Source organism: Bradysia coprophila, unplaced genomic scaffold (assembly GCF_014529535.1).
Source record: "Bradysia coprophila strain Holo2 unplaced genomic scaffold, BU_Bcop_v1 contig_324, whole genome shotgun sequence".
Lineage (NCBI taxonomy): Eukaryota > Metazoa > Arthropoda > Insecta > Diptera > Sciaridae > Bradysia > Bradysia coprophila.
Window position 1 is genome coordinate 5,073,616 of NW_023503584.1, and position 137,228 is coordinate 5,210,843.

Genomic DNA, 137,228 nt, shown 5'->3' on the forward strand with positions numbered 1-137,228 from the left:
CGTGACAACGTAGAACTATTTTACCATTTTGATGTTGAAGACATCTTCAAACCACACGGAAAAAATATAAATACAAAAGAAGTTTCTCACCATTTAACCAATATGAATGAAATATACTCATCCGCAACAATGTACATTACATAGTGTTACCTTTTTTTTTCATTCCTCTTATATCTACCATTTTCATGTCTACCACGATGGCACAATGGTAATTTACCTGAAAAATGTGTTTTCATTCAGTGATACAACAATTTCGATGATAAAATCATGACCGTATACGTCGTAATTATTATAATTAGCTGATGGGATCAAAGGTTTTCATTGTTTTAATCGTTTTTTATCTGAATTGGTTCTGTAGGTTGTTTTTTCTGTACGGAACAAACGGAGATACTATACGTATGAAACATGCAGTACACATAGGGAATAAAAGGTTTCATTTGTTTTCATCCCTCTGTGTTTTGACTGTTTGAAGATAATTGCGTTTCCGTTCGACTTTTTTTTTTCGGGTGGATTAATTTGATGGATTAGACAAGAAAAGCGGTGGATAAGTCACGCTATCCAAGGACAAGGAAATCCAAAAGTGGATCTGTATATCATGACGTGTTGTAGGTAGGTTGCTTGTTAAAATTCCAACATACAATCTCATCGCCGAAACTAAGCAAGAACTTTTTTTTAACGAATTTCGTAATTTGTTCTAGTCATTGAAACGCAGCTTTTATTTCACTTTCTTATAATTTTCATTGTCATCATCGTGAGAGTGTGTTTTCAGTTCTGCCTTGGCGACATATTTTCCGAATACTTTCACATCACCAATTTCTACAAGAAGCCACACTAACCGAATATATTTCTAAAAATGTGCGCAATTAATTCTGTTTTGTAGTTTGTGATGTCTTTGGGCAAGACATTTATTTCATTTGAAGTTCAAAGATCAACGCAATTGATAAAAATTTGTAAAAAAAAAGTTTCATTTACTTAATGGGGCGTTCTTCGTCAATTCGGTATAAGAAGTGTTGTTTGTTCTGGGAATAGCATCGAACGCTTAAATGAAATTTATTCAGAAATGCACAGATATAGGGTCACACTGTTTATAAATTCAACGTCTTGTACGGTCGTAGGATTTGCTATTTTATTTTTCATAATAATAAAACGGACAACGAAACATATGCGACGCTTTATCTCGATACATCATACGTTCGTACAATACATATGTGTGTGCTGTTAAATAAACATTAATTGCCGTCGGGGTTTTCTTGTATACACTTTTTTTACAAAAATGAAATTGTGTAAGCCCAGAAGTACATATATTTTCTTGTTAGTTTTAATTTATGCTACGTATGTAATTATAAAAATGATAAAAAACAATCCATTTTTATGCAAGTGTTATGAATTTTGAATTTATAATTTTATTTAATATTTGCATTTAACAGTAAGTATTTCCATAAAATTCGATTTTGTGTCGGATATAAAGTATCTGCTCAGTCAGTGGAGATGTTGTGGGGGGCATAATTTGAGCAAAAAGACACAGCAAATAATGGTTTTAGACACTCAGTTTACAAGCCTGCGGACTGGACATACTGGCTGATAAGGCAAATCCCGATGCGCCCTCCGCTATTTTCCAACTTTCCAACATTAAAATCCACATCCAACGGCTTGTGTAACTGGAAGAAACTAAACTTGTGGCATCATTAGTTGTCTCCACACACTTTTGGGTATCCCACTGATGACTAAATCAGATTTTCGAATGTAAGTGGGATACTCAAAAGTGTGCGGAAACGAAAAAGTAATGATGCCACAAGTTTAGTTTCTTCCAGCTACACAAGCCGTTGGATGTGGATTTTAAAGTTGGAAAAATTGACTCACCCATATTATATGACTTTACTCTTCGACTTTTGAATGAAAGCTTAGTGACATATTTTTGGGCAAGACTTCTTCAAATCTTTTGATGTTACAAAAAAAAACAATGATGGCAATATCATGACTGCTTTACACGAAACATACTTTTTCAAAAACAGGATATCACCTGTTACAACAACGGCAAAATAAACGATGAGCTGAGGTTTCTGTTCTTTTATATATTGAAATGTACAGTTTTCAGTTTAACTTATGAAGTACAAGATTTAGTAGTCTACAACAAAGCGATAATTTAAACAAAGGAAGTAACAGAAGTAACGTTATATTGAGATACTCTTGCTGTTTATGAACGTTCAAAGAATATTATCGTTTCTCCTGTTTCCTGTTTCTCTTCTATTTGGAACACAGGTTTTGATGAATGTCTTAAAATTGTTAAGAGACATTTAATCAGAGAAAACAAATACCAACCACCTAAATCATCAACTATTTTCTGTTCGGGTACCTTATGTCATTTCAATCATTCTAATGTTGATAATTGGAATTGTTTTTGCTTGTTTCTTTAATTAAATTAAGTGATAAGTGTTCTACTAAAAAAAATGATAGACGAAAATTTTATCAGCGAACAAGCGAGCAATTTATTATTATTAGTATATTTTCGAGAAAAAGAAACCTATCAGAACTACATTCTCTTTACGTCGTGTCGAAAGTGAAAATTTTTCGTTTGTTAATATGAATATCATTTACGCAATAGTGTTTGTTGCATGCACTCTTTTCGGTGTTATTTTTGGAAGAGCGGCCCCAAATTACCAGAGAAACGTATACGGCCATCATGTGAGCAACTTAACATATGGCTATAACAAAGGACCCAGCAATGTGACCTACTTCCACGCCAACCATACCAGACCGTACTACAACAACACGCGATTTGGCTCCGGACAGTATCATGGATAAATTTCAGGAATATACGTTATTGTGTGACACAACTGTTGTCCTGGTGACAATTATTACACAAAAGAAATGTCGCCCAGTTTAAAATTTTTGTCATAAAGACGGATGTGGTTTTTTGATATGTAAAGTTTTATTCAATAAATTTTATTCGGACACAGTAATTGAAGTCTTGAAAGAAACGGCTGTCAATCATTCATCCGGTAACACATTTACTTCGATGAAACGAAATATTTTGAAAGTCTCAGTTTTAAGCCTCAAGCTATATTGGTTATAAGTTTGAAGAAAGTACAGACCATGTCAGTTTAATTTCAACAGAAAATATGTGAAAATGTAAGGAATAGCAAATAATCAATGGTCAAGGGTCCCTGTACTGCAAACACTCTTATATTTACACTCAGCTGCGATATGTTATCATTTTTGCGTATTTGAAAACCACAAGACGAAAGTGGCAAATGCCAAGAATGTGAATGCTGTCCACTGAATAGGATCAATAAACTTCGCTTCGATTGTTTATTTTTGTCCAGAGACGAATTACTTTACGACATCGCATCGACTCCTCGGCTTATGGCGTCATTCTTTTCTCAAAATCTTTCACTTCATTACTCAATAAAAGTATAATCAAAAATATATTTCAGATTTGAAATTTCAATGAGCTTGTGTGTCCAGTCATCCAATTAAAAATTTGGCAATAGAACATTACTACCTTGTATTCTATCCTTCGTATTGCACTCTGATTTTAAGTGTTAACGGCTGCAAGTTTAACATTTTTTCCCTGACGGGGATATTAACGCGACTCTAACTCAATATTCATCTTCATAGGGACCAAGTGGTCCATGAACCAGGGCTCTAGAAAGCTTTAAAACTTTTTAAGTTCGATCTAAAGAGGCTCTGAGATAACATGGACCGATGGCCATGGGTGCTCGTACCACTCTGCCCTAAACACCAAATAATCTCCGTCCAAATAAAACTTCGTATTTTTTATGACAATTAATCTGAGTATTTCAAAATATTGAAATAGAATCTTTTACTTCATTTGTTTTGCTATTTAAGACTGCCCTAGCTCAAAAACATTTATTATTTTTGTCGTCATTGTACAGTCTGGTGTTTCACTGTGAATTTTGCTGATAATTCTACCAAATGATACAAATACTTCGGAACAAGGACCTATTTTCGTTAGTCACGAAAATCACAAAAATTCAGTAGAGTCCGTTCCTTCAAATGTCGTGTTTTGTCTTTGGTCAGACAGTCAGACTGGACTTAATTTTTAATGTCATTAGATTTTTGCTTTCCTTATTGCTGTTTGTTGGTATGTTTGTGGTAACACCCCCGGTGTTTTAATTGGTACTTTCAAAACAAGCAATTGATATATCTAAACTATGACAATCATTGCAAAATACCTGGAATATTGTTAACTACATTGCTGTCACACACGTAACTGTAGAGTTAATATGATAATTTCACTCAAAATATTGATGCGTTTAACATCTTATTTTAATTTGTCCAATAAATCTCACAGAAACCATTCAATCCAGGTAATTACTTACATTTATTGACCACTTAAACAATCCGCTAACGCGTGCACGATCCAGTTTACTTATAATTTTCATTTTTTTTTTCAATTTAGCGAAAAAAATAATCCGACAAAATCAATAATCCATTAAACAATTATCAAATTGCGTAAAAGACTGTAATTTTTCTTGAAAATCATAATAATTTCAACTTTAATCGAGGCTATTCTCAAACACCAATCTACATACAACCTCATTATATACTTAGCACGTATTTAAGAAAAAATCTATTAATTTCAGACTATTTTTCAATTCGATAATGTGCCAGATCCCATCCACATCGCAAGCTGTATGCACTCAATTAACTCGGGCTCTCTCGTCAAAAAGCATATAGATTTTTCATTAAATTCTTTATCATTTAGCAATAAATCAATTGAGTTTTGCGATCGTATACCTCCACCCATCATACTTGATTGATTAATATCACAAATCTTACCTGCGCTCCGACATAAATAAATTTCGCTCAAAGTTTGCGAAATATCAAACCAGATCTGTGATACGACGGAATAAATAACTCATCCACATGAACATTTTATTGGGCTATGAGGTAATCCTTACGAACGGATCGAATGGATGTAATTTTTCCTATAAGATGCGCTTCAAATCAGTTTTGATAGAGGCTGTAAATCAGAAGTTGACAGTACATTAAATTGACTTTCAATATCGAAAAGAATGATGATGTATTAAACTGATGTAGGCAGATATATGATCTCGTTTCAGACTGTGTTCGAGCGAAGTCAACGACGAAGAAGAAAAAAAAATGTTTTATTTATCGCTTCGTATCAGGATTAAACTATAAATTTCATCTTGGGTTCTATAAAAACGGATGAGAGTTAAAGGTGAAGTGATTTGATATACTCAAGTCGTTTTCGTATATCTTGTCGATAATAATATGTTTTCAAGATCCTTTCGAAGTTACAATGTAGATGAATAAAATGTAATTAATTCTAGCAATTAAATAACACGCGAAAAATTGCTTTATTAAAAATAAAAAAACGAAAAGAAATTCATTAAAATTTGTGATTTATTTCAAATCCACTCTTTACAGACCTTATATAAACGCCACATCAGTTGTTATTGACAAAGAAGTCAACAATGAATGAGGATCTCTATCAGAATTCCACTTATAATAGCAAACTAAACTAAACTTACAATAAAACTAAAGAAGTACGCGATTTGCTAAAAAGTACTTGATATAAGATGGAGGTAAAGAGCTCATCCCTTATTTTTGTCATGGTTATCGACAACTATTCTAATGTACACTTCCAAGAAGCAATTCTTCTTTTCCAATCTTGACGTTTCTAACATATTAACTTTTTCGAAACGGTAAACACATCGGGGTGTTATCATTAATTCTTTGCAGCAATACTTAGCAACAATTAGGCTGTTCTGGAGGTTTTGCATCGATTTCTTTTCTTCAAAATTACATAATATTTTGACTCTACGGAACTAACAAAATTTATTCCGACTTTCAGAAATAGTCTAAAAATGTGAAACTTTGAAAAACATAAATTCATGTCGGAATTTGTGTTAACTTATTATTCGATGTGGCTCAAATATAAAATTTTATGTTATGCAAGCAACTCTTTGAAAAAATCTGAAACCCTTCTCGTTTCTTGTAATTCAAATTTTCTGGTGTTATGTAAATTTTTTTTCGTATGTGCTGCACAGTTTCAAACAGAAACACTGTGAAAATGCCGAGGAAAATGTTTTAAAATTTATGGTCTTTTATGGTCATTTTCTCAAACATATAAAACAAACGATCGTAAATATGAATTAACATTGCAGAAAAACATGTATAACTCGTTTCAACATGCCAAATCAAGAACAATATCCATATGAAATTATTGAAATGACTAACAAACACGCCATTCCTTGCTTTACTAGTACGGTGAAGGTTTGGTTTCCGGTTTTCTTCAATTTATTATTCGTCCACACTTTGCATACATTTCTTTTGCTTTTTCATTGATTGGACGATCTGCAATTTAGCTAAAAGTTCCTGTTTCAGTTTAATGGGTTTGGAGTTGTTTGGACGTGTTTCTCTGTTGGCACGTGAATCGTGAGACTTATAGTTTTGTCCCTTGTATTCAAGTAAAGCTACATTGTTCTGATGACACCAGTAACCATCTAACATTTTCGTAGGTAAGGTAAGCATGCCTACCTTTAGCGATGAGCTGGACAAAAGCGGACAAAAGCTGGTCTTACCCAAATAACGACAGTATATGAATATCCGAACAACATTTTTCGTAACAATATGACAACGATTTCTAACCGTGGCTGTTTTCATAAAATAAATTAGTTGTAAATTAGGAGTCCCAACTACTAGTGCTGAAAAGAAGAAGAATCCACCAGAGAAATGTTAAGTTGGGAGAGAATGTGAGAGAATTTCACACGAATTCTATCCCATAGGTGCCAACTAACTATTTCTCTGGAATCCACACTATAGATTGAAATGAAAGCACTGCTTCACAGCACCATAGCACTGTTCCTAGCATTAAAGTAGAAAATATTTGACTGTTGGGATCAAAAGTCGGTATTTTCCATCTGTCAAAAGTGACGTTTTAAATGTCAAGTACGTTTTGAAAAAATGGTCAAAATTGTTGGTGTGCTTGAATTGAATCATAAGTACAATAGAATTAATAAAAAATCGGTGATTGAGTAACCTTTTCGTAAATTTAGACTTCGTAAATTTTGGAGACTATTAAATTTCTTTCGCAATGTTTTCTTGGTGTCAAAAGCCATCAACTCATCCGAGCATTAAAATTTGAAGGTTGTTTTTAGATGTCAAAAGAAGTGTTAATGCTAGGCATGCTAGGTCGCGGTGTTATGGGAGGCGACATAATGAAGTTAGAAATGGGATAGTTATAAGCGAATATAAACGCAGGAGGACCATGACACAACATTCCTAGTGTTTTCTCGTAGTAGATGGGCAAAGTTTGTTTTCTTCTTAAAAAATATCAAAAAAAGGCAATACTTCAGAATAATAATAACTGCACGGCACCTCAACAAATGTATCTTTTTCATACTATAAAATACTAATACTGACGAACAGAAGCTTCCAGTAAAATATCGTTGAATGATTCTATAGCTACCGTGTCATGGCATTGAGACCGGCAATGGAACTAGACAAATGTCAACCACAAAATTATCTACTTACCATGGCTAATTGAAAAGTGAGCGTGGAAGTGCAGGAAACATATTCTTGAGTATGTGGTTAGTTATTTTATGCAACGAGAATGGGTTCGAATGCACGAAAGAGAAAAAATGTTTATTATTTGCGTGACCGAAAATTTATAAATTTATACAAATACACCCGTCTTCGTTGGAAATTATTAAAAGCCGGGAGCTATTTAAAATTTCGTACGATAATATATTTTCGAAGATATAAAGTCAAGGATAAGGAAGGAAATGGGCTGGCACAGCGGTAAAGAAACGGATCTAATGAATCAGTATTTCGGATAGTTTGTTTGCCAAATTGTATTTCTTTTTAATTTAATTTAAACGAAAATTTATTCACATTACGGCACGGACGGTATTATTTCCAGCCGTTTTATATACATATTGTATATATGTGTCGACTTCTGATGGTTATAAATTTTTCAATTACGTACACTCCCAACGTGACGATATATATGTGAATTTAATAAGATTTATTGCTTTATTAAATATAATTAAACAAAATTAAAGAAAATAATGTGCGATCACACTTATAATTTAATGTAATTAATTTAGAAGTGAAAAATGAAGAAAGATAAATTATAATTGTATAATAGTCATGAGTGTAATTAGCAGATTGATTATTTTCATAATGCTCACTCATTCATGTAAATGTATCGCGTAATTTACACAGCAATTTGTGTTTAATGAATCTGTTAACAATGTGATTTGCTACTGAATGTGAATGTTATCGGCAGAAGTAATAATTGGTCATAAAACACTTATGCACCCGATGAATATATTGTCCATTTAATTGAATACTTCTGTCAATTTCTTTAGACGATGTGTATTGTGACTCTCGATCTGCGGTCACAATTACACGCCTAGAGCCTAAGAACGTACTTTGCACTGGATGTCATAAATAACCATTCTTCGTTTCTACCACAGTGGCTTAAAATTTGTAAATATTTAATTTGATTTTATCGATAGTTCCAACTTAAATATTCGATAATGTGTTGCTCTACAGCAAAATATATATCAAACAAATCGAATAATTTGTTTAGTAAATGTAATGAAGTAGTAGACTCGACAGTTATTCTGCAAGTGAAAAATTAAAAATGTGAATTGTCTATTTCCACGGCAGAGTTTATTTTACTCTGCCGTGCTATTTCTGGTGCTTGAACTATCAATTGATTCAATAGTAATTGAAGCGTTTAAGGTAATTGTGCATAAACAAGCATGGTTCATCATATGGGCAGTCCGGTAAATCCTGATGCGTCATTCACTTAAAACTTTTAAATTGCTGCACCGTCAACAAAAAATTTGCGCATATAGAGCAGGGCGTCTGTTAAGTCAAAAAATCATGACTTCTGTCATACGAAATATATGCAATCCCTTTTTTGATTGCATAAGCCTCCAAATATTTCTTCTTCTGAGCTGTGCTCACATGATCTTATGTAGTAAAATGTATGCTTAAACAAATGAAGTAAATGATTCGGATTAGCGATATTTATTTTATTTTATCAACCTTGTACGTAAACTAACTGTTACACACGCGAATATCAATATATTTAGCCCTTCTTTCTTAAAGGGCGTACCCCTTTAGCACCACTTCTGATAGCTCATCATAATCTGCGACGATTGCGGTGTTTTTTGTAAATTGGTTTACAAAATTCATGCCTTGAGTTTGCTGTAGACAGTTAGATTCTTACGAATGATGATCTCTTAGAACATGAGCTATGATTCTAGTTTTTATAACAAATTGAAGGTAGTTTTAAATTGGGGCTCCCAATAAAACTACGGCGGTGATATGCTTTCTCTGAATGGGTTTTAAGGCCTATAAAGGTTATCAAATTGCGACAATTTAAGGGGCAAAATAAGAGTGAGCGTTTCAAATAGTTCTTCTGATTCCAAATTCATTACTTTATTCACAATCCTTTTCACGTTTGTATCTTCCAAACAACCGCATCCAGTAACTTACAAGCAAATATTTTTATTTTATTTTTGCAATGTTCGCCATCACAACATCAAGAACGAGAAAAGGGAACATTATAAAATCCAGACAGACAAAATACACATTTTTCATTCCGTGTCTAAACGTTTATTATTTTCGTGAAAAATGCAGCCTTCATGCTATTGCAAGCAAAACGCTCGAACCATTAATCAAATTGTCAAAGCTCAATAAATCTCGTGAGATAAAGTCGATTTCAATGCAGAGAAAAATTGTGTAAAATGTGTGTGCATGTAAATCATAGTTAGAGTGGAAAAAAAAATTGAGTTTCCAATGGAATGGATAGCTTTTTGACTATTCAATAACATACTGAAAAGCTGGTGCATGTTTCAATGAAACAGAAATGCCAATCTCTGTTAGCATGCATGTTGCAGAAGATAATTACTTCTACATCTGTATGCAAAGCAAAATGATTCTTTGTGCGAAGAATATTTTATTTTTGTTTTATTTCGTTTAAAGTCGAGTTTGAAAGAAATTTTATCAACAAAAAACTCGATGCGCATAATGAAATGAACGATTTTTTGAATCTTTAATTAAAATAAGAAAAATATGATTCCGATGGACAAACGCCATTTTGTTATAATATTCCAAATTTGAAACATACAAAAAAAGAAACTGGTTGTCCAACCTTAAAGCAAATTCGTTTTAGTACATAAACCATATAGACTCAACCAATTCCATATTCACCATTAATCAGGCACATCAAAAGCATATAAAAACAAATCGCGAATGCAATAACACTGAGCTGGTGTATGCTGTGTGTATATGCTGTAATATTGCATATCTATACATGGGTCTGTGGATATATACATCGATGCATGGATTATTTCCAAGAGAACCTACACATATATTTCGCAAATCACGATCCATAACTTTTCAAGTTTTGTACAGCAAAAACAAAACAAAAACAAAAAAAAATTCTAAATCATTCGTTCGGCTTGCAAAAGCCTGTAATTTTGTATTCTGTACATTCGCTGTTTTTACATATACATTTTTTTTAGATGTCAGTCTGCGTGTAGGCCATGCTCATTTTTATACTTTAGATATGATAGATGTTTATTCGTTTTTATTTTTAATATACGATTTTCTTGGAATGGAAAATCTGTTATTTCATTTCGATAAAATATGTTATAACGTGCACGCCTGATGTAAAAGATGTAATAAATGTACTTCACGTTGCCAATGTGTACACAATCTGCTCTAGAAACTCATATGCTTCGATATCTCGGCTAAAGAAGATTTAGTTTTATGAATACATTTTTGTTTCTCCAATTTTTTACGTTCTTGTTCAATGAACCGTTCCCAAATCGCTTTCGGACCACCTTCAATGAAAATTAAATCTCGAAAGTTAAGTATTATCAGAGAAACCAAGCCTGTATGAAGATTAAAAGATATTTAGCGACTTTTGATATTATAAGAACATTAACTCATTCAATATTTGTTAAACACCGCCTTCGATTTTATTCGTTATTTTTGTTAACAATCCTTCAAACAGACTTAGTGTATCAAACTCAGGAATTCTTATTTAGACTAGATTCCACACAATTCGGTATTTTATGGGATAGTTATGGAGTACATTTACTCCGGGTTCGTTACACAGCAGTAGAAGAATTGGAATTTAAAGTATCCCAAAAATATCAGAACCAAAAAATCTAGTGCCTCGTTTGTTAAGCAATACTCATTTGTTTACAGGAGAGAAGTAAAAAAAATTCAACAAGACCGAAGTTTGCGGAAAGAGTAAAAAAGTTATTTGATTTTGTTATCATTTGATAGAATTTGACAGTTCAGCTGAGAAAACGTTTAATTCGCTCTTTTTCGTGGTATGAAATAGTTATTTATGCATTTATTATTGACTCGTACATAACAACAAGAAAAACACACTAAGCACGACAATGGCGTACGTTCTGAATTTAAAATATAAAATCCATGGAGAAATGGTAACCATGTATCTGAGTGTCGATAGCCAGAAATTTCTTCGATTTTGCGTCGATTGTGGTCAAAAACGGGCAGCTTGTACCATGGTCCTTTGGAAAGGTTCGGTTTTTCACCGAAATTTCCGTGAGACGACTACACCTTTAGTTGATTGTAAATCGGACAGAATTCGTTGAACGGAATTGTACAATATTAACAAATGGATGTGATGCCACAGGACAAGTTCGTGTTTTTGTAGATTGTTACGCTCACAGGGAGATCTTTCGATAGGTCCAGTGCCTGGGTGATGATTTCGAAATTGGACTTCCAATTCTGTGGGCACTTGACCATCATCGTCCACAGTTATGAAAAACGTAATGTCAGTGTTCAATTGGTGTGTCGGCATGTGGTTATGTCATGTTATGTTATTTATGCAACCGAGTGATAATAGTTATTTATGTCAGATGTCGTGTTGTATACAACGTTTTATGCAATGAAGAAAATCGAATTATTACCGAGTTGCATACAAGGTTTTTCTCAAAACTGCAACGAAAGTTTCTTATTTCGTCACTGAGTTGAGAACATAAATATTTTCTCACCTGAATTGTCATCGCCTTAACACATGGGACAACATAGTAAAATTATATTTAGTATTAACAGAAAATAATTCTACTGACACAGACAAGACACCCCCCCATTGACTGAGATGTAACATTTATAAACTAAAGAAGAAAAAAAACGTTGCCATCAATGAAAATTGACTTGCTTGGAATTTTGCTAATAATGTCACGAAATATTCTTATAATTCTAGGAATTTTAATGTGAATCACAACCAACGAATATATTGATAGCCAAACGCAGACTCAACACGAACAAAAAAAAATCGTGTGTTCTGTATGCAACACTTCAATTTTATTTTTTTTATATATATATAACCGAATATGGGCGCAACTTAAACTGGAAGTGACTCCCACATACAATATTCATTCTTTTATGGAATGTGTAAGTTACACAAATGGCGAATATAAAATGGAATACCATATTCAGGTATTATGCATACCTTTATGATTGTAACCAATTTATTTTATTGTCGTGTAAATGGTTATTGGCGGCATATAATGGAAATTCAAAACAACCCAAAGTATAAAGAAAATTTATATGCGAAACGTTCTTGTAAAAACATTTATTTTAGAACTTCATGATCTGATAAAACGGATAGCAATAGTTTATAATGAGAACGAACAAGGAATAGTACGTTTCAGAATCGAATTTATATCTGTTATCGACAGCAGGGATAAAATAAATTATGACTTCATAATAAGGTAATGGGAGTGTTTTGCGCACTAGATGTGAGATTGCCGATACGAGCGAAGCGAGTTCGGCAACACATCGTGTGCGCAAAACCCCCATTTCCTACCGTGTTAGGAACAAGGTTTTATCTACTGTAATGTCATAATCACAATTAAAAACTAATTTCAAAAATCGAACTGAAACATCAACACGCCATGACACCGTCAAATATTCATATTTCCCACAAACAAGAATCTGCCAATTTTCAGTGAATAAATGTAAAATTATCGAAGTTCGGCGCTAATAAATGAGAAACTATCGAAGTTAGCCGTGCGCAAATGAAACATTATCGAAATTTTCAGTTCATAAATTGACGTTCTGAGAATGACGTGTTTAAATCTAGCTCATTTTGATTCTAAAAGTGTCACCAAATTGTGAATGTTATGACATTACTCTAGATAAATACGATTAAAGTTTTATAGCAACACGTATTTTTAAACTAATAAAGTATCATTTACTAAACGGTACCTTAAACTAAAGAAGTGACAGTTTTAACGCGATACCTGTTCCAATTATAATAAATTGTCCTCGAAATTCACGCCGTAAGTGTGCCTAAAATTTTAATTTTAAGTGAACGATTCGATGAAAAAGTGAACCGAAAAATACATTTCAACGCTTCACACGGTGGGGTTGAACAAAACTTAAATAGAGTCACGATACCAGCTCTTATTTTTTTCATGTTCTTATTGAGGGACTCGAGTACTATAAGAACCACATTCAATTCGCGGATCCATCCAGCCTTTTCGGAGAACCGGCACTCATGGCCATGCGGGACCGACGAGTCAATTTGAATACAGATTGTTATCGCAACGGATAGAGGGACTAATTCTAAGCTAATTTGTGTTAAAACGGATTCCCTCGACAACCTGACCACGTAGCCACAGCCAGCTAAAGTCGAAATTTCGACATTTTTAAATCGTGATATATCCAAGATGGAGACAGTCTGTAACTCTTTGAATGACGATTGTGGTAGAGGATTCGATGCTCTATTAAACGCCGAGAATGGATTTTACAAAATTTACCTGAATTGTCCAATATTCAGTCTTCTTATTATATAGTAACAGCTATATACGCTAGCACTCATATTATTGTATGTAACAACTAATTTGGAATGTCTTGTCTGGTCAATATAAAGTCGCTCACCATGATTTGCTGATGCGAAAACCTGATCATGATTTGCTTATATAAATTTACATGTAAAACAAATTATACCGCAAATCGCGGTTCTCTTGGACTTCTGGATGTCAGAGGATTTCAAGAAAACGAAGTACAAAGTTAAAAATTGTCACAATACCACACATCATTAGATTAGATTAGATTAGATTAGATTATTATTTGATTAAGTTCAAACTTTCGTTTGTGACATTTCTTTACACGGCCGATCGCCGATCATCTATAGTCGACAGTAATGGCAGAAAAAAATGATAATCACTGGTCAACGCAGTCTTATACAGCGCAGTAGATAGGTTGCTTTTACAAATGAAGTAAACGATTTTGCATCCAGCACTAGGCGATACTTTGAACAAACGATGGAGCAGATTCAATGCTACGCTTGACGTTATACCCTATTCCATGCCACATTTTTGGTATAAATAAATCTTTTACCGCCGCTACGCTCATCAATATAGCTGATTGATTAAATAATTATCAAATGGCTGCGATGGCTCAATAGCTTTTTCATTGTCAAAACGCACAATACAAATATCATTGTTGCCACTCTTAAGTTAATTGAAGTAAATTCAAAAACATTCGCAAATGAAATTTCAATACGAAAGATTTTATTGTTCAAAACACAATACACTATGCCATTCTCCATTACTTTTTCTTACACCATCGGAATGAAATTTTAATTGTAATCAAAAACAAAACATTTCTCCGAAGCGTATACACGAAGCGATGAAATAAATAATAAGTTTTATTAAATTAACATATAACAATGGCAGCACACACATTCCGCTGATTTAAAGAAAGGTATGGCAAGAATAAAAAAAAATGGGAAACTGATAGTACACACGCGCTGTACTCACTTTTCCACAATGTGCGGTGTATCTTTTGATCTGAATCATCGCTCAAAAATTCACCAGTTACAAACTGTTTATAGTTGTTGTGCTGAAATAAATTATTTCGTAAATGAGAAATTGCAATAAATTCTTTAATTAAATACCATTTCAAATGCAATTGTTAATGCACTTTTAAAAAAATAAATAAATGTTTTACTAGTCTTACTTTATCATGAACGCACGATACTAACGTGTGTTAAGTTGGCTTTTAATTTAATGTTTTCATTTATTTTACATTTTTTGTTCATAAATCATTGAAACTATTTTTTATTTCAATTTATAATTTTATTTTCTTACATATGTTCCGTTTATGATAATTTGCAATTAATTTTGCGATACTTTATAAATTATAATTGGGTCCTTTAAATCGGACCAGCATCAGATCTTGCAACTGTAACATTGAGTGCAATGCTTAGTGATTTGAATAATGAACGTTGTGCGTGGGTCGAGTCCCTGGACTGATCAATGAAGCCCTTTCAGATTTGGAAATCATTCACCTGAGCATCTTGCAAGCATTAAGTACTTAGATACGGAGATATGTTAATCCAGGAATAATTCGAACTCGCTTCTTTCGAAAAACAGTATTGTTTATGTGTAAAGAAATGTATTTACCCAAGAATCGATGAAAAATTAAAAAAAAAATCGATTCATCTGTAGTCTCTGGGAGGTTGTCTGAGGAAAAATTGCGAATCCGCACTCACTATGGGACAAGTGGGTTGGGCTGTAGAGGCGCCACATTTTTTTCATAGTACTTCATTCTCTGCAACTTATTTTCATGTGAACCCACTTCATATTTGTCATTCACGCCGTAAGTGTGCCTAAAATTTGAATTTTAAGTGAACAATTCGATGAAAAAGTGAACCGAAAAGTACATTTCAACGCTTCATTGTATGAAAATGACGCTACGTTAGAAAGACCTCCGCACTTTCCATTTTGAATTTCGACCGCACTTACGGCGTGAATTACAGGACAAAAGTCACCATATGAAGTTGGTTCACATGAAAATAAGCGCAGTAACAGCAGTAATTTTATGACAGAATGTCTCGCAGAATGTACTAATGGAAAAACTCTATTACATTTCTTCTTAGTTTCTAAATGTCATTCTCCTATATATGAATAGTAAAAAAAAGTGAATACATTGTTGAATTTCGAAGACTACCCCTATCTCGACAATACAGTGCAGCTGGAAGATGAAAAATCCGTCTACCCATGTTACTGGTATCCTCAAATTTACTCGACTGTCCTCAACAACTCTACTCGAAAAATGCAATACATGCAAATCTTGACACAAAAGATTATTCTACTGAAAAATTTATATAACGATGAGCTCTGGTTATTTGGTTACTCTACCAAAATGTTATCATACTTTAAACAAAAGAAGTAATAGATTTAATGACTATATCGGCTCAGTATAAACTTGGCATTCTCTTATTAAGGAAAATGTGTGCTAAGACCAACAAAGTAGAAGATTTCTCATCACACAATTAACGACTTAAACTGATGAAGTAACAGATTTGATTAGAAAAACATTCGAATCACTTAACAGAAATAGAAGAATGGAGTTTAGAAACTAAGGGTAAAAAATATTACAATTTAGTACTTTTCTTCATCAAAAGTCTGCTGTCACTGAATTATTTTTTCATGAACAAACTTCACTGCAGTGACATTTCATGGGAATGAATCAATGTGAAGTTGTTGCACAAAAAAATAGTATACAGTGAGAATGAAGTGCTATATAAAAATTGGGCCCCTCTACAGGCCAACTGACTACGCGAATAGAAATGAAAGTGTTAAAATATTCGGAATTCAATTCCAAACTTGATGTTAATGGCTGCATCGTGGTTTATGGTTCAAATTGACTCTATATCATTTGATTAAATCTTCGACTAAAATTTTTTGGTTATTCCAATGTTGTCGATCGATGAAATTGAAGAAAGTTTATTAACTTCACCGTAGAAATTGGAATTTAATTTTCCCATCAACTCAACAATTGTGTCGAGTCATCTTTAAATTATTTCTAAACTACATTTAATCAGCACACCTGTTAAAATTCATACAGACCGTGATTTTCACATATCAATCGAATTATTATACGAAAATCTATAAATTATTCTCATACGCCACAAAAATATTGTTAATTGAAAATACTATCCCAGACGCGAAAAAAAACCATGCCATAAGTGCCTCTGCGTTAATTAAAGTAATTTAAATTTAAAGATATGTTGTGATGTTTTGGTTAAGGAAGGCTCTATGGTTAACACAGCTTGAAGAATATATGGTTGAATTTATATGTGCGACTTCATGTTCGGGGATTTTTTTTTCTTCTTCAATTTTATTCAACATCTCACAGAAGTGGAAAAAAATTCAATTAAAGAATTTTCTCACACCAATTATTTAAATGGGCGATTTATTTTCAATGTCTTAAGTGCGGAATTATATAGTGTGGATCATTTATTTATTGAACATTAATTTAGATTTACCGTAAATGAATTTGGTACTTTTTCGATGAACGGTACTTAAACTGTATCTTGCATGAGAATATTATGAAATTCTTTCAATAATGTTTCTAGATGGCATTCGTAAATCGTATTAAAAATCCTGTTTTATTGGTCGTTGTTACCTATCTAAAAATCACTAAACTAACATTCCTAACAAGAAATTAACAAGGTACCAAATAAGAAACATAAATAGGAAAGTCATTAATGACAGTGCAAGTGCAGTGGTCATAATACAGTCAAAAGTCATACAAATAAGTTGATTTAATCAATGCATAACGAGCGACGCTAAAAACACAAGGTCCACTGCTCAGTGTGAATTGTCAAGTACATTACAAACTCAAGTTATATTATTATGTTGCCCCAACATTTGCCTTAAAATTGTGTAGTGAAAAAATCAATATTCATTATTGAAGATTCCTTTTTAGAGCAACCAAATCACACTTCGAAGCTTTACATCGACCCTCGCACCTTTTTATACTCTCGACATCGCGAAAATGAATTGCTGATGATAAGGTTTCCATTTTTTGTGCAAAAACACAAACTTAGTTCATATATAAACCGTTCTGTTAGAATGCCTTTATCGATGTTGTTTTTTTTTAATGAGCTAGCAACTCAGAGATGGCTCCACCATGAATGAAAACGTTTTCGCTTTTGTTCGAGAATGGTGAATGTTATTAGAAAAAATCTACGAACAAAACAACAATCAAATAATTAGTTGATTGGCTAATTTACTTTTCATTTGCATTTTGTTTTATTCATCGAATTTCATTCAACACTTGCACCAACACATCATTGAACCGCTTTTAACATTTACTTTAACATACATGTTGAATGGGATACTTGACCACAGTGCTTTTGTATTATATAGATGTATAATGGTGTATGGTGATTCGTAATTTGTTAAAAGTGTTATTATATTTCAATTAGGATGGGTAATATAATCCAACAATGTTTGATCAAGTAATTAGTCAAAAGTTAATTTAACGCTTTGTAATATGTAATTGATGTTATGATTTATTTACACGGCGCATTATGATTTAATATAATTTCATGTATTAAACGGATACTTAATTGGGTAGTCTTTGGACAGGTACACATTGTCAATTATGGTCGTGCGATCAAAATAACATAGAATTTTCAACAATATAAATATTGTGATGATTTATTTCCATTGGCAAGCCAGTTTCGGATGAAAAAATAAATTTGTAATAAAAAAAAACGTACGATCATTGGAGCTTTTACACATTCTATAATATTTTCGTACGAAATGCATTCAGATATTTCTGATGAGTGCTGTTAGCGTCAGACTTAGTTGATTCCGACCGTATGCTCTACATATTTGAGAGGAGTCAAACATATTCAAACCGTAAACCTGTAATTAAAACAGAAACAGAAAAATTAAGTAAAATAAAACGAGCTGCTTCATTACTAGACTTAATGATAAACGAACCTCGAGCATTAAATGTATTGAGGAATGTATTTATCTGCTATCGATAAAGTCTTCAGAAATAAACGACCAGCTCTGACTAATATGGTCTTATGTAGCAAAAAACATGTTAGAAAAATGAAGTAGAAGATTTGAAATCAATATTTTAAAAATACTTACATCAAATGAAGTAATAGATCCGACAGTAAAACTGCTGATAATGGCTAAGACCTCGCCAAATAGATGAAAGATTTTGAGAGAGTAAACGTATGAAATTCTCTCACAAAATCGTGCATCTCATTTGCACCAAAATTTGTAGGGCGTTGTAGGGCAGATGAAAGTATTTTTCAGTTCAACGGAATATGGAAATGAAGGGAATATTTGAAAGAAGGTAAACATTACCAGAAGATGAAAACTTACTAGTTCTTCATTAATTCGCTGTTTTATATGAAGGGACACAAATCAGAGTTTGACTGATTATTTCAGTCGTCTTTGTTGATAACAAAAGGTCGTTGCTAAAAGATTGAGATGTAGTAGCTGTAGCGCGACATCAATAAATGACGGGAGTTATATAGATACAACTTTACTTGCGACTAAATTCATAATACATTGATTTGTAATCATTTTTCAACCATGAAGTCATAATGGCTCATTTTTGTGCACTAGGACTAAAAGTCTTTTTTAGCGCGTGGGAAGTTTCCAGAACGAGCCCAAGGGGCTGTCGGCTTCGAGGTTGAAAATAGTGCATTTCGTATTAGAGGTGGGCGCCGGTCTATATTTTTCGGCGGCGGCTGTATATTTTTTTTAACTATTAGCGGCGGCTGTAATCGGCTGAGCCGAATTTCCAAAATTCGGCGGCGGCGTACGTCAAAATATTTATCGGCGGCGGCGGCGAACTCGGTGCAAAAAACGGCGCTTAAGGGAAAAGAATTTCTAGAAAAAATTCGTTCTAAAATTTTACATTTGTTTTCTTTAAGAGTGTTTTCTTTATAAAATAGTGTAAATTATAGCTTTACTTTAGCTTCACTCTCGTTGAGCCTGTATTCTATTCTAGAAGGTGGCGAGCCAAGTCATAGATTTCAACCTAGTGATAAGCTCCAACCACAAGGAGAGTACTCGTTTCCAAGCCTTATTGGGTACTCCGTAAAGGAGAATATTGTTAAAGGGGAGGACTCTTAGTGAAGAAATTTGAGACAGACTACTGTTTTGCCAAACGAGCAGTCTGCAATCATATTTGTTACACGTCTGTCCATGGCAAAAAGACTGTTTCATCATATGTCGGTTGTGCCATTGAGACAGTATGTAGTTGTAGTCATGCGTGTCGAGTAAATAGTTCGCAAGACTAGAACAAATGAAGGACAATCGTCCGAAATGGCAAACTAACGAAGGCTTTGTTTTATCTTACATCACTATGCGCTAAGAGTAATTATACCTAGAGAGGAAATCTCAAACAAAATTACGTAAAATATGTGGTCCCAACATAGAATGCAAAATTTTTATTGGTATGTGTTTGCCCACTTAATTAAGTGGGCAAATTGTACTATCAAAAGTGTCAAAGCATACATGTGTTGGTGTAAAGTTATACGAAATGTGTATCTTTTACAAACTAATGTCGGGACCACATTTCGTCGTACGAATTTCCTCTCTAGATAATTACTCTTAGACTATGCGAATCAATGAGTGTGTTGTAGATTGATAGAGAAAAACACAAAATTGGTCTGAATTCATAAACTCGGCGCAGGATACGGAAAGAAACATGAAAAGTAAATGATTCAGAAACGTTGAAAACTCATAAATACATTTTATGAAATATTTCATAATCATTAGTTTGTGTTTTGATTATAAAATGAAATCGTAATAATGACAAATTGCGCCGAAAATTGATTCAAAAAAACTAGCCGGTGGCGGCGGCGGCGTAGTATTTTTAAGATACCGGCGGCGGCGCGATCGGCTAGTCGATTTTATTGTTTTGGCGGCGGCGACGTCTTTTTTAGGCGCCGGCGCCCACCTCTATTTCGTATCTAAGATTAATAGTCTTTTTTTAGCGTGTGATAAGTTTCCAGACAAGCCGAAGGCGAGGTCTGGAATCGAATACGCTAAAAAAGACTTTTAGCCCGTGGTACGGATGTCTCGGTCAAAAATATATCACTAAGTTGAATGAATCTGTCAAATTAAGTGCATTGCTTATCCGGAAAAACCTGACAAAGTACGATGTGGCTGACATAAATTCGCGAGAAGTAGGGCATTTGTGTCTTTGCTTCTAAGGAGCTTTTTCGATAGCTTGAAGCTTCTATTGTATTCCACTGAAATAGTCCACATTTTAAATGGAATCCAAAAGAAGCTCAGAGCTCTCGAAAGCTCTCCAAAGCACACAAACAATGCGATACGGTGTTTTTGCTTAAATTTGTTGTCAGCATGGAATTTTAACGATTTATGTGAATTGTAAAATGTCATCTATCTGCACTGGTCTAAAATGAAATTTGAACGAATTTAACCTGTTACAGACGGAAAGCATATGACTAGTATTATTATCGGGTCTATTACTTCCATCGATCAAAGTATTTTTCATACCTAGGACCAAAAAAGTGAGACTTCGTCGCACCACTTTTTCTCTGTCCAGGCCCGGACTGGCCATATGGTGAATTCGGGGAATTCCCGATGGGCCTTTTGGATTTTTGTATGACAATTTTTAATTTGTGGGCCTTTTTAAATTGAGTTGCATGAAGCCTCCGATGGGCTTTTTCGAGCCAGTCCGGTACTGTCTCTGTCCAATGTGAAAAATACTATTCGTACCACGGACTAAAAGTCTTTTGTAGCGTATTCGATTCCAGACCTCGCCTTCGGCTCTGTTTGGAAACTTCTCACACGCTAAAAAAGACTTTTAGTCCTAGGTAAGAAATGGACTATTTAATCTGTTGATTTCAAATCTTGTACTTCAATTTTTTATCATGAATTTTACTATATAAGGAAACGTATTACCCAGAGGTTGTCATTATTCTATTCTAAACTTATTGTGATTTTCCCTTTGGTATCATTATTTTCATTTGTATGGACTGACTTGTCATTGGGCCTCGGCCTGTTAGTTGGTCGGTAAACGATAAAAAATTAAAAAAAAATTAAAAACTAAACTTATGTTTCATATAAATGCAAGACGCGTGTATACGAATTGCACGTTTTTTGCCACGGAACCAAAAGATTTTTTTATTAATTCTGTTTGTCTCTTGTCGCTTCCTGTAATATCAATAATATCAAAGGTTATCTCAAGAAAAAATTAAGCATTGCAGGCTGCACTGTTTTACAGCACTGATTACTATACTTGAATTTGCTTGAAATATATTTTTTTTAAATGCGTCAATGCACCTTTTTTATTGTAGAAAAATTATAAACTTCGTTACCCCATTATCGTATTTAACTAAAAAGCGAGTTTTTTCTTTCTTTCACGAAAATGTAAATTATTTTTATTCCACAGTGAATAATTAAGCGTTGAGCTGCTTACAATAATTGCCAAGATAAAAAAGGTAAAGAATTTTACCTAATTGAAAAAAACGAATAATTATTTTGTACACTTTAAACAGAAATTCAGTTAACTTTATTAAAATTCTTTAGTGATATTTATCATTATAAACATATTTATGCAAAATTTTCGAAACAAGTTTGATATGAAACTGAATAATTGTTTAATTGTTGAAAATATTGTTAGCTGATTCTAATTGAATCACTCCGCCAATGGAAATACTGTACACGTTGTCATTCGTAAGAAAATCAATTATATATATACGGAATAGAGTGTTGAGTGCAGGAATCGACTTGATTATGAACAACTCTAATAATAAGCCAAGATCAAGAACGGCATCTTAATAACATCTAAGTCGACAAATTGATCGGAAATTTCATTCCGATTAAAAAATCTTTTCATTTTATTGTGCACATGGCACCGCATTATCAGTTACTATATACAATATACATCGTTGATGCCCTTCATTGCGTTCAGCTGAGCTTTGAAGTACGTATTTGCATTTTTATTGTGTATCGTTTATGAGAGCTTTTTGATTAAATTTGGTACCATAGCACTGCTTCTAGCATAACCATAGAAAATATTGGGTGGTAGCTTTGTATTTCTTTTCTACAGACAGGTGTCGTGCGAGTTAAAACACACAAAACAATCAAGGGTACACGCATCCTTACATATCAAAATTTGAAGACGTCTGAAAAAAGTGTGTTGTTGCTAGAAGAATTGCTATGCAGTTGTCTGTAAAATGAAACGAAAGGCTAAAATGTATTGAGTATTATTGATACAAAACAGAAGCCTGTAAAATCGGTTAAGATACTTGATTTGTACATGCCATAAACACTTTCAGTCACTGTATTTGCTTAATTACTTAACTGCTTCAAGTAATTTCAAAAATAAAATAAATAAATAAAAACACAAAATTTAGAGTGTCGGCCGTCGAAAGCAATAATTTCCATGTTTGCAACTTCGACGAACACCTATTCAAAACAATTTTATTTGGTATTTTTTACTTATTTTCAAAAACACTCCACACTTTTACTAATATTACCACTTCGCAGCAATTGTTATTTACACAACAATAGATAAAAAGTTGAAAAGTAGAGTTTTCGTGTGAATTTCGTTGATCCGAGGCGCAGCCGAGGTCAATAAACACACGAAAACGAGACTTTTCAACTTTTATAACCGAGTTTTGTAATCTCTAGGTGTGTAATAAGTCACTGTCGACCCTAGGGAAAACAAAAGCATAGGAAATTAATTGAATTATCAACAAAATCAACAAATATTAGGCAAAATACTACTTTCGTTTACAAACGTTTCAATGCAACAACAGATTTTGTTGTTGATTTGGTCATATCGATATTTTTTATGCTTATTATGCATCTTTAAATCTTGCAGCGAATGGAATAGTCAATAAAACAGCATACTCGGTTTGGAAACTGTGGTTTTGATACGGGTAGTTGCATACTTCGTCTTCGGCTCGGATTGCAAACTACACCCTTGTCAAAACAACAGCACCCAAACCTTGTTGCTTAAAACACACTTGTGAGTTCGGGTCGTATCAAAAAATTGATCCCACAGTAATATTCCAATGTAATATTCTATTGCTGTTCACTTCAGTTTATATCCTCGAAAGGGACTGATAATGAAAAATCCTTTGTCAGTCAAAAGAAAATCCTTTGAAAACTAGAAAATCTTCAGAAAACAAAAATCCTTGGAGATTCAAAAAAATCCATAAAAATCAATTGAAAGGAAATCCAGCAAAACTGGTCCTCAGAAAATTATTGAAAATCTTCAGAGGATTTTCTTTCTGAAAATCCTTTGTCAACGAATTTTATAAAAAATCATATCATATCATCTCTGTATCCTCAGTAGAGACTTTTTTTATATCTAATGCTTTATTTTCGAAATGTTTTCACAAATATCATTGTCTCTCACGGACATACCAATGTAACTTGCCGAACAACTTTTCCTCATCAGGATAATTTTGTTTTAGGTGTTTTCTTTTCAAGCTCAGAGTATGTTTTTGCAATATTTATAAATGTTTAAAGTAGGTCCTAGAAGACTTAATGAACGGCTTCAGACCTGGGAACGTTTATAATTTAAAATGGATCTACATAAATGAAAAAAAATCCCAAATTTATTTATTTAAATTATGAACACGATTGTTAATGTGTTCAACTACATGGTTTTATAATGTGTTTCGTTGAACAACAACAATCTATAAATCTCAGGTAGTAATTCTTTGCTATAATCAAACTAAAAAAAACGTTAGATAATTAGCGACTAAAAACGTCTCTGGTAGACAATTTATCTACGAAATTTTTCCGAATATATTTATTGACGATTTCGTTAAATTAAAAACCAATTTGTTCATTGAATCCGAATACTACCACCTCTTCATATCGGTGTGTAGCTCAATAAATTGTCATTTAAATCAGCATATGTCTACAACATTAATGAAAACGTTTAATATTTAAATCACCTTTCAAAACATCAGTGGCGAAGCCGATCTGGATATAATATAGGAATACGAAAAAGCAACCAATTTGTGACATCTTTACAACCGCATTGTTTTGTCATTCCCATAAAGAAGTGAAACCAATTAAAATATTACTCGGACTGTTTTCTGTTTGAATTGAATTGATTCAAATGATGAAGATAATAAATTATTAGATTTTATGGTTCAACTTTAAATAATTTCTCGGTTATATTTCTCTCTGTTTCACGATTATTCTTTTTTTTTTGTTGAAAATAATATTTTTTGACATTTTTATTTAAATTTTCTTGAATACCTAACTAGCAGCGGATGGGAGTGGTGAAGAAATTTGGTTTTTTGATGAGATCAGCGTAAAACAAGCAATTTATGAAAGTTTCAAAGGCATTCAACATGAATGCCATCGTTTTGAAATATTCCATTGTGTGTGGATGCAAAATTTATTTGTTTCTTTGCTGGGGTACGTCAGTATACCTGAAAGTTATTAAGTGTGACTTTGACCTAGCAGATTCGATTGTGAACTTGCTGTTGCAGAAATATAAAAGCTGCTAATATCAATCCCATTCTCTCTATTCAATCCACGTTCGACAGGCGTTACATATTAGAACGAAATTGGACGGATATGGATGAACGAACATGACCAATTTATTGAGTGACTTCAATTTTTTATTTTCCTTAGTCATCGCTGATATTCCAGAGCTACAGTTTACGACCACTACAAACTATGTGTTGAGAATTGTATCTCACAATCACTCGTGGAAATCCTAATCTAGACGGCCATTAGAATGAATCACATCAGAGTACACACGAACGGAGAAAAAAAAGTGAAAAGTCAGTTACAATTGTACGATTGATCAATAAAGACATGTTTCCGAGGACAGCATCCCCAAGTCTCAGTATTTTATTGGTAGAGAACGTAGAATTCTCAACACTATGAAAGTTAAAAGGCTTTTAACTTTTTTTCAAAGAGCTGTCCGGGTATACCAAAGATGTAAAAAACATTCAATGCAGAGAGAAGAAATCGCCATTTAAAAACGCGAAGCTTATTATGGGCCAGAAGAGGTCCTCGACCTCCTAATACGATAAGTTCAAGAACCGCTGCAGCCATTCCTTTACGTCATTCCCTCGTACTTTCTCAATATCGAAGGTTATGATGAAAAAACTAATAAAATGTACACACCAGTCCAGAGTGTATTCTCCGCGACGAAACATTTTCATCACACCAACCCATACAATCAACCAAAAACCATTCATTTGCCAACAGGTATTTATAAACGGAAAATCTTACTTGTCGTAGCATCATTATACAACACAGTCTATGAACCCAAAGTTCATTTTGCACATTTGAAGCGAATGTCAACCAGGCAATATATACCCAGTTTTTAGCAATGGTTTGCATTCAGTGCAAATGCATCGCACCGGTTACATTCTTCGAATTGTAATTCAGGTGTTTGATCTCAACCGACTCATATACGCTGATGGATAGGATTCGTACGAAATATGCTAAGTATTTTTGTAAAATAATGACTCTGTTAACTAAAAACCGCAACGTTTTTTCGTTTGGATTTTATATGCACATAAATCGATTACATGTTGACTTTTGAGCACACAATGTTGAATGCTATGGATATTTTGTACAAGAAAATCTTCTTTTTTTTACGTTGCCATTTTTGTGATTTGAATCATTTTTCACAGAAACAGAGAGACAAAAATGCTATTCACATTTTGCTCATCCATCATCGTTCAGCGCACAACTCTTCGCAGCGAATTATGTGGCATTGAACAATACCAACCCTGTTGTCTCATTAAATTATCGCGCTGATTAACATTTTTCTAGTTACAGAAAAACACTTTCAAATGTCTAAATGGAGTCGGTACTGGAATTCCGTTGTTTTTTGCTAAATAATTTAATATAAAATAGAATTTTGCTTGTCAGTATCTTGTGTATACAATGCTTGAAATGGTATTAATGAATAGTCGCATCGGAACACATAAAAGTATTGAGTTTATAGGAATAATTATGGTAAATGTCCGTTTTAATAAATGAAAGTTTATAGCACGAGACTGAGGCGACTTTTTGAATCGAATTCACTAAAAAATCTCTTATCATAAGTTAAAACCACCGAATTATCATACGTGTGTTGCAAATGATGAACTTAGATGCCTTAGATTTCCATTATTTCTTTCACATTTTTATTCTTATTTTGGGCAACAGCTGAGACATTAAAACGAAATTGCTTTAGTCTTTATTGTTGGTTGAAGATCCCATGTAGATCAAAAATTTCGTCCTTAACCAGGACGTTTGGGATTACTGAAAAATTAGCCCCAGCTGAAATGCCTACAGGTAAATCGTTAAATGAACATTAGAAAAATCATTGAAAACAAACAGATACATCGATTCTCTTCCATCCCACGGCTCACGTGAAGTGAATCTTGAGACATAATTGCTGTTTCGACCTCAGGTGTTGACATCGGTCACTGGTCAGTGTGGTCTGACCATCCTCAGTTGCTATGTCAACACCTTTCACAAGACAGCAGTAAATTTTCTGATTGAACTAGTAATTTGAAAATTTATAATAAAAGTTTTGTCATCTTTCGATGGAATTTCGAAACTTATTGAGAAGCTACTATGAAAATACACCCACAAAACGTAGCACAACAAAGAAAAAAAACTCATTTCATTCAAAACTCATTCGGAGCAAAATATCGAGTAGAAAAATCAAAATACAAAAACAAAGATAGAACAAAAGACTTAAAGTAAAACAAACGCAAACTCGCTCACCCTACCAGCTCACACACGTATCAATCCACACGCTTTCACACAAAAAATCACTCAATCCACTAAAATTCACACAAAATCAGAAAACTAAAAACCACAAAACTATACAAATCAAAAACGTTGACACTGACAATAACAAAAATGTACGGTCACTAATCTAAAACAAAAAAAAAACGCACGGTCACTAACAAAAAGAAGAAATGAAACGAAAAACCAAAAGGAAAACGAAAAAGAAAAACGAAAATTGCCTTCTGTCAGAGTATCGATTCAGTTAGTGTAGTGACCCAAATCTGGACAGCGTTTAATCAGAAGAGTGTATTACCCATCTATCACATGGAATAGGGTATGTGGTGTTGCCCATCCTTCACTTAGAACAAAGCGTGTGGCAGTGTTACCCGTTCTTTTTTAAGAAACAAGGTATGTTTTGTTACTCATCCTGTTTTATTTAAACTATGACAATTAGAACGTGAGGCTAAGAATATATAGTACTGTCAGAAGTCTTACGCTAGCTGCTCAAACTCGATTTTTTCGTTTCCCATTTAATGTCAGGCCTGCCATACTGTGCTTTCACTTAAAATTTCTTTTTTATAATTTTACAATTTTACGATGGTATAACAAAACCATTGAAAAACTTGAGCTATTTTGTTTCAGGTAGATATTTGCAGATTTCAGTTTTGGTTTATCATTACATACCACTAGAGTTGCGTGCAGTAGTGATAACGCATCACGCTATTTTCGACCGGAATATAATATAATCAATTAATTTGTTTTTCGTGCAATTGGACGTTCGTGCGAGTATTTTTCCCAAAGTGAGATGAGGCTACTTGCCCATACTGGCGATCGTTGAGTATTAGCGCAGGCGTGCGCATTTAGACCGCACCGAAAAATTTAGAATTAAATTAGAGGTAGGCCCATATGGGTGCTGCAATTCTTGGACTAAATCGTATGGGACTTAATGGGATTAGCCCCCCTCTTGAATACTTAATACCATTCAGTTCCGCATACACTGATTTATTCTGTTTTTGGATATTCAGTCCAAGAAGTGCGACATCTATCGACATAGGCAGCTGATTTCAATAAGAAAGTCAAACAACATTTGATTGAACAAAATGGAAACAAGAAATACATAAGCTCTTTATTGGCATAGGACATTTGTAAAAAACGTTAAAAGTGCAGTTGCAACTGAGTTATTCACAACATTTCTTTGTGTTGTGATACCTCACCTCACAGTGATTTCACATGGTTCTTTTAATTTTACAAATATCATTCGATCAACAAAATCCGTAATCATAGATATCATTTGTTAACCTTGTACAAACATTAGTGATCTGCTTTCAACAACTACAACAAGAATAAGTTCAGTATTTGTTTTACTTTATAGCGTTTGATAAACATATTGAAGTAATAGATCGTGTATACAACATTAGGATATACTTTCCACACATGAAGTAACAGAATTAATTATTTTGTTGTGATACAGATAATTGAAAGTAATTTGATTTCAAGGCTTCAATAAAATGAGTAAATGTATCTACGACATCGCGGTATTGAATATGACTATGACTTCTGAACATTATCAATTATGCATCACACTTGGATGTTATCCCAAATCAGTAATTCCAATGTATCCCAAAATTAAACTTAGAGAAATCAATACGTACAAATATTGACGTCATCCAAATTACCCCATTTCATCACACATCAGCAATTGGGGCAGTTAGTAGTAGTTAAAGTTGATTCAAAATAACTCGACCTGACACAATGCTCTTCATCAAAGTTTGTCATAAAAATATAATGCTGAGATGATTCGCAATGCAAATTAACATCACCACGACATCAGTCGTCAACAAGTTTTCTAAAATACCTTTTTCATGAAACCTTCTAAAAATTTGCTACATTTGTACTTACTTTGTTAATGGTAATTGAAATCGCATGTTTTCCCGTCCGAATCAAGGATAACGAAGAACAGCATCAAACACGTGATTGTCAATGGGATTATCTGATTATGAATTAATGTGTATACAATATTACAATATATATAAAGACTCCATGCGTCCATGTGAAAAATAAGTGATTTCTTTTCAGTTAACTAGCGGCACGTGCATTGTGAAATTTAAATAAACATTTTTTTTACGTCTCACAAAGGTCGCATAATTGATAATGGACGTTAATTGAGGTGGAATTGATATTTGTATAATGCTTGTATAATATGAAAAAGAGGTGCATCTAGAGTACGAATAGAACGTAACACTAAAAAATACGATTGAATGGTTTCAAATCTGGATGTGCTGCATCTATCATGGGAACGGTACCTCCGACACAAAACTTAAGTGAAATATTGATAATGTATTTGAGTATTAATAAAAGGATGTGTTTTGTTGTATGTATAAGTTCTTGTTCATCTACATCATTGATGAACAAGAACTTATTCTACGAATTACAAGAAATCAAAATGCAACACAAATTGTAGGAAATCCTGCTCATGAATCTGAATTTGTCTCCTTTATGGAACGGAATGTAGTGCTAGATCGCAGTTAAATTTTTCTCAAAAATTTAGCCCACCAATGTATAGAACCTGTTACACCATTAAAGTCCGACATGTTGTGCCAATTCGATTGTTTTACGTTTATCAATTTTTTTTTTTTTTTCGTTTTCTTGTGTGACTGAGCATGAAATTATTTTCTGAAAAATGGAAAATCACTTTTCCGAACTCAAAAAATGGTTTCTTCTGTGGAAGACTTATTAAGCACTAATATATCGTGGAACAGCTTTTTTTAAAGTGCAACAAAAGGACGTCGATATAGTGATTTTCCCAAAAAATGAGTCGGAAGATTCCAAAACTTTGAGGTGACCTCACACCGTCAATTTTATTAAACAAGGTCTTTTTGAAAAGCTAACGTTTTAATTTCAGCTTTTAGCCTAAAGTATAGTTTCCACTTAAAAAGAGCACTCCGTTTAGCCTCCGTCTACATGACAGTTGTAAAATAGAACAAAAGAACTGTCACGCAAACGGAGTGGAAATTGAATTTGTTTCAATTTTTTACTCCGTTTACGTGACAGTTCCTTTGTTCTATTTTACAACTGTCATGTAAACGGAGGCTAAACGGAGTGCTCTTTTTAAGTGGAAACTATACTTAATAGCCTAGCGCTGTGGGTGAGTTCGACTGTTGCATTTAGTCCGTTGCGAATTTGTAACGTTAAAAAGCACTTCGCTTATGTCAGATTCACGTGTGTTTGGAAAAATTACGCAAACTTCTTTGAAATGGTGAATCTGTTCATGGTGCGTCTGAAATATTTAATTTTGAAGAATAGCCTGCTGACAACATTTTAGGAGTGAAACCCAGCCGTTTAACACCTAAACTTGTCTAATCCATCATAGGGAAATACTGTTTGGAAACTAATGCTCAAATGTAGAAGATTTTTTGTAGAATTCTATTACTTAAATGTAGTAGATTTTTGTGAAAGTATTTTAATCAAATGTAGTAGATTTTTGTAGAATTCTATTATATTTCCTCAAGAAGTTACTATAATATCAGCGATCTATTTTTTTTTGAGAAACCTTCACTGTTACGACATTTTGTGAATATTTACCGTATTTACCGTTTAGGACCGTATGAAGTGCAGGTGCTGAAACATACATACTGACGAAAGTTTCCTATCGGCACTATAGGTGTAAGCTAGCAACATTATTAGTAAAGATCACGATACGTCAAAAATTCGCCTCTCTAAGGTTTTTATGCATTGTACGGTAGAAATGAGATGACAGCTCAGCTGCTAATAAAGTAAGCCAATACAATAAACACCGTAATCTTGTACTTATAGCAGTAAAACAACAAAACTTGAAGGACTACAAAACCGATTTTTTATTTGTAAATTTCAATCATTCCAAACGACAACATATTTCTTACAAATTTATTTATCGAATCCATTAACTTCCTTTGATCTAAGTAAAGAAAGATCTTTACTTCTTTTACTTCTTTAATTTCCATTATTGAATTGCTATAACGATAACGTCAACCTGCTAATTTTCATAGTCTCTTTCGTTAACAGATGAAAGAACCGTCATGTGAAAAGGGCAATAATTACCACAATAATAACGTTCAATGTTTATCTTGTGCTTTCAAATAGCCTAAATCTATACGTTCACCAATGGGCATGCAGTGACGGCTCCGGTTTTTGAAGACTTTATACCAGAAATTCCACAGTACCAATCGTTTGAAGCTTTTGTCGTATTTTCGACGACGTTTTTAACGAAATTTTAAAGAGAAGATTTTTTGTATATGAGTGAGTTGCAGAATGATTATTCTTCCAGTAAAATATAAAGCAAGAACAAAAATGTTGCATCAATTATGCATTGCATAAAAAACGTTGGTATACACTTTGATATTTAACATTCAATAACATCGAACTCTATAATTTCGAGGTGCGCGTTGAATTTAAATTTAAAAATAAAAATAAAATAATTGAAGAGAAAAATAATAATTTAAAATATGAAATCTTCTTGCCATGCTGAATTTATTAAAAATGAATCGTTAAACGTGAAGAGAACCAATGATAATGATATACCCTCATGGTTATATGGTGTGCATTGTGTATATAATATCCAAAATGGTTATTCAGCTGTTGTGTTTCTTTCGTCGATACAATAATTATCGATTATATAATGTACCAAAATTACCCAATCCGCACGTATCAAAAAATATTCTGCCTGATCAGATATGAAGCGAACAGTATCCTCGTACATAAAAGTGTATAAAAAATATACTTTTGTGTAAAGCCAAAGGAGTGGCAACATGATTTATTATAGTTTCATTTTTGTTTTACAAAGCAAAGATCTTATCTTTACTTGCTTTCAGAGAGAAACGTCGACAGAGGGTTTTGTATATAACAGGAAAAAAATTCATGTAAATAATGTAAAGCGATGAAAAAATAATCTAATGGCTGCAAAGCCAAATGCATCCATGTCGACGTCGACGTGTATTATGTATACGAACACATAGAAAATAAAACCGATAAGATTTAGGTGTAACAAGACCCAGCACAGTAAAACAATTTTTTTTTTTAGTAACAAAAAGTGGAAAAATTATTAAAAATGTGAATGTAAAACCATCTTGTCGTTAAAGTATTTCTCATCCATTACGACCAATAAAAATTCATAATTACACGCTCTCCTTGTACTTTTTTGCTAGCCGCTTTATCATACGAAGAAATTTATTTCAGGTTTTTTTTTTCTTCATTTTTCAATGCATAATGTGTATGCAGGCGCACAATCGTAAATTTGCATAGAAAAATAATTGAGTGCACGAAAGATTTTTTTTTTCCTGTGATGGAAAACATATAATTTTCGCACATTTCTATGGAAATATTAAAAAACATTTCGAGTTTGAATTGTAATTTTCCATGACTTGTGTACATGTTACTTTAGATTTAGCTTTGTTTTTACTTCATAGCAATATTTATCATAAACTATGGATAAACCTTAAGTACTATGTACAATGCACACCTCTGTCATCGCATGTATACGCTGAGTTGATGAATAACTTTGCGAAATAAGTAAATTTTATTATTTTAAACATTTCTTTTAGCGGCTATTCCAATTAAAACATTTTTTTGTGCTGTTTTCCCATGTTTTAGGTCGCCAACTGTGGAGGAATCCATAGATTTCGTGCTATGATACAAGTGGTCTATTACCTCGCACATGAAAAGTAATTCAATTCGATTTGCATATGATTCAGGTTAGACGAATTTGAGACGCTCTTCTTTTATAGTACGTAATTCCTTGGAAATTTCGTATTCTTCTTAGCGTAACGTAGAAACATTTATCGGAACGCTAAACAAGTGATGAGCTTTAGCAAGTATCTTCTTATATGGCAAAGTTAATGTTAAAACAGGTGAAGTAATAGATTTTGAATCAAAGACAAGACACACGAAATAACAGATTTAATCGATTTGGGTACATTTTTAGTCACTACTGAAAGATGCGAGAGTGGACACGTTTATTTGTCTCGTTGATCCCGTCAAAACAGTCAGAAGCAAAAGTCACAAATGGTAAACCACCATTATCATTCAAATCATTTCTTTTCACTTCATTTTATTTATTTACGATAAAGTAAACTAAGTACATGAATCCCGTAGCTCCGCCTAGTATGCTTTAACAATTCAAAGGAGCTACAAAGGAGATTGTCGTGTAAATCTTTGTACATTTTAATGCGAAGAACGGTGGAGAAAATGTCGACATTTGTGGTCATCTTTTCGCTTTAGTACGTGTATGTTGAGTGAATCATAGATACAAGTTTGGGAATCCCTAATTTTGAAAGACTTAAGCATTTTCACGGTTAGTACAAATGAAACTTGCATCAGAATAGTCGACCTTCGTTTTTTGGCTGTATTTACTCGTCGTTGGTTGACAACGTCGTCGTTCAAATTCAAAATTTCTTTTAAAAGCCATAAAAACGGGAATAATTCGTCTTGAAAAGACCTGACTCTTGGAAAGTTTGTTTGTATCCCAAACAAAGGAGCTGCAATTTTACTAGTCAGAAAAGGAAACTTTAAAGCAAGACAATGATTACATTTCGTGACTGTTACGTAAAAAACACTCCCAAAGATAGCTGGAATGGTAAATACAAGTTTCCCGATTGACGACAGTTAATCCTACACAGACCGTTAGGGTATTATAAGAACATGCATCGAATGTATTACTTAATTCGGTCTAAGTAATTCTGACAGATTGAAATAAAATCTTTTACTTCATGATCATTATTCACGGCAAATTGTTTATTAGTCTAATCAAGGCTCACCTTTTCTTACAGATTAAAAGCATCTACAAGATTGAAGTCTTATGTTTACAGCACGACTAAAATGGTTTTATGTTCGTGTTCTGGGAATTTTATTTTCAAAATGTTTTTCTTTCCTATACATTTTCTGTACACGGTTGTGTGTTAAACATCAAAATCACTCCATACTTTTCCAGTATTTCGGCTCAGTAAAGTCAAATAAAGATTTGATTCTGTCTTGCCCTTTTTTAAATTTTCGTACACGTTATTTCACTTGTTATATTTTCCCTTTATATATCCAACTAAAAGCTACGTAGCTGTACTTACGTATATATATGTATAAGTATATGTACCCTACATAACAAAACTGAATTTTCAATCGAAAATAAAGCAAAACATACAAATATAGACGTTGCTGTACGTTCTATTACTTCGTTTTCGACCTCAGATTAAAGATTTTCCACTCTAGTGACCACCAATAGGGTGTAATTTGCCATACCCAAGTTTAATAGGGTTGCCGTTTCCACTTCCACCGTTTCAATGGAGTTGTTACGTTATAAAAAGTGTTTTTTCCATTCAACTATGTTGGATTGAAGAAAAGGCGAATGAGGGTAAAGGTTTTCTTTGTTCGAGCTTTTTTTTATTTCGGTGTAATGCGTGGTAATACGAGGCAGTTCTTTTCTATTTCTATTACCATGATGAATAATATATATACCCACTGGTAGTGCCACATAAACATGTAAATTGAATGTATATTTTCTATGTGTAACTTCCAACTAATGTCGGTTTATTTGAGCTACTTTAACATTAATAAAAAATTGCTGAATTGCTGATTTTGTTAAAAAAAACCTCAATGGTTACGTTTATTGTTTAGAAATGATGGATTATATTTCTAATGGATTTGTACTTTGAGTACATGAATGTCTTAGTAGGGAATGACCAAAACAGGAAATCAAATAAGAAATTTCACGTCGTCCGTAGCGTATGTTATTTACTTCATAGCTCATCTGATTATGAATGCCATAGTTCACTGAATACGTTAAAGATTTAGGAGCAACGTATTCGAATGTTATCGTAATCGACGACCAAAGTAAGAATTCGATTAGTAAAATACATGTTAGAATAAATGAAGTAAAAGATTTAGTATTTTAAGCAACGGGAGTATCCTATAAATTACTTTAAATGTTACTTACCGTCTATATATAAATGGAAAAGTCGTATATTCTCTTTATATTCATTACGATTATTATTATTCATTATTAACTCTTCAAAACGATTAAGTTTCTCCATTCGTTTTGGCGTAATTTTACTTATCTCGTACGTAACTATCTCTGCAGTATCTCATAATGAATAAATTAACCTTTATTTCGGCTATAATTTCAGAAGTTGTCATTGTTAAGTGTGAGTTTCGAGGGAATTCTTGTACTCTCTTGATTCGTAATTAACAACCAATTTTGTCGGGACGCTCGTTATTTCTATTCCATGTTACCTATGTTTTCATCAAATTTATAAATAAATCGCGGGATCAAAACTCCCGAATTCCGAATTGACAAATTGTTGTAAAAATGTGTAACTTTTTAAGCAGTCTCGACTTAGAAAATCACAAGTGCGCCGCAATAGCCTCGGAAATAGCATTTAATGAATGGACGGTAAGCATATCATCAGTTTTACTTCATTTGATTTCATAGTTTTCAAGAAATTGATTTCAGATCTTTTACTTCATATATTTTTAACATGCGCATTAGCCACAGCTTGTTATTTATTTCTGAAGTCGTTATTTATTCAAATGATTTTAATCAACAGACATATTCTTTGTTGTGACATGACCCTTAAAACCTTAATTTGACGTTATTCAGTTTCCCCTGATAACTGTGCACAAAAACGTCGTAGAGACATTCAACAGGAGATCTTTCATTTAAATTTGTCATTTTATTGAGAGGTGCCTTGATAACACCCGACAACTTAAGAACTAAGAACATTCACTTTTTGTGCGCGGCTTCACCTCAGACCATTCGAAGAAATATCTTGTCGATGTTGCTCATTTTCTTCTTATTTTTTGTTGCTTCTAGCGTAAGTCTAAGGCAATCAGAATGGCTTGCATGGACCAACGCTAACGCATCAGAAACATCAACAGGGTTTTCAGTTCTGCTCTTTAAGAAGTGAATATGGCATTACATGTACTAAATACACTAAAAAGGTTTGTTTTTGAAGTGAGTGGCATACTAAATAAAATAACTAGCGCATGCCCAGCCGAAAACAATTGTCCACTAATTTAAGAATTTTTAATTTAATATGATTTCACATAATCTCATCGAGAAAAATGTAAAAATAATTTAAATGCCAACAAATCCTATTAATTTTTCGTGATTGAAGTTAGCTATTTGAGCGTTTGTTGAGTGTTACTTATTCAGATGTCCACGAAAATTTGAAAATGCCCATTCCCAAGCCCTTGCACTTTTATGGGTTGTCCCATAATATCACTCACCTCTAGTTTGTTAAGATTAAGTTCTACAACCTAATCTTAAAATGTTTAAAATACTTTACACAGTAAAGTTTACTGCTCAAGACTGATGGACTGCCAGTTCTATTTTGTTCAGTTTAGGATTTGCTTCTTTCAAAATCAACTTCTTTTCATCCAAAGACAATCGCAATTACAGTAAACATATTTATAAAACTCAAATCTATGTCTTCAGATCGATTGTCATTTGAATATTTCATCCATTGCTGATGTCGAAATAATGGAAAAATTATATGTTGCAATAATTATCAGTTCGTTTCACATTTAATGGACGAATGTTTTCAAAATAGGTTCATCTAGTATAGTAGTAGAGAAAAAATATGGTATGAGAGAGCCAACGATAGCATAACGATAATTGAAACTTTACCATTATTAAGTCGCTTATTGTTAGACGGATAATTTTCACTACTTTACGCATAAATAATTCAGTAATAAGAGTGTTGTAAAAGCCTCGATTTCAATTAATTCATCAAATATTTATCAAAATTCGTAGCTTTTTTTCTTCAATTCTTTTTTTTTTCGTATTTGTAATTTTTCCATTTAGATAATGGTGTTTCTCATAAATTTCAGTACCGAAATTAAATACACACGCCTCAATCATTTAAGTGGCATGGTCGGAAGGGAAAATATATATAATATGGAAAATGGTAAAGTTGTCAAAACAAAATTGAAATTACATTATTATGCGTGATTATCCGAGGCTTTTCCTCTATATACATCAGAAAACGAATATATTTATTTCGAAATGTCATTCTTTCCATTCCTTTTTCTTCCATTTCGATTCAAATTAGATTGAAGCTTTGGTGTATTTGTATACATTAAAAAAAAAAAAAAACAAAACAAAATTAAAATGTACATTGAGAAGCAAACCTGTCGTTCATGTGAACAGGTATTAATCTGACCAAGATATACGTACACATAAAATTCAATTTCATGGAAAAATGAATGCCTCAGTGAAAATATTGACAGAGTTGACGGTCGGGTCGCAGAATATAACATACAATTTTCATAATGTATTCCATATAATATTTTTCTTTATTTTTTTTATTAATATTATTCTGCCCATATATAAGCCGCCATATTTAATAACACCTTTTGGGTTGCATTCAGAACGTATGTACAATTTTTTTTTTATTTATTCAATGCTGTATTAAGCTGTGTGTACGTACTATGTGTAGGATTTTACACATATAGTAGATACAAAATGTACACAAAAATACAGAAAAAAAAACTAAATAAATGAAAACTACGTGTTCATTCCACATATATAAGTATATTGTATGAACCTCTCTTACATTTATATATCTGGTTTGCATTTTATTTTAATACACTATGTGCCCATTTGTATACCACCTTGTTCGCAAAATGGTATCTTGAACTTGTTTTTAAAAATGCAATTAAAATTGATAATCCCATCTCATCTGTTTGAGATAGTTATCGGCATACTAATTCCACATATTATCTGCCATTGCAGCATCCTATATGTATTCTGCATGGTTTAATCATTCCAATTTTAATGGTTCAAATCTAGAGATTTCCATTCTATAAACAATCTTTCATTACAGATTGCAGGCAAATCATCAGAATGATTTTCGTAACTTCATTTGATTTGAGATATTTTTCGATAGATTGAAATGAAATCTCAGACATCATTAGTTGTAACCACACATTTTAATATAATATAAAAGACGAAGTTAGCTAAGGCTCATCGTTTTTTTTTTTGTCCTCACTATCAATAACAGATGTAGAAATTGCCCGTAAAACGTTGCTCTCTTCTTTAAGATTTAATCCCGATATAAACATCATTTAGTTTACGATATAACTCATAAATGATTTTACTTGCAATTTTTAGCTAAATGTAAAATCATAGCACTGATCCTAGTCAAAATTCGGAGGAATTCGTTCATTGGTTAAAGTATAAGTATACAAAAACCTGCTGTAACGATAGCGTTATTGACAGCATAAAAGGATTATTGTGTTTTATTTCATTCCAACAATACAAGACTAACCTCAATGAGATCACTTGTGCCACTCTAAACCTCGGTATCCCATAATTTGCTTTTAAAACTAATTAAAACGAAGAGCAATACGCTCACAACTAACGTTAATTATTTAGAATATTTTCATTTCGACAACAGAGTTACTAGAGATTCTGAGACGTAAAACTGTAAAGTTATAAGTAACTTCTTTATACAACGTGTGGCAGTAATATGCAGTAATAATGCTTTCGAAAATCGTCCAGCGATCCATCAAATATTTATGATGAAAACAGTTCTAAGCTTCTTTTAAGTCAAACATTGAAATTAATTTCAATTAGAGCTTATAGAGACTATCCACAAAAATTCATTTGAAATTTAACTTCGGTCCACATTTACAAGTTTAAAATTCTTTTGGATTTTGCCTTTTTCAAGGTTCTAAGTACAGGTTAAGACACCTCTAAGTTGTTCACGAAAGCGGTGGCAGCAATCTAGATTTATGAAAGTGGAAATCACCATTTCATCTTAAACAGCAAGCAAGTTCTTCAAGCTGACACAATGCGTTTAATAAATTTTCTACCGCATCGTGGTTGTCTTAGTCTTATCATTCAAAATCTTAGTCTTGTTTGGGATTCTCGAAACTTCGAAACTTAGACATGTTAGTCTGTCAGAAACGATTACAAAAATAAGTGTTGAGCCTAATATCTTCTTAAATGGAAAACTATTTGCTAAGACTAATGAAGTAATAGATTTTTTGTCAAACGCTAGGTAATACTCTTAACAACGAAGACATAGATCTAATCGTTGCATCGTCATGCACTTTCCGTTTTAAAAGGTTAAAAGGTCAAACAGAGTCAAACCAACAAGTTCAGGGAATTGTTTACAAAAAATTGATGAATATTTTTCTGTCAGTGGTAACACAAAACAAAACTTATCATTTTTAAATTTTAGCTAAGCACTTCACTTCATATTGCCACACAGTCAATTGTGCTGAAAAGTTTAATTTTTAATAAGTTTGGTTTCCCAACAAAGAACCAGATGCTTAATAGGTATTGTCTACCTTCCTCCAAACAGTGATGCATTAAGCGTATACAAACGAACATTCACACAATCACTTAATGCAGTTCTACTTTCTCCGATGAAATACGAAATGCACTACAAAAATAATTTTTTTTTTGTCGAAACAAACAAACAAAAAAACTCTCTTACTGTTAGAAAATAACATCCATACGACTTCTGTACAGTTCCGATTGTCAGATGGTTCTGTTGTACGAATAGCAGAATATTTTCGAAAGAGTCTACCTTCCACACACAAACCCAAAGTTATTATAAAAAAGGTCTCGACTAAAATTGCATGACAATTTAGTAACAAATTGCACAGAAATTAAAGTTATTATTTTTCAGTTTAAACTATGTTCGTTCGTACGAAAGGTATATATATATATACAATATAATGAAGCAGAGGATTTTTTTAATACAAATTTTTACACGAGATGCTTTAAAATATAGAGAGAATTTTTTTGTTGTTGTTGTACGCATAGCCAGACAGAAATTAAATTATATTGTTAAAATATGAATATTAATATACATATATACACATCCTGCAATATTACTATATAATACAGTTGAGTGTGCACATAATGTTGATTTGTTCGAGGGGCTAATTATATGTTTCATTTGTTTTGTTGTTGTACTGCACATGTGGTTTTCTATTTAAAAAAAAAAGTTTTGTGGTTTTTTCGGGAAAATAAAATTCAAGTTTTTCATTTTTATTTTCCAAATGTTATGTCGTAATTGACGTTAGGCACGCTTTTTTTACTTTTCATTTGGAATTCCGAAAATATTGTGATGTTAGACATTCCATACAATGTCTTCTTTAAATTTTATTCGATAGATATAGACAGGAGTAATTAATTATACCATATATTCATGCCGCTGCAGAGCGCCGGTAGGCTACCTCGGCATCGCTTAAAAAAACGATTTATTTTGACGAGTTCCCGTTCCAAACGGGAAAAAATTTGGTGCCTCGGACGCAACGTACTATCACTGCAACTTTCCGAATCACGGTGAGGCTTTAAAATTTTAAATAAACGAGTAAGTTAACATCCAGGTTTTTTTCATAAGTGAGTTGGGGAAGGGAAGTAAACAAGTTTTAGGAAAATCCCCTGAGCTGTTCCTGAGAACCAGCACCAGCGTCAACCAGGGCTTGTGGAACAGTGATGACTTAAGATTTACATTGGAATTGGTACAGGGACAAATTCTAAGATTTACAGTGTAAAAATTATGGCTCTCGATAATTTCTTCATTGAGCAATAGCAGCTAAAAGTAAAAATTTCACCATATTGAAAGACTGATATATCCCTTACGAAGCAACTGAGGAAGCCTCTAAATGGTGATCCCAGACTAGTTTTGCACACCCTTTTGAATAGCAAAAAAATTATTTTTGAATCGAAGTTTTCTGTTACATTTTCATAGATTGCACTTTTAGGCTACCCTCGGTGAAATTTGGACGCTTCAATATCTTACAGTATGAGTATTTTCCGTCAATGAGGTTGCTTATATTGTAGCTTAGAGCCTCAGCTTTACAACGATACCAAATATGCCATACCTTATGCTGTACAAGAAATATTGATGAAAAAGTTTTGCATCGAGGTCGCTCCAATCGCAAATCTTTACGATCAGATTTACTTATTTTTTATATTTTCACTCATTTAGTTTATTTTCATTCATTTCTTTAACCTGTCATAGATGGCAAGCATATTAACAGTTCAAACTATTAATTCATTTGATCGAAGATTTTCATAGTGATTTCAGAAATCTTTTACTTCATTTGTGTTGAACATGATTTTTGCTATACAAGACCTCATCAGTCGGAGTTTTCGTTATCGATGAACAGATGAAAGCCGTCTATAACAGGTTAAGAAATAGGCTACTCAATAGTACATTATGATACTGGGGAATATTGCCAACGTTACAGAAAACACGAGTGCAACGAGTGTCTGTATAATATACAAGAGTATTACGCATACAATATGCTCTGGTATCATATCATGTCTGATTGTATTGGCGGAAACGACCAACTTATCGACATATGAATGTAGGCTTATGAACTCTAAAAATTATTTAGAATTCTGAATTATTGTTCGGTATAATACTCCGAAAAACAGTGTTTAATGTCGATATATTCAGCGCAATGCAATAAAAATAAATAAATTGTAGCTCCTTTGAATTGTAAACAAACTGAAGCTACACGGTACACTTTATATTAAAATGTATTTTTGGATTGAATTGAAATTGCGTTAAAAATACTAATTAATTAGTTAAAACTCAATAGAGCGATAGAATTGTCTATTTAAGGGTTTTAGGAAGTTAAATATTTCAATACACCTTAAAACATGTCAATTTCGATTTTCTGATCGATTTGATTTCCTTTATCTAGTAGATTGAAAGTACACTGGTTGTATGTAGTTTCCAAAGTTAGCTGGCAAAGGGTAGCAAAAATGAAGTTATTAAAAATTGGGCATATGTGCACTTCCAAAGATCTTTTCTTAGTGTTGGATAAGGCATATTATTCTCTACCAATACCACCATTTCGAAATTTTCACGGTCGCTCCTGCTCATTGAAAATCGTGATTTTTGACTTTTGATGGTTACAGTTGCGGAACCATATGTTCCAGGGTGATAATTCTTTTACAAAAGAAGAAAAAAAATATTGGTGGTCGACAGCCCTTATTTATTTGCCCCTTTAATTGACTTACGTCACAGTGTTAGCTTCACTACTGGATAGAGCATTTTTCATAAATAGAGCGTCAAAACAACAACTTTTTTCTCTCGCTATTTCTCTCACTTTTTTTACACTTTTCGTGTCCAGTTGTGTAGTCACGTCATTTTTCGTTCCCAGTTATGTCATTTTATTTAAGAATTATTGATTTTATTTTGTTTCTGTACGAAATACACATTCAACGTTGAAACTGTGATCGCAGGGTTGAACCCAGTAAACAAAATATTCAAGTTTGTTGTTATGGTTTGTTAGTATAATAGTAAAATAGTATAATGTCGCACGGAACAAAAAGGTGCTTGTTTTTGACAACGGTGGTGAAAACGTCCGAGGATGGAGCTGAGCTTTCACCACTTGGGTCAAAAACGCACCTTTTTATTTCTAGTAACATAATATACTATTTTTTGTTGAATATCACAATAACACCAGAAACAAAATACCCCTGAACTATAAGATAAAGGTTACAAATAATTTTTAATTAGAATGTTAATTTATTGATAATACTACATTTTTTAGATTTGTTGAAAGAGTTCAGAATCAACCATTCTTTTACATTGAAATTTTAATTTGTTGATAACTGCAATGAACTACAAAACGTTACAATGTAAGGTAAATTCACAAATTTTCAGGCAGTTTCAAAATAATTTATGAAAATAAAAGTGATAAATTGATTAAGTAGTTTTGCATTTGCAGCCTTTTTAAACAAAATTTAAATTAAACTTTTATCAATAGAAAAATGTTTATATCATTCAATTAGAAATTCAATTGGTGATACTGAGTTGCGGGAAATATTTGCTTAAAAAATTTATGGAGAAATACAAACCTATGAACAACACCCTACGATCGAAAGTCTCATTTTTCCACAAAATTCAAGATTTACATACAAAGTACGACTTGAATCTGCAAATGAATGTGCGACGTTTTACGACTAAAAAGAAAGGACGAGCGAACATGAGAAAATTTAGAATGGCAAAAAATTCAATAAAAAAGACACTGGCAGAAAATATTGTTACTTGTCAATTAATTGAAGCAAGGAGCAAATAATGGTCCGATCTAACAACAAATACAATCACGTCGGAAAAGAGGAAGGTTTATGTAGCGAATTTCCGCAAATTCACTGCTCACGATCTGTTATACAAACACTTAAACCGAATTGGTGTCAAGAGTTCCCCACTATGTCCGTTATGCAATTTGTCCGAACAAACATCTGATCACATTATCAATTGCACTAGTTTAACTGCTTTGAAAAACGATTCGATGCAGCAAAACCTTAACGAAGAAGAGCTGTTTTCAGAAATTTATTGGCACGTCAGGGACCGCCAATTGTTAGAATTATTGACATATTTGAACAGAGAATTTGTGAACGATGAAAGTTATGGATCATACATGGTCACTAAAGTACTAGTAAATAAATAAAAAATTGTTGGCTGCAGTATGATAGGATTTCCCGCCACACTGTTTTGAAACTAGGTATAAATACCTTTTTCGATGCTCACATATTCAAAGTCGTTTTACTTGCTCTACTGGTCGTCCAATAAGTTGATCGAGTAAGGTTTACATACTTTATTTTTTAATTATTTGAATGCCTGATTGATAAACAAAAAATATTTAGTATTTAGTGGACTAAAATTATGTAATACTAACTATTTTCTGAATATTTGATTAAAATGCTTCTTCTCGAACTAATAACGCATGCTAAAAGGTTTTTTTTTGGCGAATGAGAGGTTTCCAGCACGAGCCAGAGACGAATCGACTTCGCTAAAAAAATCCTTTTAGCATAAGGTAGGAACACGGCTTTTGATCAACGACGTCGGAAATACTAGTTAGTAGCATATTTTTCCCACACTACTACTGAACGTTTTTGCGTGTGAAATACTGGAGAATGTCGTTAAACGGATTTAAAGTTATCACACTTATTCTCTTACATATTAGTCGAATATTCTTTTCAGACAAGTAGCTTAATAAAATCACCAGAATTTTCGCAGTTTTACTTAAATAAAAAAATGAAAGTCTTCTCAATCGCTTTGTTGGTTGTTATCGGCGCATACGGATACGGCACCCTCGCAAAGAGTAAAAACATTTCTAAAATTTTAAATTTCTTCAAATCGATACTAGCTTTCACCTTAAAACGTTTTTATTTATAATACAGGCCCTTGCCCCAGTACAGGCCTTTACGGAACACCTTATTGCTGTCAAACTGGTTGGTATTATTGCAGCTTTTCCTTAAATTCTTTCGAATTGATTTTTATATTGTTTTTTTTTTTTTTTCATTCAATCCAGATGTACTGGGTATGATTTTTAAAATTATCAACTATGAATTGAGCTAAAAAATTGAAACGGCCTTCAAAGCGAACACCAGATGGCTTCATTTGAATTTGGTTTTATTTAAATGAAAATAATAATTTCGATTTCTTTCCCCTGACAAATTGATCCTTTTGGACTATTGGACTATATCAGGCTTGACAGGTAAGAAATAGTTTAAAAAAATTCTTAATGAAGATTCGACGCACATTATGCACGTTGATCTATGTATATTTCACAGGTATTGATTGTGAAACTCCTCCAACCCCAGTGGATGCTTCTAATTTCAGAGAAACCTGCGAGCGTAAAGGAATTCAATCTCGTTGCTGTGCCTCAAATCGTTCCTCCTCTCGTAAAGTTCTCTTATGTATAAAGGGACCAGTATAAAACATCTTCATTTGCACCTGCACTTTTCTATAATCTCCTTGTTTAAATACAATGCTTAATTTTTAATAAATTTAGGGCAATTCAAATATTCGCACTTCCATTTAATACAAAAAAAAAATCTATGTTCATGCTAGGACAAAGCTGTGATTGTGCATACTGATGTGAGTTTGACGGCTTCATATATGCATAAGCTCAAGCGGGCTGCAATGAGTTTTAGAAAAACGTAAGACTACAGTCATGTGAACTTGACATCGGGAATTTTATGCCCCCGTCGATTGGAGCAATCATAGAGTTATACTCGAGAGTTGGCAAGATGACGTTTTGTCGTTTTATCATCTACCCTTGTGGCCTGTACATGGCCAACCCTATTCGTGAAATATTTAGTAACCCTGACTCGTGTGTCAAACTGTCATACCTGACATGTCCTTGTGATTTTTTTTTGTTTTGATGTGAAGCACATAACAAAAATGTTTTTAATGAAGTGATTGCAGCGTTTTTTTTTAAATATTTAAACAAATCGAAGTAGAAAACAAGAGATAAAATGAAAGAATTGAAGCAGAATCGAGTGATGTGACATAAGAAAAAATTTAATTTTAGTCGGGTGCGAGTTGTCCTTTCGTTCATATTGAATGTGAAAAGCGATTTTATGGTTGATTATCGTAGGTGGGTCGGCCACGAACTCGAATCGCAATGTTGTCAAGCTGAGATCGGCCTGGTTTGGGTCAGGAAGCCGCCGTTAGCTAAAACTTCTTTCGGCTCTATAAAATTGAATTTTAATCCGAATTGAGTGCAGAAAAAATCATGTGTTCCTTGAACCTTTCTGCATACGAGAAACATAAAAGTGATTGAAAACGTATGCAGGTGGCGCTGTAATTCAAGATGGCGCCCGTCAATACAAAAAAGTGTACAAAACTGGAAAATCCAGTAAATGCTTTTTTTAAAGTAATTAATGTTTTTTATTTTTAACATAAACATTAGGAATATTTTCGCCCATGGAACCATGCCAAAAATATTTCATTTTATATTTTTTAATAAATTTTCAAAAATCAAAATGTCATAGAGCGAGAAAAAGTGTTAGGCAATGTCGGCTCTCTAGACCAAACCAGGCCGATCCCAGCTTGCCAACATCGCGATTCGAGTTACGATAATCAACCATAAAATCGCTTTTCACATTCAATATGAGCGAAACGGCTTTTTAAGACAACTCGCACCCGACTAATTTCTTTTAAAATAGAACGTTCCTTCCATAAACAGTTTGATCAACTTTGATTAATTTGTCCTCGTCGGACTCCGGTGAAAATCAGCATCTCTAAACGAATTGAGCATTTCACTTATACAAAAACCATCTTAAATAAAAAACGAAGTGACTATTGGCACTTGGGTGCCAATAGTCTATATGTTTTTATTTCCTTAATTACCTTTTCAACGCCCTCAGCATGTAAAATGCATTACATAACTTGGCATAAAAATGAAAAGTCCCGTTTTCATGTGCTTATTGACCTCGGCTACGCCTTGGATCTACAACATTCTCACGAAAACTCTACTTTTCATCTTTTTATCCCAAATCGTGTAAAATACTATAAAATTCCTACCCATGAATATTTCTCGGCGTCGAAACGTGATCTTAACTTTGGTCTCCAATATAAAAATTCTTCACATTTCTAAAACACTTATGAATTATACCTTTAACTTTAACATTGCATTCCTTGATGTAAATGCACCCATCCTATGCTGTGCAAGTACAATCAACTTCGGCTTTTATAGGTCAAATAATTTCATGCAATTACATTTTGCAAAATAATTTTTACGTTCATCATCACACTAAAGGATTTATCCATCCACCCGATCAACGAACAGTTCAACTTTAATATTCAAAATGGCGATAGCGGCAGGCAGGCGTGGCAAAATTATAGGGAGAAAGTTCATGTTCATTCCTCAACAGTAAATAACATGTATAGCCTCGTCGGTGTACATAAAATATATTTCAACGGTGTGTACTGTGTCGTGCTGAGCTGCGATGATGATGCATAATATACACACTATACTGTTGAAGCGTTCTTAAAGGTAAAATGGTGAAAAGCGAAACGTACATACATCAATAACACTGAGTTTGTACATGGTGTATCAGAGATTACAGAACGTTGTATGGCTTTATGTTAATGTAATTTAAGCCCGTACGAAGCACGAAAACCATTTTAAAATTATCTCTTTGGTGTAATTTTTCTTCATATCATGATGATGAATTAACTATTGTTGATTGCATCAGGTTTAGGCCGGACCTACCTACCGCACAAGACCAAGACTGTATCATAGACAACAGGATTCCGAAATCTTTTATATTAGTGGTTGGTGTGGTTGCAAAATAGTATGTTGTGTTACAAGTATTGTAATGTTGATTTTTTCAGCACTAGACCCAAGTTTTCCTTACGAGCTTAGCGAGTAAGGAAAATTGGGTCGTGTGCTGAAAAAATCTCATTACAATACGTGTAACACATCATGCTTTGTGCCAACCGAGAATTGAAATAGACAAATGCCCAAAAAATCATAATTTTCATGGTAAACAATCACTCTTCAAATTTGATCGATCAAATTGCTTTGCATTTTCTAAAGCGAATGTGGTAATAACTCATACAAATTCCATAACAACACTGCTTTGAGTGTTGAAATATCGCATCAAACGGGTGCTGAAATAAGTCACTTTACAACACTAAAATGAGTGCTGAAAAGAGTCGTATTTCAATTCTCGTTATTTGTACTAAGGGGGACAGACATTTCATTCAATCGTTGAGTGAATATCCTGTGTAGATCAAGCGTTGCATCCTTATACAGGACGTTTGGGATCACTAGAAATACCCCCAGCTGAAATGCCTATAGACGAATTGCTAAAACACAACGAAACATAATAATAGAAAAGAAAACAAACAGAGCTTTTGCTCTTCCCTACCCACTCATGGTTCACGTAAAGTGATTTCAACAAAGACGACAGAGCTGTTTCGACCTCAGGATTCAGTGGCGGTCTGAGGATAGCGTGATCTATCCATCATCAGTTGTTTCCACTGATCCCTTCCCAAGACAGCGACAGTAAAACTTTCGATTGAACAAGTGTTTGAAAATTTACTTAGAGAATTATTCATCAACTGATGGAAATACGGGTAAATTTGGAACGCTGCTAAGAAATTCAAAACCCAGACGCAGCAAAAAATCAAGTAAAAGCAAAAATGTAACCAGAAGAAAATCAAACTAACAAAAAGTACGAAAGAATCTCACCATTTTTCAAACAAACTGCATTCATCCAAGCCACATCCATCCAAATTGAATTCATCCAAATTGCACTTATCCAAATTCCATTTCCAAAAACACCAAATGTACTTTACGACACGAAAACTCATTCCATCACAGGCAACTCCGTTTTGCACGAAAGTGTTGCGTATATCGAGGATAACTCCGTTCGTATCGAAAATTAGTGAACGCTAAGGATGAACTAGTAACAGTACAGCAAGGGTGCAGTTAACTAAAGACTTTGGTAAGGGTACAGTTAAGGGTGCAGTTAACTAAAGACATTGGTAAGAGTACAGTTAACTAAAGATATCGGTAAGAGTACAGTTGACTAAAGACACTGGGAGAGTCAATCGGAAAGGGCATTCTAGCAATGGCATCCTAGCAAGGGCAAGGGCATTCTAGCAATGGCATCCTAGCAAGGTACTTTAAGTAGTGAACGCTAAGGATGCACTAGTAACAGTACAGCAAGGGTGCAGTTAACTAAAGACTTTGGTAAGGGTACAGTTAAGGGTGCAGTTAACTAAAGACATTGGTAAGAGTACAGTTAACTAAAGATATCGGTAAGAGTACAGTTGACTAAAGACACTGGGAGAGTCAATCGGAAAGGGCATTCTAGCAAACTTTTGTGCCACCGAGAATTGAAATACGACTCTTTTCAGCACTCATTTTAGTGTTGTAAAGTGACTTATTTCAGCACCCATTTGATGTGATATTACAACACTCAAAACAGTGTTGATATGGAATTTGTATGAGTTGTTACAGCATTCGTTTGAGAAAATGCGAAGCAATGTGATCGATCAAATTTGAAGAGTGATTGTTTACAATGAAAATTATGATTATTTGTGCTCTTGTCTATTTCAATTCTCGGTTGGCACAAAGCATGATGTGTTACACGTATTGTAATGAGATTTTTTCAGCACACGACCCAATTTTCCCTACTCGCTCCGCTCGTAAGGAAAACTTGGGTCTAGTGCCACATTACAATACTTGTAACACAACATACTATTACATGCTACATGCGTCAAAAACCGTACTTTTCATGTTTTAACCACTTCTTTCGACTCCCTCAGCATGTAATAGTATTTTACATGACTAGGGATAAAAAGATGAAAAGTAGAGTTTTCCTGTGAATTTTGTTGATCCGAGGCGAAGCCGAGGTCAATAAACACATGAAAACTCTACTTTTCATTTTTATCCCGAGTTATGTAATGGATTTTATCTGTCTAGAACGATAATCTCGAGCTTATCCCTCTAGGGAGTTTTTGTTTATCTCGATATATCTGTTCTCGACAGATAAAATATGATATGCACCTATTGCCAGACTGTTATTTTGACGTGTAGGCATTATGGCCCACGCCTTCGGCTAGGGCAATAATGTCCTACACGTCAAAATATACTTCATACAATTAAAACCTTTTCGCAACAAGCGACGAAAAGTAGGAACGTTGCCTTGATTGCGAAAAACGTTGTATATAACTCGGTGATAAATGCTTTTTTACGATGTGGATTGTCACACTCGACCTGCGGTCTCGAGTCACAATCTACACATCTAGTGCCTAAAAAACATTTATCCCTCGGTTGTATAAATAACTATTTCCTAATGCATGCTCAAAGACTTTTTAGCCGGGTAAGGGGTGAGTTCTGAAATCGAATTCAATCGAAAAATCCTCTTAACATAAGTTAAGAACAAAGTGTTTCCTAAACAGCGTTGGATATTTTAATTTTAGTAGGGAAAAGTACTTTCTAGGGTGTTTGATACGAAATCTTTTACTTTAATATTTTTATCATCTAGGAAATACATTTTAAGAACGAAACTTTGATTTTGCTGATATTATTTATGTTGTCGGCAGAAATAAGAGAACTACTGCGGATGATATAGATTAATAGGTGCTAAAATACCAATTAAAGTAAAAGATTTTGTATCAAACGCTAGACCATATTTGGACAATATTCGGCAATATTCATTCTTATGTACCAAAACCACAAATTTTTGTCAGATAAATATATCACGGCAGAGTAAAAGTAACCCTGGCAGGAGCGGTTCATTATTGAAAAGTCAAATGAGGGACCTAATACACTGTATGAAAATGAACTCAAATGAACACTGACATAAATTGAAAAATTTAATTCGCAAAATAAATAAGGCTACTAGATAATTCAATTCCCTAGTCAAACAAGCGCAGGTTACTTTTACTCTGCCGTGTAAATATCAAATTTAGATATCCCAACTCAAATCTGATGTTGTGTTTGACTCACCGAGGTCCATCTAGCATATTTAACGTTTAATTTACATTTTTGCACATTTTCATCAAATTTTGTAGTGAGATTAAAGTCTCAAAATGACCATCGGGGAACTTTCGAAATCAATCACGAACTAAAAAAATGTTTTTTAGACTTGATCTTTTTTGTAAAATAATCTGTGAAGCCTGGAGATTACATTACCATATAGACTCAACTTTTTATGTACACTGAGCCCACCGTAAAAATCGATATATGTGACGTGGACCGAAAACGACGAAATTTTCAAAAATCGATCTGGCGGCAGCACAAAATTAAAGTTTAAAAAAATGTTTTCTTCCATAAAATGGAGTGGATTTCCGGCTGAGCCCTAAAAGAATTAAGACATTTTGTAAAAACCGCTACACCCTATTTCAGACGTAGCTTCAGTTAAGTGTGGAGTTTTTATTAAATACCCATTTTGACACTAAAAAGTAAATTTTGTACCACATCATCCTCCGTTTCATCAATTTAAATAGATAAATATACAAACATGCAATCATTAACGGAAAGTTCGAAGTAGTTTATCTGCACTTAATTGGGAGATTTCTCGAAAGGGGCGAAAAGTGGTCGAAAGTGGCTTATTACACACCTAGAGAAAACAAGAAACTTGGTTTTGGTTTCAAAAGCATCCATTACATAACTCGGTATAAAAGTTGTAAAGTCTCGTTTTCGTGTGTTTATTGACATCGAAAGCGGCAGTAGTTCGTGTACAATTTTCTACAATTTTCGTAGTTCGTGTGATGAAAATGTTAATGCTACCCCCTCATTCTTATTTATCCAGTATAAGTGCGGACAAAATAAAGATTCTGTCATCTGCACCTGACATTGCAGAGATCAAAGATTAGTGACTAAAATAGGTGTTTTTCATGAAAGCTACACCCGACTCGACATTTTAAAGTTGCTGGAGGTTTACTTCAGTATATTTCACCTTCTTATAGATCTACAAATCCGATGTGCGGTGAAATATTTTTTTTACTTACTCCTAAAATGGTAGGACGATTCAGGATTTTCTTAGAAATTCCATTTTCCAAGTTTTGTATGTAGTCCGGTGCAAAAGTCTATAGTAACTGTACAGTAATGCACCAATTTAGCTTGGAAGACAAAGGATCTACTTCGATTTCAATTAACATCATGATAAATAATCGATTGGCTTAGTAACAGTATCGCCAAATCATCAAATTAGTTGTTGTAAAATAGATTTATTGTTTGTCATGTCCAGCCACAAGATAAATACGTTCCAAATAAATATTGGATCAGTATCCCGATTTCTCATAGCCTATAAAATTGTAAAATTCTGATCACCTTTTCAGTGCCTCAACTTCTTCGTAATAAAAACAGCACACAAAACTTAGTACCGATATGTCATATAAATGGTGCGAATAACCTTTCTTGTGGTTCTTTCAATTTTTAACATCAAAGCTCACTTCGGCAAGCAACAATTTACTTTTCATTCCAGACTCTGCATTACTTAGCAAGATAAATATCATAGTCATAATAACTTTGCCTAAATAGCCTCAATGAATGGGTCACTTTATATGTACATCTGCCTGACCTCAATTTTATGGAAACGGCATACGCCAAAGTTTTGAATTAATCAAAATTTTATTTATATACATTTTGGAACGTACTACGTACCTATCAGGTAATTATCTATCCGACATATCAAGATATTGTATTTAAAAAAAAATCCATAAAAACAGACCTCCTCCTCGAGAATGCAATACATCAGACGTAAATTCATATTTCCTTGCCGGTATGTCATTGAGCATAAAAATAAAATAAATCGGAAATGCGGGTATCATCAAAGTTTGTTCTATGAACAAATGACCAGTCGCATCGTAACTAATGATCGATAATGACAAGGTAGGAGAGACTTTTAAAAAGAAAATACAAAACAGAAGGATAATGCTTTCAGCTGAAGTTGTTCGTAAACTTCGTTTTTTTTTTAGTTTTTCTGATCTTTTTTACGATTTTACCTGACTTTATCAACTCGGTATTGCATTAATTAGGGCTGGTATCGTAAAATTACGGCTTAATGTGTATAATTAACTAACCTTATTGCTGTTTAATTTGTCATAACGGAATAACGTCTCCACTCCATCCAAAACATTGCATTCGTATCATTTCTCCGCATTTGTTTGCCATTAACTTGAAGATGCCAAAAAATTCGTCGACCAAACAAACATAAATTACATCAAATTAAGTGAAGACAACATAAACTCATTGTCGTGCAGCAGTAGCAGATTTAAAAAAAAAATCATACACGCATATCGTAACTGATAATAAATGCTGTGATTGACTCAAATTGAACTTAATTCATTCTTCCTCTTAAGCACTTAACTTACTTATCGTCAAGTTATGTATAAGTATAGTTATACATGCTGCAGACAACAGAGATTAGATAATGTGCCTGTGCAAAGCAGAAGTTCTTTAATGTCCAGAGAACATAAGAATCATTTTTGATGCATCCTAATAACCGCTTGGTATGAAGACGTAAGTAAATTATTAATTCAATTAAAGATGTAAGTTAAATTATTGTGTTGTTTGCCACTGCGTCTGCTGCTGCTACTGTATTTGTAGGCGAAAATAGGTGTAAGAAATGCATTCATTTTTCAAGATCTATTTGTGAAATCGTAACCTGCAAGCGTAAATGTGTTACAGTTTGCCTGGTCTGGCTGATACGAAATATTTAATTTCATTAATTTGAATTACCACAAATTTTTTGTGCATTATCAAAAACACTGACCATACCAACTCAATTTAACAATATGTTTGTGGTGTTGCATAGACACCATTCGAAATTAAAAACAGTATGCAGAATAGGAACGGAAAGACTTTTTTTCTTATTAGAATTTTAATACTCACAATAGTTACAGTCAGCTTCTAATTAGAACATATTGGAATTTACAAGGATGATTTTTTTGACTTTGTAGTTGAAAAGGCAATCGAAAGAGAGAATTGAAAAACTGTAGCTTGCTTTTATAGATTTTCGAGCTTGTGCTGTAAGGTATTTGTGTGTGGTGTGTCTTGTACGTTCATTTTTAAAGGTTTTATTCCTTGTTATCGATAACAGAAATATTTGTTGATTAGTCTTAAACAACATCAGTGCGCAGAAAATTATCTTTGTGGATTTCTTTAAGTTTTAGCGAACATTTTCTTAGATTTGTCTCTGCCAATTTAGAAACCTTATAAAATTACGAGAAATTCAAGAAAATAATTTTCCTATCAAAATCAGTCCATATGATCATATGCCATAATTGCTGCATCGAGCTCCGATATCTGCTCGAAATAGGTTTACACCAACAACAACCAATAAATCAAATTAGTTTTCATTCAAACGTTTTTATTTCATAGCGAAATTCTTCCATTCCCTACAAGATGGCTCTGCCATTTTATACGCATATCCATGGAAGAATGTTATGAAGAAATTTGTAATTCGATTATTTACGACTTGTGTGTTTTCATTCCATTCTCTATACTTACGCGCACCACATTCATTATCTAGGCATTATACAGGTGAGTGTAAGACCATGTGAACGAAGTATAAATAATGTTTTCTAAAACGTAACGAATTACGTTGTCCGAGTTTGTTCTTGTTGTCACCAGTGTAGCTGATTAACATAAAATGTGTACAATTTGCGATAACTGTAGTTTAGATAGAAGCTTTTCTATAGATGTCGTAGAAGATTTTTCTTTAAATTTATAGCAAAAATTATTGCATCATGTTACTTAATGGTTAATGCACTACCTGTGTACGACTGTGTTAGACATTAAATCAGTACACTTGAAAATTTCAGCTCCTTATTTATTTACAAAAAGTATTGCGCTTGTATCGCAATAACCAACATGAGTATTCGTTTCATTCAACAAATTCAACTCAATTAAAAACCTTCGTTTGACCTTTACATAACCAATAAAAACAACTTAATTGCGGCTATTAGAAAAAAGATTGTGATGGTTACAGTTCTTTTTTTTTGAAAGACTTTTTCGTTTACCTCTTTTTGTTAACGGAGAGTTAAGCATGGAAAAACAGAAAAACCGATTGGTGGTCATCCACGTGATCATTGAAATTACGTTCATTTTTAATGATTATAAAACGCAATTGTTTTATTTAAAAAAAAAAGTTCAATACGCACTATTATCTACCTTTAGCACACTAAACGGGGCCAAGTGATTCCACCACTAGTCATATATTAATGAAAACCGTCCACGGACTTTATTAAAGATTAAGCAGGTTATTACAAGAATAATATCTTGTGATAATAATAGTATTGATATGGTTACCAACCATCTACGAAAAGTTAACTCAATTTCACCCCACTATTTAAAAGAAGGTATTCCGATGGTCCATCTCAAAATAAAATAGTCAAAATAATACAATTTTCTACATTTTGACTCAGATCTTTGCTATAATTAGGAAGTGTAGCATCGGCTGGAAAAAGTGCAAACTTGAGATTATCGAAAAGTTACAATAAAATTTAGTCAGTATGTTAACGAAATCAGGTCTGGATAAAGTTAAGAGGATCCACAGAAGGGCATATTTTAGGTGAATTAAATTTCATAATCTGTTTCTCCAAAACAACAAGTAACGATAGAACGATACACTTTTTTATGGCCTTTTTAGGTGTTTTTTTTAATGTTTTTGAGCGAAATCGATTATATTTGGATGGTATTTAAGAGAAACTAGAATCGAGAAATGTTTGGAATTTTTGGGAATTAAATTCTCTACAGTAGACCCTGGTACGCAGACATTATGGCATGACAAGATAAACTTCATTAGTATGATATGGTAAATCAACGTAAAAAATTGATTGAGTCTTAAACCTCTCGCAGACTGCAAGCATATCACCAACAAAATTATCGAATCTATAACTTCATTTGATGAAAGTATTTTAAAGAGGTTAAGGGAAAATCTGTTACTTCAATTGCTTTAAGCACAGCCCTGCTACTACCATGAACACGCAGATTTTTTTCCTGCTATCTTTGTCTCGAAGCATTTTACATCCTCTCATCGTGAGACCAGTTCTTTTGAATTTCTTTGACTGTATCTTCGCAAACAAACATTTAGTTGCACTTGACTTGCCAACCCGAAGGTCACTGTTGAATGAGTTCATCAATCAGTGAAGTATTTTTGAGTCTCCACAAATTTCAAAGGCAACAAATGCAAGTGAAAACGTACTAATCCCGATACACCTCGAAAAGGTCTGGTAACACTTTGCGCCGATTGAGTTTTTAAATGTGAAAAGCAGAAGCTATACCTTTCAAAAACCTATACACACCGAAACTGTACATTAATTAGAATGAACCGTAGACAATCAGTTATTAATAATATCCAAAGAGTTAAGGAGTCGGATAAAAAAATTTGTTAATTTCGAAAATTATTAACACAAAAAACACAAACACAATTCTTAATCAATCCATGACATAGACTGGAGAGCGTAAGTCAATTTATTATTGAAGAAAAAAAAACGAATTTACACCTTCAAGCTATTGAAGAGAATACTACACATATCAGTCATATCATATAGTTTTGTCCACAGTTTGATATCTATTTTTTTTTCAACTGTGTGAGTGTAAATGAACGATATTTCATTCATAGCTTCTTAACAGGTATACATCGCCAAAGCAAAGCCGAATTAACGGTGTGTCTAATTTTTGACGGATTTTTATAATAAATTAACTTCTTTGTACGCATAGTTCAACAATATTTGTTTCACACGATTTCTATTGTAAGGAAACTAGCCAAAAAAATTGATTAATTTAAAAGAACAGAATAACAGCGTTCCTACCATAAAGTTATAAACCAGTGTTCAGTGATCAAAGGGTGATGATAGTCTAATATTATGTTATCTTGCATTGAACATGGTAATCACTTTATTAAAATTAATTTGATAAATATTATGAAACCGCTCGGATTTTAGTTGATCCGTCTCATCCGTCTGGCCAAACTTGACGAAAACGTAAACTTAGACGAAACTATTTATCAGTGAAGAACGATACCACCACTGTAGGTTTGTAATAGCGTAAGAAAGTCGTATAAGTATCAGGTTAATGTCTTTGTAGAATTGATTAGAAAGAAATGGTGGTGATTCACGAGTTATCATAAGATTGCTAACAATTCTTTCACCATCGCGTGGTAAAGTCATCTGTTACTGTTATCGAAAACGTAACACTAAGAGGGATTCTTTTGAAAAACAGCCTTCCGAAATCGGACGCATTTTCCCTTCGACTTTTTTATACGTGCCTAGAAAGGTATTCGACCCTTGAAGCCAAAACCACTTTTAAAAAAAATTCTTCGAAGCTTGCGTGGCTGGTTAAAGGTGATCAAAAAACAAAAACTTGCACTTTTCTTACAAAAATTTCTTCAGTCACACGAGCCGTACATTGTCGTGTGGGGTGTCATTAGCCGAATAGGGACTTGTTGGGTTTAAAATTCATCCACACTGGTTTCTAGGGTCGAAGTCCTTTCTAGGCACATTTAAAAAAATTCCACTAGAAAATGCTTGCATTTTCGGTAGGCTGTTTTTCAAAAGAATCCCTCTAAGTGATACTAAAATTTGACAGGTTTAGAGGATACGTTTGCCGTTTATAAAAGCTAATTTAATTTTTGGAGATCGTCATTCCTGTTTCAGACTAAGTAATGTGCTCATTCAATACCCTCTCTAGCAAGCAAAACTAGGAAAAATAAGGTGGTAAAACTGTACGGTGTATTCTGTCATAGAAAATTTTACACTTTTAAAAATAAATTAAATGAAGTATGAGCAGCGGATGTCCTTTTTGTGATGAAAATATTACGTCTCCTGTTTCCATTTCGGTGTTCGAAAATGAATAATTTGCGACTTTGACGTCTTTTTTGTGTATCGCCATTTTGGTGTGCAAAAATGAAGTGAAGTTTTAAATTTGTCCTTTTCGTGTAACGTCGATATGGTTTTAAAAAAGAGCACGGCACGGCAACTCTATTACAAAAAAAATTAGTGTCACATTAGTCAAAATAATTATTTTTATTATTGGGACCATTTGAAGGTTGCATTTTTTACGTTGCAATTTGGCAACGGGCTACCCACATATACGTGTTGCTCGGATTGGCACAACTACGAATAAAATACATTTGTTTCAACAAACTTATTCAGCAGCTCCTTTCTTTTAATTTATTTGGGAAAGCATAGACGAGACAGTAAAACACAACGCTCCTTTGCCTTACATTATTATTTACTGAAGATCCCGTGTAGATCAAATCGTTGCGTCCTTATCCAGGACGTTTGGAATCCCTTAAATTACTTCCCAGCTGAAATGCCTATATAAGAAAAGCTAAAATAAAAGACAAAACTTCAAGAACAAAGCTTTTTGCTTTTCCTTTTCCCATGGTTCACGTTTAGTGAATAAACTTGAGGCAAAGACGCTGTTTCGACCTCCGAATGTGATGGTGGTCACAGAACAGTATAGAACTGTTCATCTTCAGTTGCTTCCATCATCACGAAGTTTGGTTGCTACTTTGTATGCCTGCTTGTTGTAAAAATATAGACGTGCATACACACATTAAATGAGTTACTTATGAATTGAACAAAAAATATGAATCGCTCATGAGCCGTCAATTAAACCTACCCATCGTGACTTAGAATAAAAACGAAATAAATCGAATCCTCTTAACGCACATGGATACAGATGTTGAAATACTACCGCACCGAAATATCACTCCAAGCTCATTAAAGAATGTAACATACTCCGAGTGTTCTTTATAGAAATGCAATACAAAAATGTATACAATACGAACAGCTACACGAATATGAACTCTTTTCCTAGCAACTACAAAGAGTTTCGAATAATAAAAAAAAATCGCTGATAAAAACGCCCTCGAATAATATTTCCAGCGTAACAACGCAACAATACAATACAATGCATTCATTCGATTTTACTCTTTATTGTAAACACATAAAAGAAAGGACTTCCATTCGCCAATCACTTCCTTTCTTCACGTTAGATAGTCGTACCCGACCGTAAAGTATACTTTAACGGTTTCTCAATCAACTCAATAGAATAATCGGATACATTTCTGTGTACAGAATTAGTTCGGTTTTTTGTCAATGGTCGGTGCTTTTGTCGCATATAAAATATTTACATCTGTCGGCGTCGGCAAGAAATATTTATTCCATACATAGGGGTGATCATTGTTTATGGGATGTTGTACACACATCGTGTGCTTGCATATCAGGTAATGTTTGTTAGTATTTCGAGAATAATGTCTGTGGAAGGAGTGTTACTCTCCAGAGTTAAGTAGAGAATAGAGGTTGATGATAGTTGGTCACATATATTGTATGGCTAATACAGTTCATTATGGGATTTTAGGTAGTTTTGTAAGAACGTCCTTAAAAATATTAATGCCCTCATCAGAGGAATTTTAGTATCAAAGTTGCCCATCCGTTGGTATGATCAGAAGTTTTATCTTTCTAGTGAATCTTTCATTCAATCTTCATCTTTGTTAATTCCTGTGATTTTTCTCCCCCCTAATTGGCTGAGCTTTAACTTTAGTTAATCTTAGAAGGCATGAGCTATTATCAGGTATTGACAGATCTCTCACAAACGGTAAATCATCTGTTATCCAATGAATGTTAATAACCCTAGGTATGGCAGATTCTTTCGAAATCTGTCGATTTATCTTGAACGCATTCATTATTTATGTCAAAATAACATGAAAATAAGCGCGTTTCAATCCGTTTTCAAAATTGTTATGTCCTCCGAGTTGACATTAGACCATACCTGATAATGTACATTCAAACAAAAGAAGTAGCAGATTTAATCATGGCATTAAAAGGTTACCGATCTTCCTGTCTCTATCTCTCTAATTCTAACAATAATGAACGTTCACACTAATCTAAAGAACGTGCCAGACCAACAGCCATATCAAGCTGAAAAATAGTCGCACGGACAAAATGAAAAGGAAAACATCATAAAGACCAACAGCGAACATATGGTCCCAAACATTAATTCGGAAAATGGAAATATTCGATTATGATTATAGTAATTTATCCTTACACTATGTGCTGTCAACTTTATTAACACACAACAACAACGACAAAAAATAAAATAAAATGAAATCTGCAATCATACATTTAATAAGTAGTTTTAAGGGCACGCGTTCAATGTAACTCGAAACCACTAATTTACGAAACGAATTCCGATTTGTTTTGAATGAATGATTGCAAAACATTAACGCTCACATCAGAATGCATTTACTAAATTGGACAGATATATAGATGGATCTAATGAACTATATATAATAGACTCCAGAAGGTATGATATACCGCAAAAATTAATGTATAATTTAATGATAGACAATAAGACGGTTTTTTTTGAACGATAATTCTTATAGAAGAATAAAAAGAAATTTATTGAAAAAAAAAGTTAAAAATTATGACACATGTTCTAAGTACGTTTTATCAACGTCACATAATAAATGAATGGTTATACATGTATAGTATTTGCAATAAAGAAGCATGTAACTTAAGAAGTCCCGGAAATCTTAAAAAAACTGCTACCACACCTCTTCATGTTGAATATAAAGTACTGCATAACAAACAATAAAAATACTAAACAATGAACATAAACGAAAAGAAATATTTTTTATGGTTGATATAGTTTTTTTCGATCCCGTGTATTGTATGCTGGGTGTACGTTTTAACCATTCAATTGAGAAATATTTGTATTAAATGCGCTCTTAAAAACGAGGGAACATCTTTTTGGGCATGAAATAATACCATTTGGAGAACGTAACGTAATATAAAAAGTTGGCTACAATTCTAGTCGAATCGACCAGTTATATGGACATTAGCATTGGAACCGTATTTCGTTGTTACACTAACCGAATCATGATGTTAATTATGGTGAAGATGTAGGTTGGGCAAGGTTTTGGTAGAGTTGAAATTGTTTCAAGGACATAAATCTTTTTGGCGAGTTCAAAATTCGTAACCATCTAGGAATTAAGCCTAGGGCATTTTTAGTGGAAACAGTTAAGAGCAATTGATATGACTTATTTCGTCAATTACTAAAACTTAGACCAAATCTAAAGTTTCGTCTCTTGTCTTTCTATGAATATGAATAGTGATATGGTTCGATCTAATAACAAATATCTCAATATCTTCGATTTAACTTGATACATTTTATACATCATATGATTTCTCTAAGATCTGATCTATTACTTCATTTGACTAAGCAAGTGCAAGGGATTGATGCGAAATCTTTACTTTATTTCTTTTAAAATCTATTAAGGTATATTGGCTCATATGAGTCATAGCTAGTCGTTTATTTTTGTCGCCGTTATAGATAACATATGATGTAGCCGACCCCAGTCGAGACCCCAGTATGTTGCTTTTGGAATTATTTTTTGTTGATTTTCTCCAAAAAATAGTCAATTTCTCGTTTAAAGTACTGTTCCAGTCATCCAACTTTATTAATAGTCTGATTAATGGCCGTGGAACCTTGATTCTGCCAATTTTCAAAAAAAAACATATCTAACACCGATCCGTACGAAACACCTATTCGTATCAAAAGCCTTTAATGTGAAACTCTTTATTTCTCTTACTTCATACTCGTCTCTACTGAAAAGCTGTTCGCCCTTTAAAATCACATACATTATCCACTCTTTGCCTTGTTATCATATAAAAATAAATTGCCGAAGGCAATATCGACAGCCCCGTACGAAGTCAAATTTCATAAATTCCTATTTAAACAGCTATATACCGCTATATTTACCTATATTTTACTATAAATAAACATTTCACAAATGAATATGCTATTATATAGCTCTATATGCCTGTATATAGCTCAATATAGCTTTATATAGTTTTATATAGATGTCCATATATGAAATGCCTGAAGAACCCCACACACTTAACCAATTACTTCTATGTTAACAGAAACTCTCTAAGTACAGTTTTTCCCACTTTATGTCACTTTTACTAAAATCCAATATGGCTGCCGGCAGAGAGAGACCGCACTTTACATTCTTTATTACCTTTCAAACAAAAACAAATTCATGAAATTCGGTCAAAATTTACTCGATATATTGTCAAAATACTCCACGTTCACTGTTCGGCCGAGTAGCCGGATAAGAGCTCACTCCAAGAGACCTAGCTCACGCTACGGTGAACCTAATTTCATAAACTTTTTTTTCCCTGATTGGTACAGTCAATACATATCTAACAAAGCGAAAGTAGACGAAATATGTTCGAAACTTTTTTTTTGTCGATCGGTATTGTAAATATCTTTCATTTGATGTATCATTAACGAGTATAGCGTTTAAATGTCCGGAGATATCTTCGAAAAACCGTAAAGCACTTATTGGGCCAGGAGGGTTCGATCCAAAATCACTCATCTTCGAACTTATCCTGTCTTTTGACATTACCAAACGGAAAAAAAAGAATTTTCAAAATCGGATGCGTTTTACTTAAGTTAGAGAACCCACAGACAGACGGACATTTTTTTTCGCTGATTTGGCATCTATGGACTACAATAGGTTTCCCCTTACTCAGGGAAACCTATAAGACCCCAGTACGGGTCTAAAAATTCCGTCAACTTAATGTTGACTGTTGAAGTTTATCCCGAAAGTCCAGAAATGAAAAAAACACTCTTGATATCATAAACCAAGAAATATTGTTGACCACGAGGGGGTGACCAGATCTTTGGAAACAACCCATCACCACAATAATATTCAGAAAATGGAACAGAAATAGTTCTAGAGCAGAAAGTGGGTCGGTAGAAAATATTTTATGAACTGATTATCAATTGATATCAATACCTTCCATTTTAGAACTTAGAACTACATTTGGGTATGCCTCGATGATATGAGCTGAAATATTACACTCATTTGACCTCTCATTCAAAACGTTTTTTTTCAAGCAGGTGAAGTTCACTTTAAAAAAAAATTCTCACATTTACGAGTATCACAGAAAATCTTATTTGACAAGTGAACAACTCACTCTTCTTTGATTCCATTGTTAAATGTTTCGTTCAAAAAATTGAAACAGATTCCAAATACACTTCTTCGTTTTACTTTGCGTACATATAATACAGCAAACAATCATGACCGTCATACAGTTTTGTTGAATGGCCGGATTAGTTATTAAATTCTAGCAATGCTTTTTCCTTCTACCCAAAAATTATTTAATGTTGTTATTCCTATGATTTTGAATAATGTACCAGAGGATGCACTTACCTAGTAATACCCATTGTAGTATCATGTTTACATGAGGTGGCTTTTGTATTACCTTTGTGAATAAAATGCTTAATCCTCATTATTGAATGAGAGGTAAACATAAAATTAAGAGATTTATGTTGTCATTGTTGTAATAACGTGGCATTATTGGAATTCATAACTCGCTTCATGGATATGAGCAATGCAGTGATGAAAATGGTACACATCAATATGTTGTGTGGTATGTACGTACATGCAATTCCTTTTGATCAGTAGATAATAGAAATGGGGTTTTCAATCTTTCATTTCTCACGCAAACGATGTTTACAATTGAGGCGTTAATAGCGTTGTAACCAAAAACAATCATGTCATAAATAACGATCCACTTATCGTCGTAGCAATATAATATATCAATCGAGGCACAAATAGGAGGAAATTCATTATGTAGATAAGCCATATAGAACCGATAGTGCTAGAAGCAAAACTTCTTACTGTACGTGTTGATAAATCCTTTTTCTGTACTCGCTAATTTCAAATCAATTTGAATGAAATTATAAATTAAATTTATTTGAAAAAACATCTATTCTAAAAGACTATTAACGTAAACCGAACAAAATGCAATGTTTTGTAAATATATAACAGCAATTCCGAAATTCCTTAGCTTACATGAGCCGCATAAATAAAAACATTGTTGACATTACTCAAGGTCTTTTACCTCGATTAATTTTTTTCCCTATATACGCACAGCACACACACCTGAAAAGCTGCTGAACCATCTCTCTTATCAAATGCAACAATCTTTCCGAATTGTTAGTTCACCAAGATTTTCAGTGCATTGAATCATATTGGTTGACGAAACATTGTTGACTTTATTCAAGTCATAAATTTTGTTAGAATTAAACAATTAATTGTAGTTTTTGGTCACACTATGAATTTCCACAATCTATACTGGTTGTTAAATCGTAGACTAATTGCACTATAAGCGTTTTGCTGTTCCACGAGAATTTGTGTATCTAATTTGAACACAAAAATTTATTCACAAAAGATGATAATAATTTAAATATTTTCATCTAATATAACGTAATCTCAATGTAATGCATAGAGTGTGTAATACGTTTGCATTTAACACTTCACTTAGCATAAATACGAGCTCTAATTGCTAATATAAAACACGTGTACTAAGTGCATTTTCATTGTTCTGTCTGCTGATTTCAATTGTTTTGTCCCATGTAGAAGTTCTTCGCAGATATTACTCAACGACGTCTCTTTGGCGGAGTAAATTATTTTCAGGATTTTCTTTTATTAAATTGAATCAAAGCATATGTGCGAGTGCATACTTTCGCAACAATAAACTTTTTTTTTTCCTCTGTGCAATTCGTTGAACGTAAAACTATAAAGTGAAAAATTGCAGAGAGATATGAAAGACCATCAAACCATACATAGTTTCGAGCAGAATGAATGTAACAAAAAAGGTGTTGAGACCGATAATGGATTTTAAGACTGTTCAACAGCGAAAATCAGCGGGAAGCCCTTTTTATGTGTGTCTGAATTGAATGAAATGATATTATTAGTGAAATGGATTTTTAATGCGATATTTTGGGAACCGTATTTTCAATGACATGAGATTATCGCTCTTTTGTACGTATTATATATGCGTTGTTGACAATGTTTGGGCATCGAATGAGCATCGTGAGAGTTTTCGGTTGGTTTATTTAAAAAATCACTAGGCTTCGGGAGGACGTTGTACTTACATGGTTGTTACATGTATTTTTTAGTGCTCGTGTCTTCGATTCGATTCTCTTACCATGTAATAGTATATTACTTCCGAGGTTCCAAGTTGTGTATTTGATAAGTGGGGTGTTACAGCCCGACCCGAAGGGGAGGGCTGTATTCCCCACTTGTCAAATAACAACTTGGAACCTCGTAAGTACAATGCTTTACGTGATTAGGCAATATAAATGAAAATGAAACATGCCGTAACGCGTAAAACCTTATAATCTATTTTCATTTCAATTTTCATGATTAACACGGAGAGGTGACACTTTTACACGGTCAATAACATCAGGAACGATAATATCGTCTAAAAAAGGATATTATTAGGGAACGTTAGCCAAACGGCCGCTAACTCGAAATTCAACGGTAAAGTGAGCGATGACACTAAATTCGCACTGGGAAAAGCGTTACCGATGGTTCTTAAATTTTTCACACAGTACGATAATATCGTCTAAAATGTTAAATTTTAAAATATTGTCTGGACGCATCGTTTTCTTGACGATATTATCGTTTTTTGAACGTCCAGACAATATTTTAAAATTTAATTTTTTTGACGATATTACGACCTTGGTAAAAAAAATTCGAACGATAAGATCATTTTTGTCTAAAAAACGATAATGTCGTTCCTGACGTCCCGTCAGCATTCCACATTTGTCTTATGTGAACGGTTTTTACGGTTGACAATGTCGATAACAGATGATAGGAGTTCATAGGAGTTGAATTTAAAAAAAAAAGATAATTTCTGGAGCTAAGAAATCTCCTAATTTTCTTTGCACGCAAAGGACACTTAAAATCAAATTGTAAATTTAAAGTGGACGCTTTAAGAGAAAAGAAATTTTCCAGAGGTCTGAAATTTGAGAATTTACAGACATTCGCTAACATTCAATCTGCAATCAGATGACTCTAACAGCGACATTTTCAGTATTTTCTATCTATTATTATTATTTAACTCCAACTCACAAAATAGGCTTCTCGGGACAATACTTTTTAGTTAATATGTGATATACTCCGGTGTAAGAAATAAATGAAGTCAACATGTAATTTCTACAATGATTTTTTAACTCAACGAAACACTGGTCGATGATTCTGTATACATAAAAGCACCAGAATTTTAAATTTGTATTGCAAATGAGTTTGCAATAGTATTCTACAAACGAGCAATGGTAAATTTTGCTGACAAAGCAAAGAATTGCAATTTGTTTTCTGCAGTGTTGTTCATTTAAAATCGTTTCGCAAAGTAGTTCAAGGATTTTTCGACTCTGAGTGTATTTTTCAACAGAACAACAACAAATCCACTCTTCGATTTAGAAACGAATTTCGACATTCGAAAATTATTGAATAGAGTTGTGGTTCATAAAAATTATTAAAGTAAAACGCATTTTTCCGGAGGAAATAGTTCATCCGATGTAGCATAAACACAGCGATTATAGATAATTCATCTCTGGAAAAAAAATTGTTTGAATTTAGTTTTGATAAAAAAAAACTCCACAAAATCCATTGAATAAAAGAAGAAAATAAAAACAATTTTTATATAATTTTGTAATAATATTTAATACCTTTTCATCGTATTTTTTTACATAGAATTTGTTTTGCTTGTTATCAGATTTAAACAATAGACCTTAATCTAAACAAATAAAAAAAAAACTTTTTTTAGCGTTTTTTTACATAATAAGTTTTGTTGTTTCATCGACAATTTTATGTTTCGTTTAACATTATAGATTTTCAATGTAAAATTACACTACAAAGATTTGTCGTTATTTTTGTTACAGTTACACAAAACAAAAAAAATCTTTTTTTCCATTTGGGTACAAAATACGAAATATTTTCATTTTTTTATATAAATACTTTTTTTGTCAAACGATTTTGTAACTTCATTTTTATTCATTTTTTTTTCTTCCAAACTCTTTAAGCATATAAATTTCCGTAGTACTTCCTCTCTCGATATCTACTGTATTTCCTATGTTTGTTTTTTTACTGTCTTGCTGTGTTCTTTTCGTATTTCTAGTTTTTCTCTTTTGTTACAAATTAGTCATTTAGATTAATTTAAAAAAAATCGATTTTATAATTTAATTAATTTACATTATGCATTTTTTTGTACATTAACAACATTGTTTGTACAGTTTCTAGTCGTGGATTTTCTTTGCTTTCCGTGGTTTACATCTGTAGACGGTCGGGCTAATGGGTTAAATGAAGAGGACTAAAGAAATTAAGGGAAAATCAAATGCTACCAATGTTGTCTAGCAGTCTTTGAGCAATCTTTTATTAATTTGTTTCTAATTTACCACTTTAAGCTTTCACATATGGAAAGCAAATCATTAGCAGAAATATCGAGTCTGTTACTTATTTTTGTCTAAACATTCGGAACAGGTCTAATGTCTATTACTTCATTTGTTATAAATCCTCTATGGTTTTAACATACATTTTTCTATATAGAACTGCATTAGCCAGAGCTCTTTGCTTATTTTTGACGTTGCTTCCGATGACAGATGGTATAGGAGTCTGTGAAACATTATCAATTGTCCTGAGAATTGTTGAGAACCTCATATTCTTGGAGTTGCACACAGAACCTCATATTATTCTTAGAGAACAAGAAATTATTTTTGTCATATTTTTACATTGTAACTTCGACTCTATATTTTTGTCTAATATGATTCTTAAAGCTTTTTTGGTGGGACGTTGGTGGATTCCTAGCCTTCCACCAAAAATATCCGGCCTTGATTCCCGATGATGTCAAGGTTTTCTCAACAAAAAGTTGAACAAAGAAACATCATTAAGGTTTGCCCGAGCTTTTTTCCCTTGCATGTTTCTCTAATTTGATTTGTTGTCAAAATGAAACAGACTCTCCTTTAATAACAAATAGTTTTGAAATCTCTCGCTTTGCTTTGAACGTATTAAACCTGTACTCCGAATTATGAATTCTTGAGGCTACAAATTCGTTGAGTAGGAGTTTAACTGAACTATGAAAAAATCACTTTTAATTCAAAAGAAAACTGATATTTCAGAATACGACGAGTCAGGCCTGATCTGGCACTATTTGGTGGAAAGTGCTGTCTGGGATACCAAAAGGAAGGAAGGTCACGATATATAATCACATTTTAGAAACTGAAAACGCTAATCTTTAATATATGTTACTACTTTTGTTCAAAGTATCACGTAGTGTTCGAAACAAAATCTTCTACTTCACGTGTTTTAGTATACGTTTTGATATAAATAAGAGACCTAACATGCGTTCATTGCTCATTTTTTGCCATCGTTGCCGATAACAGATGACTATCCAGGATAGTTTACCCGTTGTACTTTCTTTGAAAATGTCTGGCATAAGTAAGAAATGATTCAAAATACTTTTTTTACCCAACATCCAATATTTTAAATTTTATCCTTTTAATGCGAAACGTTGAGAAAATAATATTTTTGAAGAGCGTCAATGACACGACACGTGAGTTCGCAGATAGGTCAACGGTGATATTTCGTCTAAATTTATTTATAGCAAAAAAAGAGACAAATAAAAACTGTACAAATTCACCACAAAGTTACATTATTTTACAAACATTTTTCAATTGTTTTTTATACATTCACATCAATAAAATTTATTAGTTAACTATACACATCCCGTCCAGTCCATATTCACATTCTGTTTATGTCATTAAATTAAATTTTTTTAAAGAGGGAGAATAATTTTTTTTAAACAAAATAAATAGAAAAAGTAAGAAAAAATGTTCCATCCATTTACAACGAAACACAAATAATAAAAAATAATAGAGACTCGCGTCACGCCCGTGCGGACACGATTTTGTTGATCAACAACTTAATATTGGATTGAAAATATTTTTTAAATTTATCTCTTGCGTTTCTCCAAATGGAAAATCAATTTTTCACTTCAAATTCCATTATTTTCCGGTCAGTTTTTCAATTTTTGTAGTTCTCGATATCTCAATGTCGATTTCAAAATATAAAAAAATAATTAAAAATCAAATTGTTCATAATAAAGTTCATTATAATATTATTGCACAGCGCTGTTTATCATATAAATTAATAGTTTACTACACAATTGTTTTAATTAATAAACTCCAAGTGATAAACACAAATTCAATTTTTGCTTCTTCTTCATTAAATTAATTAATTATTTTTAAATGAGATCATTCAAAAATATTCAAATAATTTGCCAATTTTATTTTTCTTATTTTTTTTCTCTGAATTTAATTTTCCACTTTTCTTTATTCCATTTTCCAACACACTCTTCTTCGTCACACAATATTTTTCGTTTACAAAAAGAAAAAGAAATTAAATTTAATTAAAAAAAGAAACCTTACTTTGGATCATCCATAAATTCTTATATGTTACACTGGGTAAGTTTGTCCTAGACCACTGGTGAATATTCCCTTCATTATGAGGAAATGATGTGTCTATGTGTTGTACTAATCCAGTCATGATGTTAAACGGCTGGCCAGACCCTGTAATCAAATGATAAAATAAAATTAATGAATTGAATATGACATGTAGAAAATTACGAGGAAAACTGGTTTCGAAATTTTAAATAGCTACTTTAGGGATAAGGTGGGACGTCTATCTGCTTGCTACCGTTTACGCAAAAACAATTTTCTCGAAAGTCACGACCCGTCGAGAGTTATCGCTATCAGATACTTTTGAATCCTTGATAGTAATAACTCCTCATCAGTAATCCAGAGTATTTCCTGTAGAATTTTAAGCCCTCAAGGTCAACAAATTCTTCATAGCTAATTTCAATGAACTTGAAATCATGAAGACGTTACCGCTACTTTCTTACAGGGTAGCTCTCATTGAACTTTCTTCGGTCTCTCATCCGCAGACATACACCAATCAGATCAAAACCAAAATACGAGTAAAATTTCAAATAAAAATCCACAAGACAATACCTACGTTAGTAATGACGGATTCGTTTCTGGTTGATACCAATATTGAGGTACATAGCCACCCATTTGTGCATGTGATTGTGGCGGTGCATGAGGTGGTTGAGGTGTCATTTGTGGAGGCTTATGATCACCCCAATGTGGTTTCTGTTCCCATGGAGCTTGACTGGGCGGACTTAAACCTATCGATAAACGTTAAGCAATTACAAATCCGTTCCATTCACTTTTAACAAATATTTAAGTAAACAATTACCAGGTGATAATTCAGATACAGGTGTACTTGATGGTGTTGGACTATGTCCTGGAGGTAGAAAATGTGAAGGTGATCCACTACTTGAACCATTGCCTTGTCCACCTGTAAAATCAACAAATTCGTTTCGTTACACTCTGACATTACATTCAATTAGCAATAAAAACAATTTACCTGGATGCATTGACTGATGGTTCGGACTGTGTGAACCGGGCGTTGGAGCTCCCAACGGTAGACCGCCACCGACGCCAGGACCTTGGGCGGCTTTCATCATCTTCTTGTACTTCGACCGTCGATTTTGGAACCAAATCTTCACCTGTAATTGGAAAAGAGATTTCTTTGAAATTTACAATAAATTATAAAGTTTTCCTTGAATAGACACTGACTAGACTAGACATCCGTTGATGATGTCATACCTCAAAAACAACGATTAATTCTAGTAAACAGAACTATTTAGGGAGAGGTAAAAGTCAATCAATCTAGGAGAATCTGTAAGAGTTCTTTAGAAAAGATAGGACAGACCGAAATTATCCGCTAAAAATGATTTTGCAATCAAATCTGAACCTGCAATAAAACGTGAAACACAACTTGAATTGTATATGTACATAATGTGCTGAACGTATATTATATGCAAGTAGAGGCATTAATGTAAAATGATTAATTTGTTACAAGGTCTTCGAAACAACGGAATAATTTAAAGATCTAAAGATTATACACTACGTAAGTAACGAAAAAATGTGGTGGAACTGAAACTCACGTTTTATATGAAAATTGAAATGTCTGTGTCTAAAATGTAAGATTTTTTTTTAGAAAAATTCTTAGCTCTACGTTGACTTGCTGGTATTAGCTTGACGAAGCTTATGCATGTATAATTAACTGCAACAATATTGTTTCATGTCTGTGTAGTGTAGTATAGCTTTTTATCTGTGTCACACAGGAAATATGTAGGAACTGACATTCAAATTTTTTTATTGAATTTATATATTGGTTAACAGATTGGGTTTTTACAAACCTATCATAAAAATATACCAATCCAAGGAAAATTTGTGCAAACGAATGAACAGATATCGATGATCTAGTTTCTATTATGATTTTAGTTAATTATCCTCTACAATTGGGTCCAGTACATACAACCTAAAGTAGATTAATTTAATTTTTGAAAATTTGAAATAAGATTGAATTGAACTACCCGTTCGTTGTGTAATTAATTTTCCAGTAAAGATTTTAAATCAGATTGAATTTCAATAATCTCATCTGTTAAAGATAACGACAGCAACGACAAAAAATAAGCGATGACCTGCAGTAAACATAGTCTACTTATTCGAAAATCCATGTTAAAACGAATGAAGTAAAAGATGGTTATATCAAAAACCAGCTGATTATACTAATAAATGAAGTATTAGATGTGACACTTGTCATTTATAAAAGATGAATAGGTTCCGTATTCTCAATACTCAACAAACTATTTTTTTTTTAATTTTCGCCTAGGAAAATTACTTTTAAGAGTCCACCGACAGAGTTTCAGACCATCAGTCATAAAAATGTAAAACATTTTTGAATAAATTTTACTCTCAGAAAGAACCAATATGAACATATACATACGAAATCATCATTTTAAAGACTAGTTGTGTAGTATTAACAATTCTCAACTAGTCGTGGGAGCATTCACACAAAACAGTTGAATCTAGTTCTTCATTTGTTAAGCCAAATTTATATCCGATCGTATGTTCAAGAACTCGTTTCCCAAAAATTCAGTTAGACTTAAATTCGAAATTAGATTGAAATATTTCTTAACTCGAGCTCTAATGCAGTGGGAGTGGGACTAATCTCAAGAAAAAAAAATCAGCAAAAACTGAAGTACACGATAAACGTTAGGTCCAAATAAGAATGTAAGATCAAGTGCATAACATTATTTATGATCTTTCAGTCTTGTTGCATACTCATACTCACAACAAAAAAAAAGTTTTTTCTCTTAAAAAAAACTCACAAACCTGTATATAAAAACCGAAATGAAAAAAAAATAAAGTAAAAAAATGTTGTTTCACTATAAATCATGAGCTCGCTAAAATGATAAAGCTGAAGAAGTATAATATGAAGAGAAAAAAAAAACTTGATTGATTGCATAAAAATCTCATTTGACGAGATATTTAACATATTTATGAGGTTTTGCATCGTATCGTCATTTCATATCGATCCAATACCACCACTATCTTGTCCATGAATCTATAGTTGAATTATAGATTTTTGTTTTGTGTGTAAATAAGGCCTATCGACTTTTCCAATTTGGATATTATGAACATATCCGAACGGTTCACTATTAAATCGGATTGTTCGCACGATAAAGATGCATATTAGATATTATGTGCATGCGTTTTTGCTGCTTAACATATAAATTGTCTTGTCGTACTTTTTTTTGAATTGCTGACTAATTTGTCAATTACTAAGTATGTCGCTACACACAACCTGTATTAGAAAAAAAAAATTGTTCGAGACTTTCCTCTTACATTGTCTATTGCATCAATGTGGAGGCGAGCTTGCAGCGTTGTTATCATATGGTTATACAGTACACAAATTTGTGCTAAACGTTTCCACAACAGTAGACATATTGTTATATTAATCAGACTCTAACGTGGTTTGATTTTTTAATCAATTTTGTTCTTGCAACAATAGAGTTACACTTCCTACGCTCATTGAATTTAGTTGAGGAATTGATGTTATTAAGATGAAATTCGTTTGTGAGAAAGTTTTTCGAGAGGAAAAGTTTAACGCATATGTATATGATGACGAGATCCTATAAGAATTTGATTTCGATGGCTTTATACCACGGCCTCTTTCTGTGAAAATACTTCAGCGAATCATCTTCACCCTATTGAATTTTTGTGAACGAACTATTCTTTGAGTAAATAAGAGAAAATTGTGAGAAAAAGTTTTAAACATAGATTGGACCTAACATCGGTAATCTGGCTCCCATGACAGGTCGCGACCTCTCAAACGATATTCATTTGATTGTCATTGTTCACTGTTTTCATTAGGAAGAACTAACCAGGAGTGAATCATTAATTTCCATTAAAGGCATCGGATCGAATTGCATAGAAACGATTTTCTTATGCCTTCATCGATATGGCAATGCGAGCGCACATTTTCAATATCTTCAATAACTCAAATTGCATCTGAGGCAGTGAAAACGTGTAGAAACGCAAGTTATTTGATCCAAATGTACCAACCCATAACTCGAATAACTGTGACTAAATACGTACAGTATCAACAAAACCGTACGCATTTTTGTGAATATAACCCAAAACAGACTGAAATCCAAATGAAAATAAAAATGTCAAAGTATAAATGTGAGCATATTCGATCTCGCTAAAAAATATATAAACGAAAAATATATGAAACACCTTTTATAACATCAAAAATTGGAAAAGAAGTGCACAATTTATACGCAATAAACGAAAGAGCAACAGTGGATATTACATTTTATATGTATATATGTCGAAGAAGGAATACAAACAGAAAAAAGAAAATATAATCAACAGCCGAGAGCTCTACCAAAGACAGTAAGGGAATCACAAAATTCCAATAGGACATAGTTCGGCTCAGATGAAACAAATGCATCGTAACAATTGAAAGGTAAAAAAATGAGGTGAAAAATTATATAAAACGTAGATATAGCGTCGGATAAGATCAAACAAATTGCAGGATTTCATTACGATTTTCACGCTACTGAGACTGGAGTTTGCGGCCACAAAAGCTGTACTGGATTGTACGTACGGTACAAAACATTTTTGTGCGTTTTTATCAGAAACATACAAAAAAGCAAAAAAAAAAAACTGAAACGCAAACAAAAAAATATTCAAGCGAGAATTGTACAATTGAATATTACTCTTACAGTCCACAAACAGCGCAAGTAGTTTTTCCCAAGCACATTTTTATAAATAAAAATCGTAATGTTTTGCCTGATAAAATTGTAGATTTTTTTTTACACAATTTTGTATGAGCAACAACAACGAAAAAAAAAAGTTGCACAAGTAACTATATGCGAAATGCTTGAATGAACGACGTGATCGCAGAAAGTCAGACCGGTGACATATCAAGGAAACCAAATGTATGACATCCCGGCTTTCAAGAAAATTGTAGTTGTGTGTTGCTGTTTGTTGATTTTTTTTTTCGTATTACACTGCAGATATGCACATTGTAATACAAGTTGTTCGGTTTTTTTTTGCGCTCTTTTCAGTGCAATTTTTTTTTTCACGAGCGACTTATGAATTTTCATAAATTATTTATTTGATTTTCATTTTAATGATTTAATTTATTTTATTTCGCGGAACGGTCTGTGTATATTAATTGCATTTATCACTAGTCTACTATAAATTCTATTGATATTCTCTGGGCTTACGTATACATGACATTATGAATGGAAATAGAGAAAGATTTTTAACTGGAAATCGATGTCGTCGGTGCTTTTGAAAGTATAGCGATATTATTCCAGCTACGACTGAAGTCTGAACACTTTATTTATTACCAATATCAATGGAAATTTTTTTTTTGCCACATAGATCATCATCAATACTCAAATATAGTTGTCGGATATAACACTTATAAGACACAGCCTCTTCGGCGCGGCGGTGCGTTCACTGTTTTATTTTCGTTTTACCGTTAAATATAAATTTCATGATAATATTGATCAGCTGCTTGAGAAAAGAAAACAATAAAAATTTTACAAATTAGCAACTAGCTCCGCAGGGAATCGTTTTTGAGAACACAGACATCACTTACTCGCGATATGTTTTCCCAAACGGACAAATCTTCGTGTTTGAACCGTTGATGCATTAAAAGTGAAAACAATACCACATCCTTAACATTCTTTGGGCATTTTGTGCAAATATACAAATGTTTAAAAAGTTAAATGTTTTGTTTTCCATTTCGCATTTTTTTAAATTTTTTTTCTTTCATTTAAAACATCCATCCATTTGTGTACACAACATTCATATGTTAATTTACAATAAGATTTATAGTGCAATCAGGTAAAAGGGCAGGTTGTTAACAACATGAGTGCATTTTATATGACTGTATTTGTATTACATTCAATTTATTTGCGCCTGAACCAGAAAATTATTTGCTGGTAAAACACCGTGCATATAATCTGTTCTTATGGCTATAATATCGAGCCAGGGAGATCTCTCTCTCCCTGAAGGTACTTTACAAATGAATATAAATATAAATCTAGTTACTGTTCGGTTCGCGTATATTGTTTTATTGTGGAAATTGCAGCAAAATTCATTAAATTAAATAGTTTTTGAACAACTTATTTTACTAACAGAAAATTGCTTGAGTTAAAATTGTTAATTTGAAATTAGATTGGGAAATGGAATTAAACGACAAACGAAGAGAAAGATTTTTTTATTTTGTTTGGATGTTTCTAATGGAATAACATATTTTCAAATGATTTGGATGGAAACTTTTGTTTCGAACGTGTAAGCCCCATTACTAAAAACTCAAAAAATATAATAAAAATTACGAATGTCATTCAGTCATAAAGGCTGTGTGTCTCATGTCAACCAAAAAACTGTTTATTTTCCTATTCAACAAAAAAAAAATCAAATTCAATACAAAGGCTATTTTTTGTGTGAGTTTTAAAGTTATTTTTTTAACTGTAGATATCAAAATGTGATTATTATTTGTCTTTTTAAAAAAGTTTTTTTTTTTTCAAACAAAAGACACAATCATAAAAATATCAACAAAAAAATGAAACTAATAAAAATCATACACGAAATCACATCACCCATCATAAAAGCGAAATTCATGAAACGGAAAAGCTTCGTCGAAATCTACGGTAAATAGAGGAAAAATTTGCTGTGACTCTTTTTTTCGTTGTGTGTTCAACAGCATTTTTTTCTGATGGCAATTATTGTTAATTTTATTGTATTTTTAGCGCCCATCAAAGTGTGACAGTTTTTTTTTTCATTTCTATAAAAAATTATATTATTTTAAAAATAAGATTTTTTGTTTGTAAGTCTCATGAACATATGAACATACCATTGTATTCGTCACATACATTTCGTTTGTAATTACTTAATAAAAAGAGAAATATTTTGCAGATATGAAATTGGTTGATTTTTCTTTCAAATTTCGGAGAATTTCTAACAAAAAGATCCATTAAAATTTTACAAGAAGAATATATTGTGAGAGAATGTAATTACGACAAAAAGAATGTGAGTAAAATTATTTGGTCGCACTGAGTTTGACACACAGATTGGAATTGTTTAAAAGTACGTTAACTTAACACTCAAATTTGCATTAAAAATATGCGTAAGAAGGGTGTTCAAAGTTCCATAAAATAGAAGACGTATTTCTGTACGAGCCTTTTCTACATAAACAGAACTACCCAAGCTTTCGAAAGCTTTAACGCAACATATAAAATTTTTGTTTTGTTCGTCGATTAATGTACTTTCAACGCATTTTTTTAGATCGTTTATGATCATATTAGCTTTATTGCACAATGTTAGCTATTATATCCATATCAAGATCAGCATCGGTTTCGGTCGAATAATTTAAATTATTTTAAATAGTTGTTATTAAACGATAGGAACGATATCAGGAATTATATCGACCTTCAACGACATCGTACAAACCTTGTTGTTTCTTACTATAATGATTAAATTGAACCACAAAATCACCTGCATCCCCTTTTTTATTCACCAATAGTTCTCAAAGCCTCAATTTTCTTTGCATTCCTCTTTCGACCACATGAGATTTCCGATGAAAATAAAGCTTTGATTTTATACATTCTGGCAAAAAAACATTATGACTTTTCTTATGTTGGCTCTGTCATTTGATCTTTTACAAACAGCAAGTGAATCGTCATGCAATCATGAAATCTGTTACTTCTTTCGTTGGAATCATTGCCTAGTATTGAAACCAAAATCTGGTACTTCATTCCTTTTAACATACATTTTGTAAGTCAATTAATTGACCTTATGTTTTCTTCTAGCTATTAGCTTTGTTTGTATGCTCGATTATTTATACATCTTCAAATTTACATCAAATAGGAAATTGTGGCTCTCTCCTGTGAAACACATCTAAGAAGTAACCAAAAAATTTGTCTGGGCAAGTTCAAATGTCAACCAAACATTAATACTCAGCTGGATGATCGTCATGCAAGTTAATAATTGAACCTCATGCGTTCTCCTAACTACTAGCTTGACCATGCAAATTAAAATGTCTGTTACTAATCTACGGTTGTAGTTTCTAGATTTCTAGAAACACAAAACTTAACCAAAGACATTTACTCTAATGTTCCAATCACGTCACATCTACAGTGCAAAAGGAAGTCAGGCAGCACTTGATGGAAAACTCTATACCTTCAACTTTCAGCTGAAAAGCACATAATATAAATCAAACATACATCACAAATAGATAAGTGTAATAAATAAACGTCGACTTGAAGTGAAAATATGGAATGAGATCTGTAAATGCAACAAGCAGCACAGAAAAAATGACATTTTAATTTCGTTATACCTGATACCAGCGTTAGTTTTACTATATAATATTGTTCGCTCGGTTCGATGTGTATTAGTTGTTTGTATTTCTTTTCCACACCATGCATGTTAGATGATTGTACATACAGCCAATTTAATTTAATGTATGAAACGTTTGTACTCTCGGGTTTTTATTTTTAAACTCTTCATCAAGAAACATGAACTATTCAGCTGTATGTATATACGAACATTTTACCAGCATAACTTTCAAATTGTAACGCACTTTTCAACGTGTCTGATTTCTCTGTATGGTGTATAGATACCATTTAGCAGCATGCATTTTCCATGAAGAAAATCTGTTGCATTATCTTTGCATTATTATTGTTATTATGCAAATTAGAAATTCTTTGGAAATTTTAAAATGTTCGTACAAACACAAAACCGGGAGCCAATTTTGAATGAGATAATTCTCAGGTAAACTTTTGTACAAATGAACAAATAAATTATCATTTTGATATCTCCACAGCTACAGTGCAAAACCACAAAATGATACCATTCAACTATCGTATTACCTATCCGACATTCTATTTTATTTTTTTATTATTTTATGATACCGAGATACAGTAACCTCATCTAAGTCAATTTTATGTTAACATATTCAGAATAAATCTAAACGACAACGAAGTGCTCAACTTGGCAAACACTTGAATACCCAGAAGAAACACTTCAGAAATCACTTTAATGGACAGTTAGGTTTTCTTTTATTGACCCGACACAACACAGAGATTACACAGAAAAAAGGGTAACAGCAACCGTGCAACGCATACGATCATATTGATGTTACGCGGGTCTCTACATATATAATACATTATATTGATGTAATGTTCTTCATTCAACCCATAATATACATACTAATGGAGCAGTAAATTTTATTACTTAAATTTATTGTTGAAACAGCATTTGTTGTAATGTGACTGTTCATTTTTATATAGTTTTATTAAAAAGTATTTCAAATGAAACATTGTCATGGTTAAAGGTTACACTCTAAATAACTTCTGAGTCACCATAGTGTGTACACATTTACGTGCGTAATGATTAAAACTTACTCAGAGATAAACAACAAATGTTTGCTGTTGATGTTCAAGCTTTAAAATGCATACGGCATTTGTTTCGAATGAAACTTTTGTTTTGCTGCTTACGTAATTATTGAATTTCGCGAATTGATAATTACGTAAGTTCAATGCTCATGATGATGCACTTATACAAAAACACCAATTGCTTCATACGTATCAGAAAATGAAAAGAATTTGTTCTTAGAAACCGTAGCATAAATATACATAAAAATACAGACTGCTTCAGTGGATACAATATAGGGAAGTTTCCGTCATGCAATGATATTTTTGACAAGTTGTCAACCAAGAATCTACGCAAGCAGCTAACGTGAACTTAACATTAAAAATAAAATTGTAAAAAATAAAAATTATCAAAATATTTACAACAGTGCATATTTCTCGCATGATAAGTCTTGCGTAACATAAAAACACACATCGCCGTTGTAAGATAATTTATTTATTTTTTATGTAGAAAAAAAAAACATTGAGAAAATGCTTTTTTATTAATATTTTTTGTAAGGTCTTTAAATGCTCGATTTTTATTATTAACTGCGCTATGTTTTGATGCACGTGTTAAGGTGCCTCTCCATCATCAACAGAAAATATACAGTTTTCTCATAAAAACAAATCCATTTTGAAGGAGTGAGAAGGTGGCGGCATTTTTAATTGATGCAAAAGAATTATGGTCTCGTAGAGATTTTGTCCAGCACAGTGTAAACATTGGAACCCAGACGTAGATAAAAAATGTCTCATCTCTTCTTTATCAAAGCACAGTATTGCGGTATGTTTAGATTTATCAGTTTGGGACGATCATTTAAGATCTCGAAACACAGATCTGTTGATCCTTTGTTTCCATTCCCGGTCATCATGTAAATCATGGTAGCCTTCCTGTTGCCGATAGGAACCTGTCTAAGATGTCAGGTCCTATTGCAGCAATTTCCGAAGGAACCACCTCGTAGTCTCCGAGCATCCTGCGTCTTAGTTGAAGAAATTTGGGGCAGTCACATATCAAGTGTGCACCCGTTTCTTCTTCTAGGTCGCAGGAACATCTCGGAGTGTCCGAAAGCCTCAACTTATTCATGTGCCGATTCAGCCCGCAATGTCCCGTAATCGCTCCTACTACTCTTCTAATGCGATTTCGGTCCATTTTGAGCAAATCTTTGGCCCATTTTTTGTTAGGCTTAGGGAAGAAGCATTTCGTGTGAACGCCTCCGTTATACGCTTCCCAGCGTTCTGCGTGTTTACGCTTAACCCAGTCTTCCAGTGCTCTTTTACACTCTGACTAGGGAATCGGAAGGTACGGTTCTGGCCCGTTTGCCTGAGCCTTCTTTGGCCAGCTTATCTGCTTCCTCATTTCCCTCCACGCCGGAATGTCCTGGTACCCAGACCAAATTGATCCGATTGCTCAGACCAAGAAGGTTCAGGTATTCCTTACATTCCTTCACCAGCTTGGAGGTGACTACGGGCGATACGAGTGCCTTGATCATTCCTATATTGTCAAGACATATAAGGACCTCTTCGCCTTGCGTCCCTATAGGCAGAGTTTCATGTGCTCCCATGAGTGCCGCATAAAGCTCCGCCTGAGGTACGCTGGCGATCTCAACCAGGTGGAAGGAATTGCCTAGCCCCGTTTCGGGGGCATACACTCCAGCTCCTGTTCCATTTGGCGGTATGTTAACGCTTTCATGAGCCAGAATTTAAATTTAATTCAAATGTGCTTGCAAGAAGAAAATTTCAAGTGGTGTGACGTAGAGAGTAGATTTAAAATGAAAAAAAGTGATTTGTTAAAGTTTTACACAACAACCACGACTTTTGATATATGTTTCATATCATATTGGATTTTACCTTATACCTTAACTTCTCACAAATGCAAAACATAGGAACCAGTCCAGTTAACGAATCTATTCCTTCTTTTGATTGAAGGATTTTCGGCAGATTGATACAGTCGGAGAAAAATAGATTTCGGGATCTTAAGAGACATCATCTTTTTCATCGTTTTTCTGTATTCTCTCATTTCGCATGTTATTTCAATGGCAATTGAGAGAATTAGAAAATTGATGTCATATATTACTATAAGAAAACATTGGTCAGAGCTCAACGTTTATTTTGATCGTCTCTGCCGATAACATATGACCTGACGTAATGTAGAGACACGTTCATTCTATTCATTGTTTTTTACCTTAATTGAAGGTACAGATCAAACAATTTCTAAATTAATTCATTTACTGCATTTACTTCAATGTATTATTGATAATGAAATCGATGCCTCGATTGAAACCCAATTAATTACAATTAATAAATGCGTTTCAACTCTAATTTTCATCATACATTAAAACAAAACAAAAAAATTCGTTTCAATTAATTTAATTAATTTATTTATTTTCTACATGAAATTGCAATGTGTGCATTACCAAATCATAACGGAAAGCTTGAGTACAAAATACAAAATAATATTAACGTAATTTGATTTCCTTTACATGGAACTCTCAGAAACGTTAGGGCTAGATAATACCGTTCTCTGTAAAAACCTAGGTTGGTAGAACGCAAGTTCACAAATGAATTCATGATCGTTGAAATGATATAATCATGGGGATAGATTTTGTGGTGAAGCTATCAACGATAAACAATTGTGCAAGGTAGTTTCGAATTGAAGAGATGAGAAGACGAATAACAACGCAACGATTATAATATTTCTATTGTTGTTTTTTTCGTGAAAACAATTTTCTAAAAAATAAAATTATGTATAAATGAAGTGCGCTGCTCAATATGTCGATGGTTATGTGTGCACCGTTCCATGCAAAAGTTCCTTTACTCTTATGTATTACGTAATCCACCGACCGTGAATATTAAATATATTTTATATCATTTCCTATTTTTTTTTATTATTAAATATTATATTTGACTTTAGCTTTGCTGGTCTGGGTTTCCTACGTGGAACATACTTTTCTCATGCACGCATGTGAATTTGATATTAGGAATCACATTTTTATTTTCAAAACACTATACATTGTATGTTACTAATCGTGTACTGTAATGGGTTATATCTATCATTTAGCTGCGAAACATGCATTTGTGTGTATACATGATAAAGTAAAGTACGACGAAGAACAAAACAAAAATTATCCTTGACAAATAAAACCTAATCGAAGCTTATTTAAATAATTTATTCTCGATGTTCCGCTGATTGTTTTTTTTTTCATTCATTCATTCATTCTGTGCTCGCGGTTTATATAACTAACTATCTATAATTCAGTAAAAATGCAAACTGCATGCAAACGCATGCAATTTTTTTCTTCTATTGTTTAATAATAGTAAACACAGCGCTTAATGTATAAAAAAAACGAGGTAACATATTAAACATCATGAAAAAAGGTATTAATATTGAATAAAATTTTGTATTTTTTTCTCTATCTAAATGAAATTGAGGATACCCACGCATTGTACAATTTAATTTAAAATAAAAAAAAAAAATCTTGGAATAAAAACGAGATTTATGGGGTAGTTAGTTAATCGAGCGTTGGGTAATTAAACATGCTGAAAACAAGTTAGGTGAGTTAGTAAAGTTTAAAATGCAATTAATTTTGTGATATTGTTGAAACATTTCTATCATTAAAAAAGAATTGTTGATCAAATCTAAAAGCATCTAATTAGTTTATGTGTAGATTGCTCTGATATTTCGGTCAGTAGTGTTGCGAATCAAAACAGACTGAATAATAGATAGTGTCGCCAATATCAGTAAAAAAATTCTCAGAATCACTTGCAGTCGCTTCTCAAATGCAAAATTATAAATTCGGAATAGTTTCCGAAAATTTCAACCGATGGAAGATATATGTTTTCACAGGCTATTTTCTATCGATTAATAGTTATTTCTAGGGTGGATCGATTAAAAAATTGTAATTTTTATCCAAAAAGCATATAAGTGTTCCACGACTGTCAGAGCCCAGCGATCATTTTCTAGAAGTTTTTTTTTTAATTTTTAGTTTTAAGGATGGCACCTGAGCCATTTTTCAGTAGACTATTATTTACTTGTTAGGGATTTTACGAGCATTTATAGTGGGAAAAAAAACAGTTTTATACACTTTTCGGCCCTTCAAAGTATAATTTTTTGTCTGCTCGAAAAATTGCTCAACTTTTAATCTTGGACAGAAAATGCATCATCACCTAGGTCAAATTAACACATAATTTCATGAGGAACACAACAAAAGAGTTTATGAAAATTGGATGTCAAATGTGAAGAAATTTTGCATTTTATTGTTAGTGCATCCGAAAATCTTTATGAACTTTATAAAGTTGTCTTTACCTCACAATACCTCACATGCCATTGCTAGGGTGATTTTCTTTGCCCAACTTTATTCTACTCCCAAAGAAAATTACACTTTGTTTTAAAACCGAAAATTACCTAGATTTTGCGTAATTTAGTTTTTTAAATTAAATTTTGAAAAATTGGTGTATTTTAGAGGCATACCGTAGAACCATTTCCTGATTAGAATAATATTTTTCTTCCTGTAGTACCAAAACCGTCACATTCACTCACCAAATTTAGTACCGAAAGAGCAACATTCTCCCCTACTATTTTCTCTCAATTTTCATTCCCGCTTATGTCATTTTCGATCCTATCTTTATTCTTTCCCAAATGTGTCAAGTTGTTGTATGTACGCGAATGTAATGTTTTTAGTGTTTTGTGACAATGCATTCATAAGGATTGCTTTCAGCATTCATACGGACTGCTTTCGGCATTCATTCGGATGTCTTTCGGCATTCCTACAGATTGCTTATTTTTCAACATTTGTGAGAATACATGCAAACGGAACGGACTTCTTTAGGCATTCATACGGATTACTTTCGGCATTAATATGGAATGCTTTTGCACCGGTATGTTGTTCAGTTTTGTTGTTATGTTTTGTTCGGAATGTGACTTTGGTACTCCAGGAAGAAAAATAGTATACAAACCACGGATCAAAAAGGTGTGTTTTAGACCACGGTGGTGAAAACGTCCAGGGATGGAGCGACGCGAAGCGGGTCTAAACCACACCTTTTTGATCCTTGGTATGTAACATACTATTTCGTCTTTTAAAAACAACTTCTAAAAATTTCTTTCCCCATTCAAAGAAATTATTCACTTCAAATAGGATCTGGTCCACCGATCAATACGTAATTGATTCATATGTTTGTCACAACTGCTAAACTACTAGCAAAGTACAACGAGTTAAACATAGACAATAATTAGAGCCACAACAAGACGCTTCCTGGTTATTTAAAAGTACAATCAGTATTTATCTTCATTACAAACGAAGGTAAAATGAACAAGAACACAAACTACATGAGCTTTACAGCTCAATTTATAGTTTATTTCGGTTAAGAAATTCGAAAAAGATAAGGATTGTCTGGCTGATTTTTCCGATTCGTATCCGGACACTTAAATGTTACGAATTCAGTCTCCCAATATAACCAGTTATAAATCCAAAACGACTTTGTCCAAACAATACTCGTTGCAATCAGCTACGATTATCGGTGTAAATACCCACATTTTTAATCCAAAGTCGATAATATCATGACACAGAAAACGACATGTCATATGAGTCTACGTACGACATCTTCGCGTAATTTTTGACTATACCAAGAAAAGCATATAAATCGGGTAATCGTCCTAATCTTTTCAATGAATATGCAAGAGTGGACAAAAATAATCGAAAATGAGATTAATTTAAAATGAAAGATTAAGTGGCAGCAGTTTTAAAGTTATCAAAATAAATTTAAGATAACAAGTATGGCGAGAAGATGATGAGTATAAAAATTGAATTGATACACTCGAAATTTTGATTCACAATCATGAAGTTGTTAATAGTGTTACTCGCAGTGGTTGCTGGTGCTTTAGGTATATTTAAAGGAAATTTTCGTTCAACATTGCAATAAAAAGATAATTTCAATTTTAAGCTGCCAACATACGAGGGAAGAGTCATAATGGATTACGATCTATACTCGTTGAACAAGGTGTAATCCGCTCAAAAGAATTTAGACGTCGTGATATTGGCACACGAATTGTAGGAGGCAATCCTGGAGATATCAACCAAATCCCATATATTATTGCCTTGCATGTATAAACAAAATCAATTAGAAAATGACGACAACACTGCTAAACTAAAACTTTGTTCATTAGGAAATCGGATGGGGTCAAATCTGTGGCGGAGTTATTATTACTGCTACTCGAGCTTTAACTGCAGCCCATTGTACAGAATGGTTCCCCGAATATCCGCTAGAAGTCCAGGCTGGTTCAAATAACATTCACACAGGTGGACAAAGAGTGCTTGTTACCGCTGCCATCGATCATCCGCAATACGATGATTGGACATTAGACAATGACATCTCAGTTCTATATCTAGCTGGAGCACTGAATTTAGCACTTCCCGGTATAGCTACAATTGCAATGCCAGCACAAGGAGCCGGGACGGCCGTTGGTACATCTGCAAGAGTATCTGGTTGGGGTGCTTTATACGAAGGCCATCCAGGCGTAGACTATTTGCGTTATGTATTCGTACCTGTTATATCCAATGCAGATTGTAACGCACTGAACGGTGGAGGTATTACAGCAGGCATGATTTGTGCAGGTTTTCCCGAGGGTAATGTTGATTAGAGTTTTAAACTTTGAGAACGTAAAATGAACGCGGTTTTTGGTCATTTAGGTGGTCGAGACGCATGTCAAGGCGATTCAGGTGGTCCATTGACAGCTGGCAATCAAGTTATCGGTGTTGTTTCCTGGGTAAGAACTTAGCTCAAATTATAAGAGACGAGATTTCCTGACATTTAAATATATTCTAGGGATGGGGATGTGCTAGACCAAATTCCCCGGGAGTGTACGCTCGAGTTTCATATTACAGAAACTGGATCGATAGTAATCTATAGACAAGTTGAATGTATTGTGTTTCTATTTGTTTTTCGTTTGTTTTACTCCGTGAAAGAAATTGAAAAATAAATGGGTTCTTGACTGCAAACAACATTAATTTGAAAGAATTGATCGATAATATAGAGCCCCGTCACTCGCTTAGTTAAATTTGTGTAAAAAGCGAAAGACTAGTGCTCATTTTAAGCAATCCATTCTGTTCAAATTCTCACACATTCTATCGAACATCTGGTTAACTTCGTACCTTAATTAAGACCATCAAATTTAAAAGAGCCCAAAGTACATTAAAACAAATAATAGGAAATTGAGGGACGAGGCTTTTAAGTTCAATCAATTTTCGGTTTGTTTATTATTTTAATACATAATTTGGTTAATTTGAGCCATAATCACAACAATATTTCATCATTGTAATAAATTCAACTCTAAATTGTAGAACGTTTAGACAGTTAATTGCACTACACAATTACTTTCGTTTTAATACAAACATGCTGCCCACAACTATTCAACCGATACATTCAATTGCTTCTTCAATATATCGCAACGTCGCAGCGTCTCACAGTAGTATAGACCTAAAAATTAAACATGTCACATCCTTTTATAAACGGCAAGCGTGAGAAGTAAAATCATCAAATCTATTACTTCTTTTGATATACGTTTTACGAACTGATTATACAAAGTCTTCCGTTTCACTGACTTTACTATACATCTTCCCGTATAAGAAGGCATCAATTAGAAGTATTTGCTTATTTATGCTGTCGTCATGTAGTCGATAACAGATGATTAAGTAAATACGTCCATTATGTTGTTTTTTTTAAGCTTTAAAGCTCACAGTTACAGTTAATAGTAGTATAGAGAAGTAGGAACTAAGGGGAGAAGCTTCAAATTTTCCACAACACTGTCAACATTATTTGCAATTTTCTTTTGGCCCTCCGAATGTCTAATACCACAGCACTTCTCCTAGCATTAATATAGAAAAAATTTGGAGGCTGATGACCAGTATCGTAATAGTCTTTGCATTCCTTTCGTACAGACAAGAGTCTGGGTTTCATCATGTGAGTTAAAATAGACAAAACATGCAAGTGCACACGTTTAAATATATCAAAATTTGGTGGCTTTTTGACGTTTGACAAGCGAGTGTTATTGCTAGGAGCAGCGCTATGCTAAGACCTATCGTTTTGTAAATGATATGAATCAGTAAGAAATTTAAAAATTATCAACAACTTGTCTAACTTTATTTAATGCGGCAATGTAGCTGCTACATCGTCATTCTTCTTCAACGAAAAATATGATCTCATTATTTCAATAATTATGACCGTATGCATTAGTAATCTTAATTGCATTCTTGGAATGAGGAACCTTCCGTCATCACAAAAGCAAACCTGTAATAGAAAATTCAAGAAGTTTTTAGCAGCACAGTTCGTCTCTCTTTCGATATATTCTCCGTTCAACCTATTGACTTTTAATGTGGAAAATTCATTCTTCGGAAATTATACGCATCTACCAACCTTAGATAGATAGATAGAATAAGTGGGTGGCTTTTACGCCTGCACCTAAGCCTCAGATGGGCCTGTTGTGCGTACCCACGGTCGTTTATATTCTTTTAGTCTTGTTTAGAAATTTGAGGATGTTTGATGGAGCGATACTCCATATCGAGGTGTACTTGGTTACGTATGAACCTAGATACTGTGATCGAGCCATAATGTATGCTGGGCATTCGCAAAGAAAGTGTTCTGTGCTTTCGATTTCACCACACTTTTCGCAGTGTGGATCGTCTGCCACCCCAATTGTGTGGAGATGTTTCTTTAGAGAATTGTGACCTGTAAGTATGCCGGCAAGTCTTCTGAGGTTATTCCGATCGAGTGACAGGCAGTATTTCGAATTTTTGTTGTTTATTCTGATCGATATTTTTGCCTGTCTGGCAAAGTCTAGGGTATTCCAATAATTATTGAATTCTTTGGTTTTACTGTTCAGAATGAGCCGATTAAGTGTTGAGAATGATAAGGCCATTGCTGGCTCAGGTCCTATGAAAGGTGTACTAGAAGCTAATCTTGCTAGTTCATCTGCTTTTTCGTTACCAGCGACATTCGTGTGCCCTGGAACCCAAATAAGTGACACTTGGTGTTTTCCAGATAGTTCTTCTAGAGTATCGCGACATTCAAGGACTATTGAAGATGAAAATTTAAAGCCGCTAATCGCTTTAATTGCACCTTGACTGTCTGAGCAAATATTTATGGGTGAGACATTAGCTTCGTGGTTATTAATTATTTCTCTGCAGCATTCCATGATTCCAGTAATTTCTGTAGTGAATACTGTTAAAAAATTTCCTAGTGACACGGATATTTCTTTAGCTATGCTAGGGCAAAATATTCCCGACCCGGTTAGATCGTCCTTTTTTGATCCATCAGTGAACCACGAGAAGTGATTGTGTGCAATTGCATTCGGGGTATCCCAGAAACTACGATCCGGTATATTTACTTTAAATGATTTTTCGAATCTGTAAGTTGGGATGATTAAGTCGCAGGGCATATTGACTTCAGGTATTTGTTGGGACATGGCTGACCACAACTTAGTGTGCCCGAAATTGGCATCATTGATCAAGAGTTCAGACTGTTTGAACCTTAAAAGGGACGACTTGGCAAGAGACTTGATGTGAATATGTAGCGGTTCTATGTTCAATAGTGCTTCGAGTGCTGCTGTTGGGGTAGTTTTCATGGCGGAAGTGATTCCAATTAATGCTAATCTTTGTAATTTACTCAGTTGGGTTTGAACAGATTTCACTTCGCATCTGGGCCACCAGACTACTGCTCCATAACATAGTCTTGGTCTTACTATGGCTGTGTAAATCCAATGGAGTACTTTGGGGCTAATCCCCCAGTCATTGCCAAATAATCTGCGACATTGCCATAGGGATGCTACCGCTTTTTTAATGACGTATTCTGAATGGATGATCCAGTATAGTTTTGAGTCTAATATGACGCCCAAAAATTTTACAAATTCGGAAAAATCGATTTCCTTGCCAAAAAATTTGGGTTTTTTGAGTCCTGTAACCTTCCTTTTACGAGTGAATAATATCAGTCTCGTTTTATCTGGGTTCGCTGATTGCTCCCTACTATGACACCAGGATTCAACTAGTTTTAGTGCTGATTGCATCAAGTTTGACAGGGTCGAGATGCAGATTCCTACTAGGAGAATTGCGAGGTCATCGGCAAAGCTTTGAGAGTAAAAGCCAGCATTATTAAGTAAAGATAGTAAGCTGTCTTTAACCAAACAGTATAGTAAAGGCGGTAGAATACCCCCTTGAGGACAGCCTTTGCTTACGAAAACGCTTACTTTGGCAGTATTAAGGTAGGAGGATACAATTCGATCCCTAAGCATTTTAATAATCCATACAGTTACAGTAAGGTTGATTCCATGTGCGATACATGCTTTCCTTATTGCAGCAAATATCATATTATTAAATGCTCCGTCTATGTCAATAAAGCAACCAAGAGCAAACTCATCTTGGTTAAATGCTTTTTCTATTCTATGCACTAGGTGATGCAGAGCGGTTTCGGATGATCTTCTTGGCTGATAAGCAAACTGACGACTGTGTATGCAAAACTCTTTAAGTATTCCATCTCTCAAGTAGCGATCTATCAATTTCTCCAATGTCTTTAACAAGAAAGAAGTAAGACTGATCGGCCGGAATGCTTTCGCTGCAGTGTAAGTTTGTTGCCCCAATTTGGGTATAAATACAACGCGCACTCCTCTCCAACATTTGGGAATATGTTGGTAACGAATACTGGCAATATAGATTTCTTTCAGGTGATCGTTCATCGAATCAGAACCATATTGCAATAGGGCGGGGAAGATTTCATCTTCTCCTGCTGACTTAAAAGGAGAGAATGTAGATATTGCCCACGTTATTTTTTCCTTGGATACTATGGATTCGGCTATTGCCATATTATCGTCATCTGTGGACGGATTCAATAATAACGAATCATGATTGATTAGAGTCGGGGCTGTAGTACTACCAGGAAAATGTACTTCTAGCAGATGTTGAAGGGTGGCTTCTGTAGAATCCGTAAATTCTCCCGAGGGAAGCTTTAATGATCCTAAAGGATTAGTTGAGTTTTTCGATAAAGACTTAAATAGCCGGGAGGCTCCTGAGTGTGAGTTAACGGTATTACAAAATTGTTGAAATTTGATCCTTTTACTCTTGCGTAAGAATTTGTTATACATACTTTGCGCAGCTCTTCTAGCGGCAACCTTATCGGGCGATTTCCCTTTGGCTTCATTAAAAGCCTTCCTTACAGTCGTTCTAAAGTTTTTCACGTCGGATGTAAAGAATGGTGCTGACCTGCCATCTTTGTACGTCTTCAGTGGACACGACTCATGGTAACTATTTATGATAGCATTTAAAAGTTCATCGGCTCTGCTGTCTAGATTCGTAATTGATTCGATTCGCCCAGTTACAGGCAGTATTGCCTTTGACAAGTTTCTCTGGAATGAGTTCCAATCTGTATTTGCTGGATTTCTAAATTTCAGCGTGTCTATTTTGTCGGTGTCAATAGCAAATCTGATACACCTATGGTCAGATGTCAAGATGTCATCGGTCACTCTCCAGTCTTTAATAAGATTGGCTACATGTAGCGATGCTAGAGTTATATCCAAGCTACCAACCTTAACAATGACAAGTTAAAAAAAGAAGAAGTTCAAATGAAATTGAAGACAGTAGGATGTAAAGTGACATGAAGCTAAATGTTAAACAATAGAACAAATTAATACTCAATACAATACGAGACGAAGAGGAATATTATGTTGATCATACGTTTTGTAAAAGAGTACTTAGTTTAACATTAGTACACACGTATATATGCTGTATACACATCGCGACATACACATGTAGTTGCTTAATTTATGTTTTGAATTTATAAAGCAATAAATTTTATTGTTGATTGTTGTTTTGTCGGAAAATTTATTTTTTTTATTTTATTTCATTGTTGAGTTATTTTATAGCACAGATGAGCTCGGTCGCCACTAAATGCGTCAGTGACTTTCATAATCGTTACACTTCAAACCTGTCATATTTTTTTTGGTTATTTATTTAGAATTGTCAGAAATCGTATCGGATGTGGTTTTTCTTCACGAACGCCGAAGCCATTGTTTCTGGTATGACTATTGTAATTTTGTCTGGCAAGACGAACGGGAGAATCCACGATCTCCGAAATGATTGGGGTTTTATTGAAATCTGAATAAATGAAATCAATTTATGGCAGTCGACGGTATTTCGTTTCAAAGCGATGACGTACAACGACTTTTGTTAATAGAATGTTCAATCATAATAATAGGTCTACTCCAACCTGTATGAAGGACTCAGAAAATGTGTCACGAAAATGAAATTCGTATTTAAAATTTTCTGACTAAGAACGTGTACCTAGGGCCTAAGACGTTGCTAGAATTTTCTAACTAACATTCAAGTCCAAGGACAATTAATTTTTTTTTTAATAAGTTAAGACTTAAGTCAATGCAAGTATCATCACAATGAGTCTCTCTAGTCACATCAAAACCATCTGAACCAGTGTTTACCCTTCTTGGTTATTCCGTCTATCATATTATATATTTCAATTTAAAGTTTCTCTATTACAAAGTCGTTAATCTTTAAAAACTTTCGTTATGACAACGTACATTTAAACGATCCAAGTCTTTACATGTTTGAAATGATGGTTTTGCCTGACAACCTTTTCTTGGCTAAATAAATAGAACTCGAGTCTTCTAAAAATGTTTAGACGTATAGACTCAAAACGAGTTACCGGTAACACTTGAATACAATAAAAAAAATTGTCTAAACCCCAACGGCGGCATATTGAAACAAAAAAAAAAATTAAACAAAAAAAAATTATTTACAATTCAACCCATTCAGTTTTCATTTTCCGAACCGAGCATTAAATATGAATTCGAACTAAAAATGGACATTATTCCAAAGAAAGCTTCGTGCATATGACGGTTCCCAATGAACGAGTATGAATGATAAATCATTATGAATTATTAACTGAATGTGGTTTTTGTTTGTTAATGATACTAAATACATGTAAAGTACATATCTCTCGCCGTATCGTCAGCATTATGTGTACATAATGTGGATTTGTTATTTTCACTATTATTCCATATGAGTGAGGACTAAAATATGAAATTTTATGTATTGCGTGGTGCTTCCTAACACAGTTACACAATTGATAAAATAAAAACAGTTGAAAAAAATGAGTTGAAAAATTAAGTATGATACGCTTAACTATTTCATGGCATGGAATAAAAGATGTTGAAAGTGGTGTTGAATATTAAATAAATATGCATAGACTTCGAGCTTTAAAATAAATGGAAATTGATTTTTGTCCACACAAAATGGAATACGATGGTTTGCTTGATTTAAAAAAATAATTCGGAACTTGTCAGATCCACTTGAACCTGACCTAAAAAAAATTCTGAGACTGTTCTGACTCATCATTATCAATTTTGATCTCAAACTTGCCCTGACTGCTTTGACTGGACCTGAACTTTCAGATCAAACTTAGTTCTGACCTCGGGATACCTATTACGAGCTTTTAATAAATAGAACTTTCTTTAAGAAATCGAAGAAATTTAACGAAAACCAAGAAAATTTCGGGAAAATTATCAAAATTTAACGAAAATCTAGAGAATTTTGGGAAAATGAAGAAAACTTTCTCAAAATTTTTTCCTTGATTATCTAGAATTCTAGAAAATTTGTTAAATTGAGAAAACGACACTGAAATTGAGACAAACAATACGCCTTTAGTTCAAAGTTCAAAAAATTCGTTAAAATACGATAGAATCAAGCAAAATTTTCTAAAGTGCAGGTAGTCAATCAATAAAATTTAGTAAAAAGCAAATTTTTAAAAACAAAATTTCTTTCAGCTCTTTATATTTTCAGAATTTTGTCAAAACTACAATTTCTACTCCATGAAATTAAAAAAAAATATACTCTCACTGTCATCATGGCCTGATGACATGCATTAAAAAATTTGTAACATCGAAAAATGCGTCTAACCATCTTACAGATAGAAACAGTGATAAAGAACTAATCGCTAAAGAAACAAGTGGAAATGTGTGAAAACTCCAGAAAGTTTAAAGGAGGCATGTCCCAAAAAACGTACTGTCTTAGAAATATCTTTAAGTGAAAACCACTTCCGTCGATCATACCAAGCTGAATCAATTCAATGCCCAGTAAGTTTATATTGTGGTTTATGATAGAAAATTATTTAAATCGATAAACTTTCCTATCCCCAAAACAAGGAATCGTCAAAAAATGACAATTGACAAGTGGTCGCTTAAAACTCACGATATGAGTAGTTAAACCAATTTTCAAATATGAAATTGAATTTATTATTTACGTTTGTAAATTACAGTCATTAACATATTAGACATAAAATATAAATTTAAATTGTGAATATATTTTGTAACTTCATTACTATCCTTCGGTATAATTCATCTAATCCGCCCACAATATACAGTACCGACAGAAATATGGAAATATGTGTATAGTGTATTTGCTATAATATATATAATATGCGGAGGGCCCTTTATCCTCTCTTTTTATACCACTATCATCACCGCAACGGTTTTTTTTTTGTTATACTCTATTATACAACGGAATTAGACAAATATGACGGGGGCTTGATAAGGTAATTTCGAGGATTCCACTTTCTAATGGATGGTAATAATAAATCTGTCGACAATTAGGTGGTATAATGGGATGTAATTGGTGTGGAATTATGTCATTTCCAATGAAAGCTATTAGTTAATAGTTTTATGATGATTGTGAATGTGATGTAACTTTCGTTCGGTTTATTTATTTACTATTTGAGAATGTGTGACGGAGTGATTGAAGTGTTTATGGGGGTCGGTGATGTGATATATCAATTTTCAAACAAATTATCGACATATGAAACAAATTATTATTTTTTTCTGGGTCCGTTAATGTTATTCCTAAATGGAGAGCTACTGGAATGGGGGGTCACAGTAACGAATATTTACAACCGATTGATACGACCATAAAAACCATTTATCTTAATTTATTACCACAATATATCGCTTCGTTTTGTTTTATTTCCATTTGCTTGTGTATGTACAATTCACATGCATATTATTATACCAATCAAAACGAATAATAAAATATAAATAATAATTTTCAGTGAAATGAAATCGCAAAGGCAGCTATTAAACTATTAACATTTTGACACATTATAAACCGATTTATAATAACATAAACAACGAGGAAAATAAGAAGAAGAATGCAACTCTCTCATCGACAGTAAATACCCATGATCCAATAAATAACCCACAAACTTACTTTATTTATTAACAACAAGTAGCGTATTACACACCATTTTAAAATGCACTTTCAAGGTGGTAAGACTGCAATTTTACTCTATACGATAATAATTATAATTATTATAATTATTATTTTATTATTAACAATATAGTCTATAATCAAAAAAATAAAACAGTTGCAGCAATTTGAGAACGGCCAGAGGGCGTGGAGGGTTTTCTCTTTCGAACGAATGGAAAATATAAATATTAATAACAAAAATGATAAAGAAAAAAAGGAACGAAAAATTAAAAAAATAAAATTAAAAAAATGAGAAGAAAAGATATAAAATGTGATAAAAATATTTGTTCGAGAGAAAAAAAAGTATCTCTATATGCAACGAAGGTTGTTGTTTTATTGTTGAGGCTGTGAGTTAACCAAAAACCGTACACTGTTACATTTAAGTATATTCTTGAGTTTTCATTAAATTAGAAACGGCGAGCGTATAACGCACCTAAATCATCAAATCTGTTACTACATTTGTGTAAAGTAACCCCATGTGGATTCAACAAAATCTATTACTTCACTGGTTTTATGATACATTCCGATATATAAGATAACACCAACCGGAGCTCATATATTATTCTGGTCGTCGATGTCGATAGCAGATGATTAGCCGTTTCTATAAGATCTCGTATGACACCAAGCTCAGATCTTGGTATTGTCACTTGGAGCTTCACCACCACAGTCTGTCGGTTGACTCGATTAATTCTTGTGATTTGTCGCTTGAGACTTGTGAACAAGTACATATTATGAGGGATACGCCAGACCTATATTCAGCACCAGGGCCTATTTTCGATAACTTAAATTCTCTAAATTATCAAAAAATTCTCTAAATTCTCGAAAAATTATCGAAATTCTCTAAAATTAAATTCGATAATTTTGATAATTTTTCGAGAATTTAGAGAATTTAATTATCGAAAATAGGCTCTGTTCAGCACCAAATGTTATGAAATCCAAGATCTACCATGTCGAAAGTATCTTAACGACCTAAAACTGGGAAACGCCGTTGCAGTTTCCACGAATTCCTCTTCTAATTGGAGGGTACTTAGTATTGATGAAATTAAAAGCTTAGATTGATAAAACCACTACATCATTACGAACTACAATTCATCCATTAACCACCCCAAATCATTTTGTTCTCTCGTAATGTCGTTCATTATAGTGTGTTTCCCTCCATAAAAATCTAATTATTGATTTAAACGACCTAACAATGTTCTACGGTAACGCTCATTGATTATTTTTGCAACAGTGTACTGTGTGTATGCACTTATGCATACCATTTTTGTAACTCTTCAACGAACATATATTTCTTCAAGCATTTTAATATTTTAACATGATAAGGCACAACAGTATATTATACGGTACGCACTTTTTTCTTCTCTTTGTTTTATTTTTATGTATTTTATAAACATTTTTATGGGATATTTATAGGGTGAAATTGAAAATTTCGGTTTTTCTTTTATACCATGTTACGTCGAAGTACTAAGAACTGTTAGTGACAATTGACACCCATAAAGGACATTTATAACGGCTGAAAAATTATGAAGTTATATTTGGGTGTGAAGAAATTAAATTGAGTCACCCTATTACAGATCACCAATATTTTTTTTGTTAAATTTTATTGTTCCTTTTTTGTTTCTTTTAATTTATTGTATATGTTTACGTGTGTACGCGCGGTTTCGTTATATGAGCTAAAAATCTTAGAATTTTGGCTAGGTACCCAACCCCCTTTTTTTGAAGTCTGTATACCATGACCGCGAGACCGATCACTTTTATTGTTATTTTATTTATCATCTCCGGCTGATTCATGAAATGTTTTTCGGTATATTAATATTTCTTGATGTGTAAAATTAATTTCTTTTATTTTTTAAGTTCTTTTAACTCGGGCTTTGTGTACACGTATGTGTGTATATAGCTTGACGTATGTGTATTCGAGTTTAGTAAAGAGAACTCAACTTGCAATTTTAGAAGAAAATGAAAATCGACAATATTTCAACCAAGTATCTTAATCGATCGAATTTATTATTTTATATTAATCGGCGCATCGTCTACGCTCTTTCAGCAATATGATGGTTATCATTGCATTGTTTTATAAAATTTTAATTAAGAGAAGCAAAGGCCAGATTTAGAATTCCTCTCATTAAATTTAAATCAGTGAGGGTAAACTCCAAAGTTCTAGACGTTTCATACATGACCAGCATGGGTTTGATTGTTCTTAAGTTCAGTAGGACAAATCAGTACGAGTGATTTTTCTTTTGTAAAACCCAGCAAAAAAGCACCTCAACATTTTCGGGCATTTCTGAATTCTCAATGAGAAGTTCTATCTGTTTGTAACCTGTTTTAACTCAAGTAAATTGCGTTCTGAATACTACGATTGAGATTGTAGCGTAATGTGACTTAATTTTGAGTATCCTCTACGTACAACATGACAAAATGCAAGAAAAAAATGGTTGGAATAGAATTATGAGGTGGCCTTTGCTTTCTCAAAAAACCGAAAATTCTGTCGTCCATCAAATACCTATTTGTGGCATATAATAAATCAACTTTTTTTTCGTCAAAGCAATTAAAAAATTATTGACATGCGTGCATCTCCCATTAATAAATCCAATGAACAATTAATTGCATACCAATTACTATATCAGCATACCTATTGCAAAACCTTATATCCTTCTTCTGTTTTTTTGTTGGATAAGACCTGCTAATATGTCCATATATTAATTGAATTTCTTTCAAAACTGTCAATCAAATTCTTGCCATAAATATGTAAGCGAGTTGCGAGTAAATGATAAAAACTTGACACTGCACATCTACATTTCCAAAGAATGACAATCAAACTTCCTGCTGAATTTATATATACATTTATATATGAAGCGAAGGAAGAAAAAACAGAATCAATCATCAGAGTACCATAAAAATGAAACCGCTATAAAATAGCGCGATTTTTCCAAAATCAAATGTTAAATTATGTTATTGAACGAACCATCCGAACAGCGTGTGCTTCTGTAGAAATTAAAATTTATACAAATATCCATAATTGGTGAAGAACATGTTTTTGTATCTATGTTTTTGTCGTAAAAAGTTTTATTGTTTTCAGTTTTTATTTTCGATTTTTTTCGTCTCCCTGGCATTATTCTTCGCCTTACATCACATAAAATGAATTTTATTTCATTTTAATGCTTTTTCAACCACTGAAAACTGTATTGTCATCTCTATATTTATGTTCGCACAAAAACGTTTAAGAGCTTCTCAAAATTCAGTAAATTTATTATTCCGAAAGTGGTAAAACATTAATGTTCGATGTCATTGATGGTAAGATTATTCTTTTGACGATCACTGATTTTGAGTGGTCGGCATAACATTATTCCTTTCGTCATGGTTTTTTAATGCCTGGCACTGGAAAGTGTATACAATGAAATGTTGAAAAGCTTTTTAGCAATTCGATGATCGATGAAGAAGTCATACTGAAAAACTTAGACATTATTTTCAGCGATGCCATGTAATTTGTATCAAGTTTTCCAATATAGGAAACTTTTAGCCATGATATATATACGGTGCACTCGACAGTGCATTGATTTAATGCACTGTTATTTACAATAAAATTACACGTATCGTTGTTGCACAGAATGCATTATTATTAAAGTTGGATTGTCAAACTTTGTCAGTTAGGTTAAATATTGCGGACTCATTTCAAATTCCAATTGAATTTTATTTTTACTTGATAATATGCATCGACGGAGAATAAGTTTTCAAGTTTGACAAACTTTTTGCGGAGGTCGCAGTGGGAAATGAAAGTATTCTTTGGATGTTGAAGTCGTTCAATGGTAGAGGTCGTACAGAGGTAATCAAATTTCTTCCTCAGATTCTTTTGATACACTCCGCACACTTCACTTCGTCCAAAATATTTGAAAAGTTTTAACGTGTTGTTAAAATTAGCCTTTTGGAAACATCAAATGTATTATCAAATAATCATTAAATCTGTTACATCTTTTGTTCAAAGTATCAATAAGAATTTGATAAAAAAATCTTTTACTTCATTCGTTTTCACATAACATTCACTACATAAGCTTACACCATCCGGGGGTCATTACTTATTCTTGTAATTACAATCGATAACAGATGACTAACTGTTTAAACTGTTCATCACAATTTATCAATCACAGCTGCGCTTTATTTAAATTCATTGATACAAATAAATAATTGTGCTCCCCTACCCCAGTGTAAAAACAATATGCAAAAAGGAAATATTTACTTCAAAAAATATATATAAGACTGTACTCTTAGGACACGTAAGGCTTACATGTCTTAAGTCTACGGTCCCATATTTTTTATTTTTTTTGAAATCGTTCTTTCCCTTTTAGCATATCGGTTTTGAATCGGTAATGCAACAAGGTCCCTTATCATTATCATCATAATTATTATTCATTTAAAAAAAAGTGAATGGAAATTACTTCCTTTCACAAAATTTGGTTGTCATGTCGTCAAATTTTCGTTTTAGTAGAGGTCCTTAGCATAAAAATAGTTCACTTTATAGTAGAATGGTGAGCTTTGGACCAGTGATTGATATTGGTAGCCTGAGTCCAAAAAGATTAACACCCCTCAAAAACCCCCACCCCACACCCCAACACCCCTCACCAAAGATTTTAGTGTAAGGGTCACTTCAATGAATTATTGTGATGCGCCTGTCAATACTAGACTGTCGATATGGGGCTTAAACGAAAGGTAAAGGTTCATACTTTTTTTATATGACCAAACGCTTTTCAATTTTCCATTTTCCACAACAATTTTCCGAGTTTTCCATGAAAATCTATGAAATCTCAAATATAAAGGGTGGTGAATAAGTTAAAAAAGTTTTTGTGCATACTTCCTTCTGCAATATGGTTATCCAAAGACTTCTTCGCTAATTTGACGAAAAAAAATTAAATAATGTGTCATAGACTTGGAGATAAGCTCAGTTTTCCACCGCCGGAAAATTTCATTGAAATACTTTTTTACATATAACTGATGAGATATGCGAGCTGTGTCATTGAATTTGCGAGATTATCATAGGATAGTTTATTGACGCATTTATTGAACTCTAGGAGAAGTCAATACACCATTAACCTCAAGTCACCCACCTCCCACTCTCCTATTATTGAACAAATTGTAGAAAAATTTTAAAATAGAAAGCAGACTATTTTTGAACTTACAAATTTACGCTGTAAATGTTTGGGATATTGCCTGCAATACCTTTTTCAAGTGGACAGTGGAAATAATTAAGAGTAAGTATGTAAGATACTACATTTTCAAATAAATATTGTTGTGCGATTACACTGCAAAAATGCTCCAGAGGCAGTTTCTGTCTACGTAGTAAAAATGATTTAAATGTCCCACATTCAGCAATTATCACTCACATTCCACATTATGTGGTTTAATTATTTTGATATCATTTATGAGTCAATATGTTAGATTTACCAATCATTTTTGATCGATGCACACAGATCTTGTGATCTTTTGTACTACCCTGTCATCCTAAAAATCTTGAATCCGTTGGACATTAGATAGTGAGATTATAGGAAGAGTGTTTTATCAAAAGCAGTAAAGTCCACCATTCTCTTAACTCTTCTAACGTAGGTAGAGGAAATATAGTTGTCCCTTTCTGTCTCACGGTCTATATGGGCAGTGGACTTAACTGCTTTTGAAAATGGTAGATGCTTGGAGATGATTATAGCGAAGTAGAACAATCAACTTTCTTTTAAATTTTGCCGCATCAGACCAATAAACAAAACCAACCATGGAGATGATTCCATCAAACTTTCTGTGAACAAAATAATCTACTCGCATCTCCAAACATCTGGTGTACCACTAGTACCCACAGCTCATCTCCAACTAAAACCATTGCCTTACTCCAGGCGAGCAAATGGGTACGTATGACAGTCATACTATGACTAGCTAATCTATAGGACCTTAAAAGCATACCTCGCAGTCCTAAGGCGATGGCTGACGGCTTAGGTCTTCACTATTGATAGCTGGTAAGACAAGATTGTCCCTATCATTGAAATTGACACAGCCTGTAACATTTAGTCCAGTCTTATATTTCAAAAACTAGCCTGTCCGAACGTAACGTTTCTCTGCATTGAACCAACATAACAGCCGAAGCCTGGCACAAAAGCCACTGGCGAGAGAGTGACAGAGTGTCCAGAATCAAGATAATCTAACGTATTTTGTTATGAAAATGTAGATACTTTTATTACGATGGGTATCAGACGAGTATTTTTGATTGTAGAGCAAATCAGATAGTAACGAGCTTCTCAATGGTAATGTTCCAATACGTCAGTTGTAAATAAAATAAAGAGGATGTTATTAATACTTATAATTAAAAAACTTAAAAATTAAACGTGAGCTCTCGACATATGAATCTTTTAGACGCAAACACTTCCTAATTCTTGAAGAGAATAGGAAGGGAGCTAGGCTCACCGCCACTAAATTGCAGTAGTGCTACCAGAAGCTTCATTTACAAAAGATATCAAAATAATTAAACCAGATAATGTGGTATTTATTTCTGCGTCTCAAAGGTTGGTGTCGAATAGCATCAGCTGTGTTGCCTAGCTAATCGACATTAGTGTCAATTAGCATCTACTGTGTTACGTGGCTAATCGACACCAGATGCAAATAGCATGCACTGTGTTGTCTGGTTATTCGTCACCGGTGTCAAATAGCATGCACTGTGTTGCTTGGCTATTCGCATCCGGTGTCGAACAGCCACACAACATGCATGCAACGGTGTCGAATTGCATCGGCCTAGACAGAAACTGCCACTGCAGCATTTTTGCAGTGTAATCAAATATTCATTTGAAAATGTAGTATCTTACATACTTACTCTTAATTATTTCCACTGTCCACTTGAAAAAGGTATTGCAGGCAATATCCCAAACATTTACAGCGTAAATTTGTAAGTTCAAAAATAGTCTGCTTTCTATTTTAAAATTTTTCTACAATTTGTTCAATAATAGGAGAGTGGGAGGTGGGTGACTTGAGGTTAATGGTGTATTGGCTTCTCCTAGAGTTCAATAAATGCGTCAATAAACTATCCTATGATAATCTCGCAAATTCAATGACACAGCTCGCATATTTCATCAGTTATATGTAAAAAAGTATTTCAATGAAATTTTCCGGCGGTGGAAAACTGAGCTTATCTCCAAGTCTATGACACATTATTTAATTTTTTTTCGTCAAATTAGCGAAGAAGTCATTGAAGAACCATATTGCAGAAGGAAGTATGCACAAAAACTTTTTTAACTTATTCACCACCCTTTATATTTGAGATTTCATAGATTTTCATGGAAAACTCGGAAAATTGTTGTGGAAAATGGAAAATTGAAAAGCGTTTGGTCATATAAAAAAAGTATGAACCTTTACCTTTCGTTTAAGCCCCATATCGACAGTCTAGCATTGACAGGCGCTTCACAATAATTCATTGAAGGGACCCTTACACTAAAATCTTTGGTGAGGGGTGTTGGGGTGTGGGGTGGGGTTTTTTGAGGGGTGTTAATCTTTTTGGACTCAGGCTACCAATATTAATCACTGGTCCAAAGCTCACCATTCTACTATAAAGTGAACTATTTTTATGACTTTTGTTCTACAAGGACCTCTACTACATATCATAAACAATTCAAAGTCAGGCACACTCATACACCCAACAAACCAGTTAACATTTTCGAAAAGAGTTATGAGGTGCATTTAATTGAAAACAAAAATTGAGATATTTTCAATATGCCGGTGTGCGCTTTTTTTATTCTCTTGCATTCATATCAAAATTCTTGACGATTCGTTGTTTATTATTGCATACACACATGTGACATATTTTCATGGAATATTTTTCTTTGTTTTAATTTATTTTTGATATTAAGCGCGGCTTTTCATTGATACAATTTTTTTTTTGTTCGAACTGAAATATTTATCGTCAAGAACAAGTTATAAAGAAATTTTGTACAAAAAATTATTATTAATAAACGATCATTATCACTACAGGTTTTTCACCATTATATTTTATCAGTGCCAATATTATGTATGAAAATAACATAAATAAACAAAAGATGAAAATATATAAAATCTATCTGAAAACGTATTTCCATAAAAAAGTATAAATAATAAACTTGAAAATATGCAAATGAAAAACCTACATGAATAATGAATGAATATATTTTATGTAATGCGATTTTTATAACATTAAAAAATTAGCATTGTTGGTTGCCTGTGTGTATTTTTTTCGTATAATATTACCAGTACGGGTACATATGTTTTTTTGCGCGATTTTTTTTTTATTTTGTGTATATTAGACCTTTCGGTCTTACATATACATATGATGCGAATATGTTTTTTTTTATACTTTAACTTTATACAAAAAGGTAGGTAGGCTGGCATATGCGTACATATGTTGACTGGTTTTCTTGCCATAAAAGAACTTTTAACATTTCGAATACAAAATATTTTTTTTTTATTTTGAAAAGAAGGTGGAAATGAGATGTAAAAGAAATTTGTTTTAAAAACCGGCGCCTCGCTCTCAAAAGCAATAAAAGCAACGAAAAAATTCATATATGTGAAGATGAAGATTCACTGGAATTGTTAAGATAAACATAATATATTTTTTTGGTGTGCTGGTTCTTTCGTTTTTATGCTTTTAAAGTTTGGTTATACATTTTCTGGCTGTTCAAATATTACAAAATTTAAAACTTATGGTTTATGCTTTGACCTTTGATAGCGGGAATGTAACTGAGAATTTGACAGACAAGCAGATATCCGAGCTGTTGTTTTTGTTGTGGGTGGTTTCATTTCAATCAGATGAAATAGACAAATGACCATGTTCGAGAGCTGGGTTTTCACACAGAAACCGTTATGTACGAAATGTTGGGATCGAAGTATTTTATTTTGTGGAGTTGCTTTTTGAACATGAATTCTTGATAATAGATAATGCATCAACATATGGAGAAAATATTCTTGTTTTGCTTTAAATTTGAAATTTCTTATGTAGAAAATCTGTTACTTCAATAGTTGTAACATACATTTTGTTATTTAGGGTCCCTTTTTTGAGAACTCAGCACTTGCGTCTGTCTTATATGTCGAGAACAGACGACAACTAAACCATTATATTATGTTTTTGGTTCAAAGACTATTCAAAACATATTAAAAAATAACTTCTCTGTAATCTCGAAAAAGGGGTGACTATGAAATTCATTGATCGAAACTTATAAACTCAAAAAGTCGTTGACCTTTTACAACTAAAAATGGTTTCTTTCAAAACATTTCCGCTTCACCCATATATTACTTTCGATAACATCGCATTGTCTCACCGATGAATAGATTCCCTATTGCGTAATACGCTCGTTTCGCTTAAAGAAAATAATAATAAAACCTTTCCGTCTTATGCAAAAATATAAATCACAAACGAAGAAAATGAAAGAAAAAAACGTTTCATTCATCTGGTGTGGATTATTAATCGTTTCGTTGATCAATCAAAACTACTACAATACCCGGGTGATATGAAAGAATCAGAAAATACCGTCGATTGAAAATCAAATCAAAATTCTATCAAACCGTGACACCATTTGTCAGTGCCATCACAGATTTTACGCCATTATGTAACGCATAAAGACATTGGCTTCTATTGTACGTCTTCTCACCAATAGGTTTCAAGCCGAGTCGAAAAGCTAACACAAAAAAAAGTTTTTTTTTTGTTTTTTCATCATAATATGAAGTTTGACAGGTCGGTGAGGTAGCGATGAAACTATGAGCTTTTTTTGATATGGAAAAAAATGATTTTTTTTTACTAACTCTCTTGTTGGAATAATTAATATAAAAGACTGTGGAGCCTCTTGTAAGTATTACAAATGCGTACAGGAGGTATTATACATATAAATTCATACATAAAATTAACACAATAAAAGTAGTAACTATGGGTGTATCATAAAAAAGAGATTCCTGCTGGTGTTATTATCCAGGTTTATTCGATACAGTAGCCGTGTGGCAGCGATCATTTGTCATGGTCATTAATGCTTTGTACTGAAATTATCTATGGTTTATGTTTATTTCAATATTTTCACCGATATTCATAGTTATATCGTTTCATACTATCGCGGTTGTTTTATTTCATTTTTTTTCGTATCCACTACACAGCAATATCTACAAATGAGAATATTGCTTCGGGTGTTCGAAATAATAAAAACCTTCCTACATTTATTCAGAAGTACGACGTAGTCGAACTGTGATTTTTTTTAATCGTTATTGTAATGTTCGTGAATAAATAAATACCACGTCAAGGTGTTCAACCTTTAGGACAGCAAAAAGTGTTCAGCACAGCGTTTGATTAAAAACGAGTACTGAAGTATGATTGACTTTATCGAAAAAGTATAGAAACTTGTCTTGCATTCAGATTCAGAAAATTATTAGAAAAATCTCTTCAACTCCGATGGATCAACTATACCGTGGAAATGTTTGAACCATGTGAATTGTATACGGTTTATTAATAATTTCAATTATTATAAGTATGCGGATGCATATAATACGATCATGTATCCCATGTGTACCTTCGACTTCTAACTTCAAATGTAACTTCAACAAAAATGAATTAAATTACCGTTTTATCATTGAGATTTATGAATCATTTTCTATTACGCTCTGAGCTAGTTTCTCGAAATCATGCACGTTACTCGCTCACTAAACGACCGACTACTTAAAGACATAAAACTCCGACGTAACTTACAACATCCATCTAATTCAGACAATCACACACATATTGTTCAAGAACAAGAAAAAATCTGTACCAAATACAGTTGATACATCCGATTAACAAGCTGAGTTTGCATTTAAATTGACACATTTAAAACGACTATTTAAAACGACTCTTAACATTTCTACTCGTTTGTTATTATGTTGGAGGAAGTTATCAATTAAAGTGATTTATTTAGCTCATACGCTCATTACTGGCAGAGTGAGTGGTCTGGTTCTGGTGGTGTTATGATGGAAAGACATTGTTAATTTGAACTTTCACTAGAATTTTATGACCATCATTATATATTGTGTTCGAAGTGCTGTGGTTAATTGATTTTAATGCGATAGATTGTCTTGTACGCAAATACGATACACGATGGCATGGACTTTAATAATGTAAATAGATATGATGATGATGTTTCAATCAAATATTCGGCCCACTTCGAAGGTTTTTATATTTTTGGTCAATTGGCAATTGTGCTCGTTGGTATGATATCTTATCTAAAGGGACTAAAATCGTTTGTAGACGGGAACCGTATCGCGATACAATTATAATAGTACATTTTGTTACGAGTGATAAAAAGTTGAATTATTCGGTACTAGTCGTAAGCTTGTCCTAACGAGACGGAGTCGAGTAGGATAAGCTTACGACGTGTACCGAAAAATTCAGCTTTCATCACGAGTCACAAACGACGATTTTTGCGTTTGAAAACTGAAATAAGACTAAACCACAACAACATTAACATAGAACTCACTCTACAGCCATTTCAACAACAAAGCATGCATACTTGATCGCGGCCGAGAAAAATATATATGAAAATCCATTTTCGGCCGGAGAGAGCGTCCGGGAAAGTATTTTCTTGGACGCAAATACCTCTCTCTGAGAAGTACAAAAAATTGAACTTTTCGATCGTAGAATGCGTGTCAAAATCAGTCGAATTTCAGTCTTCAAGCACAAAAAATCTGTTACTTCTTTTGATAAATGAATCTTCGAGTGTTTGAATCTTCTAGTTCATTAGTTGTAACATTTCACTCTGCTACAAAAGAGATCAACGCCTACAGTTAATTGCTTATTTTTGTTGATACTGTCGGTTTTCAAATGTTTTTTGAGCTTTGGACCCAACCTAGAATGCAAGATCTTTGCTGTAAACGGAAGTCACCAAGTACTGTGTCTTGTTACAATGACTGATCTTAGACCTTATGCTGATGTCATGCATCCACTATTCAGTTTTTCATTTTAAATTAAGTTTTTAAATGATTTTAGTATTACGTTACCCACAAGGGATCTATAAATAAGAAGATTGAAATGTTCCTGTGACCGAACGTTCCATTTAAGAATATGGTAAATGGTAATATTTTTAATGAATCGCAGATTCTTCTACTGATTCACACGGAAATACTATACTGTGACACCAATTTACAATACACTGTTCATCAACACCAAAAATTATTGAAAACATTACCATCTATCCATACTATTCTAACATCCATCCAATCATTAAAAACACCCATCGAAATAACGTGTTTAAAACAAATAAAAATACATCGCCAGCGACAAATATTTATTGGAAATGATTAATATTATTGTCTGTTTTAATGACATTTATTGGCCAATATGTGTGTCATTCACTTTATCCGCACAAACCAGCCTGAACAAACATAAGACAAAAATATAATTGAATTAAAGCCCCACGCCCACCATCAATAAATTACAGGAAAAAAAAACACAAATAAAGAAAGAAAATAAAAAATATGAAGAGAATGAAGCCTCGAATAAAAACAACAGAATTTATAAACACAATCCAATTGATAAAAAAAAGTATTTAGTCTGTTGGTTTTGTAGATCCAAACAGACAAACATAAATTGCTTGCATGTATGCATTAATTCCATTGAATAAAAGGGGTTAAAAACACTGGTTTCACCTCAACAATTTTTTTTCGTAGCAACTCGGTAAACTTTTTTTTGTTGTCTTCATATCAAATTATTTGATCCCCATTATTCCGGAGTCCCTAAGATTCGTACAAGTTCATCTTTCATTAAGCCATAATATACATTCGTTGCCATCGAATGTTTCCCAGTTTGAATATTATAAAATACAAAGTGGTTTAGTCGGATGTTAGAGAGTACACACAGAGGACGAAGGGAAAATCAAATTTCAAAGAAATTATAATTGAAACATACTGAAAAATGATACCAACCAAGGCAATTATAATGTTTTATGTTGGGCTTTAATGCATGTCATTTTTATATATGGTGTTGTTTTTGCACAGCACATTGTTTTCGCTGCGTCAATCAACTTGATAAGGAAAATTAATTTTCTTTAATACCAGTAAACCACATAAATTAAAAGCGCTAATTGTAACATTTATTTTTATCAAGTCTTATTGAATCTTTGTCTTTTCGAAAGCGGATAAAACACGCAAATAAATGCTGACATTGCATTTATCGTACTGGTCACTAGATTAGATTAAATTAGAGTTTTTGGGAGGCTTCTTCCATTGAGAAGCAGGAACCCAGGTCAAAAATCCTTTGTTCCCTACTCCCTGACCTTACTACTTCTATAAGGAAATTTCCTTGTTTTCGATAAGAAGTTGTTAAGGCAGTTGTCATCTGATGATGGTAGATACTCATCTTGTAGTTCATGATAACCCTAAGGTCCGAACCTGAGATTGGTATAGAGTGGACAATCCCTAAAGACATGTACACCATTCTCAGGCAAGCAACAAGAATAGATACAGTCGATGGACCATCTATTCTGTGGAGATAATAGTCAAAAAAAAATCTAAATTTTTTGTTAGTGGACTTGCGTCACGCCCTCTACTAATACACGATGTGATCATCATTAAATATTTACAGCCCTTTGTTCAGTTTGTTTCATAGTGACTTAGTGTTTGATACAAAATCTTTTACTTCAATTGTTTAAGCATACGTAAAGGCAGACTAAATCTGAGCTCACCGCGCATTTTTGTCGATAACCAGGTGACTGGCCGTTTCTCAAAGGAAAGGTTAAGTTAGCGTTTAATTGATCAACAAATTGTAATTATCAACCACAAAATATCAACCATCAATTCAAAAATCATTTATACACATGCCTGATGGAATTAACGTATCATTCAAGCAACCTCTTCGGTATTATTGAATAATGGAAGAAAAATTCGATTTAATAAACAACATTATCGTGTCTACTTTACCGCCATTCAAAACATCAATATGTCATGTTGAATTTAACAGAAAGTCAAGTTTTCATTTTTAAGGTTTGGTTCCCTCCTGACTATTTAAATGAACGAAACATAGCATATAATGCCTATGCCATGTCCATGAGTTATATATGTTGGGTTTGGATTTTGTATACATGAATAAGATACACACGAGTTAACCCTCTGATAGATAGGCTTTCGGTATAACCATTTTCTATTTTGAGGAATGTAAACTGAATAATTGATTAACGTTATACTTGTGCATGGTAAATACCCTGGAGGTAAGGTATAGAGAATGTGATTTGAGGGTGGTTTTGAACAAGTCAAATTATGTCAGAGTCAATTGACCTTTTTATTTTTAGATGCAAAATGTCTTACAATAGTGAGCTGTCGCTTCTTTCTTTCTTTTTTTTTTGTACACGTAACTAGTAAATCTGTGAAACACGAAAAATGTTCCAGACATGATAATGAGGAAACATACAAAAAAGACAATAAAATCAACCGATGAAAAATAAGTTCCATTGCAACATATTGTAGCGCAACGAAATAACGACATGAAGACAAAGAGATCGGTGTATAGAAAGGGATAGAAAAAAAGCTCATTAGCTTCTTTTATGCTACGTTACATAATTTAATTGTTCCGATCTATCCCATTCTGTGTAAGGAATAGATTGTTGTTCTTGTTTTTTTTTTTTATATATCATCATCAGCGTTGCAACATATACGTCGGACCACCTGTCGAAAAACTAATTAACCCTTTTTCGGACATGCGCTGCTTTGACGATGTTTCATAACGTAAAAAGAGTAACACCATGATGATGATACATCATCAGGTGAATGCCATCATTAAAAACCTCCAGAAATAATTGAAAGAGGAAGCGAAAAATTTCGGGAAATATTTTTTTCTTTCTTCATTTAATTCTTTCGGTTGTGGTGTTTCAAATATCGATTAATTAAATATATTTTATTGTATGCATTCAAACGTTTAAGGTTTCTGAAGACACCACCATCAGAAAAACTGGTCTTCGCAGAAGTGTATGCTTGATACATAAAGTGATAATTGTGAAAATTTACTTCGGTCGAATGAAAAAAAAAATCGTTTAGGGCATCATTCATTGTGTTTATTCCGTTTAAAAATATTAACAAGCACATGTAGAGAAAGATTTAATGTACCTGTGTGTGCTTCGATAACAAATATACAACCGAGTAACCACAAATAATGATAATGACCACTATAAAAATAGCGTTAAAAGAAAACAAAAATTATGGCGCGATCGGCAATAATTAATTTAGTCAATATCGTTTTCAACTCAATCATTAGCGGTCTCATTTAAATTAATTATGAAACGAATTATATAATCGAATGCAGATGTTGTTGAACCTTTCAGAAACGGCAAGCGATTCAATCTTTTTCTTCATTTATTTCAGTTATCAGTAAATGTTCGATGCAAAATCTTTTACTTCATTTTTTGATGGCTAGCCGTTTCTGAGAGATCGATACCTTAGATAATAACTATTACTTAGACCAACCTGAGTTTGCGTTAATCCCAAACTAGCTGCTAATTCTGCTCGTTCTGGTAAAGCTAGGTACTGTGTTCTTTGAAACCGCCTATTTAATTGTTGCAATTGTAGTGAACTATAAATTGTTCTAGGTTTTCGCATTTTTTTCCCTTTACCATTCACCCGTAAACCAGTGTCTTCACATTTATCTGGAAAAAAAATTAGAAAAATAGAAAATCAAATTTGGTTTTTGTAAAATATATTCGGCAGTGGGAGTTGCGGTAAATGACATAGGTCAGAGTTTAGAAATTTTCGTTTAAAATACTAACTGTCGAACTATTTCTCTCTGTTCATTATAATGGAAGCTTGTAGAACGTTGGCATGAAACACTAGTAGGTGCTTTTGTAATTCCTTAGTGAATAGCAACAGCCGTTGGCTTTTAAGTAAATAAATAAAAATTAAAATATTTGACTCAAAATGGTCAAACTCTCAGTACACTCAGTGTTTCATGGCGTGACAATATTTTATTTTAAATTTTATTTTTAAATTTATTTTGAAGTATTTGTTTTTACGATAACCTATATTGGCAATTGTGACCTCGTTGTCAGCAAAACCCACGTACAAGTCCAGAGACAATCCAACCGAAGCCCAAACGACTTTTTCCCAACACTTGAAATCCCAATATCATATCATTAAATCCTCAGAGGCCATAGGAACTTCACTTATCTAATCATAAATCAGACCTTATTAGCCAGAAGAAAACAAACAATGCTCCTCAAATAAACCATTTTTACACACATAAAAAACCGATATGTCAGGGATTCATTCATCGGACGATTGATGACCGAAAAATATGAGTGTTTGCTGAACAATATTGTTCCTAGTTAGAATTAACAATCCATCAATATCGAAACGAACGAACTCCAAGGCAGCCACACCACATTATAATATCTATGCACTTTAATCTTACGACTCCTACAATAGTTTGTTCAGGTATACCAAATCCAAACATGATTAGCATGAACAATTCATATACTGTAACCATTCTTGCTTTTGTTTCAATTGTGTTTATTCTTCCTGCATAATTTGATGGTCATTGTAAATACACGTCATATATGTCACATAAATACAATCCATTTGTGGGGTAAAAGAAAATAATGTGAACACGAAAAAAAATATAATTTTGCTCGTGAATTATATATAAAGCAGACTAGACTGATACCATTGGAAAGCAGATGGAGTGGGTTTCAACGGCAACATTATGCCTATTTTCTTATGTAACCGAACGTAAGCCAACAGAATATATTTTATTGATTGTTTTTCCAATGGGATAACAATAAAAATGAACAGAAACATAAACTGAACAGGACTAATTAATTGAAACAATTCAATTAAACGCAAAATTCTAACTAACGTCCATATTTTTCGATCGCAGCGAATGAATAAAAATTTGCAAACATCAACCCGACATACGCATAAAATTTCGTTGTAATTGTAAATCTAATTTGCTTGCGTGTTGATTGTTGATGTTCTTGTGTGTTTTTTTTAAGTTGCAGTTTTTATACAGTAGCACAACGAAGAGAATGTTTCATACAAATTAAATTAACGAAATTGACGACCTTTTTTTGTTTCTATTTAAAGTTTTTTTTTAAGTATTATTTTATGGTACTCTAACAGCAACATGACATATGTACGTTTTTCCCCCAATTTTTAATTTAATTTTCAAAATACAGTCCACTCATTCAAATAAAAGATACCCGTATGTGGTTTTCACATACGGCATCGGTTAAACGACGGTGTAACGGCTTTTGAATTTTGGACTTAACTTTCCAGCCTAACGATTTCTCTTGGAAAGCGGAACACTTGCAGAGAGCTTTCAAAGTGTACGTAAAAAACTGAGGTTTAGATGGCATTTGGAAAGCTTAAAACCTGTTAGGGGTCAGGCTGACGGGGAGGATAAACTATTGGGAATGGTATAACATAGTTGAATCACTCTTTAAATTTTTTTATTTTTTTAATTCCTCTGCTGATTATACGGTCTTCTAGCCTACGGATCTCCATACATTTGAAAATGTTGAAAAACTATCGATGAGCGGTCGATTGAATCTATGAAGACGTGACGGTTGAATGATACCCTCCACTGAAGGTGTAGAACAAATTTGTTTTCGTTTAATGAAAACTGTTTATTATAGAGACCAATCGTTTGGAATACATGTCTCGGAATCAAGTTCGTCAATTGGTATGTTTTTGTATGTGAATTCGGTGAAAATTCGTGAACTTGGTCAGTCCTAAATATCAAGTGTAGTTATTCCAAGACATCCAGTTCTGCACCTCTGTACTTAAATGTGCAAACAAATCAATGCTTGCCGACTGTTATTAATTGGTGTGTGTAAGTTGTTACAGTCGAAATGATTTTTCAAATACTTCAAGTCATGTTACCGAAAAGGATTTATGAGTTTACCACAAAAACACTCGGATTGTAAGAGGACTAGAAGACCGATTTTGATGGTAATGCACATGAAAATGAAGTGGAAAGAGTTAAGAGGTTCGGTTAGTCAATGGTTTTTTCAGAAGTTCATCTACATTATCATCAATGATGCGATAGGTGCTTTTAGTATCAACAACAATTTATGTTCCTCATAAAAATTTGGACATAAAATTGTTGAATGAAATGAAATTAAGAAGAGGCAACAACAACAAAAGATAACATCGACGAAACAGAAATGTTAGGTACCAACAATAATTCTGAACAAAGTGCGGGTATAATAAACTTTTCAAAATTGAGATACGAAATTAAAAATTCTTTCTTTTAATTTCTTCGAAATTGAAAGTCATATTCCGGGAGGCGACTAAAACTAATATTAAACCGAAATTGTGTAACACAAAAATTTTCGAAAACAAAATCGTTCACAATTCCATAACAATTAATAAATTAGTTGGTTCAAAGCTAATTCCATTGAACGATATAATTTTCGGTATAACTATAAGTCCATGATATTGTCTAATAAATTGACTTATTTAAGAATGAACTATATAAAACTATATGTGAAAATCATTTTAATAGATAAAAAAATGTGAGATATACTCAAGTTTTGACATGTTCGATAAATAAAAAAGAAAGTTTTTTTTTGTGTTGTTGTGTTCAAATTCTTTAGAACTTTTTGATTCATAGTTTCGGATCTATTCATTCATTATTAACATTTCGGTCGGTATATTGAAAACAAAAACCTGAAATTAAAATTACAAACTTTTTTTTAATTGAGGAGACTCTCGTCGAAAAAAGTCTTCATTCATCAAAAACCATAACGTTACGTTCAATCGTTGTGATGATACAGATACAAGCGAAAAGGTAATAAATCCACTTTTAACTATTATTTTTTCTTCTCTTCATAAATCAGGCGCCATTAAATGAGTTCACAACTACACAGACGAATTAAAAAGTAAGAGCAAAAAAACCTGATAAATAAATAAATAAAAAATAAATAATAAAAATATCGTGCCAAGTGGCCAAGTGCATTTTGAAAACTTAATTATGCGAAGGAATTAGCACTTCATTAATACTAGCTTACATGGAAAGTAAAAATACATTAAAACTTAGTAATATATCACAGACAATAATGCAATACATACATACATTATTACAACGTGAATGTGTAGAGATATGAATTTAATAGATAGCAATTTGGTGGATATAATTAAATAGGAAAATTTACGGTTTGTTTACGATGTCATGAATGAGTAAAAACTTGTTTCTATGTAGGTAAAGCTTGAATTGAGATAGTGTTAAAGCACTGTACGAGAACTCTTACGCATAAATATTATTTATGTCATGCTTAATACATTCAAATTGAGCAATGAAATGCGAATAGTGTAAACTGTGGATTATCTACATTTGTTAAGATGAAGTACACAGTTATGTCGAGCAATGTCCGGAAAATTACAATCGCTATATCGAAATGACGTATTTACATATCAAGTGACAGAAACCTTTAAAGTACAGATTTCGTGAGAATTTCGTTTATTTGAGATTCAAAGCTACTTCAAGATCAATGAACACCCGAAAACGTGGCTTTCAAGAGGGTGCTTGAATTTAAGTACACTTTTTGACGTATGTAGCAAGTCTTTGCAATAAACTTGTCTGTACAATTGTCAAATTTAGGGATGCTTCCATACAAGTTCCACTACAGTATAACTTTAAGACAAAATTACGCAAAGCCAAAGGAAGTACTAGAATCTGTAACGAAAATGTTGCATCAAAAGAAGTAATAGATTGCACGATTATATCACGATAGGATTGTTGTTTACAAAAGATTAAAAGGTTACTGAACAAGCAAATTTTACAAGACCCTTACAAATCTCAAAATCTCACATTTTGTTGGTTTTGTTTTTTGGCAATTTGTATCATACAGGAAAAGCTAGACTGCGATTTTCATTAAAATTAAATTGATGTAAGACCTGAAAATTATAAGATTTGCGTTAACTTAAATTAAGTGAGAGTCACAATCTCCTCAATCTACTAGCATTATGCTATCGGGCTGATTTTTGTTAATCTACATTTCCATCCGATTAAAAAAAAATCATATTCAATACTCGATACTTGAAAACAATTCTGAGTAGAGCATCCTCATAATTCTAATATATTTAATAAATTTGCTTACCATCTTTTGGCGGACTCGAACACGGCGGTGCATAACTTCCTAAATGATAACCTGAATACGAATTTTGATGCATTGGAGGGAATGGATAACCTAACGCACTTCTCGGACTTGGAAAACCTGAATCTTGTCCGCCTTGTGCACCAAAGTGTTGATAACCACCGCGTATCGCACCATACCTGAAAAATTCGTAATGATCTCTATTTAACGATAAGTATCATCCAATCGTATCGACTAAGTGTACAACATTCTTAACCTAGACCCCATACCCACACAATGTCCCCCCTTTATATTGCAACATTTTATTATGCAATGTATGCACGTGGCATGATAGAACGTGTCTGAAATTTGTTTTATAGCAAAATAAGAAACATTACGCATAAAATAAATTAATAAATTAATTTCTTAATTAAAAATCTGAATTTCATTACGAGTAAGTTTGTTTTGTTAGTCAAGATCAACATATTCATAAGAATTAAGTTCAAGAAAACATTTTCTTCTTTTAAATAATGCAAGAAAAGCGCACTTTGCTTACATTGTGTTGTACTCATTCGATTGTTTCTTTTTTTTAGATAAATAATTGTCCGTCAAACTTCAAAATGCAAAATTAAATTATCAACGACGTCTTACTGTGTCATGACTAGCTAAAAGGTAATGCGTTGGAAGTTCATAGACATATTCAAGTGTTTGAAAATTAGCTTTAAGCGTGCAATTCGGGATCGAATATCGGTTTAGTTCTACTATTTGTAATGGAAGGTTTTACTTTTTGAAGATTTAGATGTTCTAATAAGTTGATGAACTTTTATGACTTTTATATTGAGATGCTTGTATCGGAAGACGTATCAGGTTCGATAGTTATAACGTCATACGATTGCACAAATACAATACGATTGCAATGCAAGATTTAATTCGAAATGTTGAACTTTACAAATTTTGCAAGCTTTACTTTGTAATACTTTTGACACCATTGAAGAAAACCTTCGGCTTTTATTCACTAAATTAAATACCTCAAATTCTGAGAGATGAGTACGTTTGACCATCTTCTTCACTTCACTTTATTGTTTATTCGAATGAAAACAAAATTGAATTTCAAACGACGGTAATGGCAAGACAATTCAAAATATTACAGCGTACAGTTTTTTAGCTATAACACTCAACTGACGCAGATTGAAACATCTTTCCACTAAATTTGAACAAAATATATCCAACCGACGGCTTCGGTGTCCGTGTAAACGAAACGAAAAAGCTCTTAGAAAGCTAAACGTTGTGTTCGATAAACATTAAGCGTATACAACAAAACAGAGCCTCACAAAAAGAATGCAACAAAAACGGTATGGTCTCTTCAGAGAAATAAGTAAATGTAAGTTAAACGATTTGTTTCACAGGTCAATTTCAAAATTCTAATTTTTAAGTAAATAAATTTATTTTACATTGTTTCGCCGTCGCCGGTAGTATGTAATTTCAAATACCCATTTGGACAATTGAACATTTAACTTAAATCAACTCTCATCTGTTATCTACAATGACGATAGAATTTAACGATAAACTCTTTCTAACATCGTAATGTTAAATGTTGAAACAAATGAAGTAAAAGATTCTATTCCGATTTTTTGATAACTTTTATATTAAATCTGTCTGAGATGAAACGATGAATTAGTTAAATTTTGAAGTTTTAGGAATGAAATCCAGAAAATAATTTTTTTATTAGCTAACATTCTGGATGCCATTTTTTCTAAAATATAAAACCCACAGCTCGATTATAGCTGTTACAAGACAAGAGTGAGAAGATGATTCAATGCAGATTGTTCCATTTTATCATGTTGTATCTTATTGATTTAATCATTTTTTAAGTTTTTGTTGGTTTCTCAAGAAACAGGTCTTAAAAAACAACCGAAACATTAACCGAATTAGGTTTTATTTTTGAGTTTGAAACACAACCAATTTTTAATTGTACCAATCATAATTAACCGAATGGATTTAAATATTTTAATCAATCAACAAATAATTACTAACTTTCATCAGGCGTTTAATACGTTTAATAATTTGCGAAATCTGCACGGAACTTTTCGTAATTGAAATGGAAAAAAGTGAAACCACTTTTCGTGTAAAAAAAATAAACTTAATAAAGTCAGTCTCGACGGATGCATAATATCTGTCATTCGAAAACTCACACTCATTAGACAAACCGTAATACTATAACCAGCGTATAAAAATTAATCATCTTTAATGTGTAGGCATCCTGTACGTTGTATTTACATTGTCTGCGATGAGAATGTAAATGAAACTTACATGTAAGGTTTTTCGATGATTTACATGCTATGCGCGATCATTTACATGCTATGCGCGATCATTTACATGCACTGGTCGGAAATTTTTCGATGATTTTGTTAATATTTTCACTTCTCACAAACCACGATATAAATTGGAATTTACACAGGCAAAACTATTTTTTGGTACACGTGCCATCGATAACATTAAGAAAACACTAAAATCACCACTGAATTTACAATTTGAAACAACAAAATCAAAAAAAAAATTCACTGAAGCTGAGAATGACCACAATAAAGAAGTCAAATAAGTATCGCCGAAATGGCAGGCACGACCGATGCCTACTAAATGAAAATTAAATTTTAGTTCAAAATGGTTAGAAGTGGAAAGGTTCCGAAATGCTGTTTTATGCAAAATTGTTTCGTAGTTTTCATCTTAGACAATGTAAATACAACGTACAGGATGCCTACACATTAAAGAACAGTACAGAAGAGCCTATGTGAATGAGTAATACATGTGTGCGAAATTAGGCGGTTCGCCTTCGGCTCACACGCCACAAACATTGCACACATGTATTACTCATTTACATAGGCTCTGCTGTAATCTACTATTAATACTTGTAGTGAAGTAAAATGAATAGCAGAACAAATGAAGTAAATGATTTTGTGTCAAACAGAAGATGTGAATCTGTGAAAAGTCTGAGCAACGGTTCTAATTAATATATCACAGTACACGGCACACGTTTCTAAAAGCTTGAGTCCATCAAGAAAACATTTCTTTTTTAGAATTGTTGTCAAAGGATCGTCGTGGTCTCACCACTGCATTGATTTTTGGAAAAACTTATATCATGTACGTGTATATATTACATAAATGACAAAAAATTATTGTGCTCCCTAAGGTTTATAGACTCTTAGTTATAGTTAAGTTTAAAAACATTTTTATCTTCTTTAAGCTATCAACTTTTTACAAACGGCAAGCGTAAATTATATTGAATCCAAGGAGTGTCAAAGTTTTTTAGTATTGATGTAGATTTAACACTCGCAAGAAATTCATTTTTAGTGTTTTTGTACGGATACTAATTTGATCTAATTTGTGAAAAGCTTCAATTAGACATTCAAATATTCCTATAAAAAATAATTTCTAAACTGATATCGATGTTCTCACCTAATGATTCAAAAATTTTGAAAATAGATAGTCAAGATCACGAACAACGATCGTTCTTATTGATTTCTTACAAAACCCATCCTACTTTTCTTATTCTTGCGTTTCTGGTAGCTTCGCTCGGCTTACTCATATTACTCATTATTACTCATATTCATTCGGATAAAAAATAACTGGGAAATTACAGTCTAGAATTTCCACATTTTCCCAAAATTTTCTTAAATTTTCATACCATTTTCGTATTTTTCGTATTTCATTTTCGGCAAACAGATAAAACATAAACATACACTGGGCAAATCACAACGGCGCGGCGTTCGACAAAATTTACGTAAATACTTTTCAATGTAAGTCAAATGGCCTATTTTTAAGAATCCCATCAAATTATTAAAAAAAATTCCTAAATTCCTAAAAATTCCTCAGGAATCTTTTAGGAATTTTTAGAAATAAATTCCTAAAAATGTGCCCTGGTCCTCTGTTATCGTTGTCGTTGTAAAATAAACTATACTTTTGAACTTTATCAAACATTGCGCAATACTTTGAACAAGTGAAGTAAAAGACGTAAGGCTTTTTTCGTATTTCCAGATATGTTTATCGTTTCTGATAGGTTCATTAAGTTTGATGAAACTTTAAAAAAATTATATTTTAAATAAGTATTGCTAGCTTTTTGTGATCAGAATATTTTTGTATCGAAATAATATTCAAATGGAAATAAATACGAACAAAATATCGATGGAATACGTATATAATTTGTCACTAACCCGAATTATATTATTAAGACTGTGGTGTTTTAAAGAAATTATTTAATTAATTAATATTGACGAAACCCAGACAAGAAAAAATTTATTATCCGAAAATAAAATAATTAATGTGTCAATTATAAGTAGGTAACTAAATGAAACGAATCTATTAAAAGTACAAGTCGGTAAAATATTTTTTTTTTACAAAGCGAATCATTAAAATTACACTGAACCAGTTGAGCCCAAAAATAATTAAATTTTAATCGATAATGATAATTAGTATTTATATGAAATTAGCTATCACAGTAGTGTAATAACACTATTTTGAACCGGTAGTTATTTTACGTGAATTCTGATTAATTATAAGCCATTCGTCGGGTACTTTTCGTTTCCGTCGTACGAGACTTTTAGTGAAATTCATGGCAGAATTTTTTCCCTCTATTTTTTAACATAATTTTTTTTTTCCTATACAATGCGTTATATACCTCCAGAGTAATATACACCCATTAAGTGGTGTTGTTGTTTTTCAACTCTTAAATCAATATTTAACACAAAAAAGTAGGTATGGTGTGTATTGTATGTTTGGTATAATCGTGCTTTGAACAAGAGAAAAAAAAATGATTTCTATGTTTTCTTTTATTCATTTAGCTTTTCTAATCGATTTCGATGTTATGTGTTTCATGTTGAATATTGAATAAAAAAAAGTGAGTGAGCCATACATACATAACATTGCCACAATGCTGTCTGCCCTCGTAAAACGATAATACAAGTTGAGGTTAATGTATTTCTTGTTGAACTTTTCACTTTTTCAAATAACATATCGATTCCTGACCGATTATTTACCGTCTCAACGTATAGCCATTTATGTTTTCGTGAAATAAAAGCTAATTACCGTGGCAAACAATCAAAATCCAGCCAAAATTAAACGATCAATTAGGAGCGTAATAGAAGAAAGTTTTTTTTATTGGACCACGATAAATTGAAATTTGAGCTACGAGGATCTTGCTTGTGTCAATTATGATACCTTCCCTAAAAGCCTGGGAAAGTACTGTATCTTTTTAACTCAAACTCAGACAATAAGAGAATGTCGATTGAGGGTCGCTTCGGAACAAAAAGCAAAATCCGCGCATTGAAATGGGCTACGGTTTGACCAGGAAGTTCATTGTTTCAACTTTTAACAAGACAAGGACGAACAGAATAGTAGTCCGAGTTTTCCCGTTTTACGTTACTGTACCACAAATATTGGACAAAATATAAATCAATTAACCTTTTATGGACAAAATTATGACCAACACTTCTTCATCAAACACTAACGAATAAACCAAAATTGTGAAATTGAAAGAGAACCAAAAATTCTCGGAAGAAGAATCAATACAAAAAATTATCTGAAACCTGTTACCAGGTTTATTACGCTGACGGTTTAACATAACATATCCGATGAATAACGTTTGAAATTACAATTTTTCGGATGTAATCCGAATTAATATTTTATGACGGAAAATACAATGAAAACTAATGAACCGAACCCTCGAACGAACCGAAATAATTGAGTGAACAAAAATGATTGTAGTTAAATTAAAATAGCTAATTCGGTTCAGTTAGTTAAATATCGTTAATCGTATGGTGTTATGTTCTCAGTAGTGTTGGAAATATTATTTGAAATAGAATCACACGAGATAGGAACTATACACTATATTGATTCGATATATAGTTTTAACCCTGGACAAGTAACTCTAGTAATCGATAAGTGACATTTTTACGGTTACCTATACCTATTCTGTTAATCGAACGACCGGTCTGTCTTAATCGACAACTATTTTTTTTAAATCTCATAAAATATTGATGCTGAATGTCGTAAGACACAGGTAGAATCAAAATTTTAAATTTCTATTGAAGAGATCCTTAATCGATTGTTACCAAAACTATCACTGATGTTCTTAAAATTTAATAAGAACGGATATAAGGGTCGAGTCAAGTGGTCTTACTAAAATAACTCTTTCGTCGAATTGACTTGAAAATTCATAAAAAAAATAATCAAACAACGAACATACCCATGCTGCTGTAATTCCACAAACGCCGATTTACCGGGAATGGTTGTCGCACCTCCATCCAGATATTTTGGAGTGTGCGGAGCATCTGGTGCATCCATTCCGGAATGTGGCGTTCCTGGGGGGCCCTCGTAAGGGCTCCCCAAATCCGTAAAGTTAAGCGTGTTGGCGCCTAAAGAGGCCACTTTATCTAAATGTATGGTTGCGCTGTGGTTTATTCACTTCAGTCACTTGATCAAATCAGACCATTCACAACAATAAAAAATTATTTTTGATTTAATTTTCTTTCTTTCTTAATATAATATCGTAACAAATATTGAAACCTCTCAATTTATTACGGATGTTGTTTATAATATTTTTTTTTTTATTTTATAAAAACACTTCACCGTTAACAATCCGAAAATATTCGAGGTAAAATCCTGCTGTGCAACAGGGGTTGATTCCTTTTGATGTTTTTATATTCGACCGATATAATAAACAATATGAAACCACACCATGGAACACTGTGATCGAAACACTTTCACGTTGTGAAATCGAACGTGTTTGTGTTTTTAGAATGGAAATTGAATTGTTGAAATGTTGTTAAGTATCGCTGCACTTTTCTTTTCATTCATACCGAACTGAATGTCAAATCAAAACAAAATATTTATTTTTTCATCGATAAGTAAAAGTATATTTTGGTTGATAAACAAACTATTAATTGAATTATAAGTTTAAATGCAAAAGCTAAAAATTGTGTTTGCGATTATTATGCAAATACCGACGGTAAAATGAGTTGAAATCGAACGATATATACGAGTGAATCAAATTAACTAGTTTGTGGATTGTATTATGGTTTTCAGTAAGCTGGTGTAAAGCACAAAGTTCAAAAAAAAAATTCATTCATTTGTCACTTGGGTGATTTTCTTTTTAACTTTCCAGTTATAAAGCCGACGAATTGATTCAATCGATCAAAAATTAATTTGGTGCTAAACGACAAAATCAATATATAATCACAGCATTTATACTTCTAATTATTTCGTTTTCGCAGTAGGAACATAATATCCATTTAAATTGGTGTGCTAACCATTATATCCTTTATTTTCCAATAATACGTTTTTTTTTTTCACCCGCTTATACACACAATTATCTAGCACGATTCCAATAATGATACCAAAAACGATATCGAAAATTGTGGTATGAAAATTGGCGAACAATTCATCCCGAATTAAATTCAATAACACTAATTTTCGTAAACACACAAAACAAAAATAATGCCAGGGAAAAAAAACTACACACAGAGATTATGGTTAAACACAACCACTCCAATTTAGGTTTCGAGTGGTAAACGCACTATACAATTGTCACTAATTGTCGCAAAAACTGTCCAAATTATATATCTTCACCCATAATAATATAATCGCAGTCGATTTAAGCGAGTTAAAGATTTTAATGCCATACAATATTATATACAAATGTATGTTGTTATAATTTGTTAATAGAGCTAACGATATTGTTGCGCGACCAACCACGAACAAAGTGCGTGAAAGACTACTCACTGTGATCACTTCAACTTGTAAAAACTTAAAATCTATATATTTAAAATACCGACTGCGCTGTTATATTGTACGCCTTTGCATGTTTGCTAGACGTTCATTGGTTGTTATCGACCATTATGAGGCGGAGTAAAACAATTTTATATCTTTTTTATGTTGTTACAATGCAGTGGCGGCGTTTGTTGTACAAACACATCTTTATTATGTGGAAGACTGTTCTTTTATCGTTTCCTTTCAGAGATGGACAAACCAGTTGAACTTTTAGAACGTTTAGAAGCATTGATCTAAAAACAAGTCCACAAAAATAATTTCAAGAGAATAATGACAAGGCCAAGCCAATTGATTCGAAGAAAATTAAGCAAACTCCCGATGAATTTTTACGGTTCATTACATCTGAGGAATTGATACAAAAATTTAAGTAAAAATCTAGCCATTAAACAGTGAGAGTTAGGGTTTCTGTGAGAGAAAATTTATGGTCCATAGCGGATGCATTCCGTCTCACAAAATGTTCATTTACTAATTTCTATCTCGTCCAATTCAGATGTAGCAATAGCTCTCAGGAATTTTAACATGACAGAACAATAGATCTGTTCGAAATGACAAATTTCGAGTATTATACTTACTTAACGAACGATACTTGTAAGTTTAACTCTGTTCAACAGAAGATGAAGTTCATTAAAAAAATTATTTTTCAAATACTATAATGACTTCCCAACATTTAGCGGACGGCTAGGTCATCTATTATTGCCTGCGACGATAAGTAAAAACTATGAGCTCTAGCAATTGCAGTCTTTTATAGTACAATGTGTGGTAAAACAATTTTATTTTTCTGTGAAAGGTTTTTGAAAATGATTTGTTTAAAAGAAGTAACAGGACTGACAAAAATACTACCGATATGTCTGCTGTGCGTAAAAGGTTAAAATCAAATAGATTTGAATATGCCACCGAATTTGTATAGTCTGCAACCTTCAATTTAGTAATAAAAATTCAAAGGGCATTCTGAAAAATGAGTGGCCCAATTTTTTTGCATTTTTGACTATTACCAACTGAAGCATACCGAAAATATTCATATATCCAAAAAAAAGCCTACAAACACGACGTCACTGAAATCATATACACGCAGGCGTTACCATATATCAACCATCCTTGTATGGGTTGCATTGCATATAGTCTGCATCTAAACCATGAAAAACCGACCAGATAAAAGCAATAGTCTTGTTCGACGAGGTCATCTGGAAAATTCACAACTCCATAAGTTGTGCTTGTTATTATACTCGGTATCTCTCATACTGTCTTGTCTATAAGGAAAATGTGTGTATTTTCAACACGTTTCATATATTTATATCCACAGACAGCACAGTACACATATTATGTGAAGAAAACATTTTATACATTTTATAAAGTGCATTTTATATATTTTAAAAGAACAAAAAAAAATTTGCAGTAATTTTCTGTATTCTCGTGAATTTCCTTTCTTGGTGAAAAATTTCACATATAGCGATCGTTGAGTCATATTTTTGTGTAAATGGAAATATGTGGATAAAAGTGGTGTGAATAAAAAGCTTCCGTGAAAGTTTTTTTTTTCCTTAAATTTTTTGGTTTATTAATCGTTTCATGAGGATTTCATTTGAACAAGTATGAGGATGATAAAGTGGTTTGCTTCAATGAAGGAAGATTAAAAGGAAATCGCAGTTCTGTTTTGTCTATTATAATAATGTGTGGTGCGAATCACCGTCTACAAAATTAAAATCGGTCAGAAAAGGCAACCTTTCGCAGACTACTATTTCATCTGTTAACGACAGTGAAGAGCAACGACAAAAATAGACCATGAATCGTGATAATGTCGTCTTAAATAGAAACATTCATATTTAAAGTATTGACGTACAAGATTTTGTTTCAACTATGTCCAAATACTTGGATAAGAAGGAAGAGATTCGACAGTATGCTTGCTGTCTGTGACATGTTAATAATATTTTGAACGCCGTTGAATCGCAATATTTCGTTCATTTTTTATATTCACAAAACAAATGAGTTTCTTGTCAATTAATTGTGAGGAAATCGTTGTTTTGACTCGTGTGGTTGTATACTTCACCTTCGGCTCATCATACACTTCACACTCTTCAAATAACGATTTTCCGCACAAGTATGTAATCTACTATTTCCTAACGTCGTTTAGGAAAAACGTTGTTCCTAACTCAAAAGGATTTTTTTTAGCAAATTCGATTCCTCCCGCGAAAATTTTCGAAGGAAACTATGTCATGATTTCATCTACTTACTACATTTTCCTGCGACAGCGCGAACGCGGCATCATTTGTTTTGCAAACAATCATTTTTGAAATCTCCAAAATGAATTAGGCCTTGACTATCATCAATTCATATTTCAAGTTCTCACAATAATCAACACTCGCACTACACAATTGAATAGGGCTTGAATATCAATGTTTCTGCTCAAATATATCAATTTTTGTAACCAGATGTAAGCTAAAAATCGAGTGTGATTTTCTCAGATAGAAAAGCTGACAGACAAACCGTCCATTAATCGTTCGAAGATTAGAAACAGAAAGGTACGCAGTGACAATTGCAGTTATTTCAGACGCGAAAATGACAGTCGATGAAATTTAAATGACACACATTGCTGTGTGAACTTTAGATTTTCATTAAATAATGTCGCGCTACAAGCAGTACATTGGTTATTATATGGTTATTCTCGTTATTGCTGCAAATTATAGGTCGATGAAAGATTAATTAGCATTTGAAAATGTCATTCAGGCAAGGTAAGTTTAAAGAGTTGTCGAGTCAATTGGCGTTTAAATCACAGTGTACACATGTCCTGGTTTACAACAAAGTATGGAGGAAATGGTTGTTATCTGCTATGGAAATACTTTGAAAATATGTCACCTTAATTACCTCTTCCGTAATTTTCCTAACCCATATGTGACGACAAAGTACAGAAAAACATGAACGTTCCATAAATAGCAATGAAGCAAGCTTTAGAGATTGATACTGCGAAACGGTTATCGGTTACTGTCTCAAAATTTAATTCAGTCGCACATTTAGCACAACTACAGCAAGCATCAAACTTTGATGTACCTGTTCGTTTTGTTGGATTTCTCGAATCTCACTGAATGTGCTATTGATTCGCTTAATATCTATACGCTGCAAGCTGCAATAAAAATATCAAATGACATTCGCGTATCCGTATATACATCAAATCTACTACTTCTCTTGTTTATGACATATATCTTCGTTAGTTTTAACACACTTCTGCTATGTATGAAAACCACTGGCAAGTCTCCAAGTGATACTAAAAGTCTTCAAAGTGCGAAAACCGTAATTTCCTCCATATTTTCTTTCTTTCTTTACAAAAGAGCTAAACTTTTATTTATCTCATTGCTACATTTAGCGTAGCTTCTGAAAGCATAGAAATTATTATCAGAGGTCAGTTCAGAAACATCTACATTCATGGGTGGTACGGTTATTACCAGATGCGACGATAAACATTGTCTACCTATTCTCACTCTTCGTTGAAAAAACACGTAATTCCTTTTCTAATACAAATGTACAATTATGCAGCATGTTATAACACAACTCATCCATCAAACATGCAGAACATGGTAGTTGTACCATGTACAGTACATGTATTTCGTTAATAAAAAAACCGGCATTTTTGGCGGAAATAGAAAATCAGATTGCATGTAAGATTCAATTAAACCAATGTCAGAACAGTAGAGTAAAAATACCTGACGATTTTTGTGACCACATCTCAAGAAAACGAAACTATTAAACAAAAAGCAAAGAAAAAGGTAAAATTATTTTATCAACGTAAATGAGAACTCGCAAGTCGATTAATTGTTTTACAATCGAATATTACATTAGATACAGATACAGACAATCACAAATATTCGATCCCGAAATGCTCACTAAGACGGATCTTTCGAAAAAAAGAATTTAAAATTGCCACGAAAGTTAATGTAAACCCTTCGCTAACTAAAAGAGCATGCGAGACGGCCAACAACACCTTTCCATTCTAATTAACTGACCGTCGAATCCTTAAAAAATTCATCCATTTTTAGTTTATAAAAGGTAGGTCCTATTGGCAGGCGCCTGCCAATAGCCAGATATTATTATAATGACTATTGGCAGGCGCCTGCCAATAGTCAAAATATTATTAAAATGACTATTGGCAGGCGCCTGCCAATAGTGAAAGTATTATTAAAGTGACTATTGGCAGGCGCCTGCCAATAGCGAGATATTATTATAATGACTATTGGCAGGCGCCTGCGAATAGTCCAGAATATTAAAATACACTATTCGCAGGCGGAGAGGTGTAGGATGTCGAGAATATTAGATTAGTTGGCGCGGCGCCAACTAATCTAATATTCTCGACATCCTACACCTCTCCGCCTGCGAATAGTGTATTTTAATATTCTGGACTATTCAAATTTACAGCTCAATAATTTCTAATATTTCTCAGCAATCTATATGTTAATTAGCTTTTGAGAATTGCATAGAAAAGTTTATTAAATAAATTTTCTCCAGATGTAATCGCCTATTCTATGAAATGATGTGGACATTACAAAAGGTTAGAGATGACCCATTGGCACCTTGAATTTTTCTGCTAGTACTTTTTGTCTATGTGCGTTATTCGTCATCTCATCATATTATGAAGTGACTATTCGCACAATGTATGTACATACGAATAGCCTCTTCTTCGCTATTCGCACATTCTGAGGAAGTGACCTTTGGTCAAGGTCCAACAAAATGACGAAATGAGGCGTATTTCGTCAAAGGATAAATTCAGTAAAAAAACGAACACCTTCATCATTCAATTTGTAGGAGGATGAATTCAGTTGATCAATCAGAATACAGAAACCTTCCTTATTCAAGTTGAAAAAGTATGAATTCAGTACCAAACTCATTCTGTACACAGTTTGTAAACGGATGAGTAAATTTGGAACAAACCAAACTCTTACCTTTTACAGTTAGTAGAAGGATGAATTCAGTTGAAACAAATCAAACTCTTTCCTTACACAGTTTGTAGGAGAATTAAAAACCAAACTCTTTATTGACACTGTGTGTAGAAGGATGGATTCAGTAGAAACAAGCCAAACTCCTTCCTCACACAAATTGTAGAAGGATGAATTCAGTAGTAGGAAACCAAACTCCTTCCTCACACAAATTGTAGAAGGATGGATTCAGTTGGAACAAATCAAACTCGTTCCTTACACAGTTTGTAGGAGAATGAAAAAAACCAAACTCTTTATTTACACTGTTTGTAGAAGGATGAATTCAGTAGGAACAAACCGAACTCCTTCCTCGCACAAATTGTAGAGGGACGAATTTAGTAGGAACAAAGCAAACTCCTTCCTCACACAAATTGTAGAAGGATGAATTCGGTAGGAACAAACCAAAGTCCTTCCTTACACACTTTGTAGAAGGATGAATTCAGTTGGAAGTTGGAACAAACCGAACAACACCTTTACTCAGTATGTAGAGAAATGAATTCGGTAGGAACAAACAAAACTCTTTCATTGTAAAGTTTGTAGAACGATGAATTCTGTAGGAACAAACCAAAATCTTTACTCCTACAAATTGTAGAAATGAATTTAGTTGTATCAGACTAAACTTCTCCCTCACACAATCTGTAGAAGGATTAAGTAGGAACAAAACACATGCCTGAACCATATGATTCATAAAAGGTTAATATAACTGACTATTTGATCTAATTAATATTCTGTTATAAAGTCGTTAATAATATTTGGTTTCGAAAGCTCTAGAATACGTAATGCGAATAGCATTTTCCTTTTTAAATTATCGTCTGTGCCAATAGTCAAAATTGTATAAGAAAAACTATTGATAGGCGCCTGCCAATAGTCATTTTAATAAAATTTTCACTATTGGCAGGCGCCTGCCAATAGTCATTTTAATAATATTTTGGCTATTGGCAGGCGCCTGCCAATAGTCATTTTAATAATATTTTGGCTATTGGCAGGCGCCTGCCAATAGTCATATTAATAATATTTTCACTATTGGCAGGCGCCTGCCAATAGTCACTTCGTTTATAAAAAGGTAGATTCCACTGACGATACACACAAAATGTGTATTATACCTACGAGGCAATCACATATCATAATTCAGGGAAACATATTTTTTTATTGAAGAGAAGATAGATTTAGGCTAGAGCTGAAAACTAGACAATCACGCAATCCAAATTATACGAAGAAAAAAAAACAATTTGGGAAAATACAGAAAAACAAGACTTACATATTATATGTGTCTGTATATGCTGTGTGGTGCTGGTGCTTTTTGCTAAGGCTAGTCATAGCATGTAAAAACCTACCATGTATTACGGACTAACGTTCATTTTATTATAACAAAAAAAAAATGTGCGAGAGAGGAAGACTCAAGGCAATGCCAGGTTTTTGAAATTTGAATAAAAGATTGAAACACTGCCGATGGGCATAAAAAAACTGAAATATACAAAACTCAAACGAACATAGGCAGCGCATATTATTACATTATACTTTTGCATTACTCAGCTTCTTGTAGTCGCTGCGTGGATCGGTTTCGACATCTTTTGTTTGTTGCTTGATACTTTTTTTTGTTATTTGCTAATTAAATATTCTTTAGCAATTTTTGCAACAATTTGAGCATAATGTATTTGGTGTAAATGGCGTGTTGTAGACTACTGTGTATGGTATGTATATATACACACAGTGAATGGAAAATATCTCTGGGCGATTCATTCTAAACGTTGAATGCATCTAGTGAATGTATGAAGCAACAGATGGGTTAGAGGTAATTATTAAGGTTATATTTTTGAAATTGTTAAGTGACTCAAGATTCGCAATGAATTTTTGTTCTAAATGTCTGTCGTTCCTATTGTTAAATGGCTTTTACAGACATCCATTTTTTGTTGACACTATAACAATAAAGTGACCTCATAAGCAAGAATTTTACTCAACATCAGGTGTATAATGTGGGAATGCATTGGCTTTAGTTGAAGCATCTTATGCGGGGTTGTTTTTGTTTTCAGTTAGTTGAATTCTGTTCAATTTGTCAGACCAGACGAGTGAAATTCAAGGAAGTTGTCATATGTTATCGACAGAGACGATGAAAATAAACATTGACCTCTGGCTATTGAGTGGTCTTATATAGCAAAATGTACGTCAAAACTAAAGAAGTAAAAGATTTTCCATCAATCTGTTGAAGGCATTAACATCACACGAAGTAATAGACCCGCCAATGATACTGGTAATGCGATTGCCGTCTGTGAAAGATTAATGTGCAAAAAATTTGAACTAAAACAATCAACGAAAGTTAAAATACTGGTCAAATATTCACAAATTTACTATCGATAACATTTACGTGTGGTTAGCACGATTTTATTATTTTGTTTGTGATTAACATAAACCGAACTAATTAATCAATGTGAACTAATAATGTTACGGTGCAGGTATAAAAGGGAACTATCATTTAAACATAAAGAGCTCGTAATATGGAATCATTATAATAAATCTTTTCGAGTTGGAGGCTTTCATCCGGAGCGGCAACAAATTAATTATTTATTTCTAATGAAATTTAAAAGACGAAAAACGAAAGAAGAGAATTAAAATAACATAAAATAAACACATTGATACTTGTGTAAGTATGGATGGGTATATGGTATGAATAGATGATTTCATAAGCTCAAATTGGGATGAGCTTTTCTCGAGCGTGTCCATGCCAGAGTTGTTCAAAAATGATCGAGATGCGGGAATTGTAAACCGACATTTACAAAGAATTTTAAAACTATGAAGACTAATGAAGACTAATGCAGCTTCAAACTCGAAATTATTGTTGAATTGTTGTCTATTTCGTTCTTGCAATTTTCGATATCACCAATAAAAAGGTATTCATTGAGTTTAAATACCTAGTCGACTGCTATCGTCCACAAAAATGAATCGAATGAACAAAGAGCTTTGACTGGTGTTCCTCGAAATACTCGAAATGTACTATAAAAAAGTTGAAGGTATAGACTTTGCACAAACTTTCCGTTCCCAAAAGGTTAAATGTGAAACTCTTAACAAAATACTCCACACAGACTTACGAGTATTCTTTTCAACCGAGTCAACTTCCTTCCGAAAAATGCATTTAATTTGCACTATTCGAAAAGTCAATAAAAGTCTTTGCGGCGCTTTCCTGGTATACCATAAATTTGGAACTCTGTTCAGTTCAGTTCAGTTTCAATTATTACTTTATACTGTGCATTTCTTATGTTCCATCAGCTATCAACAAAAGCCATTTTAATTAACAAAGGTATTCATTCGAATAACACTTTAAGATAAACAAAAGATACCGCACTCTGTGGGATACCATCTTTAGGGTTAATAAAAAAAAATGAGAATTTTATGTTGGCTGGCTTGTTGATTATTGCTCTTTTTTTTTCCTCTTTTGGGTTTGTTTGCTTCATTGTGTGAGCATTTGGATAAGACGAATTATAAAGTTATTTGTTAAGTAAATATTTATACTGAGTCACATCGCATTTAGCTTTTTGGCGTGATGATATCCTCACTTAAATAAAAATTATTAGTCAAATTTGCAGCGATATGCAGCGCTTAATAAGTTCCGAGCCGAGAAAAATAAAATAAAGGAGCCGGAATTCCACAGTTTGAATTATGAAAATAATATGTTTAGCGCATCTACTGTTAGAGGCTTATTCATGGTAAGTAATGGGTGGCATTAGTAAGGTTGTACTTAGGTTAAGACTATTTTAAAATTTTAAAATATTAAAACGATGCTCAATGCGTGATAGGGTCGTATAATCAAATGGATTTTTTGATTTAATTGCAAAAAGCGCTTGTTACGCAGGTGGGAATATTGAGATTTCATATCTCACAGAAATTTAATTTTTCGAGTTATCGTTAACAGCGTCTTTGTACTTAGTTCTTCAAAGTGCAAAAAGTTGGCATTGATTTCGTGGAATTTTAGATACACTTTCAATGACTGGAATTAGATGAATCAAGTATTAGCCAAAAATTCCATTTATCTGTTTGGTTGTGAGACCTATCTATGAGCAAATTACCGCAGCTTCTTGGTGTCATCAGAAAAACTGAATGATGGGGAAGACTTGATAGGCAGGTCAAAAAAGTCGTTGCCACATCGAAAATAAAAAACAAAATAAAGCACTTACCTATCCTGTTAATTAAGAAAGAAAATTACCGATATAAATATATCAAACGAAAGAGATGATTAACAAACTGAAACTTTAAATTTAATTTTGACAAATTTTGTAATTCTAAAAAAACATCCGGCAGTATTTTCTACTTGCACTAATATAGGTGGTAGATACAACTATATTCGAATCCGAAAAATAGCGAAAACCTTTTTGACATAAATTAGTATTTTAATGAACGGTTCCCGCAACTCCCATTGAACTGAGCAGAAAATTTCAATTGCTACTAAACGCGGATATTTTCTTATTGTAGTTAAGTATTTGTTTTTTTTTTTTTGTTTGTTGAAAACATCGTTGCTTTGCTGATTAAACGGCACTAGCTACATCGATTTGCTATTCAAAATAAAAACATTTGCAAAGGTTGTTTACTATAGATCAATGAAACATCCATAGGTCAAGGCATACTGATAGGAAATAGTAGAATCATCGAAATTCGACCGTTTCGTAATAATTTTCTTTCCTTCACATTGTGATGGAGCATCGGAATACTTGATTAATATTGCATCGAGAGATTCTTTTGAAAACGTACCTACCGCAATTGGACACATTTTCCATCGAACTTTTTTATGTGTGTCGTATTGGACCTCTGAAGTCAAATTTTTTTTTATTCCTCGATGCTTGTGTGCCGAAGGAGAGGTGGTCGAAAATCGAAAACATACATTTTTCTTATGGCGTCGTCGTCTCCAGCTACACGAAACGTACAAAGTCGTGTGACGTGTCATTTCAAAGGTCATACTGTCGGGGCAAATAGGGTCTTGTTGGGGTTAAATTCATCCGCACTGAGTTACGAGTGGTTGAAAGTAGGGGTAAAAATGCGACCATTTCGGCGAAATTCCAATGGTTGCCATGTAGCGGAACAGTTACAAAAATACCAAACTGTTCCCTCTGAGTGCTAATGGTCTTAGCTTAGTACCATTGATGCGTAAATTCGAGACTTATCACATCGTCTGCTCGAAGATCTACGAACAGCGAAAAGATTTGATAAAAAAATGTTTTTTCTGCACCATGTACGGCTGCTGTTTCACTGTTTCGATAACGACATTAATACAAAACAATAATAGTACATTACTATGCAAGGGAAGTAAAGTGATATCTCGTATCCAGATGAGAAAAAGTATCCGAGGGCGGCAGCCCGAGGTACTTTTACTCATCGTGATACGAGATATAACTTTATTTTCCGTGTGTAGTACGACGTTTTACTATGCGAGTGATGTAAAGGTTATTGCCTATACATGTAACAGCCTTATTACATGCACCAGCATAGTAAATAGTGTTTTTAAAATACAAAGAAATAAGGTGTGAGTTTGACACAGAGAACTGAGAGTTTGGTTGCTAGAGAGAGTATTGGCAATACTCAAGGCACACATAAATACGTTTGCTAAAAAATGCGTCCGAGTTCGGTAGGTAACGTTTTCAAAAGAATCCCTCGTCACATCGCCTTGCAATTATTAGTATCAGTTATAACAAAAACAACAATTTTACAAGATGTTTTCGAATGCATCGACAAAATACGAATATAAAAGCAGCGAACGACTCGAAATCAATTCAGTTCAATTTCAAAATTCAGACAAACTTTAATTTTAAAAGTTACGTTTCATTATAGCTATAAGAGAGTAAATGAGGACCTGCCTAACTTTTGTTTAGTCTTTTGTTTGGTCTTTTGTTTAGAAGTCTTTTGTTTAGTTTTATTTTTGAAATGTTGACCTCCAATCGATATGTTATTCGACATGACTGACTGGCGTTTCAGTATAACTGCCTGGCGGTTCAGTACAACACCCTGGCGTTTCAGTACAACACCCTGGCGGTTCAGTACAACATCCTGGCGGTTCACTATAACTGCCTGGCGGTTCACTATAACTAACAGGCGGTTCATAATAACTCCCTGGCGGTTCATTAAAACTGCATGGCGGTTCATTACAACTCCCTGGCGGTTCATTACAACTCCCTGGCGGTTCATAATAACTCCCTGGCGGTTCATTACAACTGCTTGGCGGTTCATTACAACTGCTTGGCGGTTCATTACAACAGCCTGGCAGTTCATTACAACTGCCTGGCGGTTCATTACAACTGCCTGGCGGTTCATAATAACTGCCTGGCGGTTCATAATAACTGCCTGGCGGTTCATAATAACTGCCTGGCGGTTCATAATAACTGCCTGGCGGTTCATTACAACTGCCTGGCGGTTCATTACAACTGCCTGGCGGTTCATTACAACTGCCTGGCGGTTCATTACAACTGCCTGGCGGTTCATTACAACTGCCTGGCTGTTCATTACAACTGCCTGGCTGTTCATTACAACTGCCTGGCGGTTCATAATAACTGCCTGGCGGTTCATAATAACTGCCTGGCGGTTCATAATAACTGCCTGGCGGTTCATTACAACTGCCTGGCTGTTCATTACAACTGCCTGGCTGTTCATTACAACTGCCTGGCTGTTCATTACAACTGCCTGGCGGTTCATTACAACTGCCTGGCTGTTCATTACAACTGCCTGGCTGTTCATTACAACTGCCTGGCGGTTCATTACAACTGCCTGGCGGTTCATTACAACTGCCTGGCGGTTCATTACAACTGCCTGGCGGTTCATTACAACTGTCTGGCAGTTCATAATAACTGCCTGGCGGTTCATAATAACTGCCTGGCGGTTCATAATAACTGCCTGGCGTTTCATATTAACTGCCTGGCGTTTCATATTAACTGCCTGGCGGTTCATAATAACTGTCTGGCGGTTCATAATAACTGCCTGGCGGTTCATAATAACTGCCTGGCGGTTCATAATAACTGCCTGGCGGTTCATTACAACTGCTGGCGGTTCATTACAACTGCCTGGCGGTTCATTACAACTGCCTGGCGGTTCATTACAACTGCCTGGCGGTTCATTACAACTGCCTGGCTGTTCATTACAACTGCCTGGTTGTTCATTACAACTGCCTGGCTGTTCATTACAACTGCCTGGCTGTTCATTACAACTGCCTGGCGGTTCATTACAACTGCCTGGCGGTTCATTACAACTGTCTGGCAGTTCATAATAACTGCCTGGCGGTTCATAATAACTGCCTGGCGGTTCATAATAACTGCCTGGCGTTTCATATTAACTGCCTGGCGTTTCATATTAACTGCCTGGCGGTTCATAATAACTGTCTGGCGGTTCATAATAACTGTCTGGCGGTTCATAATAACTGCCTGGCGGTTCATTACAACTGCCTGGCGGTTCATTACAACTGCCTGGCGGTTCATTACAACTGCTTGGCGGTTCATTACAACTGCTTGGCGGTTCATTACAACTGCTTGGCGGTTCATTACAACAGCCTGGCGGTTCATTACAACTGTCTGACGGTTCATTACAACTGTCTGACGGTTCATTACAACTGCCTGGCGGTTCATTACAACTGCCTGGCGGTTCATAATAACTGCCTGGCGGTTCATAATAACTGCCTGGCGGTTCATAATAACTGCCTGGCGGTTCATTACAACTACCTGGCGGTTCATTACAACTACCTGGCGGTTCATTACAGACTGCCTGGCGGTTCATTACAACTGCTGGCGTCATTACAACTGCCTGGCGGTTTCATTACAACTGCCTGGCTGTTCATTACAACTGCCTGGCTGTTCATTACAACTGCCTGGCTGGTTCATTACAACTGCCTGGCTGTTCATTACAACTGCCTGGCTGTTCATTACAACTGCTCTGGCCGGTTCATATTAACTGCCCTGGCGGTTCATATTAACTGCCTGGCGGTTCATATTAACTGCCTGGCGGTTCATATTAACTGGCCTGGCGGTTCATATTAACTGCCTGGCGGTTCATATTAACTGCCTGGCGGTTCATATTAACTGCCTGGCGGTTCATATTAACTGCCTGGCGGTTCATATTAACTGCCTGGCGGTTCATATTAACTGCCTGGCGGTTCATATTAACTGCCTGGCGGTTCATATTAACTGCCTGGCGGTTCATATTAACTGCCTGGCGGTCCATATTAACTGCCTGGCGGTTCATATTAACTGCCTGGCGGTTCATAATAACTGCCTGGCGGTTCATAATAACTGCCTGGCGGTTCATAATAACTGCCTGGCGTTCATAATAACTGCCTGCGGTTCATTACAACTGCCTGGCTGTTCATTACAACTGCCTGGCTGTTCATTACAACTGCCTGACGGTTCATTACAACTGCATGGCTGTTCATTACAACTGCCTGGCTGTTCATTACAACTGCCTGGCGGTTCATTACAACTGCCTGGCGGTTCATTACAACTGCCTGGCGGTTCATTACAACTGCCTGGCGGTTCATTACAACTGCCTGGCGGTTCATTACAACTGCCTGGCGGTTCATTATAATTGCCTGGCGGTTCATAATAACTGCCTGGCGGTTCATAATAACTGCCTGGCGGTTCATTATAACTGCCTGGCGGTTCATTATAACTGCTGGCGGTTCATTACAACTACCTGGCGGTTCATAATAACTGCCTGGCGGTTCAGTACAACTACCTGGCGGTTCAGTACAACTACCTGACTATTCATTATAACTGCTGGCGGATCAGTATAACCACTGGCGGTTCGTTATAATTGCCTGGCGGTTCAGTACAACTACCTGACTATTCATTATAACTGCTGGCGGATCAGTATAACCACTGGCGGTTCGTTATAATTGCCTGGCGGTTCATAATAACTGCTGGCGGTACATTAATAATTGTCTGGCGGTTCATAATAACTGCCTGGCGGTTCATTACAACTGCCTGGCGGTTCATTACAACTACCTGGCGGTTCATAACAACTACCTGGCGGTTCATTACAACTGCCTGGCGGTTCATTACAACTGCCTGGCGGTTCATTACAACTGCCTGGCGGTTCATTACAACTGCCTGGCGGTTCAAGTATAACTGCCGGCGGTTCATTACAACTGCCTTGCGGTTCATTACAACTGCCTGCGGTTCATAATAACTGCCTGGCGGTTCATTACAACTGCCTGGCGGTTCATTACAACTGCCTGGCGGTTCATTACAACTGCCTTGGCGGTTCATTACAACTGCTTGGCGGTTCATTACAACTGCTTGGCGGTTCATTACAACAGCCTGGCGGTTCATTACAACTGTCTGACGGTTCATTACAACTGTCCTGACGGTTCATTACAACTGCCTGGCGGTTCATTACAACTTGCCTGGCGGTTCATAATAACTGCCTGGCGGTTCATAATAACTGCCTGGCGGTTCATAATAACTGCCTGGCGGTTCATTACAACTACCTGGCGGTTCATTACAACTACCTGGCGGTTCATTACGACTGCCTGGCGGTTCAATTACAACTGCCTGCGGCGGTTCATTACAACTGCCTGGGGCTGCTTCATTTTACAACTGCCTGGCGGTTCATTACAACTGCCTGGGCTGTTCATTACAACTGCCTGGCCTGTTCATTACAACTGCCTGGCGGTTCATTACAACTGCCTGGCGGTTCATATTAACTGCCTGGCGGTTCATTACAACTGTCTGGCAGTTCATATTATAACTGCCTGGCGGTTCATATTAACTGCCCTGGGCGGTTCATATTAACTGCCTGGCGGTTCATATTAACTGCCTGGCGGTTCATATTAACTGCCTGGCGGTTCATATTAACTGCCTGGCGGTTCATATTAACTGCCTGGCGGTTCATATTAACTGCCTGGCGGTTCATATTAACTGCCTGGCGGTTCATATTAACTGCCTGGCGGTTCATATTAACTGCCTGGCGGTTCATATTAACTGCCTGGCGGTTCATATTAACTGCCTGGCGGTCATATTCTGCCTGGCGGTTCATATTAACTGCCTGGCGGTTCATATTAACTGCCTGGCGGTTCATATATAACTGCCTGGCGGTTCATAATAACTGCCTGGCGGTTCATAATAACTGCCTGGCGGTTCATAATAACTGCCTGGCGGTTCATATATAACTGCCTGGCGGTTCATACAACTCTGACAGTTCTACACTGCCTGGCGGTTCATTACAACTGCCTGGACCTGTTCATTACAACTGCCTGACGCGGTTCATTAGGGCCAATAACTGCTGGCACATTAGCTGGGGTTCATAATACCAACCTGGCAACCTGGCTGGTTCATTAACAAACTGGGGCACCTGGCGGGTTCCATAATTACATAAACTGGCCGATAACTGGCGCGTTCATTACAAACTGCCTGCCATCCTGGCGGTTCATTACAACTGGCCCTGGCGGTTCATTACAACTGCCTGGCGGTTTTCAACTGCCTGGCGGTTCATTACAACTGCCTGGCGGTTCATTACAACTGCTGGCGGTTCATTATAATTGCCTGGCGGTTCATAATAACTGCCTGGCGGTTCATAATAACTGCCTGGCGGTTCATTATAACTGCCTGGC

The 137,228-nt window shown here is 33.6% G+C and overlaps 3 protein-coding genes and 1 long non-coding RNA gene across 8 annotated transcripts in view; 2 read left to right on the forward strand and 2 right to left on the reverse strand.

Moving 5' to 3' along the window:
• Positions 1-4,565, reverse strand: part of LOC119079294 — a 10,980-nt gene extending 6,415 nt beyond the window's left edge. The window contains exon 1 of the long non-coding RNA XR_005088152.1: positions 4,229-4,565. This is a non-coding gene — a long non-coding RNA (uncharacterized LOC119079294). The remainder of the gene's footprint in view (positions 1-4,228) is intronic.
• Positions 4,566-44,121: 39,556 nt separating this feature from the next.
• Positions 44,122-45,370, forward strand: LOC119079292 (trihydrophobin-like). Its single transcript, XM_037187080.1, has 6 exons — positions 44,122-44,155; positions 44,558-44,678; positions 44,758-44,808; positions 44,889-44,897; positions 45,066-45,074; positions 45,151-45,370. The coding sequence occupies exons 2-6, from the start codon at positions 44,612-44,614 to the stop codon at positions 45,294-45,296; spliced, it is 282 nt and encodes a 93-aa protein (XP_037042975.1). The 5' UTR covers positions 44,122-44,155; positions 44,558-44,611; the 3' UTR covers positions 45,297-45,370.
• Positions 45,371-66,605: 21,235 nt separating this feature from the next.
• Positions 66,606-121,636, reverse strand: LOC119079675 (homeotic protein distal-less). 5 transcript variants are annotated; one of them, XM_037187731.1, is made up of 7 exons: positions 120,121-121,636; positions 113,907-114,082; positions 109,279-109,457; positions 70,126-70,267; positions 69,955-70,056; positions 69,712-69,883; positions 66,606-69,266 (listed from the first exon to the last, which is right to left on the reverse strand). In XM_037187731.1, the coding sequence occupies exons 1-7, from the start codon at positions 120,216-120,218 to the stop codon at positions 69,248-69,250; spliced, it is 888 nt and encodes a 295-aa protein (XP_037043626.1). In that variant the 5' UTR covers positions 120,219-121,636; the 3' UTR covers positions 66,606-69,247. The 5 variants fall into 5 exon arrangements, with proteins under 5 accessions (XP_037043626.1, XP_037043627.1, XP_037043624.1 ...); XM_037187732.1 differs by having other exon boundaries at positions 69,708-69,883; XM_037187729.1 differs by having other exon boundaries at positions 113,907-114,103.
• On the forward strand, positions 84,294-85,535 carry LOC119079676 (trypsin alpha-3-like). Its single transcript, XM_037187734.1, has 5 exons — positions 84,294-84,416; positions 84,476-84,636; positions 84,699-85,158; positions 85,222-85,298; positions 85,358-85,535. Exons 1-5 carry the CDS (start codon positions 84,371-84,373, stop codon positions 85,439-85,441), a joined length of 828 nt encoding a protein of 275 aa, XP_037043629.1. The 5' UTR covers positions 84,294-84,370; the 3' UTR covers positions 85,442-85,535.
• Positions 121,637-137,228: the final 15,592 nt, after the last annotated feature.

Coding starts and splice junctions, on each gene's coding strand:
- LOC119079292 (XM_037187080.1), top strand. CDS start 44,612: ATGAAAGTCTTCTCAATCGCTTTGTTGGTTGTTATCGGCGCATACGGA. Junction 44,679..44,757: donor ATACGGCACCCTCGCAAAGA/GTAAAAACATTT, acceptor TTTATAATACAG/GCCCTTGCCCCAGTACAGGC.
- LOC119079676 (XM_037187734.1), top strand. CDS start 84,371: ATGAAGTTGTTAATAGTGTTACTCGCAGTGGTTGCTGGTGCTTTAG. Junction 84,637..84,698: donor CATATATTATTGCCTTGCAT/GTATAAACAAAA, acceptor TTTGTTCATTAG/GAAATCGGATGGGGTCAAAT. Junction 85,299..85,357: donor TTATCGGTGTTGTTTCCTGG/GTAAGAACTTAG, acceptor AATATATTCTAG/GGATGGGGATGTGCTAGACC.
- LOC119079675 (XM_037187727.1), bottom strand. CDS start 120,218: ATGGATGCACCAGATGCTCCGCACACTCCAAAATATCTGGATGGAGGT. Junction 70,066..70,125: donor CCATCAGTCAATGCATCCAG/GTAAATTGTTTT, acceptor ACGAATTTGTTG/ATTTTACAGGTGGACAAGGC. Junction 69,884..69,954: donor TGTATCTGAATTATCACCTG/GTAATTGTTTAC, acceptor GTTTATCGATAG/GTTTAAGTCCGCCCAGTCAA.